Here is a 144,179-nt window from a genome sequence, read left to right on the forward strand (position 1 = left end):
AGCTGGCACTGCACGCCTAGGAACTTGCCCAGCCGCGCTTTAGTCAATTTCACCGCTCGAGCGCTAGCGCAGAAAGAGGAAATGCGAAACCGCAAGCTAATGAATGGGCCCCCTGGCGCCACTTCACTAATCTGGGGCCACTTCACTAATCTGGAGTGGATGCGTTGTGTTAAGCCAGAGGGCCGCGGGCGCTATAGACAAAGGAGAGAGCCGCGGAATGGCTGAACCTGCCATTCCAGTAGAAGCGGGGGATTACAGGGGGCAATCTGCAATCTAATTTGTAATATGTAACCTAGCAACAGGGCCCGCGGGGGGATTGAGACAACTATAAAGGAGTAATGTAAATGTACCAAGCCACTCCTGGCTTTGCTTGTGACTGCTACGTTACGCATGAGTAAACCTCTTTTGTGAACCACACGTGTCACGAGAGTTTCTCTGTCGAACTCTCTGTCGAACGGGGCAAACCTTACAGATAGATAGATAGATAGATAGATAGATAGATAGATAGATAGATAGATAGATAGATAGATAGATAGATGATACTTTTAAAAAAAGAGATAACCATTCAAATCCAGCCTCAGAATTCTGCTTATGGCAGAACAGTGAGCTAAAATTTCTGCTGAATTATTAGAAAGTCTTGGGTGGGTCACAGAACTACCATTTCATTTTTTTTTTTGGCCTTCCTAATTACATTACAGGAGCTGCCACCTATTTTATCCTGACTAAACATACATCAAGTACTTGTGTGGATTCTATTTTTTAAAATGCCACATGCCTTCTATCAAAAGCAAGAGATGCCTATTATAGGACTGCATTTTCACTGAGGCATTTTTCCAGCGTACTGATGTCTCTATATATCACATCTAAGAACTTATTGCAGACATGGTCAGTTAAACACTGAAGTGTTTCATTAATACTGTAATCTGAACAACCTTCTAGCAAGAATACATAATTATTATTGCAGATGTTTCTTTTCATATTTGATTCCGCTTTTAAAACCTTCTCACTTTCAAATGACTTATCCATGAGGGATGGAGATCAAGTTGCGTCTAAGCTTGCAAGTCTAATGCATAGCTTATCCAATTAAAAAAAAATGCCTTCAGCAATTGAAGCAAAGCAGATCACATGACTTGAGTACAGTGAGATTGTCTTTCAAGATACAATTTAAGAAGAATTGTACTTGTGCTTTTGTGTGAGATTCAGTGAAAGAGAGGGCACACGCTAAGTAGAACAGGTAAACAGCATCATTACCACATATCCACCCAGCTCCCTTTCAAAACAGAAGAAGAAAAAGATACACCTACAAGTCTATAGTAAATTATTTCAGTACTCTGGTCTTAGACTAGCTGAAGCCTTTATTTAAATTTAGAGTTGGGTTTATCATGAACTTCCATTGTTACACATTTTTGTCTCACACTTTCTCATACATTAAATGCATCCTGGGCTAACACCAGACACTGCTGAAGCATTGGCGATTAGGGCTATGGAAAGCTTTGAAGAGCTGCTCTGCTTCAATAACATTTCAAGCAAAGCATCTTTTCAAAGCTGCTTTGTGAAAAGCCATTTGCTTCTAAAAGCAAAAAATTTAAAAAATTTAAAAATCACATTGCTTCACTTTCTCTACCTGGGAATTCCTTTCAGTCAATTTCCACAGAGGTAGCTTGAAAGGAAAGAATTGAGAAGAGCCTGTCCATCATTGACCAGGACCTCCATTCCTTGTTCCCATCAAAATGTGTCTCTAGGTACACAAAGTTTGTGCATTCCTGCCTTAAACTACAGTTTATAATAGTAGTAGCAGCAGTAGTATATTTTATTTATTAGTCAATCGACCATATCAAGGCATAGGCGTAGGCATCAGCCAGAGTAAGATACAGTAAAATGAAATAAAGTAAGGTACAGTAAAATAAGTTAAAATAGACTACACTGAGATAAAATAAATAAATGTAGTAAGGTAAGATAAAGTAAGAATAAAAAGTAAGATAAAATAGTATAAGATAAAATAGAATGCAGAGATATATAATAAAATGAACATTAAAATTTGAAAACAGTATGTGTTTAGGCAAATTCATCACCTTTGCATGCAGCCCCAATGTGTTCTATAAAATGTGCTTGCTGTTGGACACCCCTGACAGTTTACACTTTATAGACCATAATGATTGGGCCTGTACAACACATTCAGCCAACACCTAATAAATCATATTATGACTTTGCACAATGCGTGATCTGAGTCATAGTGAAATCTCAAAAAAGCACAAAAAGATTTTATTATCCTACTACATTTCAAAGCAAGACAGGCTCAAACCTTCTATCACAGAAGTCCTCAGGGTTCTTACACTGGCCCTGTCTCCAACCTTGGGATAGAAGCATGATAGTTCTTGCTGCCGTATCTTTTCTTTCAGGGTGTCCCTCACCAGGTGTCCTCCCTTAATTCTGGAGTGTGTGAGTGATAGCACTCTTAGAATCTGTGCTGCCTTTCTGGTGATTAAAAATCAAAAATGCAAAAAATGAAACCAATTCTATAATGCTGCTTTCTGGCCATATAGCATAAACATTAGAGGTTTTGGCCCATCCTTGACAGATAGACTGATCTCATAAGAGAAAACATTCTGGAGGACCATAAAGACCTGACTGTTCTTCCAGGCCTTGCATTAGGGTGATTGGAGCCCCTTGCAAGTTTTGTTCATACATGTTTTCTGTGTTCTTGGCTGGACTTGTCATTCTGTCTTTATTTTTATTCTTTATTTTCTCCTTATTCCATTTTCCTTGGTTTTGAATTGTATTGTATTTTATTCTCTTGGCCATATTGTGAGCCACCCAGAGTAATTCTGGAATTAGGCAGCGCCTAAATTATATAAATTGAATTGAATTGAATGAAAAAGAAAATTAATTTTTATTGGAAAAAGGAAAAATACATTAAAAAGCCATTTAAAATGTTAAATATGAATACAGTCAGTGGTGAGGAGATAAAAACAGAGCTCTTCAAATTACAGACTTAAACAACTCTCCAATGAGAAAATATGGAAGTTCTGCCCCTAACTTTAAAGAGAATATGTACAGCCTTAGGAGCTGCTCTTCTTTGTGGGGCTACATTTGCAACACTCCACATTCTTACTGTTTTTGATAAGAATATTTTTATTTAATTTGGTCAAGGATTAATTTTTTCCAGTGTTTTCTTTTGGCTTTTTTTGATAAAATACTTTGTGTTAGTCCATTGTATAAAATAGAAGTAGAAATAGAGGATTCCCTCTCAAATGTAAAATATGTTTTGAACATTGTTCTCCTCATATGTAGTAATGTTTATATTATGCATTTAACTCTTGAGCAGCCAGATACCAGAACCAGGGGAAGAGAATTGGCATATGATATCTGTGCTGCAAAGTTTTAGAAGACCACTAGATAGCAGCAAGCAGAGGAAACTTCTAACTCTTGACTGCCATCTAGTAGTTCTCTGTGATGGAATATATCTACGAGGAGGAGAGTGATGTGAGGCTATCAGGAGGAGAAAGGAGACAAGAGACAATATAGTCTGCAGGGGGAGCGTGGGAAGCAAAAGAGGTTCAGGTTAGCCACTGCCTAGAATCTCACAGGGTATATCCACTAGTTACTATAGTATAGATATGCTATAGTTCGGCAAGATTCTGTCTATAAGGTGTAAGCAAATAAAGGAACTGTACTAGACGGGGCTGTTTCATCATCGTTCTTGGGCTGGGCCTGACCTTGTCTGAAGTTTTGCAGCCTAGATATGGTACAGTGGTACCTCGGGTTACGAATTTAATCCGTTCCATGACTCTGGTCGCAACCCGATTTGTTCGCAACCCGAAGCAAATTTTCCCATAAGGTTCAATGTAATTACCGTTAATCCGTTCCGGCATCTGCGGACCACGCGTCAAGGGCAGAAAAACGGCCGCGGACCACGTGGCACGGGTGGAAAAATGGCCGCGGACCACGTGGCACGGGCGGAAAATGGCCGCGGACCACGTGGCACGGGCAGAAAAATGGCCGCAGACCATGTGGCATGGGCGGAAAATGGCCGCGGACCATGTGGCACGGTGGAAAATGGCCGCGGATCCGGTTCGTACCCCGAGGCGGAGTTTGCAAACCAAAGTAAATTTTTGCGGCCAGAGCTGGTCGTAACCCGAAAAGTTCGTAAGCAGAGGTGTTTGTAACCCGAGGTACCACTGTATACTGTATCTAAGAGAGAAAAAATGGGGTAAGTAGTCCTGAATCTAACTGTTGAGCAGGTGGGAGGAAGGTATCTTGAGTTGATACTACTGTGGCAAAATTAAGGAAGAAGTGGCTGTGTGACCTTCCTCTTCCCTTTCTTCTATGTGCATAATCTTAGTTTATATTTACAAAATGTCTGCATTAATACATTTGGAGCAGGATTTCTAAAAAGTAGCCCATGTTTAGAATGTTAAGAAAAATTATTAACTTTAAGGAAAAAAAATTAAAAGGCTAAAAATACAGAGAATCTCCTTTTAATATGTAGCTTTTTAAATTCATATTCTCCATCAATACTGAAATAGAAAACTTGAGTCAAAGATTTACAGGCCACTTCTGTGCATGTTACAGAGAAGTACATCCCATGCTATTCCTTGTTTGTATGTGTATGGAACTGGAGCATTACAATTTGCTTTCTCTTTTACTAAAAGATATTAAAAAGAATTTATTAAAGTATGAAAAATGAGTTGAAACCACAGCTCCTCAAACCGCTCAAATCTGGTATCAGATCGTAAGCAAAATCGAACTCAGACTCACGTAACGTAAGTGCTTGGAGAGTATCCAGCCCAACCCCTGTCCACTGCAGAAATCTACTACATATAGCGCTGTGTAGGACAATACAGTACACTATTATGCTGTTCTTTGTAACAAGAACCAACCGTAATGAAACCAGAGGGCTGTTCTTTGCGGTTGATATTTTAAACATTTATTTTTTAAAAAAACCAATGTATATTCATTTCAAACAAAACAGTTAAAATGTTAAAGCATACAAACACAAGTTGTGTACTAGCAGCATTCAATTGTTAGACTCTTCTAGAACTCTGCAGTGCCATTTTGGCAAGCTAAACACAGACTGTAGCTTGCAACCTCCTCCTCACCATAGTGCAGGTAAAACAAAAGCTTTATCAAATTAAAGAGGTTAAATAAGCTTAAATAAAGATGTTAAATACAAGTCACACGCTCAAAGCTTCTGTACAGAGATAAACAAATCTGGCATTATACAAATGATTGGCTGGTTCACACCACATAGGATTATTATAATTAGGCTCTCTATAACCATCTTTGCTGAATATGAATTATATAAAGTCACTGACAGTGAGCTGATCAAATGAGCCATTGTACAAGGCATGTGTATCTTTAGAAAAATCAGAACACAATTTAAATTCAGGCACCATTTTTTTCTGCAAATAAATAATTCCTAATATATCTGCATCCAAACTACTCTTAAACTTATCAGTGCTATTTTTATTAATAAACACAGCTTGGTGACTATTTAATTCTACTTCCATTCTTATTGCTATGACAATGTGACTGTGGAAATATCTACTGTACATACAAAAAATAGAGCACCTTTAAACGTGAAAGTATATGTCTACTTTCTTTATCTTACAATGCTGAAACCCAAGCTGCCATAAATTGCTTTAGCAACTTCACTGGAGCACCTGAAGGAGTGACAATAAACCCCAAATCATTCTCTTCCAGGCAAGTTCAAACCGGAAATATACTCTAAAATGTCTAAAATGACACCAGGAATGTACATTCATTTTCACAAAAGCAAATGTATGGCATTCATTCTCTTCTTCAATTGGATATAAAGATAGTTTCTAATAGTTTGTAGCTTTGTTCAAATCAAGAGGCCTGGGTGGAGATTATAGCCGAAAATGTAAAAAGGATTGAGAACACATTAAAATAATATTAGGCAAATTCAATATTATTAAGTGTTTTTCAATAGTGCTTTCTGAAAATTCAGATATTAGCATTTTTTGTCTATTGTATTGAAAAACCATTCTGTAAATTTTCTTAGTTGAGCAGCTGCTGTTTGTGATTCTTCTTGAAGTCTTATGTTATCTTGCCTCAAATGCTGGACTTCAGCTTGGAGAACAGCCTTGTCTTGTTTTTCCTAGATCACAGAAAAAGAAGTGAAATCATGCTTATATTCCATTCTTTTTGTAGCCATATAATGAACATACATATATTTACTTTATCTCCCTGGTCACAATGACAGCAGTGGAATTCTTATTTGAATCTCTTAATTTGCTTGATTTTAAAGAAGGTAGCCTTGCAGTCTAAACAAGCTAAATGGGACTAGATAATCAAGTTTCTATGTCACTGATAGGCTCATGCTATAAATCAAAAGAAATCATTTCACAAAAATATACATGACTTAAATGTGCTGGCAAACAAAACAAAAAACAAGATACAACTAGATGACCAGTTGAATGGTTTCTATTCACTAGGTTCAATGCAATCAATGCACTACTATTCAAAAAGAGCTGATTTGAAATATGGGGAAGAACAGGTATCAGACAAATGAGATGAAACAGCTTCCAAATAATATGTGAATACATCAGATTCATTTTATCAACAAAAAGGATGGGAAATGTTTTCGCATCCAGTAAGGGTTAAAAGAATATATTTGATATTATGATATATTATAAAATAAATGTGATGTGTTGGTAAGTGAGTAAGAGTAGGCTGTACAGTATTGAATCATATTATAGACAAATGTGTGCACTGCTTAATTCATATTTTGAGCTCCACCACAGGAGAATAACCAGAGTTAGTCACAGTAATTGCAATATGTTGACATGGTAGTTTGTTATGCATGGAACTGCCTTACTGTCTAGAATGTAAAAACCTAATATTAGAACTTCACTCTCTAATTCAGTACACTACTCTCAGAACATGACTGAGATTTTTTGGTATTAATTTTTTATCAAATTTAACAGGGATTCTGAAAACTATTTCATGAATGAATGAATATTTCACTTGTGTAACTAGATTTGATAGCAGTTTTTAACTTTTCTCATTAGAAGATGGTCTTAAGTTCAAATTAGATGCAACAGAAAATGTATATGCTAAGCAACTGGACCGACTGCAACTTGGAAGAGAGGGAAAGAGGAAGGGATACATATTTTTCAGAGTAAAAGGAGCCTATATTGAGTTGTCAGAGAAAAGGCTTGGGAAGGGTAAGTATGCCAGTTAATCTCCTTCCCATTCACTGCTTTTCTCCTTAAAAAAAAGAGACACAGGAGGACACTTCTTCAAAGGGTCAATTTTAACTAGCAATTCATGCCACCACTATGTCCCAAAATCACTCCCAGCCATTCCTTTTTATAAATCGTACAAGATATGAGTTTAGTTAATCAGATCTACTGCAGTCAGATACAGGGTGAGCTGTATATTTGTGAAACAGACCCTGTGTGTAGTCTGGGGGGTCCTCCTGGACTCACGACTCCTGCTCAAAGAGCAGGTGGCAGTCATGGCTAGGAGGGCCTTTGCACAACTTCATATTATGCGCCAGTTGCACCCATTCCTAGATCAGAGGCACCCTCTCAAAGTCACTCGTGCCCTGGTCACCTCCTGGTAAGACTACTGCAATGTGCTCTACATGGGGCTGCCCTTGAAGAGTATCTGGAAACTTCAGCTGGTGCACAATGCAGTGGCATGAGTGTGTTTCTAGTAGGACACATGTTACACCTTTGCTTCACGACCTGCATTGGTTATCAGTTTGTTTCCGGGTCCAATTCAAGGTGCTGGTGTTGACTTTTAAAGCCCTTCATGGCATGGGGCTGAGCTGTCTGAGGGACCGCCTCTCCTCAATTTCATCTGCCCATCTTACCAGATCCAGCAGAGAGGGCATGTTATGGCTTCCGTCACCTAGGGAGCTACCTTTAGCAGGCCCCAGATGGCAGGTCTTTTCTGCTGTTGTCCCTGCACTGTGGAATCTTCTCCCCCCCTGAGGTGAACTGGCCTCGTCACTGGTGAGCTTCCAGAGGTCCCTTAAGACTTGGTTATGCCAGCAGGCCTTGGGACCCCCCCAGGGAACGAGGGGATTAGTGAGGTGGTTCCCTTATTTTTAACATCCTTTTATTCTCTGTTTTATTTTGCTTTATATATTTTTAATGCATTTATTGACTATTTTTAGCTTTGTTGCATGCTGCCCAGAGTTGCCTGTGGTGAGGTGGCAGCTACGTATATAAATTGGTATCATCATCATCATCATCATCATCACCAGACATGAAACTTTCTAGGGGCTCAATAAGCTCTTTAGCTGATGTTATGGAATCATTCCTTCAGTGTTTGAAAAGATATTTGTGTTAATTAATCTTACATAAGAAATCAGAAGTGGAAAAGTCAGAAAGTACTGGACTTGTAAAATTTGTATGCAATCTCACTCACCATCATATGTAATTAAAAAAAGAGTACATCCGTACTTTCAGACCTCACTGACTTGGCACAATTTTTTCATAATGCTGTTAACGTACCAAGTTTAGATTTAAAACAATCTAAATTGAAAGTATTGAGTAATTAAATTGACACATCTTTTTTATGTATTTGCACATTCGTAATCCTGAAAAATTCTTAGATAAAGCAGAATGTTTCATATCCAAAGTAACCCTTATGTTAGCCCGTTAGCCAAGCTTGTAATGAAGGGAGGGAAATGGCTTTTGTTCCATGGAAGCAACGGGGCCGCCCAATCAAAGTAAGTCCCCCCTTCCACCAGGGCTACTTCCTGATTCACAAATGGTTATTTTAATAGAGTTGCCTTCTATGAAGGCAGAAATTGATCTGCCTAGGACAGTACCCGTATGTGGTTCACGAGAGACTCCACGGCACGTCCAGCTACTTGAGTTTATATTTGAGAATACATAAGTTGCCTTTCAAAAGAATTACTTTTGCGAGAAAGCTTACAATAAATACATGCTGAACACTTAGGAAACAACTAAACAAGTGTCAGATTTCCCGTATTTTGAAGGACAAAATGTGATTTGCTAAGTGGCCTGGTATGGTTTGAGGTCACAGCACAAACAGTTTCCCTTTTTTCTTTTAACTCATTTCTCCAGGGTTCGTTACCCTGTCTGCAGTAAGCTGACTCCACATTGCTTCTAACAGCAGAGCAGCCAGTACCACATGAGCACAGCGGGCAGATAACATGCAAGCTAGTGGGCTGGTCCTGGGCAGAAATCATACAGTCTTTTGATTCAAACAACTTGATATTAATGAAGACATTTATTTTTTTTTACCTTTCGAAGATCAGTTTGCAATTGTCGGAGGATCACTTCTAGCTGGTTTACTTTTCCAGTCAAAGTAGTAGGGCTATCCTCTCTACAAAATCAAATTGCACTTTTGGAGTTATTTCAAAATATCATACAGGCTTCCTAGTAAAACATTTCCATACAAAACATACACAACAACCGAGCAATAGATGTAATGGTTTCCAGAACCACACAAAAGCACTCAGGTTCTAATTCAAAAACATGTAAAGGAAAAGACCCAACCCTAAATGGGAAGGTTACTGAGATACATTCTCTGGGTGCAAATGCAATGCAAAGCAAGTACTAAACCCCATTCTCCTGGGGTTCTGGAAAAGCCCTTAAGACCTGGTTCTGGTCTTAGGCTTGGGCTTAATGTGTTTGTGGGGACCCTGTTGTGGTTTCCTGTGTGGTTTTATATTTTACCTGTTTTTGGATTTTGTAAGCCACCCAGTCTGCTGAAGTGGGCACCCATAAAAAAAATTAGATAAATAAATAATAAAAAAACACCATGACATGCCACAGCTCTTGTCTGGTTAATTAAAGGCTTTCAATTACTAGAAATCCAAAACGATTAGTCTTAATGACATAGTGAAATAGGGATTAATAGGCCCAGCTAGATGGTAAAGCCTAGTGAACCTTGGCTGATCTTGTGAAGCAAAGTGGTTTAAACCTAGTTAATACTTGGATGGGAGACCACAAGAAATACTAGGGATATAGGCTAGATTAGGAAGTAAAACAAAAATACTGGCAGAGGCAAGTCGCCTGTATATTGCCAAGAAAACTATGCAGATGTGCCGATGAAATCACTCAGTTTTGAGCTTGATTCAAACTGGACTTTACCTTTTTCTACATGAATGAAGAAAGTGTATTAGAACAATTGCAAGAAAGAGTAAATATATTTGCAAGTCATATGAGTAACAATGTAAATAAATTTATTGTGGAGGACAAAATCCAACGAAGGAGGTACAACTACAAACTTGAGAAACCACCAACACGATTTTTCTTGCTCCTAATCCATTACTGTATTTCCGAAAAGAAAGGAAGATTTTTTTCCCCCAAGTAATTTGCCTTTGCAATTGGTGGGATCCTTTGGGAACAGGTGGCATACAAATCAAGTAAATAAGGAAGGATATAAATAAATAGCTGAAATCATCATACTGAAAGTTGCAAGGAAAGTAGATGATTTCAAGAAGCTGCAAGTACCCCTACTGCTCACCAAGAGTAATGTAAGCAAGACAAGCATTGCTGGATCCTTCCTTGAGAAGACAGAGAGACAAACAGAGAGACAGATATAGCTGCCGAACTCAATTTTGTGACTGGGGGTGGATCACAACAAAAAACATAAAAACAAGAAATAATAAAACAACATTACAACAAAACTGAGTGGCCTAAAATATAATCCAATCCAATCATGCATCTCAGGCTTGCTAAGATTGGTTACTGTTGTGCTTGCCTAACTGAGATTACACGAACAAACGCAAGAGAACAAGTGATGGGGGGAGGAAGCAAGGGAACAGGAGGGGAGCAGTCAAATTGGGAAAAGCAAGTACTGTGAACACAAAGACAGGTGAGGGCAAATATGGAGGAAGAGACTGAGGCTGGACCTTGTTACCTGTGTATATGCTGTATGCATGTCTCACTCTGACTGTGGCAGTGAAGGAAAGAGGATGAGTGGGAGGGGAAGAATTCGAAGAGCCAAACATTTCACAGCTATACTGCTTATGCAAGTGGCCAGTGTTTGTCTGAGAGGCAAGGCGAGGACACAAGAAAGTGACTGCATAATTGGCAGAACGTGTAGAGGCAAGAGGTGGGAAGGAGCTATATTTCTACCTGTCACATTCTTCACCTTTCAGAACAGAGGAGGAGGGCAGAGAGGAACATATGGCTTAGGCCTATATCTACTGGAATCAGTTTGTGTCACCTTCGCCGAAACACTGGCTGCTAAGTTCATTCTGGGTTAAGCCACGATCTACAATTAATAACAACTTGCTATTTATTAGGATTATGCAGTTCTTTGGATTTGAAGACAAAGAGGTCTGCTGGACTGCACAAGAGTACAGGTGTAGCATCTGTTTGCAGCTCCTTCAACAAGGGTGTCTTTTCATGGGATTGTGCAGTAGCCGGGGAGAACCTGACATTTTCCTGCAGTCCTGTTACTTATCAATATGCTCCTACAACAAATTGTTGACTGGCAAGAACATGTGCATTTTCTTCAGCTAAGGTACCATAGAACCATTCTAAGTGTTGTCCCAGAACAAAAATCTTGCCTCTGGATTAAAAGATTATGTGGCATCAAGTCCATGTCCACTCTCTCTGACAACACAGAGAGATTTTCTTCAGGAGGATCTGTCCCCATCCTTTTGAATTAATATATATTAATTCAAAATTAATTACATATATGAAATCGGCAGCAGCTGATAATATTAATGCTCTTAGACCGTTAAATATATTGAATTCCTAACCATGAAAATCTACATGAAGCAGCATACATATAATCAAAGCTATTTTAGCCATCCCAGGGAATAGGATGATAAATTGGTAATCATTCCATTGTTAAAAATCAAGGTTTCAAAACTGGCTGAAACTGTGATGCCACTTCAAATGGTTTCCTGTATGTAAGTAAGTTTTGGTGGCATGCCTGTGGCTCCTGGCCCTTTTAAGAAAAAGAAATACCTGAACTGCTTGTAGCTCACACAGACTTCGAACAAGCAACTTAATACGTCTAAACTGCAGATACTACTTGGAGCATAAACTTAGTTACGCTTTCTCAAAGCCAGAGAAATGCAGATGTTGACTCCCACTTCTGTTCTGAATCTTTCTGCCTAAATGGATTATCCACATTAAAAGAAAAATAACAAAGGTAAAACATGGGATATTTATGAGATTTCTAGACCACCCACTATCAAAGCCTCTGAGCAGTGTACAAAAAGCAGCCCTATTAAAACAACAGATCCACCATAAATTAAATCATGATTAAGCTAATATTTAAAACATTACAAATTCAGACTTGTGCTGCATAAGTAAACGCTATGAACAGTCATTTGAAAAAGGTGTGTTTTGAAGTCTCCTTAAAGGCCAATGTGGAAGGCATTCCTTGTATCCTGTTGGAAAAGGAATTCCACATAGGCAGCCCCACTACAGAGAAGGTCCGCCCCAAATGGCATCCAGATGAACTGGCTGCTACTGGAGTTGGACATTCCCAAAAAGTCTAAGTAGTAGAATCACACAGGAGGAAGCCTTCTTCTTACATATTTTACGTACCCATTAGCATCAATGAAGTCTTTTCCACTGGTTGGACTTGAGCCCAAGGCTTGGCTATTCTCCAAACCCTGCATATGCTGCATGTCATTCAGGGTGCAAAAAGATGCCACCCTTTGATCTGGAAAGGTAAATACATAAGCAAATAACTAAAAAGGTAACTGAGAAACACTTTCAGAATGTAAAACTGATCAAGAGCTGTCATTATCTGAATCCAGATATAGCGAAAAAAGAAAATGCCTGCCACTATTTCTTTAAATCCTCATCCCCATCACTTGGATTTCCAGATGACAAAGCATGCTCGCTGCAGCTTCAGTGTTGCTGTAACTGACATTTATTTTCACTATTTATTACTAATTTCGTTTTCCAAATATTCACAGAAATTCTAAAACCACAACACTTTAAGGCAAAGCAGATATTTTGTAAGAAAAAAGCTATATATTTCATTTAAAAATATGGAATCTGATCTAACCTATTATTTTACTTGAATAAAGGAACTAATTACCTATACACTTGAAGTCAAACAAGCTAAAATTTCCACTATGATCTTATCACAGGCAGATCAGTTTTAGTCATAAGAAGAAAGCAGCCTACACCTATGATTTTTAAATTACTTCCTTTCCAAGGACAAAATACATGCTTTACTCTTTGGGAAATAAACTTCCCCACTGAAAGACATGCAGTGTGGCAGCCAAAAATATACCCGGTACTAAAAGAAAAAAAAGTATGGCACACACACATTCGTTATAGAACAAGAAAGAACAGAACTCTGAGCTTTTTCCATGCAACATTTTTATTCTGTAGAAGCAAAGGTCATTTGTTTGTAGACTGAACTCATTATTTGCTCTAGGGTCTCTAGGCCCAGGCCCAGGCCACAGCATGCCTTCCCCTCTGTTCTTGCAAAGACCCAAACCTTGCGTATAATCATGCAACCGTGCAAACATGTAAAAGCATATACGTTTTTTTTTTAAATAACATAATATCCAACAGTCTACCCAGATCATCACCTAGAAACGAAGTGTGATGACAGACTGGCCCAAGTTCTTCGTCAGAGTCAAAATCTGAAATAAGATTTAGAATTTTCCTATGAACAACAGAGTCCACTGAACTAACGTTGGATGACGGCACTTGTTATCCTCATGTGAAAACACTCAAGCTTGTGGAATTGACAGCATTATGTTGTGCTAACTTTACTGCAGGATTTCTAAAAAAACTGCTCAAACCATATTTTTCATCATCAATTCAGCATTGTCATGTTCTCATCTACAGATTTGGATTATTTAACAATTCTTTTCGTTAAAACCGTTGCAAAATATACCAGATAAAATGTGGAAAGAAAAGAGTAACAGTTTCCTTTTTCAGATATATTTATTATTTAGGTGACGTTAGAGAAAGAGCAACAAACATTTGCTAAATATGTTTGTTGTTAGTCTGGCTTTGAAGTGCAAGTATACCTGAACTTTTAGAATAAGAAACCGCATTTAGTTTCTGCATTCTGTTTTTTTTTTACAAGCCAGAATTTGTAATAAAAACACAACATGAGTAAATTCAAAAATGAATCTTCTCATTCTGAAAGAAAAAGAGTGAGAAAAGAAAAAGATGCCTTGCAAATTTATGAAATGCATAAACATACAGCATATTCTTTTCTCTTGCATATTTTAATGTTTTTAATTATAGGTAAATTATTTTAATCTTTCAATCTATAGTTTATTAGCGCATGTTGAGAACTGATAGGGAAGGCACAGTCCACAAAGCAATGTTCACTCGGGTACTTCGGTAACTTTCATTTTCTATCTCTCTTTGTAGCAAGATACGCAGCATTCGCTTTTGGTGTGTTTATTATTCCTAGAAAACTCTTCCATTTGCTTTATGTATTTAGCCTGGTTTTTGGGAGAAGTTGCTATGGACTTTTGAATGGCTGAATGAGCAATATCCAGTTTAAGGACCAATACATTGGAAGCATCACTAGCTGAATAATTAATTATTATTGTGAGCTATAATAACATAAGAGATCAGGTTTATAGAACATTAGTTTTAACACCAGAGATAGTAAAACAACTGCTGTGAAAGGAAAAGGCTAAGAAAAGGAAAATGGTGTGTGTGTGTGTGTGTGTGTGTGTGTGTGTGGAATACAAGGGACACTGTTTGAAGCTAATTTGGAAAGGAGTTATATAAATATAATTCAATATTAAAAAGAGCTGATTTGTGAGACATTTGTAGCTAGTTCCATCTGGCATCTCAGGGACTGATTACAAAACAGAATTCTTTAATTTTCATTGTATGCTATATTCTATTGGTTTTGTTATACTATAATGGCCTTAAAACAAAATAGCTACATTACTTATATCGGTCCAAAGCAACTAGAGAAAACTTATTATCAATAATATACTCGTTTCTTTAAGGCAAATTATACTGTCATGGAAGTTTTTTCATTGCTCATAAAGTCACTGCCTGATTTATGTCTAAATTGAAAATGAGTGTGCTACGCTGGTTAGAATGTTTAAATAGAAAGGAAAATCAAATTTTAAGTTCTAATTAAGCTTATGAAGTTTATTAGGAATTGCAGTTTTCCATTATATTAAATTCTCTTTTATGTAAGATCTACTGGAATTTGGGCAGAAGCAAATGCTTTGTCCCAAATCTGAAGGTTGGTCTCTCTCCTTTGTCATTTTAAATGAAAATAAAAGATAAACCACTGCATTTATATATATAAACTGAGTCCATTTATAATCATAGCATGCACCACTCAGGAATTTGCAAATTTCAGGAGAGGCTTTTTAGAAGGTGTATTTCTTATCATGATGAAAAGCAAGCAAGAAACCCATTGCACAAACATCCTTCTATTCATACAACTGTGAATCTAATCCACCCTATTCAATCAAGACAATTAATTTAAACTAGGCATGTGGAAAAGTACAAACTCTGTCCTGAATCAAGTCTGCAACATTTCAAGACAAAACCTAGAATATTTAGATGGGTGCAGGGGTTAATTAAAAACAATCTCTTTATAGTATGCCTATGTTTTATTTTTTTTAGGGAGGAGGGTATTTTAAACATTCTTACCTTTTAATATTTTAGTTATCTTATAAAATTTAATAAATGATATGTTAGAAGACAAAGTAGGAGGAGAGCCGTCTTAGTCTATGGTAGCAAAATATCAGGAATCCAATAGCACCTTTTTCAACTAACATGTTTTAGAAAGCTTATGCTTTTTAATACAATGTGTTAGTTGGAAAAGGGTCTTTCCAACTAGAAGACAAAACTTTTAAAAAGGTTTAAAGGAACCATATTAAAAGGATTTGCATATATATATATATTTGAATGTATGTATGTATGTATAAAACCAACATGAGCCAGAAAGATACAAGTAGTCCTCATTTAACAACTGGGACTGGCAACTCTGTCACTAGGTGACATGGTCATTAAGTGAAAGATCATGTGACCACACTGGACTTATGATGTCAGTTCCGATGCAGTCATTAAGCAAATCACCAGCAATTGTTAAGTGAGCCATCATGTGACCATGACTTGCGATTTTACTGCCAGTTTCTCCATTGACTCTACTTGTCAGAAGCCGGCTGTGAAATTCACAAATGGTGATCACATGACCATAGGACACTGTGACTGTCATAAATGTGCACCAGTTACAAAGCGCCCGAATCGCAATCATGTGACCGTTGGGATGCTGTGACAGTTGTAAATGCAAGGACCGGTAATAAAGTTGCTTTTTCAGCACTGTCATAACTTACAACAGTTGCTAAACAGGGCAGTTGTTAACTGAGGACTATCTGTATTTTAAAAGTACACTTCAACATTCAACTTGTAATTTGACTTAAAACTGTAGGATAATATTTGTCTGTCCGTCCATCCATCCATCCATCCATCCATCCATCCATCCATCCATCCATCATTTCTGTTCTGCTATCTATTTATTAGCTTTATTATGGTATAATAGAAACTGGCTATGTTTAGAAAGACTATTTTAGAAAAGCATTTACCTGGAGGAGCAAGTAAATCAAAATTAACTTTTAACTAAGGTTATTTCTTACCCTTGTAGCTGTATTCTTGGCCTTAGTCCACTATATCCCCTAGCAGCACTCTGATAGTTCATCAAACCTATGTAATCTACCTATCAACTGGAAGTTCCTGATTTAGAAATGGAAAGCTGATGAGTTAGGAGAGTATGCAAGAGTTGCCAAATTATCAGATGTTTTGAATGCTACTTCTTCTGGTAATAACAGGAGTGTTGCATCTTAATTTGTGCTAACTTAGCAGCAATGATATTGATCACACATTACCTTCAAATGCTTGTGCAGCATCAACTAAATTAGACCAGTCTAATCCTGTTGCTGTATCTGGAAGGGGCATTAAGCCAGGATCATTGAATCTTGATTTGTCAGATAAAGATCCATCTGAGAACCACAGTTCATCTATATTGAAAAGAAAAGTGGGCTTTAAGATGATTCTTAATAGGTTAGAAAAGAAAAACATTTAAATATCTAAGCATCAGGCAAATGCTACAAATGGGCCCATTACAGAGCTGTGAAGACTATTTCATAGAATTCAAACAGCTGCTTATTTTTCTGGAAGAATAGGATGAAGATACAATATAAGTATAGTTTTCAAATTACAGGAATAATCTCATTTTATTCTTCATTGGTCAGACTGAATACAGAAAAAAGAGGTATTATTAGTCTCAGAATCTGCACCAGAGTTTGCATGTAATTGGATGTGTTGCTCCTGTGCTTCAGTGCAAGTTTATGCAATTATATTTAGTGTACAGATGTTTTTGAGCTGGTTGACTTGGCAATTGTTATCTATGCCTGAGTTTGTCACAGATTTCCAATGCCCCTGGTTAAACTGAATGTGACAGCTGAAATAATGAATGCCACATATTTATCATTCAACTATTCTTGTCAATTTCTTTTTATTTGCCTTCTGCTGTAAATTTTCAACTGACTGAAGAAAATCATCTAATTTTCATATCATATGTAATATAATTTCAAATAATACCTAGAGACCAGAAGTGTTTCTTCAGGTTTGTTCAATTTTTGAACAATTCATTTTACTTCTAGCTCCCCTTAACAAATGGTGAATGCAGCTGAGATTGAGAAGTGGCAAAAATACACCTCATACCAGCAGAATACACCCATGGAGTTTGTACTACTGGTAGACAAAACTTGTACCCAAGACTATGAATATTATAAACAAACATAATTTATATCCTTCATAATATTCTAAAGCTTAGGCTATTTTGAGTTAAGGGCCACAGTGTAGATAGAAAAAAATAATTTTAATTTGAAATTAAGTTTAAAATAAGTTTAATTTGAATTAAACTTTAATTTATTGAGCCAGTTTGATGTAGTGGTTAAGGCACCAGGCTAGAAACCGGGAGACCATGAGTTAGTCCCATCTTAGGCATGAAGCCAACTGGGCGACTTTAAGCCAGTCACTCTCTTTCAGCCCTGGGAAGGAGGCAATGGCAAATCACTTCCACAATGTTGTCAAGAAAACTGCAGGGATTTGTCCAGTCACCAGGAGTCAACAATGACTCGAAGGCACACACATACACAAAACAAGTTTAATTTAAAATTAATTTAAATGCAGTTAGTGTGATTGAAGAAGAAACTTACAATATTTTATATAAGAGAAACAATCACATTTAAAATTATAAATGAGCAACTACCTCTGGAGGAATCCAGAGGCTGTACCCAAAGCTTGTGCCTCTCTGATCGAATAAATATATTATAGGGAACAGCTGTAGCTCAGTAGAGTTTCACATCCTTTGTTAGCTACAGGGCACAGATTTTAACATAACTGATTTTAACTGAAACCCTGGACAGCCATTTCCAGTTAGTGCAAGGGAGTTGTGAGGGAGGGGAATGAAAAGTATCAAGATGGGAGGTATGACCGTGCAATCAAAGGGATGAAGCTTTGATTGTGCATTCACGTCTGCCATCTTGACTCTTTTGAACCCCCACCCCAGATGTCCCTGGCTAAGTGAACCAACTGCTCCTGTGAATATAAAGCAATTTTCTATGTTTCATTTAGAGGATGTGTTGCCAACTGAAAATCGAATATAAAATCAGTATCACACATACAAACAGACACACTTACGTCGCAGATTTCCAATACCATTGGTTAAACTTGTTCTAGAAGGCAAGGTGCTGTGATAAGGTGGCGTAGTGCTAAACAAAATATCATTTGGCAAAGCTTGGTCTAGCATTGAACTCCGTGAGCTAGCGTAGGAAGATCCTCTCCGATTACTACATATGCTCTCATCAGAAAGAGTACGATACAATGTCCTCCTTGGAGACAGGTGGCCATAAAATGAAAACTAAACATTTTAGGAAAATAAATTAGTAGACAGACTTGAACAGTTGTCATGATGATGATGAAATTATTAGTTCACACAAAATTAAGCCTTATTCTAGAGCTAGCGTCTGTTTAATATCCCTTCACTAGTATCAGAAACTAGACTGTATCATTTTAGTAAAGGTCTTGCAATTTTCTCCTGATATACAAGCATGCCCCATAATGCATTATTAGAAACTAGAAAGTTATATTAGCTCCAAAGGCTTAAATGGATCATGCAGCCACTGTTAAATATTAATGGGAACATTTCAGAATTATGTTTTCATGAAATGAGTAAGGCTAAGTTTTAATACTGAATCAACGTAATTAATTCTACATGAAATTCAATACAACCCCAGAATAATACAGAAAAAGCCCAATGTGTTTTCTACTTCCTAAAAATATTATTTATTTATATTATATTTATATTTGTGTAAAGAAATCAGCAGCTTGGAAATAGAAGACCTTTACCATTATTTTATGTATTTATATACCACTTCTCATTATAAAAAAACCAAAACATTAAACTAAGTTGCAAAAACATTTCAGGGTGAAACTGAGTAAAGTCAATGAACTGAACAATAAATGCTTGGGGGATGCAGACCATGTCCAAGGAAAGTCAATATAAGAAAGTCAATATTTTAAAGAGTCTAAAATACATTACCCTAGCATACTGAAAAGCGGAAGGAAGCTATTAGGTAGGGTAGATGCCACTGCTGAGGAGGTCTGTCTACATGTCATGCCAAGTGTCAATCTATAAGCCTTAGCACAGAGATGCAGGTCTTTCCCTGGGGATTATAGATGCTCGGGAAGCCAACATAATTGGATTTATTCTTTAAGGTTACTCTTCCCCTATCCTGATAAGTGAGAGACACTATTGTCTGAATATAGACTCCTTTTTGCCACCCACTGATATACATTGTCCCACATTCACAGTATAAAGTTTGAATGCTAAGAGAGGCCAGCTCTCCAGCACATGGTAAACTAAGCTGCATATGCTTCTAAGAATTTTATTCTCATTTCACATATTTGAATCAATTGTGGGAGGAAAAAATGTTCTTAGTAATCCAGAATGCATGACTATTTAGAAGGCAAGCCATAATTTTTTTGCTATAATTTAAAGCAAAGCTGATTTTAAGCACAGCTTTCCAAATGTGATACAAACCCTTTAGTGAATACATAATATGTTGAGTTTTCTAATTTACTATACAAATATGTGATCTGAAACAAACAAGTCATAATATATACTGTGTCGTTCTTATTTAGCTGGTTATATATAGCTCTGAAGATGTTATCTTTGGGACTGGGGACAAGCCTTAGAAGCAGCTATGCGCCAAGCTTTCTGGAGGATGCAGTGCTTGAAGCACCGTGTTTTGCAAAGTATTCTTTCTGAATGCACTGTACAATCCTACTTCTCTCAATTATTATCTCTTCATTTGTCATTGCTAACATTTTTAAACCCTTAGTAATGTCAATGGATTTGGGGCATAATTGCTTCTAAGAAGTAAAAATATATATTTAAAAATAGCTAACCTTTCTTCTTCCATCCTCTGCAGAGATGTTATTCTGCATCATCAACTTCAGAAACTCTTCTTTGGAGAGGGCTTGCTGGCTTTCAGAAACTATACTCCTTACAGAAGCTTGAAGCTGACTTGAAGAAAGGCCATCAACATAATTATACATCCCACAGAGACAATTTTTTATAGTTAGCTAATAACCTTCCAATGCTTTCCTATCTAAATATCTTTATCCTCTTCATACATACATATACAGTACTGCGCAAAAGTTTTAGGCAGGTGTGAAAAAATGCTGTAAAGTAAGAATGCTTTCAAAAATATATATTGTAATTGTTTATGTTTATCAATTTACAAAATGCAAAGTGAGTGAACAGAAGAAAAATCTAAATCAAATCAATATTTGGTGTGATTACCCTTTGGCTTCAAACCAGCATAAGTCAGGGATCTTGTAGAGTCAGGTATATGATTAACCAATTATACCAAGCAGGTGCTAATGATCATCAATTTCATATGTAGGTTGAAACACAGTCATTAACTGAAACAGAAACAGCTGTGTAGGAGGCTTAAAACTGGGTGAGGAACAGCCAAACTCCGCTACTAAGGTGAGGTTGTGGAAGAGAGTTTCATGTCACAGGTCATACACTGTGGCAAGACTTGAGCACAGCAACAAGACACAAGGTAGTTATACTGCATCAGCAAGGTCTCTCCCAAGCAAACATTTCAAAGCAGACTGGGGTTTCAAGATGTGCTGTTCAAGCTCTTTTGAAGAAGCACAAAGAAAGGGCAACGTTGAGGACCGTAGATACAGTGGTCGGCCAAGGAAACTTAATGCAGCAGATGAAAGACACATCATGCTTACTTCCCTTTGACATGGGAAGATGCCCAGCAGTGCCATCAGCACAGAACTGGTGGAAACCAGTGGGACCCAGGTACACCCATCTACTGTCCAGAGAAGTCTGGCCAGAAGTGGTCTTCATGGAAGAATTGTGGCCAAAAAGCCATACCTCCAATGTGGAAACAAGGCTAAGTGACTCAACTATGCATGAAAACATAGGAACTGGAGTGCAGGAAAATGGCAGCAGGTGGTCTGGACTGATGAGTCAAAATTTGAAAGATTTGGCTGTAGCAAGAGGCAGTTTGTTTGCCGAAGGGCTGGAGAGCGGTACGATAATGAGTGTCTGCAGGCAACAGTGCAGCATGGTGGGGGTTCCTTGCAAGTTTGGGGCTGCATTTCTGCAAATGGAGTTGGAGATGTGGCCAGGATCAGTGGTGTCCTCAATGCTGAGAAATACAGGCAGATACTTATCCATCATGCCATACCAGCAGGGAGATTGGCCCCAATTTATTCTGCAGCAGGACAACGACCCCAAACATACAGCCAATGTCATGAAGAACTATCTTCAGCGTAAAGAAGAACAAGGAGTCCTGGAAGTGATGGTTTGGCCCCCACAGAGCCCTGATCTCAACATCATGGAGTCTGTCTGGGATTACATGAAGAGACAGAAGGATTTGAGGCAGCCTACATCCACAGAAGATCTGTGGTTAGTTCTCCAAGATGTTTGGAACAACCTACCTGCTGAATTTCTTCAAAAACTGTGTGCAAGTATACCTAGAAGAACTGATGCAGTTTTGAAGGTGAAGGGTGGTCACACCAAATATTGATTTGATTTGGGTTTTTCTTCTGTTTGCTCACTGTGCATTTTGTAAATTAATAAACATAAACAATTACAATATATACTGAAAGCATTCTTACTTTACAGCATTTTTTCACACTCACCTAAAACTTTTGCACAGTACTGTGTATTATATATATTCCTATTCTAGTCCTAGCCCATATAGAAATTTTAATTTGTAAAGGACTTAAACTAAGCACACAAAACTAAAATTAAATTATTAATGAACAATCATGATCAAAATGGATATTAAAGAACAGTTATCAGTAGAAACATACTTCCTACAGAACTACAAATGTTCAATGAAGCAACAATCCTTTAAAATATTGGGGCATAAAACTGTATCATGCAAGCAGATATCTGCTTACACAAAGAGATTTGTTGGTTTCTTCTCTCCCTTGCTCCAAAGTGTCCCCCAACATCCAAGAGAACATTCTGTAGGAAAACGAGTATTGAAGAGGGCATAGGTAATCCCCCCTCTTTTCTATTAATGGAAGCCACTGTCAATTGAATTATGCTCTATGGTACCAAATGACATTTCAGAGAACACCTACAACATATAACTTGCTTGATTCATTCTTTTCAATGTATCCTCAAATACATTTTGGCATTTTAATTAAATTCAAGATCAAAATAAAGAACAAAGCTTACTTATCCCCCGAGAATATTATTTACATTATTAGTTAAGCTCCAGTGATAATGTGTGAAATTATAATTGGTTCAATTATAAAGACATAGTTTTATTATTACCAGAAATCTGACAAAACCGTTTGGTGTAACAGCTATATGAAGTATCTTATTTCCATAAAGACACAATTAAATGACTTATTTAAATAATACAAACTGAAAATTCCCATATATTTTGATCATATATGTAAGACCAATAGCTGTCAAATCCAACAAAATCAGTGACTATATACTATCAGAGAGAAATACAGACTTTTACAATTAGGAAGATGCATTTAAACATCATGTTCCTAATCTTACAAGGCCAAGGTTTTATACAGTAACACATAAGTTAATGTGTCCCTACTGCCCTCTCCTTTGTTTGCTCTGTATATTGGAACATGCCCTGCTTTGATCAAGCCATAGTCAGAAGCAACCCCCACCCCCCATAATTATAATGAGCTTTCCAAGAAGAGTACTTCGCACTAAAAATGGGGTATGCAAATGGTATCAATAGGAGCAATTAGGTTTCTGGAATCATGCTCTGACATATTTGTATGTCTAATAGAACAAGATAGTTTGTATCTTGCATACGTGTATGTGTGTGGGGGGGCAAAGAATGTAGCAAAAACTGCTGAAATAAGGACCTCAGATAAAAATGTTTATGCTATAGAAAATGAGAGTGTTGCTGAAATAGGCCTCTGAAACCCCTCAAACAAAAATCTGAAAAAGCAAAAGCTCATAAAATCTATGCCCTTCATTGTCTATGTGATATTGTTCAGAGTAGAGGAAATAAACAAGATGAGCCTGAACCCTAACTACAGAATGGCAAATATTATTTAATAGGCACAATGGAGACGTGGGGTTTCAAGACTGCAGCTGAAAGAAGGAACAGAAGAGAAGGAGGAGGAGTTGCACCTAGATTAAGAACATCCATTCCTACTCAGAAACCCAGATGAATGAGTTGGCAATATTGTAAGGAACATTTGGCTTAAAATAAGTAGAAGAACAAATAAAAACTCTATTGATGTAGGTGTCTAATACTGCCCCACAACCAAGTTGTGGAGATGTGTTCCAAAAGCAAACTGCAGATCTTTCAGAAAGACATGAAGTTGTAGTGATTGAAGACTTCAAGTATTGTACTGAATCCACATTCACACATTCATTCTTGATCCTATCTCTACTTGTTTTATAACACACTCATCTTCTGATTTGAATTCTCACAGCATTCAACTTTTATGCTTTTCCTGACACACCCAACTCTTATTGGTATATAAAAAATGGGCATAAGCACACCCATATAAACAGCGCTCTTTGCTATTTTTGTCATTCATTCATTCCTGGCAACAAACCATATACTATTCACTACATTTCTATCAGGAATTGTACATCTTCATCCATTTCCCCATCTTGCAGTAGACAAATTATTCATCTACTTGCTGTAATTGTTTCCCACATATGACTAACTTGCAATCTTCACCCCATTTTTCCTGGCAAACACAACTCCCTTGAACTTCAACAGATTCATTTTCAGCTCCATATTCCTTGTCCTTTCATACAATTAATCTAACATTCACTGCAAATAATTCAGGGTCTCAGCCAGCAACATTGCATCCTCAGCATACAAAAAAGATAGGTACATTCATATTCCCAACCATCACACCTCTAACATCACCACAAGCATTCCTTATATGTTTATCCATATGGATTAAAAAAAACAAGGAAACAACAAACATTCTTGACTAACTTTCTTATCAATATTGAAGCATTTGCTAAGGATTCTATTTTTTCTCACACATACTATTATTTTAAATATCACATTCAGTAAGCAACATTAAACTCCATAATTGTACAAAATGTTCTATAATCTAAGACTATTCACTTTATCATACACTTATATCAAATAAATGTAGATGGAACTTCCTTTCTCACATTAATACATTTCTCAATAACCTGCTGAAGACGAAAAATATGGCCTGCACATTCCCTGCCTGTAAAGCCATATTATATTTCCCAAATTTTATTCATTGCCATCTCTTGCACCCTTTTGATCAGAATTCTGCCAAATGTGAAACAAGTTACACAGAAAGTCCATAAGTAAACCTCATATTTTAACATTTCTCCAGTTCCACCACCTACACTGAAGCCTTGAACCTACACTTCACTGTTACGCATATATTTATCAAGCTTAATTTAACTTATTCAATTTAGGCACCACCCAACTCCAAAATAATTATTTACTCCACAAGATAAGACCATCCTCATTCAGATCTAATATATCTTTTCTCCTCTTAGTTTCATACATAACTATCCTTCCTTCCTTCCTTCCTTCCTTCCTTCCTTCCTTCCTTCCTTCCTTCCTTCCTTCCTTCCTTCCTTCCTTCCTTTCCTTCCCTCCTCTCCCTCCCTCCTTCCTGCCGCCCAGCCCAGCCCAGCCCAGCCCAGCCCAGCCCAGCCCAGCCCAGCCCAGCCCAGCCCACTCTTTTATCATTTCCTCCTCTTAAATTCCAAGTCACAAACTTCCATATGCCAAGGTCATCAAATGGACCCATAGATACTGGCATTTGCCATCCATCATACCTTTGGTCAACTGAGTCTTTCATAAAACATTTCTTAATAACATAGAAAAGGTATAGATTACTCACTAGTGTTAGATGTACTCATGTCACATTCCTTTGAAACCGTAAGGTCAATACCAATAACCAAAGCCGTTTTATCCCAAATATGATCACATTATTCTATGCAAGCTAGGATCTCTAATCTGAAAATTATCTTGCAAGCCAACATACTTCCACCTTCACTCAGTAAAGAGGACAATATACTAAGAGTCAATAAAGAAAAGACAGAGCTACTCAGCACCTATTTTGGTACAGTGCAACAAAAATCTGTTTTCTATGAAGATAAAGAGGCAGGATAAGCTTGAGGATTATAAAAACATTGTCAAGGAATATAACTTTATTTTATAAGGAGTCTAAATCGCCAGGTTCAGATTAATTGCATCCAGGTACTGAAAACCAAATCTATGGAAATCCTGGAGAACTGGCCAAATGGCAGGTGACTGTAGGAGAACAAATATAACTTCATCAAAAGGAGGGGAGGAAAAGATCCAGCAAGTTACTGTTAGGTTGACATGAACAATCAGCAAAATTCAAAAGCAGATAATAAGGAGACTGATCTGTAAGCATGTGGGATATGATGCAGTAATTACCAGTCAGCATGGATTTGTGAAGAACAATTGCCAATATAATCTTGCTTTTCTTAATTAGGTAACTTCCTTAATGTACTATGGGAATACCATAAACATAATATGCCTCAATGTCAGCAAAGCATTTGATGAAGTACCCCATGACATGCTGATTAGAAAACTATTTAAGTGTAGGCTGGGTGGCATGATATCTGGGTGGATATATATCTGGCTCCAAAACTGTATTGAAAAAGTGTTCATCAATAGTTCTTCATCAGATTTGAAAGATTTATCAAGTGGGTTGCCACAAGGACCAGTTCTCGGTCCCCTACTCTTCAATGTTTTTGTTGGTTTGAATGAAGAAGTGGAGGGAATGCTTATTAGATTTAAAGATGATATAAATTTGAGTGGGATAGCTAATATCCTAGAAGACAGAAATAATATTCAAAATGATTGTGATAGGCTGGGGAAATGGGTGAAAGTAACAAAATGACATTTAACAGAAAAAGCGTAAAGTTCTTCATTTAAGAAACAAACAGCAAATGCACAGATGTGGGAGGGGGGATAACTGGCTTGGTAATCGTACAGTGGTACCTCAGTTCACGAACGCTTCTGTTCACGAACAATTCGGTTCACGAACAGCTCCAGTCGCAAAATTTTGCCTCCGTTCGCGAACTCCGCATCGGGTGATGAACAGGATCCGCGGCCATTTTCCCTCCCGTGACACGTGGTTGCGGCTTCCTGTAGGGAGGGGGACTCTCCCTCCAAGCAATAACCGCCTCCCCACCCACCTTCCTGTCCTCCACGCCAGAAGTCGCGTCAAGCAAGGTTAGCTTTCTCTCTCTTCGTACTGTACTTGTGTCATATTTTTGCGGTTTAAAAAAAAAAAAAATGGTTCAGAACAGATTAACCGTAATTACACTGAACCTTATGGGGAAATTTGATTCGGGACGCGATCAAAAATCGGGTCGCAACCAAATTCGGAGGGGTCAGAACGAATTAACCGTATTTACATTGAACCTTATGGGAAAATTTGATTCGGTTCACGACCAATTCGGTTCGCGACCAGAGTCACGGAACGAATTAAGTTCATGAACCGAGGTACCACTGTACTTGCAAAGAACTTGGAAGAGTAGTTAACTGGAAACAGTAGGAGTCAGCAGTGTGATGTCACTGTAAAAAAAGTAAATTCAATTCTAGGTTGCTTCAGCAGGAGCAATATTTCCAAATAATGAATACCCACCATAAATGCTTAAAGTGTGTCTGGTTCTGGTGTGTCTAGTTTTGGGCAGCACACTCTAAGAAGAATTCAGAGAAATTACAATAGATTCAGAGACAGATAAGCAAGAAGGTCACGGGACTAGAAACTAAGACTTCTAACCAGAGCTTGAAGAAGCTGGGCATATTTAGTTTTGAGAAAAGACGCTTGAGAGGGGCATCCTTGAAATGATTTCACATAGAAGGAAAAGAGGGAAAGACAAGATTGATAGATTTAAGTTAATGTATTGAAATTGTAGAAAGCAGATTCAAATTGAATGTTAGAAAAAACTTCTAACAATAATAGCTGTTTGATAGTAGAATAAATTACCCAAAGGAAAGGTGAGCTCCTTTTCAATGGATGTGTCCTGCTACAGATGTTAGCCATCTGATTAGGATGATTTAATTTGGAATCCTGCACTAAGCAAGGAGTTGGTTTCAATGGTCTAAACAGTCCCTTCCTTTTTATAAATCAGGATGTAAATGCAGTCTCTGATGATATGCTGCAATTGTAAATTGCACTTAGGAAATGGCTACACGACCTAGCCTCAAAACAATAATCTATTTTTGAAATAATTATAATAAATTAGGATCTTTTCTATAAAATTGTTTAAAGAAGTATAAGAAACATGAAATTGTGATTATTAAATTAGCACTAGTTACTGGCAATTGTGCATACCCTTTAATTCCATCTCTGGCTTATGCTTTTCAGGCAGACAACTCTACTCAAGCGTTGCTGAAATCTGCTGTTCCTCAGTTGAAAATAGCTGCTAGAGTTCATATCATTATGAACATTATGGTCACTGTGTGTCCATTTCATTGAAGTACATTTTTTCTTAATTCAACTTTAAGACCATGCAATATGAATACTGTCAGATGAATTGTTCTCAGCATTGCTCTTATTTTGTCAACACATTGTTATACAGTTATTTCCTGTGTGTGTGTGTGTGTGTGTGTGTGTGTGTGAAAAAATGGAATGCATAGGAAGAATGTGGGGTACGTGGACGATAAGTTTAAGATTCCCTTAAAATTCCCTGAATAAACCAGACAAAATGCTCAATAGAAGTTGTCTGAAAGTACCTAAATGAAGAAGCCAGAAGCTCTACATGTACTGAACCCTTATCTACTTTTAATCCTCAGGAAATCAATATAATTTAACTTGCCTTTTCTTTCCTTTCACTTACTCCTCCCTTCTCTTCCCCACATATGAATCAAAGATTCTTACTCTTGGCACTCAGAAATTTCAGATTCCTCAGGTGTGGGGCTACCTTCTGACTTTTTCCAGCCAATAACATATTTGTTTATTGCCCCATAGCATTTTGCCATGGATCCAGAGACTGGTTGACGACAATTTTGTGGGACTATATATACTTTGGAGGTATCTAATGATCCACTGCTTTTAGGACCATGCGTTGAAGGACTTCCAGAATGATGCGACCCACTAGAAAAGGGGAAAAATACACACAATAAAATATCTAATGTAGTACTTGAAGAAATCTGAAACAGGAAAAATATTGGCTATTATTTGTTTTAAAAAGACACACACACACACACACACACACACACGCACACAGAGCCTCCATATAGTCTTTAAAAGTCAGCTATATATCATGTAATTTATTTTTGTAATACAGAGTTCATATTCCAGCCAAAGCTGAATTCTTGTTGTTTTGATTTCAATAGAAGATATATAAAAATATTACTTTCTTATTTTAGTTGATGGATGTTTATTGGGTTAGAAAACTATCTGTCTCAAAAATTAAAATAATAAAATTGAAAGAAGAAAAGTACCTCAAAAATTAGTACTGACATTTCAGAAATAAAACATTATAAGGCTGATTAAAAAACATTTTCTAGCACTAGAAAAACCTCAACGTTTGTACCATTTGAGTGTTCGTGGAAAGATATTATAGATGGAGAGTACCATGTCTGAGAAAGCCTTCTCCCTAGTTATATGTGCCTGCTTTCAGATCCAGATATGCAGAGATGACTCTAACAGGGCTCTTAACGGGATTTACAGAGATTCATTTTACTAGCTGTATTTATGTTTAAAAAATTTGGGCATAATCTAGCTAAGATATTATAAAGCATTATATCAAGTTAATACATAAAGCACAGATATATCAGATAACTTACTCTCATGCCTTAAGAATTCAATCAAATCTTGATACTTTGCTTTTCTATAAATTCATCATTTTTAATTAAAAGGATATTAGTAAATATTTTTTAAAAGTTTACTCTGACTTCACTGCTATCCTGTATGGCTTTGTACTGTAAAATGAAACTTCTTGTACTTTTTTGGATCTATTTCTATTTGATTCAACTGATTCATTTACCAGCGTTTTATACTGCATAAAAATTATGTACAGTATTAGTAAACATACTATTATGCACATCAGCATTCAAAACTGAAGACAGCGGTAATAGATTTATTATGTCAGACTTTACAGTTCATAACTTATAAAAGGAACTCTTAAAATGTTTAAGAGTTTGCCATAGTGGTTAAGGCATCTGGTTAGAAACCAAGAGTTCTTGAGTTCTAGTCCTGCCTTAGGCACAAAATCAGCTGGGTGACATTGGGCCAGTCACTCTCTCAGCCCTAGGAAGGAGGCAATGGGAAACCACTTCTGGAGTCCTGCCAAGAAAACTGCAGGGACTTGTCCAGGGAGTTGCCAGGAGTCAATGCTGACTTGAAGACACCAAAAAAAAAAAAAAAAGTTATTCCTACATCTCATGTGAATGGTAGAACTAGAGATGCCCCTGATTCTTGGTTCATGACTTGTACAAACTGTGTATATTGACTGGGGATAAAGGAAATCACATTACATTTATGGCCAATGACTTTAGATCATAAAATTATACAGGGGTACTTTGTCATATCTTTAAATCCAAATTAAAAGTTTGCACACTAGTGCCATGTGAAAGTAATTATTAAGAAAAGTGATACAAGATAGCAATCTTTCCATGGAATATTCAAAGACTTTTGCAGGTAAAAAGATGCAGTGTAATCATAAATTGATTTCATAATAGGCTGTAGGAGACAGAATGATATCCAATTTAATCCTTGCCATAAGGCATAACTCTTCATTAATCAGTGTCTACAATGGGTTGTATGCAAAACTTGTCTCCAATGACTAGACAGAAGGATTCTCATGGCAGGGGGAGAATCCCACCAATGAAATGGAGATACTGAAAAGAAGCTGAACCCAATTCATCATTTCAATATAAAATATGTGTTATTTAAAATATATTGCTCAACAAAGAAAGACCTGATGTATTGTAAGGCAACCTAGTAATAGTGACTCAAGCCAAATCTTACCCAACTCCTGGGAATATGGAGCATATTTAGGTTTATTAGAAGTAAAAGTATGTAAAATTTTGGACTAGATTTCTGAAACACTGTTATCACTTGTAGGCACCACCATACAAAATGGATTCAGAAGCTCACATTTTACAAGAAGAAATATTTTAGTATTTCTTCCTAATTTTTTAAATATAATACTGACAAAATAAGGTTAAAACATTCTCAGTAAAATATAAAGTAAGTAAAAGCAAATTTACACAGTAGCTGCTCATAACTTTAATTTAGTTACCACACTGAGAAAAACCACTCACCTAGAATGTGAAGATAATTCACTGAGGTCTCCCATGCTACCATCACCTATATGATTGCTAGAAATGGCTGATGCATAACTGTGAACAGCGTATACTTTCATCTCATCATCTGGTCCTGGAGATTCAGATGATTCAGCCCACTGATCTGTTCGACCATGAATGCCTGACCGGCTTCCAGAAATGTGCAATGGAGCCAACATTGGAGCAGGCATACAAGGAGCAGTATCAATTCCGCTGTCAGTAGAAGCTCCCTTAATATATGTTAATCCAAGCAAGTCAGAGTCCATTAGATCTTCAGAACCAAAGTGCTTATCATCGCTGTTGCTTGATGTGTTACTAGATAGAGTATTACTGCTAGAATGGCTGGAACAGTTTTTGTCTCCAATCTTAAAGAGAAATATAAATTTCCATTATCTGCAGTTTAATCAATGAAATAAGAAACACATTACCAGTTAGAAATGCCAAATAGAGTTGAAGCAAAAAAAAAATGTGCCACTGTATTTGTATTATTAGTATTTCAATTAACCCATGTTCAAAACAGTCTATAAGATTCTATAAAATTGTACAAAGTGAATTATGTTCAGAGTTTGAAATGATGTACTCAGAATTTAAGAATGGATGTTACATCTTTCACCTGCCTTTACTGTTATGGGAAAGCTGTGGTCTTCCAGATGAGGTAAAACTCCAGCAGCCCCAGCTGACGTGGCCAATAGTCAGGAACGCCAGGAGCAGTTCTTTGACATCTGGAGGGCCACGAGTTCCCCATTCTGAGGTTATTAACTAAACTTTAACTGTAACTGTAGTAACCGTTTTTCTCTCTGTGGCCTAAATACAACATTAAGCAGGTAACTTCTGCCACTGCAAGGTTTCCTTTCACTCTCCCTTCTGCCATGTCTGCAAGATTTAATAAATTCATCTGGAAATATTTTTAATTGATATTAGTTCATTGCCATCACCACTCAATTTTAGAAGAACATACTGTACATACAGAAAAGTTCTATTTAGGTGCTTCAATGTATGTTTATTTTTGCCTAAATAATAAAAACACATATGATGATAATTAAAATAAATGTTTATTCAGTTTATTCCAAGATATGGCAATATAAAATGCCCCTCAAAAATAGCAGGGCATGCATTTCTGAACATGCAGTTTAAAGTTCTAATCAGAATGGAGAGCAATGCTTACTTTACTTAGAGTTTAAACTATTCAGTGGCCTAGAAACAAGGATGGGCTCCTTATAATATGCTTGTTTGAGGTCACTGCCAGAAAGAATACAGGTAGTCCCCAGGTTAAGAATGCCAGGTTTACAGATGACCCATAGTTAAAAACAGAGCCTACTGTAGCAAAATTCGAGTTAAAAACACAATGATTCCACTTAAATACACAATAGTTCAAGTTAATTACACAATACTACTTATACAGTATTATATAATAATTCTGTTCCAGCTCTCATACAAATTCAACTTAAGGACAGACCCTGGAATGGAACTTGTACTTAAACCTGTACTTAAATCCATTTCTGTATCAAAGATGCTTATTATTTTTTATTGGAAGTGCCTTTCATTTATTTCATATTCAGTTTTTAAATCTGGTAGATACTACTGGCTGACCTTTTCTGTATCCAAATTAATTTCTCAGTTTTTTCACCAGGAATTACAAAATTATGCCAAAACAAGCTGCAGAATATAGAAAGATAATATATAAATGAATGTAATGGATCATTTAACTTTTATTACAATTTACTCTTCATATTTCCCATTTCCTGATTTTGTATTGGAAGATTATAATGAAACATCCTTTCAACAAAATAGTAGCCTCAAAATCTGCAACTGTTTTCACTTGTCTTCAGACCTTTGCAACCCAGGTTTTGTCCATACCCATGTGAAAAATATTACTATTTGGGAAACCCCAAGTAAAAAAACTTACATGAGAAAATTTGTTTGGTGAATCCTTCCCATTGTTTTCTTTCTGTAAAGCCCGGTCTTTATAGGAACTCAAGACCTTGGTTGATGGTGCATGCCACTTTGTTTCTGCCATAAATAGTTATTTGTTTTAATAGCTAATAACACAAGCATAATGTACAAGGGGAAAATCGAATATCTTAATATTATATGCATCGGGTTTAAAACAAGGATACTCTTTGGAATTTTTGGAATCATAGAATTTATCTTGCCCTTATCAAACCAAGAGCTATATGGCTTATTAGCTATGACAGTTCTGAATAAGAAGAATTAGTTAACATTAATTATTAGCTATGACAGTACTGAATAAGAAGAATTAGTTAACACGTGCACATTTGCAATATCATCCCAATAAATCATGGAAATGGAGCAAAAGAACAAAATCAATATTGACACTCTTACACTACTCCTAAGCATCAACTGAGCATGGAGATGATCTAGAAAATGGAAGTGGAAAATGAAAGTGTATTGCTTTAAACAGGGCTATCAGTTCCAGATACAAAAGTCTGCATGACCAGTTGATAGCAGGAAAGAGTTAAACCTTTTCTGTATCCCTTTGCTGTCACCAAAATTCTGAATTCTGTCATCCAGAATTTTGCAGCACAGATATAGTCACCCTACTTTAAAGGAGACATCCCAGAAGTTTTCAGAAAAAGAGATTACATTTGTAGGAGGAAAAACTCTCTTCAAAGAAAATGCACTGAGACACACGTATAGTTGATTTCATTCTGTGTGCTAGACAATATAATTAACAAGTAGATATTCACAATATGAAATATGAAAGTTTATAAGAATATTTGCAACTTAATGAAAAAGATTATATGAACATGTAAAATGGAGAGAACAGATGTTTAAAGATAATAGGGGGGACACGTTATAGATCGCCCCTGTCAGCTTTCTCAGATAGACCAGATAGGAAACATGACCAGGTAAGCTAATTCTACTTTATTCTAAGGCTACATTAACAGAATCTTGCACGTCTAATAGTACAAATCTCCTGCTGTCTTTTACCTCCTGAAAAGTTAGGGAGGCTCCTTTCTGAGTCTCTTTCTCTTCCCATTATGCAGCTGTGGGCTATGCCCTTTCTTATCTGATTGTTTCCTAGGCAGCATCTCTCTCCCTCCCTCCATCTCCCAAGGTCATTCCCACATTCCATTACAATGCCATATTTTATAAATTTAATTGTGCTGCGAGTTTCTAGTCATGCCATCACTTTAACCTTTCCAAGTTCCACTCAAATTTGAGATTGATTTCTGATGCTCATAAATCACTCAATTTACCTAGGGTTCCATCAGATTTATTAGGGTTCATCTGTATTTTTATCTTTCACTCCCTAAAACTTCAGTAAATATACTTTCAAATACACAGATTTATAGAAAAGTACTAATAGAGATTTTACAAAAGGATGGAACTTGTTGCCATCAGAATGCTGATGACGACACACAGTTTTGCTTAATTATTTTTTGTTAGATTGATATCCTGCCTTTCCTCCAGAAGCCCAGGGAGATAAACAATTTAGCAAATAATCATTTTAATTTAAAAGAACTTTTACTACCATTGGGATGTCTGGACCCTTCCAAAGATTCTTCATGTTCTCTGCCTTCTTCACTCTCCAAGAGACCTTGATGGTCATGAAGTAAAGGGGACTGGCATCTTTAAGCAGAAAGAGAAAGTGATGGGTTTTCTCATTATGAAAGCTATCCATTCCATATGAACCATTTTTGCTCCCATGGCATGGCATTTTAAAGATATTTTCATCAGATGACTGAGCACAAATAAAGATTCACTGGCGATTAACATAGCTTTTAATGAAACCTGCTGCCGAATTTCAAGTATTGTTCATTAAATAATGATATGCACAGAACTGAATATTTTCTAATCTTTATTAAACACAGCTGAGGTCTGCATTTCATTTATATTAGATTGGTACAGTTCTCCTCCTTTCAGCTAAGTAGCAATGCTTCGTAGTGCCTTACATTCAAGGCAAAAAGGTGTTTTGGAACACACAGGGGCACAATCATAGTATCTGCCTGCAACTGCTTTTTCTGAAAGAGTATGGCAAAGGCAAGTGGGAATTGGTTCTAAATTTTCAGAGATTGAGAAACGTGAAAATTGAAGCTCCTAAACAAGCATAATTAATTATTTCTGCAGGGATGTTATCTCCTTCAACATAACCCTTCATAAAAGCTAGAAACAGCTGAATGTTTTACTAATATATTATGCATTAACTATTTTTCACAGTCAAGATATATATAAAAAAAACAAGTACCCATCATATCCTACTTGGTGCCTCCACTGACTACTCCCGCTTGGTCCTGGATCACTGGAGGATGATTGATTGCTTGGAGAACTTCTGAAATAATGAGTAATTTAAGATGTACTAAGATATGTGGTGATCTAGTAAGTATCCTATTATTTTAATAACATTCCTTATGAACAAATTTTATATTTAAGAATTAAGAATATGAAGTATTCAATATGATGGCATTAAAACTTAAACTATGTAATGGGTTTGACTTTATATAGAACTGTAATAATCCAGCATTCAGCAAAATGTATTATGTTCCAGTGAAAATCAGTGGAATTCAATACAGTACACATTCCTCACACCCTGTTCATATCAATGTTTATGTTAATAGTGAAAATAAACTATTTCACAATTAATGGTATCTTATAATATATCATGAATTGTAAGGATAATAAAATTAGAGTGCATATTTTAATTATGTCCTCTTCCACAAATATGTCCTGCATTGAACATGGAATTGAACGCAATGGTCCATTTGACCCCCTTTCCACTCTAAAATAATATATTTTCAAACTAAATTACAGTAACTCTTCCTGAGTCCTGAGCCAGGAAAATAATATTTGGTCTCCATGTGCTTTGGATAGTACTACTATCCAAATTAATTACTAATATGGTTTCCATTGAGAAAATGTTAATATGTACTTCCATAACATTTGAATGTTATGAAGACCACACAAATCAAAAGGATGACATAATAAATATAGCTGTTGTGCAGAAACGTATCATAGACTTTGGTTACTCCATCTGGTTCTGCTAAAAGGAACTGAACTATTTTTATCTCCCAGAACCAATCACACCTCATACATAATGAATCTCAAAAAACCCTAAAAAAAATCAAGAGTCATTTAATCCAGCAGTATTTATGTTTATCCACACAGAGGGTATATAGGGCATAAAGACAGGAATCTAATCAGTCCTTGCTCGGTTGCCTCTGAAGATGCCAGCCACAGATGCCAGAAAAACATCAGGAAATCAGTTCGCTAGACCATGGCCACTAAATGCTGAAGCCCAACACTGCCCAATTTAGAATCAAATTAATTTACAGTCAAATATTTATTTTTCATTCTATTTCTCAAGAAGACCTATTCTATTCTATTGGCTAGGCATCCTAGGATGTCAAAAGAAGCTTGTCAGTTTTTATATTCCAAACAGAGGATATGAATTCAAATTACATTTTCCTTTTAATATCAACATGAGCAGCAACGACTATCCTTGGCTTCCAGGAAAAACAAAAACAAAACTACTGTAGACAGAGCCTAGGCTCACTTGATGAAGCATTTAGAAAATATAAAATGGAAGAGCGCATATTACCTTGCACCATCTGGAAGCTTTCTGTCAAAAGAAGTGCTGCGAGGAATAGCAGTTTGTGCCTGATGGAGAATCTGCTGGCACTGCAGTCTGTCAGATGTTCCTAAGATTGGAGAGGCACGAGAGAGAGGCTGCCCAGCAGAAGTTGGCACCCGATGCCAAGTAGTATTCCTCCTGAAAGGAGTTTTATACTCACATGGGGTGCCTTCGCTGTCAAGTTTGTACTCCACCATGGGAATTCGACAGAGCTCTGAGCATCCCCTGTAGCACACGTAAACATCACAATTAATCTTTGAGGATCACAAGAATGTTTACCATAACAATGATGTTCCATTTCATACTATACACGTTTAATATATTGCCACCTGCATACTCATGCAAGTAGATAACACGATGAAGAGCAGTGAATTTATAATGACATGAAAACATAAGATTTATAATAACATTTTAAAAGGTGTGTGTTTACTAGATAATTATCTACTAAATAAAAAGTATAGACAACTTTTTAAAACCATAATATTTCAAAACTAGGAAGGCTGGAATATGGATTACATAAGCTGTGGAACTTATAGTAAATATTTTAACATGTTGGAGCAAATGTGTGTATCTCTATGTGTTTCTGTGTTTCTGTATATGTGTATTATTATGGTTGGTTGCACAATCAGCCAGATATTTAGACTGGATTTGGCATTTTTGTCCACCTATTGAGTCCTTCCCAAGGACTTGGGATAGGCAGATGTTGTTGTTTAATATTAAAGGTATCATCGTAGGATGTAAGCTATTCCAAGTAAAGCTGCCTTTTGCATTTTGACTGATGGTGATTTTGTCAATGCCAATGGTGTATAAGTGTTGCTCCAGATATTTTGGGATTGCACCCAAGGCACCTATTACTATTGGTACTATCTTTACTTTCTTTTGCCACAGTCATTCTACTTCCATTTGCAGGTCTTTGTATTTTGTGATTTTCTCCAGTTCTTTCTCTTCTATTCTGCTGTCCCCAGCTTTAGCAATGTCCACTATCCAAACTTTTTTGTCTTTCCTATCAACAATTGTTAAATCTGGGCTGTTATGTGGCAGGTGCCTGTCTGTTTCAATTCTAAAGTCCCAGGGCACTTTAGCTTCTTCATTTTCTATTACTTTGTTTTTTTTGTGGTCCCACCAGTTCTTGCTTGCAGGCAAGTGATATTTTTTGCAAACATTCCAATGCACCGTTGTTGCTATTTTGTCATGCTGTTGTTTGTAATTAGCCTGTGCAATCTTCTTGAAGCAGCTAACTAGGTGGTCCACTGTTTCTTCAGCTTCTTTGCAGAGGTGGCATTTGCTGTCTGTTGCTGTCTTCTCAGTTCTGGGTTTCTATGCATTGTTCTTCAGGCTTGGTCTTGTGCAGCCAGACTTAGCCCCTCTGTCTCTTTCTTCAAATTTCCTGCTCTTAACTATTGCCAGGTCTTATTGTTATCTGCTCTGCCTGCTAGTTTTTTTGTGTACTGGCCAAGTAATACTTTGCCTTGCCATGTCTCTTTTCTATTCTTCATCTGGTCTTTCTTATAGGCCAGTTTGATCTCTTTGGTATTCAGTAAGCCTTCCAGGTGTATTAGCTTCAGTGCATCTTCTTCACTGTCCTTCAGATATTCTTCCAATGTCCTTTTTATTTCTTCAACTGACTGGTGTACATGCAATGTTCCACGCCCACCTATGCTCCTTGGTAAGTAGACTCTGTCAGCGTCACTGCATGGAGGAAGGGCATGATTCATTGTCATTATTTTTCTGGTCTTCCTATCCAGGGCTTCTAGTTCAGCTTGAGCCCAGTTCACTATTCCAGCTGTATTCAGGTAGTCCCTGGGTTAAGAACACCAGGTTTAAGGACGACCCATAGTTAAGAATGGAACTTACTATAGCAAAATTTGAGTTACATACACAATGATTTGAGTTAAATACAGAGTGGTTCAAGTTAATTACACAATACTACTTATACAGTATTATACAATAATATTGTTCCGACTTACACTTCACTTAAATTTCACTTAAGGACAGATCTTGTGAACGGAACCTATTCTTAAACTGGGGACTACCTGTATTTAATGACTGGAATTGCCCAGGTGTTAATCGCCTTGATGGTATTTCCACCACTGAGTTTGGACTTTAAGATGTTCTTTACTTTTCTGATGTATTCACTACCAAACTTCTTCTTGATTTCAGTGTGCTTTATGTTGTCAACCTGAAGGATGCCCAGGTATCTGTAGTGATCTTCTTCATCCAGACTTCTGATGTTATTTCTATAGGATATCTTGATTCCTTCAGTTTTTACTATTTTTCCCCTGTTGATGGTAAGGGTGGCACATTTGTCTGGTCCAAACTCCACTGCAATATCTTGGCTGTATATTCGGACAGTGTTGAGCAGCAATTCCATTTCAGATGATGTTTTTCCATACAGCTTCAGATCGGCCATGTAAAGGAGATGGGATAGCCTGGCAGATGTTTGTGATGTTTGATAGCCATGGCCTGACTTGTTCAGTATTGTTGAAAGAGGAATCAATGCAATGACAAACAGTAGTGGTGATAGTAAATCTCCCTGAAAGATTCCTCTCTTGATGATAACCTCTTCCAGTCTATCACATTGACCAGCAACTGTGTTTTCCATTGTGCCACTGATCTTTGCACAAAGCTTCTGATGTTTCTACTGACTCCTGTTATTTCTAGGCACTTGATTATCCAGTCATGTGGCAGGGCACTGAATGCCTTCTTGTAATCAATCCAAGACGTAATCAATCCAATTCAAATTGGTCTTCCTTCTCTTACAGTTTTCCAAAATCATCTTGTCAATTAGAAGCTGATCTTTTGTCCCTCTGTTGTTTGGGCAGTTTCCTTTCTGCTCAGATGGAAAGAGCTTGTATTCAACTAAATGCTGTTGGACTGCATTAACTACCACACCAGTTAGCAATCTGAAAGTTGTTGGCAAGCAGGCAATTGGCCTGTAGTTGCCTGGTGCTGTCCCTTTTGCTGGATCTTTCATTATCAGGTAGGTTTTGCCAGATGTTAGCCAAACGTGGCAATGAGTGGGTACAAGCAGTCAGATGTTTCAACCAAAAACCATGCAGTTCATCTTCACCTGGTGCTGGCCAATTATTGATCTTCTTTGCCCTTTCCTTCTTCCATCATCATCATCATCATCATCATCATCATCATCATCATCATCATCATCATCATCATCCCATATCAATCCACTGCTAGATGAATCCCTCTTCATTGAAGACTATGGACTGTAATCTATCACACTAGTCTATTATGGTTGATAGGGGAGTTTTTTTGACACACACATTAATTCTTCTCTTCTCCATGCTCACACTGAGGTGACCTTATTCCCAGGCAATACTATATACGATTACAGCCTCTTTACATATAGTTAAACTATAGACTCACCATCTAATTAACACAGGGACAGTTCCCCTCCCCTCCTTTAATCCACTTTCTATTTTTGTTGAATGTTTGGATAGGTTGCTATTTGCAATCCTCGATGTCCCTAATCAGATCTAAGTCCAAATGAGTTCAGTTAGGCTTATTCCCAAACAAGAGAGCACAGGACTGCAGCCTTCAGAACAGCACTGCTTGCATTTGCAGACCTCCCCGCCCCCCGCAAAAATATCCTTTACCTCCTCCCCGCCTCTGACTATTGGCTTCTAATATTTAAACAAAATAACATTAAGAAAAAAGCACATTTATAATTTGTACTGAATGGTGCATGTATCAGAACTCCTGAGATTCTTGGATGCAAAGAAATGCAATCCTTAACTGTAAAGGGGAACCAGTTGGCTAAATTGCTATTTACCATTCTCAGATTACAAACAGATCATTCTCCCAGCAACAGGAAGAAGATAAATCCTCTATTGATAAGACAGGCATCAAATGAGCATACCCAGAAGGCACTCCCAAGAAAAGAAAGGAAAAATGGAATCTGACAAGAACATGATGAAGCTCTTTACTGACTGCAGTGTAAACATTGATCTTGACTGTTTAGGGTTTGAATTGTTTTCCAAAGCAAGATATTCCTGTGGGTCCACACTTGAAAAGACATAACAATCCCCAGGAAATCCGTGACAGTTAAGCAAGGCACAAAACCTGCATCTTATGTACTAGCATCCAATGCTATGATGCAAGTAGGTAACTCTGGGATTTGCATCATGATGTCATGTACACATATTGTCACTTTGAAGAACACCACTTTCAGCCCAGAAGACTCTTCCAAGGTCCTGGATGCTGGATCATTCAGAGCCCTGGCCTCAGAATGCTACTGCTAAATTCCAGATCAATTTGCAACCCATCCGTTTCTTGGACAGAGAGGAATGGGCAGACCTGGCATGTATTACTGAACAGAGAAATCGCCTTGCTGGTAATCTTCCTGACTGGGTTTAGGTTCTGCAGTAGCTGTGATTCTAAGATTGGGGAAGAGGAATAGTGAGGATCTTCAAAGAGACCTGTTCTGGGGGTGGTCAACTTCCCAGAATGTTGGCATTCAGGGATTTCAATCTCCATGCTCTCTGGAGGCTAGGTCAGAAGTGTCAGAACCTCCAGGGCAACTACTGTCTCAGATCATTACTGACCCAACTGATACAGATGGCCATACATTAAATCTTTTTTTTTTTTCTTGGAACAGTTTGTTCAGAAACTGGAAATTCTATTAGTTGTCATGTTCAGTTCACTTTCTGATCACTGTGAAACTCATTAGTGCTACCAATCTCCACAGGGTTGGAAGATAATTAGGATGGTCAACCCCAGGCACCTTATGGATCCACTGATTTCCAGCAGGTGCTCACGGAAATTTCTACAGAAGAGAAGAGAAGAGAAGAGAAGAGAAGAGAAGAGAAGAGAAGAGAAGAGAAGAGAAGAGAAGAGAAGAGAAGAGAAGAGAAGAGAAGAGAAGAGAAGAGAAGAGAAGAGAAGAGAAATTCTACAGATCTTGTGGGCAATACCACTATGCATCTGGTTAATCTCTAGAATACAGAATTAGTATAAAAACACTGGATGAGATTGCTTTCAGGTGGCCTTTCAGAAAAAAGTTTCCTTATCTGACCTGTCTGCAGATAAAACCACTTATATTTGCTTGGAGTTATACACATCATGGGCAGAATCCAGTAAAAAGACTAAGGCAACTTTTTGGGAGCCATCTTGGGTTCTTTTGAGCTCCTAGAATCTGAAGAAGTGGATTCTTCTGTAAGATGGGCTCAGCCATTGGCAGGTTGCATCTTTGCCCTTCCTGAGTTGTTTGGCAGTTGGACTGGGCGTGTGGTAAATACTCTTTTAAGGAAGTGGTCTGTGCCAGCTACCATGGTTGTGCGCCCACTGTTGAAGACAGCTACAGGGGATCTTGGATGAAGTGAATTATCTAGATCCATACCCAAACATGCATATGGGTCTGAAACAGCACTGGTTCCTCTTGTGAAAGTTGGGATTGAGGGGACTTCTTGTTCTCAGTGATGTTTGATGCTGTTGACCCTGGTAATTTTGTGTACCGTTTGTGAGTGTTAGAAATCAGAAGCATTGTGCTACAGTAGGCATAAGGGCTTCTGGAGCGATCATATCTTTAGGGTTGATAAAAGGTCGAGCCCTTGGCTTGGCCCTTTCTTCCAATTTAATATCTACATGAAATCACTATGTAAAGTTATATATCAGGTGAGGTGAGGTATTATCTGAAATTTGATGAGATCCATCATAGTCCCAGGCCAAACAACTGATGCCATGGGAGTCCTAACACAATGTCTAATGGCTGTCACAAAACAGGTGTAGATTAAATTTCAGCAATATAGAGTGGTTGTTTGTCGAGAAATTTATCTAGCTTCATGATTGGCTCTTGACACACTCCCTTTGAAGGAATAGATCTATAATCTGGAAGTTCTTCTGGATTCATAGTTCCTGCCTGGGCAGCACATGGAGGCTGTAGCCATGAGATCCTTTGCTGCCTTCAACTAATACACCAGATACAACTGTAACTGGAGTGGGATGCCCTGGTGACATCCACTCTTGCACAATTTCTTTTCTTTGGGGCTGCCTCTGAAGATTATTCAGAAACTGCAACTGATTCAAAATTTAGCAGCAGGGGAGAATCATTTCAGATGAGTGACATCTGTTTTGCAGGTGCTTCATTGGCTCCCAATAGGCTTCTGTGTACAGCTGAAATTGCTGGTGAAGATCCCTTTATAGCTCAGGTCCTTGTTATCTCTGGGGCTATCTTTCCAGAGTATAGTCTGCTTATCCTGTACATTCAGTCTGGGCGTGTATGTTTCTGATTTTCCCTGCTTAGAAAGTCAGGGGATTTGGCAACTGAAAAAGGACTTTTTTGGTCACTGTCCCAGCCCTGTAAAGCAAAGTTAGGATGCCCCCTCCTTGCTTTTTTTTGAAAGAGGTTAAGTCAATCCCCTTCTGCTTAGTCTTGAGAACATAAAGTGCTAACACCATGGCTGCTATGTTTTTTATCTGACTCTTGTGTATTTAAATATCATGGTTTTAATCTGGTTTATATGCTTTTCATTTTTTTAGTGTTATTTCCGTAATTGGAAACTGAAAGCACATAAAGTTGTGGAATGACTGATTGATTGAATGAACAAATGAGTAATAGCTAAAATGTTCACCATTTTGGAATGCCTTCCTTATGCAAGACATGTTTGTGGCTTTATACTTCAGAAAAAAGGCAAGGGAAACAAGGTAGAGGTCAATTCAATTATACTGAGGATGGAGAGGCAGGTTTTGTGCCCACTTACATAGTATTAAAACTTGGGTCATCCCATGACAGGAGATCCCAAACCGACAAAAGCAAGTAGCTCTTCAAACAGTACTGTACATGACTATTCTGTGGAATCTGTTGCCACAAATTATGGTAATAACTATTAGCTTAAATGGTTTTTAGAAGGCCCAAGACAAATAATTATAGTCTATATGACTATATCCAATCTTTAGATTCAGGTCCAGTGTCACTCCATTGTCATCCTCAGGCGAATGCAGGACTAGGCCTGCCAGGGTAGCTCACCCAGGTAGCAGTGACTGGCCGTGAGAGATGGTAAGGGAGCTCTAGCCTGAGCAACCCCGCTAAAGCTTGTGAGTTTCCCAGAAGCATCTAGTGTACAACTAGGAGGAAAAAATATGTTGGATAATATGGGCCTTCTTGTGGTCCAGGAGGATGCTTCTTATATTTTTAAATAATTTCACATACTGGGTAAAATACTGGGCAACATTTTTTTGTTAGCAACTGGAAACCCTTTATGGACTTTTTGCTGAGAAGAGAAAAAAATGTACTTGTGATTTATGGGTTTGATGATTAGAAAGGGTAGATTATGGAAAGAAGGGAGTTATGATGTAACTTTAGAAGAAGAGGTAAATTTATAATTGTACTTATAACTGCTGAAAAGAAGATCAGAAGTAATTTCTTTATATTTTGTCTTTCTTTTTCTCATTTTCCTATACCTCTCCTTTCTCTTTCATTTTTTATTCTTTTCTCACCATTTTTCTTTTACTTTCCTTTATTTTCTTTTTCCTGTTTTTACTCTGTAAATTTCTTTAATAAAAATAATTTAAAAAAAGAGAGATTACTCCATTCCAACCAAATAATTTCTAATTCATTCTCTTACAGAGGCACAGTATCCACTTTTTACAATTTAGCAAGGAAAGCCTATACAAAGGGCAAATTCATATGTAAAATCAAGGGTACCTCCAATAATGTCTTACCTTCTAGGTGAACCATCTTCGTGAGGCTGGATAATCACCACCTTTACCGTCACAGACGTGCGCAATAGGTCAATCATCTGTTCATGAGTGAGGGTGGCTACAGCTACTTTGCAGATCTCCACGAGGCGACTGCCCTGTCGTAGGCCTGCTTTCCATGCAAAACCAAAAGGTTCAACATCTGCCACGATCCCTTCAAAGTTGACATGGAATCCAAGCTGTCCCAAGCCATTTCTTCTCAAGGTCATTTCTGCTGTTTCACATCCTCTGGTTACTATCTAAAAGAACATCAGACTAATAAGAACAAGGACAACAATTCAGAAACAGAAACAAATAAAAACAGTAACCCAAGGGGTCAAGAATTTCTTTTTCCCTCCTTTCTCTCTGTATGAAGGTGTGTGTGCATTTTAAACTGATATTTGGGAAAAGCAGAAATGTTTAATTTTCTATTCTGACAGAATTTATCCTATTGTATTAAGAACACTCAATATTCTATGTATCATTTAGTGTTTAACAATATAACATTTTGTATTACAAAATGTAAATGGCTATTTTTTTTTTCAGAACAATTATAAATGTTCCAGATTTATGGTAGAGCTACTATACCCAAAAGTGCAATTCTAGTACAATTATTCAGGGAGCAGTATACTTTTATGTTTAAAGGACCTGATGTTTAGAAAAATGTGCTTTGTATTTCAACATAGGATCTTCAATCCCATGCATGTCTGCTCAAAAATAGGCATCATAGACTTAATGATACTTATTCCAGATTATATGTAAAGTGAGCAAAAATTGTCCTTTACAGAAATCCTTGCAGATGCAGTTTTTTTTCATAAGTACATAGTATTTTTAATTTATTGTACTCTGATGAATTTCAATTTTTTAACAAACTTGAAGAAAATCATGAGTGAAAAAATAATTTTGATCATTAGATTTCCATAATTTCTCCTCCAAGAGACAGCTGTTTTTCAAAGTATAATAATATTTTAGAAGTATGAAATAGAAGATATATTAATTCCATGTATAAAAGAAGTAAAATTGATTTATATTAATTTTAATTTTTTTCTTGATGATTTTTATTATGTCTATAAACTATTAGTGGAGGTACATTAAATAATAATCAATATGAAAGTCCATAATAATAATATATACAATGCTTACTATTATTTTATATAATATATAAAGCAATAATACTACTATAACCCATAAAGATTTTTTTCCCTCCAATTCTGGAATTCACAGTTTAAACCCAAAAGTAAAAGCAGATTTTGTTCCTCTGATCTCCACCATTTCTTAAAATTTACAACCGCTGTCTCAAATAGTGCTATGTTAGGGTTTCGCCTAGGGTTTCACAGTAAAGTCGATATTTCAATCACCTTTAGGATACCCATATTTCAAACATGGAGGAATTGGGGGGAACCCAAGTCATTAGTCAGATTTCTTGAAACATCTAAATAAATTACCTACTTATCTTTCATTCTATCTTAGATTTTGTCATAAAGCACTAAAGTGATTTCTATAATTAGAAATTACCAAGAATTAGCAAATTTAATCAATCAATCAATCAAATTTATACACCACCCATCTCACTGTATAAGTGACTCTTGGTGGCTTACAAGTAAAAAACAATAAAAAATGATAAAAGTCTTTGCAAAAACATATAAAGTTAAAAGATGGAGAGAGCATCCTCAAGCCACCAACCACCCCCAGTGCTGTGAGCCTCCATTGGATCCCCATGCTAGTTAACAGAGCCAAGTCTTAATGCTCTTCTGGAAGGCCAGAAGAGTGGGAACAAATCTCACCTCAGGGGGCAAGATGTTCGCAGGGTGGGGGCGATGAGAGAAAAGCCGGCCAGTCGAAATTATTTAGGTGACAGAGTCCGTAACATGCCCTTCCTGCTGGACTGGGTGAGACAGGCCAATGAAACCCGGACAAGATGGTTCCTCAGGTAACCTGGGCCCATGCCATGAAGGGCTTTAAAGGTCATAACCAACACCTTGAATTGGACCCAGAAGCAAACCAGCACCCAATGCAGCTCACGCAGCAGAGGTGTTACATGTGCAGCCCTAGAGGTGCCCATAACTGCTCACACCGCCACATTCTGCACCAGCTGCAGCTTCCAGATACTTTTCAAGGGTAGCCCCATGTTAAGCACATTGTAATAGTCCATACAGGAGATGACCAGGGCATAAGTGACTGAGAGAAGGGCTTCCCAATCCAGGAATGGGCGCAACTGGTGCACAACACAGAGTTAAGCAAAGGCCCTCCTAGCCACGACTGCCACTCCTAGTTCTCCTGGACTTCTCAAGCAGGGTTCATGAGTCCAAGAGAACACCAGATTATGCACTGGGTCCATCTGGGGCAATGCAATTCCATCTAGGACCAAAGATGGTAAGGCCTCAGATATGGAAGAGCCCCGAACCCACAGCCACTCTGACTTACCAGGGTTCAGTTGAAGCCTGTTGTTCCCCATCCAGACCCCCACAGCCTCCAAGCACCGCAAAAGAACAGCCACAGCATCACTTACTTCACCTGGGATGGAGATGTATAATTGAGTATCATCCACATACTGATGATACCTCATCCCATGGTGACAGATGATGTTTCATGTAGATGTCAAAAAGGAGCAGAGAGAGCACCAGGCTCTGCGGCACTCCACAGAGCAGGGGTTGCAGGCTGAACCTCTCGCTCCCTATCAACACCGAATGGGACCAGCCTTGGAGGAAAGAGGTGAACCATCACAAAACTGGGCCCCCACCCCAAACTCCTATAGCCGACTCAAAAGAATACCATGGTTGATGGTATCGAAAGCTGCTGAGAGCTGAAGAGGACCAGGATGGATGCACTACCCCCATCCTGCTCCCACCATAGATCATCTAAAGCATGACCAATGTAGTTTCTATCCCATATCTGGGCCTGAAACCTGACTGGATGGGGTCCAGGTAATCCATTTCATCCAGGAACTTCTGGAGCTGCAGTGCCCCCACCTTTTCCACCATCTTCCCCAAAAAGGGGAGGTGAGAGACTGGAAGAAAACTGTCCAGACCGGTGGGGTCCAGCAACGGCTTCTTGAGGACCAGTCCCTCTGTAAAAGGAGCCGAAAACACCCCCTCCCCCTAGGATGAATTAACCATTGCTCGAATCCACCCACGTCACCCCCTGGGTGGCCTTGACCAACCAGAAGGGGCATGGATCTAACATACAGCTGGCTGTACTTACAGACCGAGGACCCTGTTCATTTCCTCAGGCCCAACAGGATCAAACTGTTCCCAGATAACTGGGCAAGTCCGCACCCCAGGCCTCTTCAAAGGACCTGCACCACGCTTGGTCTCCAACTGGGAACGAATTTGGATTTTATCCGCTAGATGTTCAGCAAATTCCTTTGTGCAGCCCTGAAGGTAAACCTCTGAACCTTACCTAGGAGGGCCCAGGTAATCCTAAACAGAACTACCAGCCGGCACTCTGCAGACGCAATAAGAGCAGAGAAATAATGAGGTTTTGCCGCTCTTATTGCCATGAGGTAGGCCTTAATAGCATCTCTAACTCGTGTCCAGTCAGATTAATCTCTTATCTTCTTCCAGCAGCACTCTAGATGGCTCTTGATCTTTTTCAATTCCTTCAACTCCTCTGTAAACCATGAGGAGCGATGGGAATAATGGGCCAAGACAGGTCGTATGGGCATGATCCTATCTAAGGCCTCAGCCATCTTCCTATTCCAGGCAGTGGCCAATGCCTCAGCAGGACCATGCAGCAGAACCTCAGGACAACCCCCAGTTCCCTTTGCAACCTGACTGGGTCCACCAGTCACTGGGGGCGGACCAATCAAATAGGTCCCGCCTCCTTGCAGAGGGGGACAGCACAAGAGAATCTCAAAGTCACCAGGGCATGATCTGACCATGACAAAGGGGACAAAGATAACTCCCCATCAGATCATATTGCCACTGCTCCGACAAGAAAACCATGTCCAGTGTGTAATAGGCCTATTTCGAGTCAGGCCTGAATGACCTGGGATAGGCCCATGGCCACTATGGTGGCCATGCTCCCAAGCTGCTTCCAAGGGCAGCCCAAGGGATGACAAGCTGAAGGCCACCAAGACCATAAGCCTGGGGAACTCCACAGCCAACCCCAAGACACAGCCAACTCCAGCAGCTCAGGTAGGGAGGTTGCTATGCAGCAGGGAGGCTGGTACAGTAGCAACAATCCCAACTGATCCCTCAAGCCTATCTTCAAATACAGGGTCTCACAACTGTCAACTTGGGGAGCAGTGGCCCTGAAGGCAAACAAAGATTCTCAAATGACAATTGCTACATCCCATCCCCTGCCCTGGAGCCTTGGCCGGTGCCATACCCTAAACCCAGTTAGGCACAATTCAGAAAAGGAAACCCCCACTTCAGGCCCCAGCCAGATCTCAGTAATACATGCCAGGTCGGCCTGCTCATCCCTGATAAGGTCACAAATAAGGGGAGCTTTATTATTAACCAACCTGGCATTAATCAGCATCAGTCAAAAGTCCGGGCCTCTGTAGGTCTGCTGACCAGGGCCTGGGGCCTGAGTACAGAGAGTCAGAACACAGCACTGGTACAAGACACCGGGGACATCTTCCCCTGGAACGGCCTGCCCTCTGTCTCCCGTCAAAACATCCCATGCCCATCACCATCTGAATGAACTGACCTGCCCTAAGCCCCCCAGAGTATACATTGCCACCCAATTCCAGTCTCCCCACTCCCCTAGCTAGGGATCGCTCCATCCACTCCTGCCCAAACTTCCCCTTACCAACCTGGGGGGAGTGGCAAGCCACTGCAGTGCTTCAGCAATCACTCTCAGCACCATTAGGAACTCTAACCACTAACTCCTCCCACATCCAGCTGCGCCACCCAACCGGCCTCTTCCACTAACCGGTAAGGTGTTGCCCAACTCACTTCTCCCCTCTCCCCAACTCTCACTTGGATAAGAGGGAACCCCTCTCCAGACAAGCAATCACATCCTCATACATCCAAACTCCCTCTCTCAAGGCCTTCCCCCCCCATTGGCTCTCATCCCCTCCTACCACACTGGGGAAACCCCCAGCCTCCAGGCCAATCTGCTTCCACATGGGGACCCTGTCCAGGCAGCCCCACAGGGGGCTCCAGCAACCAGCCTTCGCTCCAGCCACCGCTTGCCACCGCTCGCTGCTTGACACCATTCACCAAACCACCGCTGTCCCGGCCACAGCTTGACCAGGCCACAGGAGCACTACAGCCCACAAGGCCCACAAGGCCCCAGTTGCCACCACCACTCTGGGCACCGTTACTCGCCACTCATCACTACCGGCTCCCACTGCCACTGCTCACCACGACACTTGCTGCAGCCAGCTCTTGCCCCACAAGGGCTCCACCGCTTGCGGCCAGTCACCAGCTGCTCATCTTCTCTAACTGCAGCTGGGCCAGCCAACCTCCACTCCTGCCACTCTTGCTTGCCGCTCCGGCTGTCCTCAACACTGTCACCCCCACAAGAAGCTCCGTACCGCAACTGCCAGCTCATCACCCACAAGTCCCCACAAGTCCCAGTAAAGGTGTAAAACCAGGTAAGGGCACCAGGGAGCTCCCCCCGCCACAGTTGTACCTGGGAGCCCTGCACCATGCATCCACCCCTGTCTGCCATCTTCTTAATTACACACTGATTTAAAGATGCCATTCTATTTTCCTTCAAATGATTTTAAAGACATAGTTTTAAATGGTTTTAAAACATAATATAATTTATAGTTTTCTGAAGTTTAAAGGAAATATAAAAAACTTCCCTTCACCTATATAAATTCCAGTTTCACCAACACCTTCCTATGCATTGGTGATGAATCACTGAAGAGCAATGACCTATACATCATGGCAGCGTTTCTCAACCTTGGCAACTTTAAGATGTACATCTTAAGGTTGCTGAAGTTGGGAAACACTGTATTATGGAATTAAAGCTTTGAAAAAGTTTGACAGATAATACATATGAACTCTGCTCACTAGGTGCTCCCATGGGAGAAAAGGACAGGGAGATGTTTTTCGCAATTCCACTATTCCCTGCAATCACTTTGCCTGTCCCCCCAGGTCCACTAGATAACTGAGTTGCAGTAATCTCTATTTTGTTTAGCCTTGATAAATTCATCTTTGGATTACAATATTTGATATAAGCATAGAATAGTTGCAATGCATCAAATCTAATCACTGAAAGGTTTGGAACTTATCTGTATGTACAAACTCTTATCATTTTCAGCCAATAAAAAGTTTTCTCAGAACATGAAGTCTGCATGGATAGTGAACTTTTAATGAGCCAATGAAATGGTTTGGGTAGGAGCTGACTGAAAATCTGAGAACTGGTGAGGAGGGAAAACAAAGGAAACTGACAAACCTACAGGGACTGATCAGCAGAAGGTTTGGAAGAAATAATAAGAACTGAGGTAGAAAGAGGGAATCCTTTTGGCACTTTCTATCCCTATCTAGAGGTCAGTGGAAAGTATGTTTTGTGGGCAGGGAAAATGCCAACAGAGCAAGCTGGAAGTAACTCTCTGTAGCCTACTGTGCCATCCTTGGGAAGAAGAAATTTACCAAGAATTCAACTTCTATTTGGGGTATATGATTATTAGGAAATACAAAGAAAATAAGCTTGGAAAGAATTTGGCTTGGAAAAGAATTGATAGAAAATGCAGGGAACTAGGAAGGAAAATTTGCTTTTACCTGATGCATTTTCAGCCTGTTCTCTCTCTCTTCTCTTCAGTAAGTAAGTAATCATATGCAAACCTCATTGAACTTTTTTCTCTACTTTTTGTTGCTGTTGTTTTTTAACCGTAAAGTTATCTTTCTGAAACCTGTAAATTCTATCTCTGCTTATGTATCCTTAATTCCACATCCAGTCACACCCTATCTAATGTGAAAGGAGTATCCTGAGGGAAAGGATGGTGTCAGGGAGTACTGGAATTTAGAAGGACAGTTTTAAAAAAAGCTGAGATTAAAATAGGGCTCGTTATCTCAGTGCACAAAGTGAGGCTTTTAAGAAAAGGATGGGGAAATTCCCTGCCTGATGCTTTCTTATTTATAACAATATGCATCTTTACAAGGTGCTTAGCTTTATTACTGGAATAAACTTACATTTACTGGATTCACACAATATGGAACTTTAAACTAATCAAACAAGTTGGGTGCACACAACATGCTAAGCCATGAAACTAGTATATAAACAAAGATTAAATTAACTAAGCTTGTCATATAAATGCAGCTGCTAAGTTCAACCTGGTTAAACATGTTATATAAACACAGTTTATAAGTGGCAGCAGGGGTAAGTCCTAGCTTGTTTCCCTCCATATTGCTTATGCTTCCAAAACAATCCTTGGTTGGGGAACACTGCAACTGTGGTGTAATACCTTGGCATGGAGGAAAAAAGGGAAAAGAGCAAAAATCACTTGAACCCCATCATCTCACAAACTGACCACTGAATATTTTGTCTAGAGAAATAAGTATTCCATTTGAAGACAAGCAACTCTCAGTTCAACTATTTTACTACAGATTAAAAAATGTATCAACAATCTTGCTGGGAGTATCTTGCTAGGTATTTTACTTCTGATCAGCCCATGCAGGATAAAAACTAATTGGAACAAAAACTGCATTTAATGAAATAGCCATATGAATATGTAATAATATGAATATTTGTAAGAACGGAAATGGAGAAAGACTGTCTGCTATTCTATTACATGGTCATCCAGACATATGAACTGCACTTGTGGATGGTAACCTGAATCTGGGAAATAGCTGAGAGAAGAACAGAGAAGATTTTTCATACACTATTTCACAAGGAGGAGAGGCTGAATCAATTAAAAAGCTGGCAGGAAGTCAGAAATGCTGGAAGTGAATACAGAGTGGAAGAAGGAAAATGACTAGGAAGCATAAATGGAATTAGGCAGTTCCAGGGTGGTTCAAGTTCACCAAGGACGAATGGAAGGAAGAAAGTGAGAGAACAAAAACTGCATTTAATGAAATAGCCATATGAATATGTAATAATATGAATATTTGTAAGAACGGAAATGGAGAAAGACAACAGTAAACACTGTCTGCTATTCTATTACATGGTCATCCAGACATATGAACTGCACTTGTGGATGGTAACCTGAATCTGAGAAATAGCTACCAATGCAGATTTCCAGAAGTAACAGAAGAACCAAAGACACACACACACACACACACACACACACACACACACAGAGGTAAAGAGAGAGAGAGAGAGAGAGAGAGAGAGAGAGAGATCAAGGTTGTGCCACCCACCAAGGTTGCCAGTCAAATTCCAACTGAAGTCCTTGATTAACTTTTTGGGGAATTTATTCATAGTTACACATACACCTCTAAGTTACAGCCTAGATTAGGTGTGCTGTTATACAGGTAGTCCCCAGTTTAAGAACAAGTTCCATTCCCAAGGTCTGTCCTTAAATTGAATTTATATGTAAGCCAGAACAGTATTATTGTATAATATTGTATAATTAGTATTGTGTAATTAACTTGAACCACTGTGTATTTAACTTGAATCACTGTGTATTTAATTCAAATTTTGCTACAATAGGCTCCATTCTTAACAATGGGTCATCCTCAAACCGGGCGTTCTTAACCTGAGGACTACCTGTATAAGTAGAAGTAAAACTCTTGCAGACAGGGAAATAGTTAAACCTGATAGTAGAGCAATTAAGTCATGAAGCAATTCACTTAATTCTTTTGAAGGAAGAAATAAGAAAATAGTGGGGATGTCAGAATGCTGAAACTTGGTTTGTATGCATTAGCTAGACATGGCTTGTGCTGTTATCTGAATGAAACAGTATCTCAGAGACATTAATATATTGATTATGCTACAAATAATAAATAAAAAATTGATTTGGTTCACAAGAAGACTTTACATGTTCTCTGATCGATCCCAAGGAACTAATGGCACTCCCCCAAAACAAGATGCTTAAACAGAGATTTCCTGACACTCTTGGGAAGTTTCCCAGCAAACTGGAGGGTGACTATTCTGGGACTTGTTGACCTCCACAATAAGAGGGTGGCAAGGCACTTGGCAGGACTGCCCCTAAGCAACCTCTCCCTATCCACCAATCCTCTGCATCTCATTGGTTCGCTGAAGAGCTTTGAAAATAAAGTGAAGAGATGCCTAGAGCAATGCTAGTGGAAAAAAGAAGCAAATGTGATTGGACACAAGGAAGAGCTCAAATGCCAACCTATTCTGCAGTAATCAGGGTGGTGAAGCACAATTAATTTTCCACCTTTATTGTGTCCACAAAATGTCAGGCAATTGTCAGTATCCTTTTGGGAAAGGATGGACCAGAATAGCCAATTAGCGTAAGCTGTGATTGTCTGGCAGAGTATTTTTGTGGATGAAATATCTCACATTTACTCTGATTTGGAAGCCAGATGGACAGAATTTACTAAGATGACAGAAGTGACATCTTATGCTGTTATGTGGAAGGTTTATGAGCCTGTGGATCCAAGAGAAGTGAAGTGAAGTGAAGTGAATAGTCTCTACAATTTTAGTTGCACCACTTGTGGATTGGATCCCTGTCCCACCAGGCTAATAAAAGTGGCCAGGAAGGAATCTGGGAGCGGGATCTGGGCTGTAGTCAACCCCTCCTTGAGGGAGGAGGAAGTGCCATAGGCCCTTAAAGAGGCATTGATCTGCCTGTACCTCAAGTGGCCAAGCCTGGATCTGACAAAATTGGACAACTACTGTCCCATCTCTAACCTTGAAGTTATGGAGTTATTGAAAAAGTGGTAGGGCTGCAGTTGCAGAGGGCTCTGGAATTATCTGGATCCATGGCAGTTTGGATTTGGACCTGGGCATGGGACAGAAATTGTACTGGTTTTTCTCATGTATGACTTGTGATGGGATTTGGATGGCAGGTGTATGACCATACTTGGCTTCCTGGATCTTTTAGGGGCTTTTGATATCATCAACCACAGTACATCTGTGAGGGTTGGGAGTTGGTAGTTCTGGTTTTATCTGAGTGGATTAGGATTATGGTTAGACTGTGGCAAGTAGGGCTTTAGCTAGTATACCAACTGCAACTTTACCTGGAACATGGTGCACTGAAAACAGTTGCTCATGCCCTTTCTATCTCTAGATTACTTTAGTATAATTTGCTCTCCATGGGACTGCCCTAGGCGCTACAGAACTTAAGGCTGCAAGAAATATGTGGAAGATATTGAGTTACTTTGATCTTTTAGCTCATGAAAAGTTATAGGATAATCATAATTAACAATAGCTCTTAAACAGGTTTTGGGGTAAACTGGTTCTTTTACTTTGGATGAGCCTATTGAGATGTAGCTGTTTTCAACCTAAGAGTGCTTTTTGGTTATTTAGTCAATTGAAGCACTTGTTACTTGGTCCATTTGATACTGACACTGCTGTTTTAACTGAAATGTTATAGTTGTCAGGTGCTCTGGAGGATCCATCTGAGGTCCTTAAGGCAGTAATCCACTTTTATCCAAGTTTCTAAAAATGACACTAGTTACTTAAATTTCCAAATAATGAGCTTGAATGTGCTAATTCAATTTTCAGGAAACGGCGGAAGGTTGTTTTAAAATAAATTAATTTCTTGTTACAGGTAATCCTCAGTTAACAACGGCAACTGGAATCGGAATTTCCATTGCTAAGTGATATGGTTATAAAGCATGATATCATATGACTGCGCTGCTTAGCGATGGCAGTTCTGATACTTCTGGTTGCCATCGTTAAGCAAATCCCATGCCATTGTTAAGTACAATGTCATATGGTCACCATTTGTGACCTCCTGCCAGCTTCCCCACTGACTTTGCTTGTTGGAAGTCGGAAGTGAAGGTCACAAATGACAATCACAGGATCGCAGGATGCTGCAATGTCATAATTGCAAGCTGGTTGCTGAGCACCTGGATCGCAATCATGTGGCCACAGGGATGCTGAGATCGCCAGAACTTTGAGGACTGGTCATAACTACCACTAATTCCGTGCTAAGTTTGAATGGTCACTGAACAAGTGGTCATTAAGTGAGGACTACCTGTATTTTTAAACAACAGGAACTTTTGCTGCATGTGTACTAAACACTTTGCAGAGTGTATTGTCGAAGGCTTTCATGGCCGGAATACGATGGCTGGTGTGGGTCTTCCGGGCTGTGTGGCTGTGTTCTGGAAGTTTTGTTTCTTAACGTTTCGCCAGCATCTGTGACCGGCATCTTCAGAGAGCAGGAGCACAGACAGGAGAGAACCTGTCTGTGCTCCTGCTCTCTGAAGATGCCGGTCACAGATGCTGGCGAAACGTTAGGAAACAAAACTTCCAGAACACGGCCACACAGCCCGGAAGACCCACACCAGCCACTTTGCAGAATGTTTGATAAGAGTTGGATGCAACTGCATTGAGACTAAAGATGTAATTAAGGAATTGGAATCTTAATTCATATGTTTTAGGCTCGTCCTATTACTACCACATTTGTGGCTGAAATCCACAGGATCGCTAAAGTGTCCTTTGAGTGATCATTGATTACAAATGCAAATAATTCGCCTGACTAAAAATTATTATACAATGTTGGAAGGGCAAATCCACATCAGATTTGCAGCGATGGATTGCTGATCTATGTGATCTGTCAGCAGCAAGCTGGTCAAATTTTTTAGAGTTGTCATTGTTCTTTGTCACTTGGCTTTATTCATCTCTAAAAATATCAGTAATTTTTGAAGAATTAAAGCATTAAAATATATACTTACTTCTAGTCTTTGAACTATTTCTCGGATGTCATCAGCACAGTTATCAAGTGCAGACAGAAGAATGCATTCTCCTCTTTCATAAAAGACTTTTATGGTCATTAACCCAGACGTCCATCCAATAACATCTCTGCAGGAGCAGTTAAACACAACATTTTTTGATTCCTTTTCAATCAACACGATAAACTCATTTGAGATACCAAGCAGACATTCAATGTCAAGAGACTGACCAAAGTCTCGTGCTATCACATTCCATATTACTGCTCCAACACTGAATAAGTGAGCATCCTTTCTTGCTTTAACTCTTTCTTTTTTCTTCGCACCTAATGAAATGAGACTAAACTTGACTGAAGTTTCTATTGTAGCAGTAGTAACAAAATTTTCTGCTAGATCTTTCAAGTACTCTTGACGTGTTCTGGTTGCCATGGCTCGAAATTTTTCTGATTTATGGGCTGCATTTTCTGCATTAATAACTTTGGCCAAAAGGAAGTCCCGGAAAACTGCTGACTTAGGGAAAGTCACTCCTTTAGGGATTGGTGGTCCAAAAGGTGGAACATCTTTTGATCTTGAAACTCCAACACTAAAAAGTAAAGAGAGAATGGATATGGAGAACTGTTTACATCAAGATCTATAAATTTTTAACTGAAAAATTATTTTTTCCATAACAATCTCTATACTCTTTAATAAATATTAGGTGGCTAAGCAGCAGCAGCAGATGTTGAAGAACTCTTCATAATTATGGCATTTTGCTGTCAAATTCTAATGTATGCTTTATTAATCAATTAGTCCACAAACTTTAAAGTTCTTGCTGTACCAATGCATCACAACATGCTATAGACACAGTACATACTAAATGTGAGTGCTGGTGAAGCTTTAATGATTGGAATAAGTTCACTGCAAGCACATGAAAATTCTCTCAACTACAGATGCCATTCTCTAACCCTGTTAACTATGACCAAGCTGGGATAGAACAGAAGTATACTTCTGCTTATATATAGGACTTGCTTTTGGTTTTCTTCAGATATCCCTAAAAACTACTCTAGAAGGTTGGGGGGTTGTCTAAATGTTGAAGGTGTGGGAGGCTGCAGGGGAAGAGAGTCACTTCCTTTGCTTCTGTGAATAGAAACTGCTTCTCTAAGGGAAATTAATTATGATTCTGCTCATTTCTGTTACTGAATAATAATTTTATAAGTTTTGCTAATAATCAAGCTTTGTAGATGACACAGTTACAGGAAAATGCTAACATTCAGGAAAACCTACACATTTTTTAATGAATTTCAAAAAGCAAAGTCAAATGGTCCACACATTTGTACTCACCTGTAACATACTTTTTCAGTGCATGGATTGTGGACTTTAACAATGACAAAGACATGTTGAAAATGAGAACGGATATTTTTTGGAGTAAAAGGAAGTGCTCCAGGCTCTTGAAAGACAATAGTAACAATGTCATTTCCTATATGCCTTTTCCTTAGAAGCTAGATGGGAAGAAACAAAGAAAATAATTAATTATGAAAATTCAACTCTTATACCTATTAAAAAAACCTGACCATTTAAAAAGTCACATCAGAATATGAAGTCACATAAATCATGATAAATATATTTATTATTATACATGGAGATGAATCAATAATAATAGACTATTAAATATACTTGGGAATGACTAGTGTATCTCTTATATGTATTTGAAATATAATTTTTGAAGAAAAGAGGTTATGTTAATTATGTTCAAGTGTGCAACATGAAGCATAAACCCACATGTACTGACCCTTGTTATTTTACTCTTCTTCATTCGCAAAGTGCAATTTCTTCATCTCTCATATCCAAAGTACAAAATGATTGTTGTTTCTTTAGTAAGCTCTTCTTTACACTGAATTAAAAAGTTGATAATACTGACCATTTTGCAATTATTTAAAAGCAGAAAAGCTATTAGAAATATCAAATTCCAGGAATACTGTGGACATGAACCTATTTTTTTTCTTTAAATGCATTTTCACTTGAGCACTCCACAGCACTAAATCAAAAGTGACCATTATTTTAAAAACACAGATTTTAGAGAAAGGAACTACTGAAGAAAACTATCTAATCCAGTAGCTGAGTCTCAAAACTATTTAGAAGAATTGCAAGATTGAGAGATAACCAATAAGGTCACTGAAATATAGATTCAACTTGTCCTATATTTAACCTGTTTCAGTTGAATGTCAGCTTTCTTACATTTTTGAAATGGGAGGGTAGTGACATGTCTATACAAAGAAGGAAATACCCATTCATCTGATACACACAGTTAACTATGGCTACAGAATATAATCTAGCTTTATTAAGATTAATGGAAGTTTTGCCATGACATCCTGAACACAGTTAAACCTCAATTTAATGGACCATTTGGGGAGAAGGAGTGTCCATTTAATCCTGAATGACCATTAAATACAAAACTATGTCATTAGTATAATTGCGATATTGCCATTTTTCTATCCTTATGCAAACAATGTAAATTGATTTAATTGACATTAAAACATTTTTGTAAAATGCAAATCATGCAAATTGATACAAATGATATGAATTATGGCAATTGTCCACACGGCTTCAAAAACAATGGACAAAGTTTGAGGGAAGTCTAAACAAAAACCTCATCTTTTGCAACCAAAGTCTGCTGAATGGAAAGCAGTAGAATAAAAGTTTTACTGTAGCTGTAATCCACTTTATAATTTCACACACACTCAATTTAATGGAATGTAAATTGTTGAATCTAAGAATAGACCAAATTATCTTTATGGAAGAGAACTATATTACTGCCAGTTTATCTTTCCAAAGTGAAGAATAATTGACTATCAGATGTTGCTAACAGTTAAGCGATAAAACCTGTAAATTTCATATAGGTATATGAAATATTATATTGATAAAGCACTATTAGGAAAAAAAACCTCATACCACTTTCACATGCATTATTTTCACATTCAAGCAAAGAAGTGTTTTTTCCATAGTTTTAAAAATATTTCTACAAAACAGTTGGCCAAGTTTTTGTGTCAGATAGGCTATCCTAATTCCTGAGAGAAAATAAATCCTCCCAAATCACAACCCACTCCAAGAAATACATAAACAAACAAAACAAATGATATTTTAATTGAAATGTTAGTAATGCAAGTCAAGGAGCACAGAGTCATAAATATGACTAAGATTAAATATAAAAATGGTCAAATTAATGACAACTGGTGTAGAAACCAGTGTTAGAACTGACAATGAAGATACTGAAATGGTAGACAGTTTCTTTTAGGAATGAGTATCAACAATAAAGGAAGCAACAGTCAAAAAACACACCACAGACTAGCACCTGGTAGAGAACCAATGAAAGCCTTGGAAAAAATATTCAGCTGCAGGATATGTCTAAACCTACAAAGATCAGAATTGTACAGATAATGATTTTCCCTGTGATATTCTAAGGATATAAAAACTGGACTTTGAAGAAGCAGGATAGAAAGAGTATTGACTATCTGAAATCTGGAGAGAAGATTCCTGAGAATACCATGGACAGCAAACAAAACAAATAGATCCTAGAACTAATCAACCCAGAATTCTCCCTTGAGAATGACCAGGCTCAAATTATCATACTTTGGACATATTAGGCAAAGATCTAGCTCTCTGGAGAAGTCCATAATGCTGGGAAAGGAGAAAGGAAAGATAACAACCAGAAGCAAACTGGATGGATTCATTTACAGCAGCAATGTGTGCACTGTTGGAAGACCTGAAAGACCAGGCTGGGGACAGACTGTCCTGTAAAAATCTATGTGTTTGCTAAGAATTGACACCAACTTGATGGCACATAATCAATCAATCAAGTTGTACTCCATTCCAGACAGCATCCACATATGTTGATATGTTCACGAAATTTGTCTTCTCATGCTCTGTTTTTGTCTAAAAAGGCAAAGATGTGTTCAGTCTTAACTGAAAGATCTTTGGACAAATGCCCTGTTCTGTTTGAGGCTTGAGATTTATCCTCTGTTAGTAGGAATGATGTCAGTTGTGGAACCTCTCATTTAGAGACATTTCTTGAACAGCCATGTATTTATATCACATATTTCAATCACACCTGATCAAAGCAGACACATCCCAAACACTGGTTAATCAAAGGTACTGAGGCATTAGATTGATTTAACTTATTCTTAAATAAAGCAAAGAAAAAAAAGTTTGGATAACAGATTTTGATTAATCACATCCGAACAAGTGATGGGATGAAATTATTCAAGCCCTAAATTTCCACACTGTAAGACCAGGCGGGTTATTCCTTGAGAATATCAGCAATTGCATCTCAATGGAAAAGGTTAATTATTTTACCTGGATTCTTCCTACCATGTCAAGAATCCACCTGAGGACATGTTCTACATTACTTATTTGGCAACTAGATAACAACAAGGTGTGTATATATTCATTAATTATATTTTTTACATATTAAGGCTGGCTAGGGCTAGCTATCTGAGTGTGCTTATCAGATCTTACAGAGAGGTATCCCTAGTGTACAAATGCAATTAAGCCACTTATCATATTCTTATATATCAATATTACTCAATATTTTCGGATATCAATTATTACTTGAATTAACAAAATGTCCACATTGTTTTAATTCAAGAGAAGTTATAGAATATACTGTGATACTACGGTTAAATTTAACAATACAGTACAAATTATAAAAACTGACTAATGTTTACTAACATTGTGAAAGGGAATGATTGCTTCTAGAAGTAAGTGCTGCAATATGCTGGAGATAAACTAAAACATTACGTTTCTCTGGGGAGGAATCAAGGAATATTTGGGAACAAAATAAGGGAAGTGAAGAAAAATGAGGAGGGAAGAAAAAAGAACAGTGATATGAGTAGGTAAGGAAATGCAATAATGCCAGTGACAGATACCATATAAATCTGGAAGAAGTAAATCTAGGAAGGCTAAAGGTTATTGTCCACAGTCTCAAATTCAGCAAAGCTATAATAAACAACATTCAACATAAAGCTTTTTGTTGCCACTGCCTACAATTGGAAACAAACCTATTTAAAATCAAAATCTGAGGACAGCTAACTAACCATTTCCAGAGGACATTCCTTCATGGCACTGCCTGCATTTCAAGGTTCACCCATAGCTTAGGCAATCTAAGTACAACTTTAAGTATTTCACTCTGGAAGCAGTGTTTTTCTTATTATTCTATCTCTAGATGCCAAATGCAGGAAATGTAGAGATACATTGATGTGCATGAGACAGATGATTTGAAATGACTTGTTCTGGGTCAGCAAACTTGGGTCTCCTACTGGTACTGCCCCCTTCTGTTCAGTCCCTGACCATCTTTCAATGACCACCCTGACCACCTTTCAGTCCCTCCCACCTTTCAATCCCCCCTTGGCTATAAGAGGAACTGGAACACTGTCTTCCATAGCCAATTTTTCTTCCTTTTTAAATCGGTGGTTAACTGCTCCATCTGGAGAGAGCAAAGTCCTGATACCAAGTAGCCTGTCCCAGACTTAATGTGTGTAATTGGAAGTGTAACTGAAATGACTCATCTCTTGTACTGCTGTAGCCTGTATGGCACAGAAACCCCGTCCTTTTGGCCACTGGTCTCAGGAGCCCTTGCTCCTTCTCCTCACATCATGTTCGCAGGGAGTTTACAACTCCTGCAGCTAGGAGATCCACAGCTAGCCCTCTTTTGCAACACTAATTCTTCAACAGCACCTATCTAGCACTACACAAATCCTGATGACCACTAGATGACAGCCAAGAAACACGAACACAAAAATCATTTTAAAAGTTCAACCAGTCCATGAAAAGAAAAAATAACAATTTGCAATACATGAGTAACCAGACTATTGTGCATGGCAGTTGAAGAAAACTTCTGAGATAGCAGATGATATCAGGCAGGGTCAGAATTTCAGTCAAGGTAACCCCCAATCACAGCCCTTAAGAAGCTGCAGGTAGCACAGATCCATTTTGGGTGCCCAGTAATGACATACTGCCAGCTCTGAAATGGAGGAGAATACAGCAAAGCAAGACTGTAGTTCTGTTCTATGTGACATCCTTTTGGCTATTTAAAGAGTGTTTACATATTCCCTTCAGTCACTTTTTTCAAGGATAAACATAGCCAACTTCTTCAAACTTTCTTCACAGGCTTATTTTCTAGTCCTCTGATTATATTCATTGCACTTCTCTGAAACTGTTCTAATTTCTCTGGATTTTTTTAAAATGGTGCCCAGAACCGGACACAGTACTCATAGTACTTACCCGTGATTTGGAAATTATACTTCTGTTGATATAGTCTAAAACTGTTTGTTTGTTCACTTATTCAATTTACAGTCTTAGACCAAATATATATTTGCCTTTTTTGCAGTCACATTATACTTCTGGCTCATATTCAGTATCCAGATAGTCAAGTAATATTTCAAGATCTTTTTTCATAGCAGAGACATGTAACCCCCAGTGTATCCTATGCATTTGATTTTTGTTTCCTAAGGAAGAACTCTGCACTTATATTTGTTAGATTTCATTGTGCTACCTTTAGTCCACTTCAAGATCATTTTAAATTTCACATCTCTCTTCTAAGCTGTGAGCTCCCCATCTAATTTTTATTATATGTAAATCTGATATGCATTCTTTCCACCTGTTCATTCATGAAATATTAAAGAGTAGAGGACTCTGGACTGATGCTTGCAGCATCTCACTTGACATCTCTCTTCAATTAGATGAGGAATTATTGATGTGCAGTAACTAATACTATTATTGCAGTTAAAATTTATTGTAGCTGATAAATACAGTAACAAAATGAATACGTGTGTCCTTTTCAGAAAAAAAAGCGTTTTCTGTTGCTACCTTAGCGGAACCCAGGTTCTTTGACAAAATGTTTATTGGAGTGCTATGAAAGGTTGAGTACCACCGTTCTAGCAGAGACTTTATGGTCCTTAGCCTTAGCAAAAATATGGCCTAACCCTGGTTTCTAGCATCAAAGGCGAGCTTACCTTTTGGCTGAGCAAAGCAGTAGTTTCCCCTCAGAGTCTAGCTTTTTACTTTTGGAAGGAAAAATGCTGAGGAATTCACACAGAAGGCCCACAAGTCCTCTCTCAGACCATCCCTTCTACGTGTATGTTTTGGACCCTTCTCAAGCCAATGACTTACAAGCTAATAAGGTAGTTTTACTGGTTTTTAAAAAATTATTTCCAATCCAATAGAATGCTGGGAAGAAATTATGGAAAGGGGCTCAGGACTCTGTCTGGTTGTCTGTCAATTAGCAGGAGAGCTCTCTAAAAACTGAGCAGAATGGGACGAAATTTAGTATGGTGGGTGGAGTCTCCTCCCTCCCTCCTGGTCATTCCAGTTCTGTGCTTCCCAGTTCCTACAGACACACAAAGGGAAAGCAGAATCACATACACGCACAGTTACTTTGTTACCCAGAAGAAAGTACAGATAGCTCCTGTCACAGTGTTGGTAAAGAGATGGAAAGAATTCAAGAAACCATGCCTTGTATGCTTTCCCAAACATGTTGAGAAGTTTGTGAATTTAGTTGTAACCTTTCCTAATATTTCCTATTCCCCTTTTCCCCAAACCTCTCTCTCTCTCTCTCTCTCTCTCTCAAGCTTTGTCTGTATTGTTTCAGAGGAATTTTTCATTACAATTTCTGTAATCTATTCATAGCAAATAATTGGATAGACAAAAATTACAAGATAACTTTTTTGTTGTTACTACTTAGCCAAATATTTGCACATGAGTCCAAAGCAGACATACCTGTTGCCTATTACTGGGCATATAAGGAAGCATAGTTGAAACATGAAACATTATTTCATAATCTTTATAGGTTGTATAAAGAGAGTGAGTTCCAGTTGAATCAGCTGAAAAGAAATTCCAAAAATGAGTAAGTGAATGTAGACATTAAAACATACCATAGTGCATTTTCTTCAAATAAACATTAAGTTATTTCCCATGCTAAGTTTTTTTCAACCTATATAAGCTAACTGCTAACTGGTCACTGCTGGAAAGTAAAAATAACCTGCTGTTAATTAAATACAAACCCTTTGAAATAATATCCAGAGACACCAGCCCCTCACAAAATCCATCAATTCCAAGCCCAGATATTTATACCTGTAACAATATTATACCTAATTTCTGTAGAGTATAGAAAAGTTGGTAGCCTTTAACTAATTGTAATTTTTGAGTCAGGTCATCATTTCTAGTATTTCTCTGTCTCTGTCTTTGTCTCTCTCTCTCTCTGATATAGAAGAATATGCGCCTGGACAGCAAAAGAGAAAGCAATTTCCAGAGAAGCAGTCTTGAAAATAAGGATGGGTCTGCAGAACCCAGAGAGCCAGATCGAGTTGATGATGCATGAAATTAGGATGAGGAAAATACCCAGCTTTTGAGATGCAGATTTTCTACCCTAACACTAGACTGACTGTGCTAAAACTGGACCAGCCCTCACTTAGGAAAAATGTGGAGGTAAATAATTTTCTTCTGAATTTTAGAAAGCATACTCAACCTAAAGGCAGCTATGCCCACTTCCCATTTTCTTTATGACTTCAAGTTGCAAGTCGTAAAGCAACTGGCACTTATAATGACAGACCACAAAGGGAGGTTGAAGCATTTAAGTCCAAAGTGATGGTTGCACAGCATTATGAACGGCCCTCTTCTGCATGTCTGAAGCAACCTTTTGGTCAATTCTTGGAAATACTAAAGAAGGGCGGTGGGGGAAACCCCTGGCAGTTACAGATACTACTTTAGCAAAAATAACACAATCCCACATTGCCATCTTTACATTTTATTGCATTTTGTCAGCGCCACTTACTTTTATTATCTAATTGTGCTCGGTATTTACTAAAGCCTTTCAGTCGTACTCTTTGACCCAAAAGGTCAAGGAACTCTTCAAAAGCAGGAGCTGCTGTCTCATTATTGTACATCTCTTCCTCAGTGCTTTGGCCTGCTTTGCAATATAAGATTCCAATCTTGTGCTGAAAACTTAGCTGAAATTAGAAAAAGCTAATTAGCAGTAAATATGTTTCCATCTGCTGTATGCATTTAATATGTTGCATATTAAAATGGCAAATTATGTTTTAAGTACCAAAATATGAAGCACTGGCTAGTCTTATACTTTTGGATGACTGCAGCAAGCAAAGCGTTACAAATGAGTTGAGAAAGATTTTTCAATGTACGAGTCATGTATTGGAATTTTATTTTTCTCTCACTACAGCAATGTAATATCATCCAGAATTTGCCTTATGAGCACACGTAGAAAAGATAAAAGTTATTTGGGCATTCCAGCTTTGATTGAAACCAAATGAAAGATATTTCTTGCCTCTCTCTAGTCCTCGCACAAACAATGACCTGTGGATTATTTATAAATGAACATCCTCATTCCCTAAGGTTTTCGTTAAGGGAGGAGGTTTTTTGCCAGAAAATATATCTCTGCCTAGAGAAATAAGCACTGCAGTGAAATATGGCATGCGATTAACTTGTACAACGAGGAAAGGCAAGCTGTAGGTGGCTGGGGCAGTACTTAGTATTTGTTGGGGTGGAGGTCGAAGGTGGTAATGGAATAGCCCTGCCAAGTAAATAACTTATTTTTACTACAATGCAACCTACAGGGCCAGCATAAGCAGCTATCAAAGCAACTACTGCCATCTGTAAATAATACAACTTATAAGTAGAATATTTAGAAGATGCTCTTATTGAAAACCTCAAAATATTTAATAACTCCAAAGATTAAGGACCATTAAGAGTATGTATGCTTTTTCATTTATTTCCTACTTAAATTCCAGCTATCTGAAAGATTCCTTGGTGCACTAGTAATAATTTTCTATTTTCCTAGCTCTGTGAAGAGTATTGGGAGAAAAAAAACTTTATGCGGATTTCCTCCCAATTCTTTGTTGTCAGATTCATCATGCTTAATTCTGACAGTCATCAGATCTTAGAGCATGTATATACTACTATCAGTAAAAGAATAGTGATTATTTTCTTGTCATCACAATAGACCCACCCTACTTCCTCCTCACTGTTATTCATTTGTCAGCATTGCATGATTCCACTGTTCGTACATCAATTCTTCTATAACCACATTCACTGCATTCAATTTTAACTAAACTTAAATGAAATGAAATCAAATGTAATTTTTGTTCTGACCTTAAAACCCCAGCAAAGAACCTCAGCCTGGAAAAAGGTATATCCTTCTTTATACATGAGCTTTTTTACAAAATTGGTATGATTGAGTTGACTAAATAATTATTCCATTAATGAACAAAGCTAATTAAAACAGTGATTTTGTTTTTTCCACATATATTTATTTACATGATACACACATATACGCAGTTTACTTCAAATAAGTAAATATGCTTTTTAATGTTGCAGAAAGCCAGATCTTCTACATTAGACCAGATAATCTCACCTTTATTCACTCTGAATTTAAAGTATATATTCATTTCATTGCTCATGCAGTGTTAACTTGTTAGATAGTCCCAATTAGAATTTCAGTTGTTTGAGCTATCAAATTTCCCACATCACTAGGAAGATTAGCATTGTGAATAAGATGTGCTAATTATAATTAGAAAAGGAAAATTGGAAAAGGTGAAAGACTAGCAAGACAATAATTTTCTCCTTTTATGCAATTTGATGCTGTTAACACAGTACTTCTTGAATCTGCTTGCTTGACAATTAATGCAAAAATCCTCTTTCTACTATGTTATTTATATCTGTCAGAAGTCATTGGACTGAAAATCTTCAGTTCCTTAAACAGGTAAGATCAGAATCTCAAGTCTCTATTTAGGAAGAGGAAATAACATATGGGTACACAAATGTTTTAAAAAATGCAATATCTACCCCTTGTTCATCCAGCTTAAGCAGCTGTTCAGACACTTTGGGTGAGTTGGAAGCTTGCCTTAGGCACTGAATACTCAGTTCTGGTATTACATATCCCAATACTTCTTTAAGAGGTAAGCCTCGTGCTGTGCCGTGTCTAGCAGTTGAAGGAATGGCATCTTCTAAAATGGCTCCTCTCAGGGTTGTAAGCTGTAGTAACAGAAGATGACTTTCAATATTTTCAATATTAATACAGTCTTCAGCAACTAACAACATGGACACACCGATACTCAATTCATGATGTGAAACAAGTTCAAATTGGTGGCATCTGCAGGGGACCAAAACAAGCAAGAGGGTGACCATGGCATTGCAATAAAAGCCCCAGTCCTTTGTGCATGTTGCAAAGTCAGTCCACATTCCGAAGGAAGAGGGCTGCAACCACAATGTCACAACTGCCTGTCTCGACCTCCCCCCACACCCTATAAGGATGCCACTGATTCAAACAAAACGTATTTTTTAAAAAGAAGATAAGATACATGATTTAACTGTCTAAATCAATTCTGCACTAAATAATTGGTAGTTATTACTTTGTGTTAACTTTTCCATGGCTCAGTATCCTGGGAAAGGGAGCATATTTTCAGCAGCATCACTTTCATATTAAATTATTATAATGCCATGATGTTTTACTCAGACCCCTGAGTAAGGCAGGGACGCTATTGCTAACTCAACTTCCTCCAGACTCAGGCACCATGGGCAATAAGCAGGGATACTAAAAGTTGCAGTTCAAATCTGGAGGACCACAAACTTCCCAGTCCATTTTAAATAAATTGCATAAACTTTTGCAAACTCTCTGCAGAAGCCTGCTTGAAAGTTCATCTGATATGGCCTGAAGTTGAAATTTTTATAACTCCCCAAGTGAGATAGGACAAAGGAGAATCTATAAACAAAGGGATCCCAGAATTTTTGTTCACATTGCACCACAATTCCCTATGGTTAGGGTGTGGCAATACAGGATGTATGTGCTGATAGGCAATATGTCCTATTTATGGCCCAAAGCTAGCAATAAAATGCAAGAAACTAATTGCATAGTTATAAATCAGTCCAGAATCTTATGGGAAACAAGAGTCAAAACCTGAGAAAACAGATTGGCCAGATAAATATCCAAATAATTAAGCCAGGAAATCTTAACCGCCAAGGCATAAGGGTTCACAACAAGATGGGGTGGGGCAAGAGAGCAAAGCTTGTTTCTTGTTTTTGTTTCCCAGAACTTGAAAGCTGCAGACTGAGCAGTTAAATGCTGACACTCAGATGTCACCCTTAAAACGTGGCATCAAGTTGGCATGCACCCTCCTTCCAATCCAAAAGGACTTTGTATTGCTGATTTTTTTCATTTAAAGGGAAGTTCTGCATGGTGGGCTCTCCATTTTCCACTTTGCAGTCAAGATATCCAGGGTTTTGGTTTTTGTTGTTAGAGTGGGCTTTAAGAGAGCAGGCAGGCTTATCTAGTTTTTCCTTTTTTCCCCCTTTTCCATGTATTATTTTTTAAACCAATATAAATAATCATTATCATCATCATCACCACAAATGGCAACAGTTGCCAACAAAATTTCATTTTGTTTAAAGTATGCTCACAAAACATATGCAAGAATCATATCATGTCTAAATCAACAGCGCAATTTTTAAAAAGAAGCAAAGAGAAAAAAGAAAAGAAAGAAATTTTTCCTCTTTGAAGATTCATGTGCTTCAGAACATTGCCTGTTGATAGAGTTTTTGAAAACAGAATAATACTCACTTTTCTATAAGTTAATACTAATTCTTTTGGAGGGGGAGCAGGTCCCTAAGCTTCTTGTAGATAGCTCAGTGACTTAAAAGCCATTCATGCAAGATCATTTGGCAAATTTGTAGAGGTTGGTGAACTCCACTCCTGAGCGTGTGCTATTTCTGTACTGTCCTATGAAAAATCAAATTTTCCCATCACAGCTTTAGATCAACATCTTGATCTCCAACTTCTCATATCAAAGTGATTAAAAGTTTAATTTCCAAGTCTTCCCTGCAATATTTCTGTCTCAATATTTTTGCCTTTCATGCTATGCACTTGGACTCAACAATGGTATTGCCAATGTATTATGAGGCAAGCAGACAGGATTAGTTTGTCTTGCTCCCCCAAACTTGTGTATTATATAAATTATATAGAGTTAATGAGATTATACAGATTCAAAGGTATATATTTTTCAAATTCTTCTGATCTCCAAGCATAACAATATTTTGCTGCAAGATCTATACTTTGATTTCTGAATGTTATTCTGAACAGGTAGGATATAGTGTAAAGACTAAGCAGGATCTTCTACAGAGAGCTGTGTGGAATAAAGTAGGGTAGATAAAAAATTATTTACTTTAAAATCCATTTATAAACTGCTGGAGTCACCATGAAAATTGTTGGTGATGACCTATCACTTAAGAAGTCCAGGAGGAATCTTGATGGTAATTGGGGCCTCATAAGAACATAAGAAGTGCTCTATTAGTTCAGACTAACTTGTGATACACAGTAGTCAATTAGATTCATTCAACAGGTTCACAGACCTGGATAAAATGGTAATTGTTAAGCAGTGCTACCTTCATTCAGGTGGTTGTAAATAGATATGAACATTAGTATCGTCCATTGATTTGTCCAGGCCATCTAAACTGATGTCAATGTGCTTGAGACAGGGAAATGTACAGTTTAACTATTATTTGTACAACAACCAATATCATATCCTTTTATTAGGCCTGAATCTCCCTGCATTTAGCTTCAGTGGATGACTCCTGAATCCTAATACTTGTGAGAAGGAGCAAATTTCATTCTGTCCAAATTTCCATATCAAGCAGGGCTTTGGGAGAGTTACATGTCACTTCTGAGAATGATCTGTTAGGGGAGCGGTTGCGGTAATGATGGGTGAGTGGGGCCGGCACAAGAAAGCTCCCTTCTGATAACTGAAAGAGGAGCAGTTGGAAAAGATGGAATAAACAACTACACTCAGCTTAGAAGTTGGCCAGTTCTCCAATACTGCTACTAAGTTGAGTCATCTCTTGACGGAGAAATGAGTCCTTACAAGAGCCAGTGTTGCAGACCTAGATTTTATAAATATTTTAAAATCAGTTACTCAAACACCTGCATTTCACCTCATTTTACTAATGTTTTCATAGAAACATGCCTCTGTGTGATAGCCAGTATGCTTACTGAGGACCTTACATTTAATTTTACAAAGGTTTTTCATAAGGCCCATGATAAATCTTTAATTTTCTAGATCCATGAATAAAACTTTTTTTTTTAAAAAGCAACTTGTTCATAATTGACAGCCACATTGAAATGTGTACTTTGTCAAAACTAAGAAAAGTGGTACTTCAAATACTTTTCCTTTTAACGTTAATGAAATGCCTAGTTCCATTTTTTAAACTTCACAAATAAATTAACAAGCATTAAAAATACTGTATTGAAAAAGAGAAACTGGCATCCTTTTCTCCCTTCCCTCTCTTAAATTTTTCCAAGTCAGTTCTTCTTCCAAACTCTCTTCCCAAGTCAGTTTACAGTTCTATAATCCTCTCTGCAGTTATACTTAGCTTCTGCTTATTTGCTGATTCTATTTTCTCAGATTTACCATCTGTTTGTCTTTGAAAAATGTAACTATTCCCTACAGTCCTTTCCTTAGTAACTAAAACTAAGAAGGAAACAAATTTCTGAATTAAGAACTACCAGAATCTAGAATGTTTTGGTACTTTGAGAACCATTACATTCCATCTATGAATTTATTCCCAAAATATTTAAACATACTATTGTGGGAAAAAGACTTTAAATCTGCACATATTTATATCTAAGTAAGTGCTATTAAAATCAGGGTGATCTTCTTCTAAGTAAAATTTATATACATACATACATACATACATACATGATTGTAGTATAAAATGCAGCGATCACTCCACTGACGTTTTAAGAGGAGTGTGAGTATTTGAAATTGATACAATCATCTGACTTACACACAACACTACTTTATAAAGTGGCTTGCTTATTTAGAAGGCATTTTGCCTGAATGGTAAAAAACAATGATAAAAGGTGAGTACAGAAAGATGTAGGAATTCTAAAAGATCAATACTAAGAGGAACATATGCATGGCAAGGAATAGAATGGACAATTATAGTACAAAGGCCATTTTTACCCTGCATACTAAACTGTGCAATGAAAACTGATGCGATGCTGGATAAAATGGATGAAAGGATAAGACTGTGGATGGATGAAATATATTGTTAAGAGCACCCACTCTTGGAGATACATATATATGTTTGTGTGTGTACATTTTTCTCTGCATTCTAAAATATTCAAATTATGTTGATCAGATAAGGGTTGTTTGAAAGATAATTGATTTGTTTGCCCAAATTCCTTTCACTGAGTTGTTTATGAGAACAGATAGCAGTTCTCTTTATCCTGCCAGTTATATAGGTATCTCCAAGTGTAGACAGGTAAGAGCCCATTATCTGCATTTAAGGTCAGAAGCCTAACCTGAGCAGAAAAGATTAATTAAGAATGTGGAGGGGACAGCCAAATTGTTTGAAAGAAAAGAGTATGCATCATACTTCATAGCAGCAGAAGAAAAAATACCTAACCCTCCCACCTGCCCAAATACAAGACATAGCACCAAAATACCAAGCAAGAAAGAAGGAAATTATTTTGTAATTTTATGTGAAACAGCTTCATTTCTCAGATCCTTTGACAATTAAAAATATTCTGTAATTAATAACCCAGGACTGGCTTCTTTCCAAATGAAGGTTTCACTCTAATTAATCTATGAAATAAGCGTAAAGGCATGTTAATAGAATATTGTGTGCGTACATAGATTAGCACTTCCAACCATCTTTGGGAACTAATGTGCAGAAAGACATGGTAAGCCAGTGCAATGATGCCTTCTCCACCCATCATAAACCATGGATGTTGGAACTGGACAATTCAGAGAATATCTCTAATTCCATGCAGTTATCTACTTGTGGAACCATACAGTCCACATGCAGGAATGTAAAATAAATATGAAATACAAAGTTCTGTAAAAAAAGTGTTTCTCTTTCACATCTCAGTTCTGAAGCACTCTGGAAACCCTACCTCACTTGTTCTGAACACTATACGATGGTTGAATTGTGAACCTTCCTTTTCCTTTCCATCTTCAAACTTCTCCCTTCGGATGCTGACTGCTACAGGTCCTAAATTTTCATCGATTCCAAAATAGTTTTGATGCTCTGTAATGTATAAATAGGAGAAGGCAATAATGAAACATTAGTCTGACAGATTCCTCTTCATGCCATGGGTGAATATCACTGATTGATATTAGGAGATCCTTCCTTAAGCTTTTCTATAACTGATACCAAATTTAGTTTTAGGCAACTTTTATACCTAAAAGCATGATGAGCCATTCAAGTGAGGACATCTACTCAATACTATTTTCAACTAAATACTGATTAACAACATACTTAATGACTAAGATCGCATTTTTATCTGGTATTCTTAATTTAGATATCCTATATTCTGAAATCAGTTTAACCTGAATTAGGAGGGAAATACCTTTTTAAAAAAAAATATATTTTCAGTTTGCAGACAGGCACAATTCATCACAGGTAAACATATTTTAAGTGTCATTAACTTCAGTAGTATAAGAATTAAGGTTATCCATGTGAAGCCAATAGTATTAAAATGTGCCTTCTTTGACTGAATTGTATCCATGATAGATAGTTGGATTTTTATATGTATTCTGCATCAATACACTTAATGCAAGTGTGTTAATTTATCAAATATGCTCCATGATTAACCAATTTGCCTATAAATATTGAGCAAAACAAAGTAATTATTGATGGTAGGATATACAGCAACTTCCCCACTTAGTAGTCTCCAGATGTAAATTCCCAAGGTGATTTAGGCAATGGCTACATGGCTGAGCATGGTAGGAGCTGTAGCAAAACAAAAAACAAAAACAAAAAATTGAAAGCCACCAGATTAAGGAACAATTAGAACCATGGCACTATATGTTTAGGATAAGGAATTTGTTAGATTTTTTATTTATCTCACTTCTAAATTTGATGATGTTGGGAGTGGGAGGCATGGTTCTTCAGTGGTTCTTCTTCTTTTGAGGCCAGTTCCTGTTGGTGTTGGTGAGGAGGAAAGGGTCAGCCCTAGGCCTCTGCTTTGCATGGTATCACAGGGCTCAACCCTCTCCCCTCTCTTATTTAACATCTACATGAAACCCTGAGTGAGGTCACCCATCAGCACAGGATTAAATATCATCAGTAAGCTAATGAAACTCAGTTGTCCATCTTTACCCCAGGCCATTCAGTGACACTTTCCCAGTACCTGGAGGCTATGCGGATCTGGATGGGTAAGAACAGGCTTTGACTCAACCCAAACAAGATGGAGTGGCTGTGGGTTTAGGACCCCCTGCATCTGGAGATCTTCTACTGTTAATCCTGAATGGGGTAACACTCCCCCAGGCAGAGTTGGTATGCAATCTTCAGGTTCCTTCTGGACTCATGGCTTCTGCTTGAAGGGCAGGTACCAGTCATGGCCAGGAGGGCCTTTGCACAAATCCATTTTGTGCACCAACTGCACCTGTTCCTAGATCGTGAGGCACTGGTCATGGTCGTTCATGCCTTAGTGACTTCCTGCACTTTGCGTTGCTCTTGAAGAGCATTCAGAAGCTTCAGCTAGCCTAGAATGCAGCACCATGTGTCTTGTGCATACTGTAGTATGCTAATATAACACTATTGCTACATGATTTAAACTGGTTCCCAATAGGCCAAACTTTTAAAAATCCTTCTAGTGTTGTGATTCAACAGAATTTTGACTTCCAAATTCCAAGTCTATATAAAACTGGACTAAAACCTGTTGCTGATTCAAAGTTTGATATGAGTGCACTAAAACATAATTGTTCTCTCCAGGAATTCTCTTTCCCTCCCTTAGCTGCTCATTCAGCCCATTGATTTAGATGTGCAGGAAAGAAACAGAATCAGTTTCTCCCAACTTCATCATTCTCTCATCCAAGCATGTTCTCCCATCCTTAAAAAAAAACCCCTGTCCTCATTGACTCCTTCTGCATTCATAATGATTTGTTCCATATTCTTTCTTCCAGGAAGAAATTGGAGGGATGGAGAGAATTAGTTTTCTATGGAAGGGATGACTGCTTCCACCATGGAATTCCTCTTGGAAGTTAGAGTACTCATTTTCTGCAAAAATGGCAGGCTTTACCCAAATGGCACACTGTCATAATCACCCCGCTTATTTTCTCCATATAAATAAATGCCTAACTTTCACTACAAAAAGTATGCAACTGGAACACAATTGTAACATTGGGAACCAACATGTCTGATTATTTAACAATGTTTCAGTTAGAACAATATTAAGAATCTTTACATGTTTGGAAAACAAAATTATTTTTCAAAAATTAGTTTAAGTATCTACCACTTCTGCAGTCAGAAAAGTTTCTCTCTCTCTCTCTGAGAGCAAACTTAAATTGATTTCATAATGTTTCTAGTCATACATTCAACACAGGACAAAATACTTTAGAAATTTAATAAACTTGAAAAGTAGGGCATATGTTTTATGTATCACTTGGTATGTAATAAAAATTAAAAATAGATACTAAAAACATGGTCTCAAACAAGTACAATGACAACAAAAAGAAATCAATGTGACTGCACAAAAAGCTTGCAGTGATCTGAAAATAATAAAACAGGACACATATTAATTGTGGAAAGAGGGACAGGTTACTAAAGATGAAAATGGAGAGATGGCACTGGGAAAGCTAAAGCTCAGAAAGTTGCTAATATAAACAAAATGGACTGATTCAAATAAGTTCAAATAAAAGGAAGAGGAGAGGATCAGTATGACAGCTGCTCAGTGAAATTGTAAAATACTATCAGGTGACAGAGAAAAAGCAGAACTACTTGGTTTCATCTTCTCCAGCAACAGCCCTGTGTTCTGCTAGATAATTGTGAAGAGCAGGTTGAAAGGGCACGATTGCAGCTTGAGGTTGATAGGAACATGGTAAATAGGCTTTTGCAAAGTGGCACTACTTCATTTCACAGAGCTACCTCAAGCCTAATCATAGAAGCAATTCAATTCAAGGCAGCAAATTGGAAAGCATTCTACTTCAGTGCCATCAATAAAGGCATCAAAACAGGCCACTTTATTTCAACCACTCAGTTTGCTTCATGGAGAACAGCTGAAATACCAGATGCATGAAGGAGGTCAAAGAGCTGTCTCTAACTTCAATCAAGGGAGAAGAAAGGGTCAGAGAACTACAGTCTAGTACCCAATATCTGGAAACTTCTAGACAAAATTGTAAATTTATTTGAAAACAATGCAGTAATTACTAAAAATCAGCACCGATGGTTCAAGAACAAATCTTGATTACTGTTATCTCATTTTTTAAATTGGGTAACTTCCTTAGTGGACTGTGGAAAATGCAGTAGACACAATACATGTATTGAGTATTCTCATGTTGCAAAGTACACTATAACCATTAGATTAGCAAACTAGTTTAAGCAGTCCTGCCATTAGATGGATTCAGAACTGGCTTGAAAACCATGTTCCAACAATGCTCTTCACTAGTTCTCATCACACTAGAGAATTGAATTGAGTGGACTACCATAGTGTTCAATTTCAGAGCTTGAAGACAGAAACACTACTCAAAAAAGATTTAGAGAAAATTAAGAAAACTAATACAAAGGTCTTCGCTTTGAATAAAATAATTAAATGCACAAGTATAGGATAGAGATAGCTAGCTTGGCAATAGTATATGTGAAGAAGTTCTGGGATTTTTAGTTGATCAAGAATTAAATATAATACAGCAGCATAAAGTTGCCAGAAAAAAGATAACAACAATTTAGGCGATATCAATAGAAATACAGTTCCCACTAAAAATAAAAGCTCTATTTTGTTCTAAATTGGTTAGACCCTACTTCAACTGTTTTGCTTAGTTTTTGGCACCATATTTAAGAGGGCGTGTTTAGCCTTCAGAAGAGAAGACTAATTGGGGATATTACAGAACTTTTCAAATTCCTGAATTTCACCAAGAAAGTCAAAACATATCAATCTTTTTCTAAATAGTATTGCTTACAGTCTAAAGAATGTTGTTTATGTCATATTTTGTTTTTAAAGCTAATTCCAATTATGGTTTTCTGTAATAACGATAAAGGAGAAAACAAGACAAAGAACCACATCTCCAACAAAGGAATATGCATTTTAAGTCACTAAATGAGTTGTGAGTTTATTTAAAAGGACCATAACATCCAAGCCCTAACCCTTTGAAAGTGAAAGATGCTAAAGAAAATCGCTTACCTTTTCCATAGAAGAACTTCCTGTAATAATAGGCACCAAGATCAATGTGCTCGATGATATACCGCTTTACTTTTTCTCTGTGAATTGGCTGGTTTTCTCTTGGTACTTCTAATACAGAAACACCTGCATTTGTGCAATGTGAACTTAGTGAAGATTCAAAAGAACAATTATCTCCTGAAGAAAAAGATGCTGAATTTGCTCTAGAGAGTGCGATCCTCCTATCACCTTCCCCACCAGTTTCATTCCTGAAATAAGGACAATTCAGTACTAAATCATTACTCTTCCCATCACCTTCATCAGCATCTAGATTTTCCTTTGAATTTAGGTCTTCTTTACTTCCCAAAGGAGATTCACAGCTCCCAATCTGACTTGCTGCCACTGTAGTTTGTGACGCTGCCGATGCCCCTGTGGTTATATTCTTTCTTTTGCACACATTAATCCTAGTAGCCATTGCCTCATTTATGTTAAACAGAATACTCTGAACATCATAGTGTGCAAAGCACTTTTGACAATTCCAAGGATGAACATTCTTCTCAAGTCTACTATCCTCTAATTCAGATGTGAATTTTAGTGCTTCATGTTCACTTTTAGCAGTTCTCAGTTTTTTAAAGAGAGATGTTTCTACTGATTCTGATTTTAATCTCCATTTGAAAGATTTATCCTGATCTCTACCAATAAGCAAGGTACTATCCACGTAGTCCAGTCCAGAAATTCTGACAAATTCTCCTCTTGAAATCTGGGTTGCAGCATGGAGACTTGGAGAAATTGCAGAGTCACAGTGGAAAAATTCAGGAAGTCCAAATGGTGCATGTATTTTATGCTCAACATTCTCTACTGTATAGCCACGAAGCATTGCAAAAAAGTTCTCCCCGCACAAACCTTGCCTGTCAATTGATGAAGTGCTTCCATATTCCCGGTGAAGAGCTGCTCCTGTATTTGGGTTCACAGCATTCTGGTCCAGAACATCCTCAGTGTCGATGTCACTGATTGTAACATCACTGTTACTTCTTTGCCTTATAGGATGAAGTCCCCTATGTGGAGAATGGATAAAAATCTCCCCTAGTGCATACTTGGCCTCTGCAAATTCCAAATCAAGCTGTTCTTTTTGCTCTCCTTCATTCTGATCCCCATTTACTAATCCACCACTCTCACTCTGAGGCCTATCTTCCCAGGTAGTGTTGGTTAGTTCCTTGACACATTCCTTCTTAGGTGGCCATTCAGATACTCTGGCTCGGACTCCCATTTTAGGCACAGCAGGAGTACCATTGGCTGAGTTACTATTTTCACTTTTGCTGGTCGTATTTAGAGATATAGGAGGACCCATATTACCATTCAAAGCCTTAAATTTTCTGGCAAAGTAATCATCTGATTGCATAATTCTTCCAGATTCCCTGTATTTTGAGGAACTTCTGCTAGGCTTGTGCTTTTCTTCTTGTGAAGATTTCTTATCACTCATATCCAAACAAAGACAAGGGAATGCTAAGTTTTATTTTCAAGACTAGTGCCGTCGATGTAACATTTCCATTATAAGCAAAATAAGAATATCTCTAAAGTTTGATCATGTTGCTGTTTCAGATGATAGTCTAGGGTAATTCATTTCTCATTCTTCATAGATTTAGATCAAGAATGAATTTGGAGTTGATTCACATTTACTCCCTGTACCTGTCCACATTAAAAAAGAAAGAAAATAAATTAACATATATTCTGAAAAGAATATGAAATGTTATTTAACATACAATAGAGCATTCAAGCATACAATAGAGCACTTTCCCTATAAAAACCAGGTTTTACCAAGGAGAGATCTGTTTACATACATACTAATTTAAAATCGTAAATAAATTAATAAATAAAATAAAATTCAGCCTGTCCTATTATTGTTAGGTATAAACAGGCAATTTCATAAAACTGGTGAGGCAACTTTGAATATCCAACTATTCCCTGCTCTCTGTGGAGGCACCCCTCCTGTGGTACAGCTTAACCTTCAAGGCAAGGAAACTGTAAAGTTGTAAAGACATGGCTTTTTTAGAAGGCCTTTGGGGATTGATTCTAGAGCCTTCAATGTAAGATTTAATATTTACACTGTTTATTATATTTACACTGTTTATAATATACTGTATTATTATTGTCGTACTTTATTATCTTGATTGCAAGTGGCCTAAAGTCCAGTTAGACTGAGGTAATGTATAAATTCTGTAAATAAACATATAAAGTTAGAACTGGGAAACTAAAATAATTCTACCACAGAAACCCCTGGGAATGAATGTTGGCAGTCTGTTCCTACCAGTCTTCACTGCAATGTTAAAACACTGGCTAGCCTTAGCTTTTCCTATAACTCCACTTTTTAAGGTCTGTTACTGAAACCTGAATATAGATTATGGTGCTTACTTTTTTAAAAAGATCTTAGATCAGACAACATTGCATTTCAAACTTGAATCAAGTAAAATTACGTATAAAAGAATGATAGAAGATTTATTTGCATTTTTTAAGATTTTATGTTATAAAACTTAAGGGGAGATGCATACAAAGTAGAAGTATGCAAACCAGCCACATCTTATTCTAATCTTTAATTTGGATGTATGATCTGATTCAATTTGGACATCTGAACTGAATCATCACTTCTGAATCCATTTTGATAAAAATGTTTTCTGCACATCTATGGAAACCATATAAATCATTTGAATCAATTCAAAGGAATCTGATTTGAGAATTGGAATAGATTGGCTAATTTTATGCAATAATAATTCTATTGATAAATTTGAGGAAATTACCATGTAACAGACTGTCAAAACTGAAGCTTCCTCCAGCCCCTAATATAAAGGTTCTGAAGATTGCAAACGTAAATAGTTAAGAAATGTTCCATGTTTTCTTTTAAAGTGTATAAAATCCACTGGTCAAAATAATACTCTACTAGTATTCAGTAAAGCAGACAGGATTTTTACTGATACTCACATCCACAATAGGAAACGTTAACAGTGTATTAAATACACAAAACCGATCCAGAATTCTGACACTTCTTTAAACATGAATGAGCAGCATGAGACATATGAATTTATTTTGCAAAAATGACCAAATCCAATGGGTGTTTTGGTCTGTTTCAGCCATCACAGCCTGATAAACCATGATTTAATCAGACCATTAAAAAGACAATTGTTTGAACTCTCCCTCCTCCCACAGCACATGCTGCTTTAGTAGCCGATGGACTCTGCAGAAGTAGGCAGGGAGCTGCCCCGGCTACCTTCTGCCACTTGTGGGCTTGATCCAACTCCTTCCCTGCTCCTTAAGGGATCTGATAGGGGGCATGGCAGACTGGATCTGGGAGCTGGTAACCCCCTTTCTCCAGGAGGTGTAATGACAGCAGTCTTGAAAGAGACTAAGGCATGGCCCCTCTTCAAGAGGCCATTTTGGATCCATCTGTTTTTGTCAGGTATTACCCTGTCTATAGCCTTACCTTCCTGAAGAAATTTATTAAGGCTGTGGTCTGTGTACAGCTACCATATAGAAAGTGGATAAACTGAACTCTTTCAGACTGGATTCGGACTTGGAAATGGGATGCAAATGACTTTGATCACTCTCATGGAAAATCTGTGTTGAGGCCTGGATGAGGATAGTGCACCTCTCCTGGTACTCTTAGACTCTCAGGATAGAGTGATCTACCCTTTATCTCCCTCATATGGAATTTGTGCCTTCTCACCCTATAGAAATTTTAAGGGGGGGGGTTCCATTTTTTCCTTTTCTTCCATGTCCTTTTTCTCTAAAATCCCTCTTTACACTAGTACAAAATAGTCTGTCCTACATTCAACATTTTTGTATCCCTCACTAATTTCATCATAAATCAATCCTGCTTTTAGATTTATATTCATTCCTTTGCTATATGTACCTACATAATAGACTTATTCAAAACCTATACAGCTTTTTCTAAGCAGATACTTGCTGCACAGTCACAACTCTCATTTCATCTAGACCTTCCATATGGCCCAGTCATTTCTTCTCTTTCACATCTCATTCCCATCCACCCATTCATGCCCTTAGCTGAATATTTTTTCCCTCTTGGATCACATTTATTCAGAAGGCTCCCAAAACTCATATCTGATTTTTCCATTATCACCACTCACTAGAGCATAACATGCAACTATTACTAACTGGGCACAGCAATAAAGCTCTCTCTAGGTATGCAAAAATACTCTTATGAGCTTAATGGCTGAAGAGTCAAGATTCAAGTTTTACCTACATAGTTTTTATTGCAGATGCAAACGTTTCTATTAGAATGATGAATATCAGCTACTGCAGAATCCATGAATCCAACCATATTTATAAGTAAGCTCCACTGTACTTTTCTCCTTACCTGACTTTTTGCCACCTGTTTCTTAACATTGAATGTTGAGAGATATCTGCACGGTATTTTCATAATGGCTTTGTCTGATCTTAGACTCTTTACCTGTGATCTTGCCAACTTCAGCCCAATACTATGGATTCATACTATAATCTATCTATTTACCTACCTACCTACAACAGCCGTTAGGCTTCTCCCTCTGAAATACTGGAAGTATAGAATCCTCCCAGGCAGCGATAAATCTGTTTTAATGAAAGCTGTTAAAGAAGCATATGCAGACAAGCCATATGTAGTAAAATCAAAGTTTAAATTCTAAATCTGTTTCTTCTGCCTTACATCTGAAAACTTCCTACTAATAATACATAACTATGTATTGTTACTGCAATGGAACAGTCTGGTTTCAGTATCTCTGTTTCTGGTGTTGCTAGTCTAGCCCTTGCAGCAACCTAGATGAGTCCAACCTATATTTTCTAACACGTTAACTCATAGTGAAGCCTATACCTTCCTTATTAATATAATCCTTCCTGCATATAATCAACTCTGTTCCACAAGATTAGACCACTTTCATTCAGATGTATTACATCCTTTTCTTTTCTCTTAGTTTCACAGACACATATTTTTCTCTTCCATTTTATTTGCTAATTCATACTCTTTATCACATACTCCTCTTACATTACAGTTGCAATATTTTATATACAGTAATTACTACCAGATAGGTCCATAGATATTGACTCAAGTCATAATGGGCAGAAGAAGTCAATCAAGACTCTCATATAATACTCATATAAGGTAGACCAAATTACCATCATTACTTGTACCTATACCGCATATACAACCAAAGCACATTTTTTTCCTCCAAATATAGTCATACTATTCTAACCCAAGCTAGGATCTACAATCGAGACACTATCTCATATTACTTCTGAAGATTGGTATTCCTTCTTTTCAAAGTATTGTTAACCTAAAAGAGTATCAGTTTCTGTAAGTATATATTTCATTCAAGCTATGTTCAGCTTTAAATCTTCAGTTTTAAGAATGCTTTTCATGCAAAGAGATCTCTGGTTGCAGCTAGGATATAGTAGGTTTTGGAAAAGAAAAAAAGGAAGCTGCTGTTACTTTAATCTGAGAACATTTACGTAATTATTTGGAATTTTGATTACTACATTCTGAAGTGATATAACACACACTGCTATCTAAAATGGAGCTTCCACATAAGAACAATGAGCTTTACTGTACTGCTGGTTGCTCGAATTAATATTTAATGAGAAGAGACTGCATTTTTATAGAACAGGGATTGGTTAAGATGACTCCACAAGAACCTAAGTAATTCCCAACTCTAAGATGTTTGTAATTAGAGCTATCAGAACAGAGCTGATGCCCAATAACCTTGCAGCACTGTGTTTCAAAGAAAGTTCAGATGGCCCAAGAAAGCACAAATAAAGGGAAGAATGGAGAGGGCAACTGAGGACGTATCTAAAAGATGCCAAGTTACATCTAAAAGTAAATCTTTGTGACATTTTTTAGTGAAGCTAAAAAATAATGGACACAAGGACACCCATTATAAAACAGGACACAATTAGATGGAAAAAACCAACACTTTGGTAAAAAGCAAGTAGAAAGCTGATTTTGAAAGTTGTATTTCTACCAATAAATCCTCAGCCTAGTAGGAAAAAATGAAGGTGAAGTTTGCAGCATGACTCTGTACCACACATGTGGGCTAGATATATATCAGAAAATAGAAGGAGGAGATACACAGGAAGAAACCTTTCAGATTAACAGGAACTTTCATCCATCTACACCAAAATAAATAAAACACTTCAGTCACCACACTGTGACAAAGGCCCAGCTATACTATGCTTGCTTTCATCTATATATATTGCAATGAAAGCATTTTTAAAAATAACATTGAAAATTTTCTACTTGTTAGAGAACCACTTACTAAACATTTGCCAACGTTTGCTTGTGGGGGCAGGATTCTAAAATTTACAAGCTTTGACTTCAAACTAATGTAATTGGTTAAGGAGTATATCAACTCAAAATAGATATATTTATTTTTCAGCTAATTTCCCTAAACTAGACTAAAATTGATTTAGCCAGTAATATATTCAGCACAATGAGATGATCTTTGTAAAAGAACCTTTCCTTCCATTCATACAGCCAAGCATCCTGTGAATACAATTCCACATTCCCTAACTGCAGTATTTTTGTTTCCAGGCTGGAAACTCAACTGCAGACCCTCCATGTAGCAATGAAAACAGAAAAGTACTTTGTTTCCTATCATACTGAGAGAGGGGGGAAAGGGAGAGACAGACAGACAGACAGACGAATGAAACAGGTATTTTCAGTATTTGATGTCTTGATTCATAAGAATTCTGCTAATTGACTGCAATGCTCAGTACAAAGAAAAATCCTACACGACAAACAAAAACAGAAAGGCTTATTTAATTCAGCTGCTAAACACTTTATTTTATTTAAAACAGGAACAGATCTGAGTAAAAGTACTGCAGTGTTGTCATCAAAAATATAAATCAGAAGTGAAATGAAATCTGATTCTAAGCAGTATACAGGAGAAGACAATACCATATTTGGCAAAGAAAGACCCCAAAACAACAGAAACAGGAATTTAAATTGAGATTGAGGTTTCAACTAAGAATGACTGACTAAGGACCATAAGCAGACTAATGACAGTTTAAGTATTTTAGTATTATAAATAAACTAAGTAATTATTTAACTTAAAGTTTTCTTTTCTGGGCAACAAAGAATAAGCAGGCTTTTTTTTTTTTTTGTACTGAATAGAACATTTGGAATTTGGGGAACATATTGTTGGATTTCTCAGACAATGACAACCTTGGTGGATGTGGTCAGCCTGCATCCTGTTTAAACACTCATCATTCTTTTTAGTCCCCTTGGATATTCTCGACCGTTCCAGTTTACCCCTGTCTTGTTTCTGGAAACTCAACACATTTTTAAACAAAACATTGTTGCAGCAACCTACCTTATTTTATAAGAACACCTATAAGATCCACCAATATTCTTGGAAATAAATGTGATGCTGGAAAGCCCTAAGGAGAGGTATGCAGGAAGATGGGAGCTCACAAGCACTGTGTTATTTATTGTAATATATAGAATAATTGAACTTCAGCAACTGACGGTCCCTGACTTTGTCTGAACTTGGAGCTAAGCTGAGTCAGGCTTGGCTAGCGCTTGGATGGTGACTATTAAGGCTGCGGACTAGATTAGAAAGCTGAAAAACAGCCCAGAAAAAAGCAACAGCTAATCCTTCTATACCATTGCCAAATAAACTATATGGATGTGCCCACAAATTCACCATACAGGAAGTCCTCATTTAGCAACCACAATTGGGAACAGCAACTCAGTCATTACGTGAAGTGGTGGCTAAGTGAAACTGCACCTGTGCTTCTGAACTTACTTCAGCTTTCTTGTACTTTACAGACCTCTGAAGGTCATCAGTATGAGGATTGGCCACAAAGTTACTTTTTCATCACCATCGTAACTGTGAACGGTTACTGTCCAGGGCAGTCACTAAACAAGGACTATCTGTATATCAAGCTTGACTCATACAGACTTTACCTTTTAAGGTAACTGTAACTAAAAGAACTGATTTTTGAAAAATAATATTTGTTTTGTTGTTATCTTTCTATATTTATCTCCCCTGACATTTATGTTTCCTAGTTATCAGAGATTTTGACCCAGCTCTTTACAATCTTTAACTCTTTCAATCTAAGGTTGTAAGGGCATAATGAAAGAGAAAAATCAAGAATTTGCATGGTAAGCGTGTGATCATTTCTGCTTTCCTCTTCTTGCCAGCAGGAGCAACTAAACAAATCTGACTATATATCTGACTGGTTTAATATTAAACATGTATGAGGATCCCTGGCTTATTTCTCTCTAAAGCAAGAACAAACCTAGTTTATGATGCTGGTTTAAGAAACAAGCCAGTGTCCAATATTTGCCCATTATAGTTAACAACCCATTTATAGAGCTAACCAGGTTTCTTACTTACAGGTCTCATTTTCCATGTTTACAGTGGGATTGGAGAAGCAATATACAAATGAAAAGAGTCATGCCTAAAGAGAGTATACAGGAAGCAAGACAAGGCAGGATATCCAAGTCTCTTACTCTCCAATTTAGACTTAAAATTCATCCCCCTTATATCAACAGGGAAAAAACCTAAACACATTTGACTCTCCCAGTAGAATCTAGTTTTGAAAAAAAAAATATTACATTCGTACAATCTCTCAAAACTGTTTTCATAAGGAGGAATGAAACAAATGGCTTACTGAGACCACATTTACACAGCTGCTTTACCATATGTTACCTTCCTCTTTTCCAAAAACATCAGCAAGTTCAGAGTACTTTTCTGATAAAACAAGATTGGCCTGTGAGGTACGATGATGGGGAAATTTATTGATTTATTAAATTTGTTTGTTAAACAAATGTATATGGCCACCCATCTACCAGAAACAACTCTGGGTGAAGTCACCACCATCTCATTAGAAAACAATTCTGGGCGGTTAGCTGAAGTTAGCGATAATGACAGTTCTTTGATGGAAAAGACACAAATTCCAGTGAATGTCAGAAACATGTATCTGTACCCAATCTATCCCCAAGATAATATGGACGTGCAAGGAAGGAGTTAAATACAATTGCAAGATTCCTAGATGGTCAAAGTGAGGGGAAGCAATGGGATTGGAAAGTAGAGGCACGCAATGGATATTCTGTGGGCTGAACAGACAAGGCAAATTGCTACACAAGATCATCAAAATTAGCCAGTGCTCTGAGTCCAATTGTGCTGAAAGATGTATTTCAGAGCTCACTGGAAAGTGTTAAATAAAGCACTGTCTCCTAGTATCTGAAGTCTGAGCTCCCTTTAGTTGCTGGAGGGCCCTGCTCAAAGGGAGGCTTGTGACATTTCCTAGATTCTCAGTCTTGGAAATGAGATGGGCATTTACTGGCAAAGTGACCCTGGATTCTACAGGTGCAGCATTTTAGAGCTGATTCAGGATGACACAGTTGAAGCACGGCTGGCAAGTGTGAGGTGACCTAAATTGTTACAATAAAAACATAAACCAAGAACACATCTGCATTGTTTCTCTGACAAGTTCTGTCATAAAATTACTAAATTAAATGAACTTTAATTGTTAGTAAGTGGATACAGGATTGCAGTTCTAAAAGGTGGCCCTTTCCCCATTTATTTACATATTTACTGAGCCATATGTATTGCTCCAATAAAGAATGACTTGCACTCTTGAGAATTAGTTCTATCCGTAAGGTGCTATAAGTAAGTTTTAGGCCAAAGCTATCAGAACAATTTACAATTTAAACAAAAAATTATAACATTCACAAATACAGAAATATATATCTCTTGCCACAGAATAAAAACAATAAATATATCAATCTTGCCACAGAATAAAACCCAAGAAAAACAGTCATAAAAGACACCAACCCATTTTGAAACTGAAAGATCCAGAAAGCCTAGGAGAAGTTTTGAAAAGGGCTTTACACGGTTAACAAACAGAATTGACAAATTTATTTTTCCCTGCAGAGGTAATTCAGTAACCAGGTGCTACCATGGAAAGGCTGTTTTGCTAGTAGCTACTTATCTAATCTCAGCAGAGGCACCTGGAGATAATACAGATAACACTGAGAGGTAAATATGGAGAAGATGCTTAGCCAGAGAGATTGACTCATTTAGCACGTTAAAACTTTTTACCACCACTTTGAACTGAACTCTGAAATAGAGTAAGGTTGGTAAATCTCCCTAACCTAATATAAAGCACTGTTGGCCACAAAGATCAAACCTGCTCAAGGTCTTTGTGGCTGGAGAACTTTGATGAAGGCTGGGAGCAATCCTTAAATTACCCAGCCTAGAAACACTTTGGCCAGAGCTGAGGGAGAAGGCTGAGACAAGCACGACCCAAAATGGTTCAAGGCCAATCTGTTATTTCATTATGCTAAATCATATGGCCTCTGTGCTTTGGCAAAGCAAATCAAGCCTAGATGTTATCAGATGTCTTTCAGAGAGAGCATATTAGACCATGCTGGCCCCCAAAGAATTTCTGTAGTCAAAGCAAGATGCTTGTTATTACAGATAAATCTATTGCTGGCTTGGGCCCTGCCTACCTGCTTTGCCTAATAAGAGGAACAGTTTCTCCCATATGTAGTAGCTCAGGAGTTGCATTCTTTAGATCAGTGTTTCTCAACCTTGGCAACTTTAAGATGTGTGGATTTCAACTCCCAAAATTCCCATGGCTGGCTGGGGAATTCTGGGAGTTGAAGTCCACACATCTTAAAGTTGCCCAGGCTGAGAAACAGTGCTTTAGATAAAGGTCTTCTGCCTATGCTGTTCCATAAAGAGGCCTATGGGGAATGTATCTTTTATTTTAAAGAAGGCCCTGACACTTTGGAATCTCTCAGTCAGCAATTCTGCCACTTTTCTGGCAAGCTTATAAAAAGTTCTTAAAAACTTATTTACACCTTAGCAAACTAGAACAGCCTATATGGGAAAAGGGCAATCTAGATAATATATTTATCATACATTGTTTTGACTTTGATTTTCATCTTGTTTTTTACTAAGTTATCTGATGTATTGTTTTAGGATATTTTTAATTGTTTTATGACGTTTTATTCATTGTGATCCACTGGATATTGTAAACCACCACAAACTGGCTGTGCTTGGAGTCAAGCATTATAAAAAATTGTTAAATAAATCAATTTAATCAGGGCAGCTCCATAGCCCAAATCACTTTATCAAACTGAATCTGTGTCACTTTGCATAGGCTTAATTTCTATATTATAAATAAGCTTTCAACATTTAAAATCTCTTCCTATTCCTTATAATCCAATAGTTAGTACTTAAGAAGGTTATCAATGTTTATCAAATAGTGTTATAAAAAGTAACTGAACATTTGTGAGAATATACAGTATATAAGTAGTCCTGAACTTACAACCATTCAAAGTTATGATGGTATAGATAAAAGTGACTTGTGACTGTTTTTGCACATGACCATCACAGCATCCCCATGATCATGTGATCAAAATTCAGGTTTTTGACAACTGGCATGTATTTATGATGGTTGCAGCATCCCGGGGTTATATGATTTTTATTTGCAACCTTCCCAGGGGACTTCCAATAAGCAAAGTCAATGGGGGAAGTGGATTTGCCTAACAATAGCATGATTCGCTTAACGACCACAGTGATTTGCTTAACAACTGTGGCAAAAAAGGCAGTAAAATCAGGCATGACCCACTTAACAACTGTATCGCTTAGCAATGGAAGTTCTGGTCCCAATTGTGATCATAAATTGAGGACTATAGATGCCTTTTCTTTCAGCTCTTACATAGATATGGATCGCAGACAAAAATGTGTACAATGTGTACTTGGAACTGTAAATGACCTTGATTTTAACAACCATCAAGCTGTTTTTGTTAGATACAAAGAGGTAGAATAACGTTCTCCAACTGCTACAGCTTGTGATAAACATATACAATTTGCAGCTGCTCAGCTGTTACCACCTTCACAACAAATCAAATGAATGCAAAAAATGCACACACCCAACAGTTAACGTTATTTTTAAAGACAGCTGTAACCACTAGAGAAATCCCATGAACTTATGTTATAGATCTGGAATACATTTAGTATCAGCAGTAACATTTCAAGATTCGTAACACACATTTTTACATTAAACTAACCAAATTTATGGATACCCCTTATTTCAGTGAATGATCTGCATACTATAGTCTTAGTTTGCTCCCACCTGCTAGTATAACCATCAGTAAACCAGGAATAGATGTTCCTTATCATGGCATCTTCAGGGGAGAGTCACAGAGTCCCTCAATACAAACCTTGCCTGATTTGAATGTGCAGGGATATCAATGCATGCACAAAAGGGGAAGGTCTTGCACTGTACTCACCCCCTTGGCTTTGCTCCACCCTCCCATGGATGCTACTATTCATCATGCTCTTCAAACCAACAACCTTGACTTATTGACCTCAATCTAAAACCCATAAATCAAGAAGAAATCCTGGTATGTGATCCTGGAGTGTAAGAGAAGCAACAGTTAAATCCCCCAGTTCCATGACACTGAAGGGATCAATTTTCCCCTTCACACCCTCAAAACACAAGAAAAACAGAAAAGCCTAGCCCCATCCAGAACTGGCCCCCAAGGCAATTAAAGACCATTTAACAAAAAGAACATGTCTTCCACCCACAAAAAGTTTACTTAACCTGCACTAAGGAAATTATTTCTCATTTTGTTTACAAACCAAGAAGCTGCATATATAAGTACTCTACTAACCAAGATTTAACAGATTCCTGATTTATCATTCTGTACTCAGGGTTTTTTTTAAAGTATCTATACAACTAATGTCTATACTGTTTTTATTCTTAATAGAAGCCTAATGCTTAATATCATGTACTGCTGTAATATGCCTAATACACTTTTGCAAAATATACACGAATGTCCTCATTATTGATGAGGTTCTGTCCCAGGTAAGAAAATAACAAGATTTTGAGTTTATGGGAATTATGGGGTTAGGTTCCAGAGCCTACGGTCATCTTTTTCCTCCCACAAGTACTGCTTCTCTCTCCTTCCCACAGTTATTGAATGTGTAAAATACCTGCATTAGCATCTTCCACCCTTGGCTACAGCAGATTTCACTGAGTCAGCCCAGTCATTAAGCTCCATATGATGCTGTCACAGAAGCTAGCCTTCATCTTCTTTGGAGCAACTTGATGGGATGGTCATGGACAGAGTTGCCTTGCTTGTGCTCATGTTGGCTTCTGTGCTCTATGAACTCTTTCAAGACATTGATGGAGGAGCTTCTTAACTGCATCATTTGAATGCTAGTGCTGCTCCTGATCTCTTAATCCAATTGCCACAAGCCATCTGTAAGCTGCACTAGTGTCTAACAGCACAATTGAGTGGCCCCTCCACTGAAAACTTGATAGATTTCAAATAGATCCTAGTGGAGAAGATGGCAGATGTGGGCCAGACTATGCTACATTAGATGATGCAGACTGATTGACCAATTGTACCCAGCAAATGTATGTCAGTGGCTCCACATCAAACTGAAAAAGTCAAATGGTACATCAAAGGGGTCTGCTTAAGATCCTGTGCTGTTTGCCATATTTATAAATAACTCGGATGAAGAGTTAGAGAATATTATCAGATCTGTAGACAATGCAGAGGTGGTAGAGGAATGGACAGCAAACAATTTAAAAGACAATATCAAAAATCAGGAAAATTCTGACAAGCTGGAACAATATGCAGAAACCAGCAAACTTAATTTTAACAGGAACAAACACAAAGTCTTTCATTTGGGTAAGAAAAATCAAAAGCATGATTTTAAGATTGAATAATCATACTGGGCAGGAGCACATGAGAAAAGAACCTGGGTATCTTGGTGGATCATACCTATATTGGGTATGTTTAACCTGGAGAAAGGAAAACTGGAGGGAGACGTGAGAGTTTTCTACAATGGTTAGAATTCTTCCAGGACAACAAATAGCGAGTCTGAATTACAGAGAAGTAAACTGCAGTTGGATGTCAGCAATGTTCCCTCTAATTTCTGGCATGCCATATGTGGGGAGAAAAGCTGTTTTGTGCAGCTTTTCCCAAACCAACTACAAATGTGTGCATCACAATATAAGTATACAAGTAAATTGCAAATACACACAGTAGCAACATGTTAACACATTTACATATTTCTTAGTTAAAGTATAGAAACTAGAAAGTATAATAATTGTACACACCTAAAAGTTGTGCTACAAGTCATTTTGACTCCTGGCAACCGTCCCCACATTTTTCAGAAGTGGTTTGCCATTGCCTTCTTCCTAAGGCTGAGAAAGAATGGCTGGACCAACCCTCACCCCCACCCACAGCTGGTTTTATGCCTAAACTGGGACTAGAACTTACCATCTCCCAGTTTGTAGCCCAGTGCGCAGTAACCACTACACCAAACTGGCTCATTCCGTACATGCTAACAGATTATAATTTAAACTCACTAGTCACTGATGACTGATAATTGCAATCAGTATTTTGTAAGCATTTAAAACTATTTCTTCCCCCTCCCCTTTGGAATTTGATATGGCAATGAAAAAAAAATTGAAAAAAAGAAAAAAAAAGTATTAAACAGAAAGCATCTTGTTCATTTTTCCCCGTTCTTCCCTTCTTCTCTGGATGTATTCTGAACTTATTTAAGCTTTAATTATTATTTAATTATTAATTTAAAAACTGAAACGTTTATAAAGTTAACAATCACAGACTTTTGCAGCCAGAAACTCAACAGATTAATTAAACTTTTTTTGGAGGCAGGGAGGAAGTTAAACCTTTTTTGGAGAGAGGCGCTCCTTCGTGTGCTTGAGGCTCTGGGCTCCGGAGCAGGCTGTCTACTGCTGCAAGGCTGGGAAAGTCCTGGGCAAAAGGCACCAGCTTGCAGCAGCGAGAGGGAGGCCACTTGGTGCTCCTGCAGCACACACAGAGTGAGAACTCCTGTCACGTGGTGCTCCCACTCAGTTCACCCTGCAGCGCTGCCAAACAACCCTCACTGCTGCAGTTAAGCCAAGGCAGCTTAACAATTGTTCAATATCTAGGAATAAAAAAATCCTTTACTGACTTGTCGAACATACAAGGCCACCCATCTCTATAAAGATTCTAAATGCTCTATTTCAAATCACCTAAATAAAGCACAATATTAGCAAACAATCATACTTCTAAAGTTTGAATTCACATATTTGTGAATATATATAATCTTTTCTTTCCTAAAAACTGTATTCTATTCTTTCTTTCATCTATGGAAAACACTGAGTATTATACAGAGCAATTAATAGTTCAGTTCCTGGCACAGTTTTAATTAGTTATGATGTACTTGTCCAAATATTTAAGGATGATTATGTGCTCATACCTAATAGCATATTGGCAACTATTTAAGATAAGTTAGATAAGGCTACATAATTCTTTTAAATAACGTCCTCTTAAATACCGAAAGCAAACTGAGCATTATTATGCCCAACCCCCCACTGAAAACTGTTCCCAAAATTATAGAGTAATATCAGATATCAATCACATCTCTTAATGTGAGCTCTTTTAAGTAGCTCTTCTGCTACTTCCCTTGAGTTCAGATTACATGTCTATTTCAAACAGTTAAATTTCATTACATTTTTTTCAAATATCAGAGCTGGAGCTTAAGTAAAGGCTTCCATTCTTATTAATATAATAAAATCTAGTTTTTCTAATAGATTGCTCTTAATTTTAATTTTATTTTTAAAATGAAAAAATGTTTTGTCATTAATACAAGTATAACATGTTTAAGAATCCTACATTTTCAGTATTTAGCTGCAAGACATTCTACATCCTACCAATCTAATCTTTACATTTTCTTCATATAATATCTTTAATAACAGCATTTATGTATAAACTTTGGACTTTGAAGAAGCAGGATAGAAAAAGTATTGATGTTTTTGAACTTTGGTGTTGGAGAAGCCTCCTGAGAATAGTGTGGATAGCCAAGAAAACAAACAAAAGTATCATCAAACAAATCAACCCAGAGTTCTCTCTCAAGACACAAAAGATCAGGCTCAAATTATCCTACTTCAGACACATAAGACCCAGCTCCCTGGAGAAAGCTCTAATGCTGGGAAAGGTGGAAAGAAAGAGAAGAGGATGATCAGCAGCAAGGTGGATAGTTAATAGTGATGATGAGTACACCACTAGAAGACCTGAAGGACGAGGTTAGGGACAGATCACCATGGAGAAAATCTATATATGTGGTTGCAAAAACTCAACATTGACTTGATGGTACATAATCAATCAATATATAAACTTCCCACAGTTGTCATCAAATGATGTGTTTCCACAATATCTATAAAGACAAACCTAGTGGTAGACATGTTTACTACAAGCTACTCTTGAAATGTATTGTAAACAACTATTTAAATTATGTTTTCCTCCTTCAGCCAAAACACAAAACACAAATTATCTATCATAAATTATCTAGGGCAGCAATTTGTAAAACCAAGTATTAACTTACAAACTTTACTATAATAAAGCAGCAAGAATAAACGAATCTTGATATACTAGCAAATATAGTAAGAAAACTAGACTTATATGTTTATGTACTGATTTTTGTTATAATACTGGAATAATGCATCTTGGCTACTCCACCATATTGTACATGAGGTTACACCTGAAAAGCATTCAGAAATTGAAATTAGTACAAAACACATTTAGGATGCTAACCAGTGTAAAGTACAGGGCTCATATGAGGTCCACAGTAAAATATCCAAATACAATTTAAGTTGTTGATATTGATCAGCATACATTGTAACTCAAGAACCACCTCTCCTATTATGAACCTGTCCAGCCATTAATCTCTGCAAGAAAGTACCTGTTGAAAATGCCTTCAGTTTAAGAGTTCCAGCATCTGAATTTGAATAGAGGGCTTTACCTTATGTTGTTCTCTGTTCTGGAATGCACTTCCCAGTAACTGATGGGGCCCTATTCTCCACTGAAATAGCTTGCAGCCTGCTATCTAAAGTACCGCCTCTCCCACTATAACATTTTGTGTAAAACTTTTTTTAAGCGTTTTTTGGGTATGTGTCCCTTCAAGTCAGTCTTTTGGCAGCTGCTTGGTGACTGTCTGGACCAGACAACTCCCTGCAGTTTTTTTGGCAAAGTTTTTTGGAAGTGGTTTGCCATTGCCTCCTTCCCAGGGCTGAGAGAGAGTGACTGGCTTTCTGTCTAAGGTGAGACTAAAACTCACAGTTTCACCGTTTCTGGCCTGATACCTTAACCACTATTCCAAACTGGCTCTCAATTTTAAGTTTTAATTCTCTCCCTGAATATTAAAACTTAAAACTGAGAGCCAGTTTAGAGAGAGAGAGCGCTGTTTTGAGTATTTGCAATAGCAGAAAAGTGGCATATATATCAAATAAAAACTATCAGCAGAATTTTCAAGGAAGCACATTTATTTCTTTAATGAAAAATGTTAAGCTATCTAACTTAAGCTATCAGTACTAGGGTGATAAAAATCAGCTTCCAGGTAAGAAGCTAAAATGAAATATGATTCAGAGTTTTTATAGCTCTCTAACTTTCATTTCACATATCAACTTCTAAATTCTATAGAAGGAAAATATTTTCAAAAACTGCCATCTGTATGCCACCTCTATCTTTATTCCTGAACTTCCTAATTATGACCACTACTAGTATCTCAGTAAATCCACTCTGATAAGCTTTACAAGGAATTAACCTTCCTTCCATCTGTAAAGCTGTAGAAAAGGATAGGGATTATCCACATGGTTACATGCAGATCTGCACCACTTTCCCAGGTCCATAGCTGGGAGGAAAGCCAAGGATTTTTCAGCAATTGCATGAACAAGGCATTTATACAGCTTTGGATTGCCCAACACACTAGCACTCCAGTGCACAACAGCCATTTTGCTCTTCATCCAGAAAAACAGGCAATACAATGTCCTGGATGCCAGTCTAACATGGCTTATGTCATTTTCAAGCAGCCATGTCTTATTGGCACACCCCACGCTCTTGCCTAAAAACAGGAGGTGGAGTGGCTTGATATTTTGGAGTCTGGTGATTATAATATTTTTGCTTAGTCTGCAATACCACCAAAGGGACACTATTACAGTCCTTAAATCCCATGTTCTTTTCTCTATAAATTACAATGACAACCCAGTAGACAATTCAATTCACTGATGGCTCTTGTGGTGAGGCAACAACATTGTAGTCAGCCCAGGCAATCCTCTTGAAACAGAAGGTTCTTTCAAGGTTCTACTAACCAGACAGAAAATTGGTGCACCTTGGTCTGCATTTGCTACAAATACTTGCAGATCAGCGTTGGCAATGTTCTGTTGGCTGTTTCTAGATATGAACATGTATCTCTAGTTTCTCTGTTTGCTCCCACCTTCATCTTCCAGATTCCTGCTCTATATTACTCTGTTTCAGCTACCTTTAGGTAGAATAGAATGACCCTGCTATATAATGATTCATATGACTTCTACTTCTTACATTCTATCATTTTCTTGCTATTTCCATAGAAATGATTCATAATCTGCAGTTTTCATGTCATATACTGTTTATATCCCATTGAATGTTAACACCATAAATAATCAGTATCTGAGGATTCTACATTGTTCAGTGCCTTCCTGCTCCATTTTGTTTCCTATGCCACAAATGTATCTTTTAATTTTTCATCTTATGTGTGTTTTTCCATGTCAGTATTTAAAGAGCGAAAGAGGCACTGAAGTATCAAAGGAGCACAACTGGGGGCTACCTGTACTAAAGGCAACGGCACTATGATGCAGCTGGTGTCCTACGTATGCCTGTATCTCCACAGCAACAATTTGTTTTCAAAACGGTCTCTAACTCTGTTCCTGTAAGAACTAACTAGGGATTCTTATAAATAATTGTACACACACGGGCACACACAAACACCTGCTCAAAGTTTATCAACCTGTTAGTTGAATTGTTCAATTAAATTTACCACATTACTAAAACACCACAGACCTAATGAAAAGTCAATGTTCTTAATACAGGATTTATTTTTCATTTAAAAAAAAAATAGCATACTTTGTAAAGTAGTAAAAGTCTTAGTCCAAAGGAATTTACTATGTAAAAATTAAAACCAGAGGCCACATTTCAAATACTTGAATGCTAAACATATATCCTGTGAAACTAAAAGTAAAGTTCAGCAAGAAACATCTAAATATTGTAATATGAATTAAAAGAACACAAGTGATCTATGAATTTGCAACTTGATTGAATTTGCAAATCAGTATGTAACTTATATTTAAACATTTAAGAACTACAACTCATTAATAAATGTCAGTTATTCTGAATATCTTCTTTAAAGACCACATTATTAGATTTATTAACCAGTTATCACAAATTCAAATCGTTTATTTAAAGGTGCATAGGTAAGAACCAAATAACAGATGTAGTAAATTTCTTCAGTCACATTTACTTCCAGCAAAGTATGTCTAGGACTGCAGCCTCAAGAATGCAAGAATAGTCTAACAGTATTGTCTGCCGTGTGGATAAATTGCACCATAAATCCACCTTCAAACTAGAGACATATATTGCATAACTACCTTTTAAATGGAGATCAAATAATCATTCAGAGGAAGTAGAAGCCACTAAAATAGTTTCATTATGAAATACCAACATTTCTATAATTCAAAGGGGGTAACTGATTAAATATGAAGGGAAAAAAACCAAATAAAAAGGCCAGGGGCCATTTACAATTGGTACATTTTACAAAGCACATACATTGTTTCAAACTTTGTTCAACCATGAGAAAGAAGAAAACAAGAAGAGCTTATTTTAGAAGAAACAGCTTAAGGCACAGTCTATGTAAATAAATAAATAAATATTTCCTCAAGTCAGGATGCAGCTCTCTTGGCTTGAAAGACATACAACCCAATCTTGTGCATATTTACTCAAAAATCCTTCTGAGCGGAAAAAACAAACAAAAAAAACCCCTACAATAAATTGGAAAGACTACTGATATCAAGATATTAGCAACAATGTTGACAGAAATGTCTCTTGTTAGCCAAAGGACTAGATCATCTTGCTTATCTCATTCCTACCCTTCCTTTTCAAAGCTATATAAATCAAATACTTAAAGCATTAACACAATCAATTAATTAAAGCTTTGCTGAGAACTTAGTTTATATAAACACTGGGTTATTTTGAAGTTTATCTGAGCTTGTTTTAATACTGTAATGCCACACAATCAATGATTTCATCAAACTGTATAAGCTTTCTGCTGAGGAACAAGAACTTAGGTCTTCTTTGTGCAATAATAATTTAGAAAACATTATAGATAGTACACACAGTTCTTGCAGCATTGTTGAGATATATTCGGTTTACAGGCCTATCCAAATCTCAACACAGGACCTCTACATTTTAATCCTATTCATTAAAGTAGAATCTTGGAAGCATTTATGTTCAGAGAGTAATGTTTCTCTTCTGCAGAGATTAAGCAAAGAAGTACAACCACAAACATCGTACTTCCTGCGCAAGTATAAATGGAGGTGTTTATCCCAGTTTCATACAATTACCTATCACAATAAGACACAATACCTTATCCTAATTTTATTTCCCCTCATACCACAAAATCCCTAAAGAGCTGCTCAATGCACTCTTTTAATACTAAGAAGCAATCATTTCACCATCTTAAACAAAAATTCAACAGCTTATAGTAAAGCCAACAAGATTGTTAATTTGCCTGCACTAAGGAAATTATATTAATTGAAAAATAAAGTGAACCAACCTGAATGCAAATGTGGATTTTTCTTCCCAACAATTTTGTTTACCACAAAGTTAGGGAAATTTCAAACAAAAGTGCAAACATAATAAACGTAATGTCTTGAGATAAATGATCAAGTAGGGAACAGTTTAAATTTGGTTTAGATCCATTTACCATAAAACAATACCATATTCTAATAGTGGAACAGAAAAAATCAGAAGATGGTTCAAGGGTGCTGTACTTTCTAAATGATACAAGAAAGCCATCTAGTGTTAACATTTAAAATGAAAAGTGGCCAAAAAAAAAAAAAAAAGACTGGATAGAAGTACTTAAGTGAGTCTCTGCCACAGCATAAATGTTTCAGGCAATATTCTGGAAACAAGTACCTGAAATCAGAAACAATTCTATGAATGTGTTTTAATAACACAACACTTTACAAATTTACTTTATATACTGAACAGGGACTTCTGGTAATGGTTGGCTCCAGAGAAGGGTCAAAGCAGTGCTGTGAGCTTCATGAACTAAATACCCAACAGCGGAGTAAAGCCCTTCAAATCAAAGTTGAACAAAAATTCATAAACGGGGTAACCTTCTTGCAGCAAATAACAAGGGCACCATCTACTTTAAAGAAATCCAGAACATTAACAAAAGGTATGCATGTGTATGTATGTATGTATGTACACTCAGAGAGTGTGGAGGAGGGAATACAAGGACTGGCAGCAATAGAAGAAAGAAATATTTGTTTGTGATTTTTCATGCATAAAACATTACCACGACTGAATTTGGAGCAGAAAGCATTTTTTCCCCCTAATCTAGGAAGAAGCTAGATTCTATCCAAGAAGCTATTTCTCCCCATCAAATAGATAGAGACACAAGTCCGTATATCCACACAGGACAGCATTCTTTTAAAAGTTAGGTGGTCCAGCTGATACCACTGCTGTGCTAGTGCAAGCAAAATATGGATGAAATAAATAATATACGTGTGTGGGTGGGTGGGTGTAGTGACAGTACAAGAGCCATAACATTGCATGCAAGAGGGGCCAAGACGGTGCTGGCAAGCGGCTAGTTCCTGCCCCTTGCATCCCTCCTGCTCTTTTGCTCTTTTTCTACGGAAGGGGCTTGTCTGGATACCCCGCAGGCAGGCGAAACAACCCCCCCCCCGTCCTCACTTCTCCCCGCTCCAGAGTCACACCTCCCCTCCGCCTGCCCATCCCGAGTCTCTCGGAGGAGCCAGCGGGGAGGAAAGGGGAGAAATTCACGGTCGAGCTCCCGTTACCCAAAAGGGATGGGAAGGTGTCAGGGTCAATCGCGCCAAGCTAACAGAATTTCTTATGCTTCCCTTCGACCCAGAGGATCCCCCCTCAATGTTTGAAAGAAAGGAGAGGCGCCCTTTCTTTCCTCCCCCAGTCCCCAAACACGCTCCCTTTCACACGAGCCCCGCGAAGCCATATACCCGCGTCCCTAAACTACAAAAGCCCCCCCCCCCCCCCGCCCGCAATTCTTCTCGCTTCCCCATCACTCCAAAAAGACACCCTCGGCGACAAGGACGGGAAACTCCGGAGCTGCCTTCGAAGGGAGGCAAGGTCCGTCCCGGCGTCCCGCTTTCCTTCCAGCCTCCCGGAAAACAAACGCAGGGCGGGCGGCGATGGCTACCCGGCTCCTTACCTTCCTTTCATAATCCGGTCGCCCAGCCGGGCTGCTTCCCGGCCAGGAGCTCCATTGGCCCTTCGCCCGAGACCTCCGGTCCCTCTAGAGCCACACGCGCGTCTGAACGAGTGCTGGGCAGCGCGCTCGGGAGGGCGGGGGACTCTCCCGAAGATGAAGGGAGGGAGGAGGCGGGCGGGCGGGCGAGCGGCTAGTCCCCCGCCGCGCGCCACCTGACTGCTTTCCCAGCGCAGTTGCCAGCCAGCCAGCCAGCCCAGGCGAGCTGCGGCTCGGTCCGCCTCAGCCGCCGGATGGGAGGGGGAGAAAGAAGAGGCAGATTCGCTCCTCTTCCCAGCCACGCCTTCCCAGCGCCTCATTGGCTCCCGTCATCCGAGGTGTCCTCTGGCGGGCCGCAGGACACGCGATTGGGCCGCGCCTTTCGCGGAGGAACGCCCCGTTTCCCCTAGGCAAGGCCCCACCCCACCTTTTGCCGCTCCTTTTCCTTTTCCTTTTTCTTTTTACAATGGTTTTCGCGGCCGTGGGAAGCCGCCGCCGTCTTCTGTTCTTGTCTTTCTTTCCCAGGCGGCCGGGGCGGGGGGTGGCTCCTGGAAGTTCTGCTTTTGGGGGATATCCTCATTGGGGAAACTTTATCTGCGGAAAGCCCTGAGTGGAGCAAGTGATCGCGCGGGGGAACCGGTTCATAATGCGCGTCAGACCGGCTCAGAATGACTTCTAGCGCACAAAGGAAGAGGCTTTTGCTAAGAGTGAGCCTCTAGTAGAGGACTGGCATTGGCCGGATTCCCAGCTACATAGCAACCCCTTCGTTCACTTCAGCGGGATGGGCGATGAGGAGGCGCTAGATAAAGGACGGAAGGAGGTTGGAAGGTTATGCTCTTCTGAACAAGTTAAGCTGACTCCGGGACCGTGGAGAGGGCTTCGTAGCCCTCCGGTAACAACATCCAAACTTTTTGCAGAGAGGCTGAGCATTTCCAAAATGAGCCACTGACCATAGCAGCTCAGTTTCAAGACCCTGGACAACTCCACCGTCCGCAATAAGATGCTGGATCAGACGTTGCCGACACGGCCCTCCCTGTGACTGAATTACAACTCCCATCCGTCCCTCAACCATCACTGAGAATGGTTGAAAATAAACTTCAATACATCTGGGGGCTGTTTGTTGGGATGATTGTCATATACTATAGTTTAGAGATCTCTGCTGGAGCAGATGATGTCCCACTACTAAATCTAGTGCCAAAGCATAAAAACCAGCCGAAAACCATTTAAAGTAACAGAAACATTTGGGATTATGAGCAAATAGTAATAGTACTCTCTCACCCATCTGACTTCCTTGTGTACCACATTTCCCACAGATATATTATGTTCAGAGCCATTCATGGTGTCAGCATAACTTCAGACCAGATTTCATTTTACAGCCCACATTGCTCCCAAAGAAGAAAATTTACACATATGCAGAACAATGTATGCCATGCCTGGCAGTCACTGCAGTTTAAAAATATGTTAAAGCCCTTCCCATTTCTCTAAATGGTTATATTTTTCTAAAGATTTACAACATTTCTTATTTGAATTCCCAGCCTTTGAACTTGTCAAACTGACCACAGCTCAGAACTGAGGCTGGGATAGAGAAAAAGATTAGAAAGAAATGAATGCATTGCATAAATTGACATGATTAAAGCATTAGTTCTTCAAATGAAGGGAAAGTGCCTCCTATAATAAAGAAAATCTGAATATATTGAATCTCACAATATAGTGCTGGGAAGTAAATTCCACAGAGATCAGTGGGATTTACTGTGCATTTGTTTGCAGCAAAGCTAGAGTTTCCAAGCCAGAAAGGTAAAGGTATTCATGCCATAAACGTGAGGTATGATTGAATCATAGAACCCATTTCTCTGTCAAGTGTCTTTTTAACTCAGTATCATTCTTCCCTCAAATACTTTCTCACCCTCTTTAAGGACTTGGAATTCCCTATTTATCTAAATACAGGGAAGTTGCACAGATTTTTAGCAGAAAAAAGGCCCTTTCTCTCAAGACTGTTTTTGTATAGTAAAATATGTATTTATTACATGTTTTTGCACATAATTAGCCCCTCACAATTTCAGTTCTATACCAGACTAACATAGGGATTCGTCATTACTGAATGACTTTCGCTGTATTTTGAAACAAGTAGTAGAATGACATGTACAAGAATCCAAATGTCATGTAAATTTCATTTTTATGACTAAACTTCTTGAAATAGAGCAGACACACACAGTGACACTGACACATATTCAGGATTGTTCTAAAATATGCAGCCAATCAAGTTTTCATTTTCACCTTGAGCTTTTCCCACACAACCAGGCTTCATCCCTCACCTGCTTTATTAAACCCATGAAATTTCACCCAGATGCCTTGCTTTAATTTTACACAATATTAACCTAACTATTGGGGCAAACAATCCTATGAAGGATTTCCCTTTCTTTTTAAAGAACAAATGAAAACCATTCTCAATTCAAGTGCAGCACCACAAATAGCCAAGTTCAAATGAGTATAATCTAAAACGTACACTCCCATGTAAATTCAGAATGCAGTTACGTATTCATCCATGGAAATGTTTACGTGCAGAGGGGAGAATTTTGCCAGATAGAGAGCCATACATGCTTTCTATTAACACACGTAACACTATGGCACATAGTTCCAATGATATGATCAAGCTGGTGTGTCATCGGAAATGTAAGAAATCAGCTTACGTAGGGTGCTGAGGCATTGCAGGGATCATCCATTATTGTAGTTTGAATGAATATTACCAGCTGAGTAGCAGTAAATAATAATAATAATATCCATTTTGCATGTAGGAGAAAGTCTTTCATGTATATACTATATACATATTGATTTCATTATGTGCCATAAAGTCATTTTCGACTCCTAGTGACCACATAGATAGATTTTCTCCATACCGATCTATATCAATATCTACGTTATCTCTCTTTACCCTCTTTTAAAAAATACCCATGTAAAATTAGAACAGCTACATTTCCTTTGTCTTTGCAGTCAGCATCTACTATCCCGTGAAGCATTAATTAAATATTCTGGCTATGTTTAAACCCTTTTTTTCTCTATAACCTGCCACTCTTGACCCTAGTAACAACTAACAGGCATGGTAATAGGCTACATTGCAGTGCAACAAAATCCATTTCACACATTTTTGGTAGCAAATTTCCTCTAGAGCAGCAAAGCCTAATCTACATAAAGTTTTGCAAAGTATAATACAGTTTCGTTGTACAATTTAAACAATGCACATTGTCTTGAGGAAAAGAACGGTACAGGTCTTTGCCACTAGGTGTCCTCTATTAATTTTTGCTGTGGTGTTCTACAAAACTAATTTTGGGTATTAGAAATCAGCAGTTCTTAACAAAATATGAACATCTGCCTGCCACATAACTGAAGTAGTCCATGAAATATTAGCTGCTTTTATATGTGAATTCATTTGAACGGGATTGCCTTCACTGAACTGCTAAATATAATTTTGGTATTTGTGGCTACTATAAGCACTACTTGGCCTCAGACTAATTTGTTCACTTTTCCTATAGTTTTAGGGACCACTTAATGCATGTACATGATACTTCAGCTACTTTGAGTTGAAAAACATCTTTGTAAGACTGATGGCAATCTCAGAGAGCTGTATTCACAGATTTATTTATGTACAGTAATTTTTAAATTTCTGCACCCCTTACCCACAGGCTAACATGTAAATCAGTTCAGAGGTCTCTAGAAATCTGATAGAATAGGCATTTATTTTATTGCACAACTCAAAATGAATGTTATAAAGTAGATAGTTTTCTCTGGCCATACAGTATAATTACTGCAAACTGTCAAAAAGCTTTCAGATAAGGCATTCCATTAGATTTTTTTCCACCTTGACTCCATCTCTCAATTTCCTCTTTTTGTCATATGTATTTTTTTCCCCCTTCTGAAACATGAAACCAGGCTTTGACTTGGATTTTTAACAAATAGTTGATTTTAAACATGCTTACTCAGGGGGAAAAAAAGTTCAGTGCAAGTGATGGAAAAGGTATCCAAGTATCCAAATGGTCAGAATTAGTGTTGTGACTATGATGTATTAACTAATCTAATCAGGCATTCACTGTGCTAGGATAGCACTCACAAGTTGTACATGCGTTATGGTTTGACAAGTTCCAAATACTTGCCATTATCAGGGGAGCAACAACACAGTAAGAAAACAAGCTGAATTTTAAAAGGCCTGTGGCCAGTGATCTTTCAATGTCATTCTCCTTGCTTTCTCCACGTGAAATTAAAGCCTTTCAGCTACCAGATCTCTACCTGCTAAATAAAGAAGTCAATTTTATTGGCAGGGAAGGGTTCAGTTGCAAATGTCATTCTAAAAAAACATATTGACTCAATTTCAATATCCATCAGTGATGCTCACTTCTGAGAACATCCACTGACCGGTGCCTCTTTCAGACTTGCTTCTCCATTTCCTGCCTTGGGTCTTTTTTTGGTAATGTCTTCACATTTTTATTATTCTTTCTGACACACAGCCATCAAAACAATATTATCCATTATTATTTAGTGTATCTGTTGGGGAGGGTTAGGGATACATTCATACCAGTCAAGCAAAAAGAAATGTGCAGTGGCAAAAAAAGGCCCCCCAAAACCAAAGAAAATATGTCAAATCTGGAACCATGTGGGATACATGCAGAAGCCACTTTACTCATTGTTTGCATATCATTTAATACCATTTATTTTATTAATCAAATGTATATGCCGCTCATCTCACTGTACACTGTTTGGACTTTAGGTGGTTTACAAGTAAAAAAGCAATAAAAAAATACAAATCTGTACAAAATAATCAAAGTTAAAAGGTGGAGAGAGCTACGGTGCCTTGCTGGACTAGTAGCAAGGTTTAGGGTTTGGTGGAACTGTTTTGCAAGGGTTCTGTGCTAAGAGGGTAGTTTGAGTTTGTATTCATGGGGGAGCATGGTTGCTTTAGCATGGGGTACCACAAGGCTTGGTCCTCTCTCCTATGCTTTTAAACATCTATATGAAGCCATTGGGAGAGATCTCCCATCATTTGTGGGCATTATTATAATATACAGAGTATACACAACTTTATATTTTCACCTTGGCCAAGCTGAAGATGCCATAGAAGTCTTATGTGGCTGTCTGGAGGCTGTGAGGGGCTGGATGAGAAGAACTAACCTCAGATTAAACCCTATCAAGACAACCCTGTTGTCAGCAAAAAGCTAGACTTACCTGAAACATTATTATCAATATTGCATAGGGGATAGCATTCTCCCTGAAGAAGTAGCTCTATGAGTTGAGAGTTCTCCTAGACTCTTGGCTCCCACTGGAAAAGAAGGTGGAAGTCATGATTAGAAGAGCCTTTGCCCAGCTTTGGCTGGTGCACTAGTTACGGCATTCACCAGGTGTCTTGACTACTGCAATGTGATCTATGTTGGGACTGCCGTTGAATGTGACCTGGTGAAGTTACAAGTGGAACAAAATGCAGTTGCCAGACTTCTAGTGGGTCGTGCCTGCTATTGCAAGATAAAACCTATTTTGAGGTTGCTGCACTAGTTGGCAGTAAGCTTCCAGGCCCAATATGGCAGATTCAGGGTACGTTAGGGACAGCCTTATCCAAACTGATTCTGCCCACCCTGTAAGAGCATCAAGAGATGGTTTACTTAAGGTCTTATTATTCTGACCACTGAAAGAACTGGACCAGAAGGCAGCCCTTTTCTGTAGTTGCCCCAATATTGTAGGACATATTACCCCCAGAGATAAGATGGGCACCCTTTGCTCTTGCTGTTCTAGAGAGCCCTGAAGACTCTCCTTTTTAAATAGGAATTTGATCTGAACTAATGGTGATTAGGCAGCCATTTCCAGCGATGTTTGCTTGGTCTGAAGGTGCTAAGCTCTGCTATAGATTCTTCTTATATGTTTTACTGTTAACCACTCAGAGCCAAGTGGGGTGGTATAGAAATTGTAGAAGTAAATCTGTAAATAACTAAACTGTGTTCAGTGTTTTTATTTCTTAACTAATTGTGCTGAGAATCACAATTATGCTCAGAATATGGGAAGCTGGAAAAGCACATCTTCCTTCACAATCAGGCCCCACTGAGGCTCAAATTGTAACCCATGCAGAAGGAAGGAAGGAAGGAAGGAAGGAAGGAAGGAAGGAAGGAAGGAAGGAAGGAAGGAAGGAAGGAAGGAAGGAAGGAAGGAAGGAAGGAAGGAAGGAAGGAAGGAAGGAGGGACTTCATCTCATTACTAACCAATGCCTCTTCCTCTGTGACCTACCAGCAACTGACACACAATCTCCAAAGGTTGTACTGCAAATAATGCATTCCTCCTCCAAATACAGTACATATTTCAGCTAATATGTTGAATAAACCCAATTTTCTTGTCAAGCCTGAGGAGTGGCAGCATTGACCTGGCCTTGGTTGATTTCAAAAATATTAAAGCAGTCAGGTTAATGCTTGGAAGGGAGACTACCAGCAAATCCCAGCTGGAGAACAGGCTATGAAGTTAAAAAACTATTCCAGAAGACTGTAATAGAAAATCACTTCTGTGTTGTGATGAAAAAAACTAATATAGACATAAAGTTACAAGGTCAGGTCAAGAAACAGACACTGCAGGAATTGCAAAAATTTTTTATTGTTGTAGGGAATATTAACAGAGTCTTGAAGACCTGTCCAAACCTTCACTTTTCCCTTTTTAAGGACAATGTGATCAAGATGGAGCTGTTCTGAGTTTCTTTCTTGTGCTTTCTACTTTCCCGGGACTGAGTAACCCTTTTGCCTCTCCTACTTCCTTCTCAAGGCTAGAGCTAAATTCCTTTACAAAGACTCAAGCAAAACTCAAACTTATTTATTTTAACTAATTAAGGTACATAGTAGGCCTTTTCCAGTTAGAAAGTAAGGAAGCAGGTTATATCACAAGCTGCTACAGGGCTGGCCTGACTTAAGCAAGCCAAGCCAACTGAGCCATTGAAAATGGATAACATATGTCATTACAGTCAGTAGAACAAGCAGGCCAGTCTGGTTCATGGAGCAAATCCCATGAACTGAACATGTTGTGCTCTGAGTCATATTATCAAGCATTCTGAAATGCATGCCACACTTTGACATAATGGCTAGTTTCACACTTTCCATCAATGTGGTTAGCTGAGTGTTGGCTAATCAAGTTGTATGAAAAAGAGCTATTCATTTATAAACCATGGTTTATGGCAGGGGAAAATTTTCTTACATTTAAAAACTAATTTTTTAAAATGGCCCCCAAGGATAACAGGGGGGGATGGACAATGATGTCATGTCATCACTGGAGTGGTTTTTGGATAGTTTCTCAGGAGCTGGGGAAGAAAAATAAAAGACAATATAGATTTTAGTCTCTTGAGTTTTCCTTAATTGCACGTACATACATACACACCTAATTTGGCACAAAGATAAAACACTATATTATCTTGGCTGCAGAACTCCAGATAACCACTATATGGTAGAGAAGAGATACCGAAAGCAACAACTCTGCTGCCTAGAGATCCTCTCTAGAGGTCAGCTTGATTGCAACCTACATGTGGTAGCTGTGGGGGTGGGGGTGGGGATTTCATTTCCTGAAATCCTGTAACTACCTTCATTTCCCCCCATACACAAAATACAAGCCAAAAATTTTGCCCTTGCTGGTTCCAGAGATATTTTGGATTCTAAGGAATACAACAGGAGTGGTAGCAGGGCTCAAGTGGCTGGTTGGCTGGAATTTTCCTACCCCTGGTTTAAAGCTTAAAGTGTGATGTAAATCCAGCCAATTATAGTTTATTCAATAAACCATGGTTAATCAAACCATTTAGAACTATCATTCTCTGCCTTATCTCTTAGTGTTGGAGAAAATGCACAACCATTTGGTGTTCCTTCTTCAGCTACCACCCTTTGGCCATCAGCAGTAGCCATTTCTGCAGTCCAATATATTGTTGCATGTCACATGAAATAATCAAATTTACAGAACAATCCCATTTGCGTCAATCAGAACCCATTGGTTGAGTTCATAAAACATGGTTAGCCCAAATCCAAGTTAGCAAAACAGAACTGCTGTATCTACTTTTCCCAGCATACATTATGGGTTAAATGAAGTGATATACCAATAAAATGGTGGAATTTCCTACAAAAATTGTACCCCAGTACTCAACACCATTTTAGCCTGACCTAGCATACTGTATGAAGCTTTTGAGTTCAAAGGGGCGTTTATAGGATTGCATTTGCAATTGTAAGGTATCAGTTTAAGACCTCCTTTTTTAACAAAGGAAATATTAGAGTCTACCTCCCAGATAGTTTCAGTACAGAAGAAGCATGTTGGAGAGATGCCTCGGATTCTCTTGCACTTTGGATTCATAATGTGTTAATAAGCACTTAGCTGGCTGCATTTCAGAGAAGGTGAAAAAATACTTCTAATCCATCGATCACTTTGCTGGAAAGGAAGCTTAGCTCTTTAAGAAGGCTTAATTTTGTCCTTACATTCTTTGGGATATATCTGTGTTACATATATGAACCTGGAGATGCCTTTCTGAAAAGCAGACTGTAACCAAAGAAGCTTGCAAAGAACTTGTAGTATTCCAGGAAGAACCCTAATATTTGTATATAAAACGAGTAACCTGCCAACCTTGAATGGTGGTAAAGGAGGGGCTCAGGTATGTTTGCTTTTGCTCCCTGCCTGTGAATGGGGGGGGGGGGGAGAGTAGGGCAGGCAAAATTATGCAAACTTCAAAGGTCATATCGGTGAGCTTTTTTTAAAAAAAACCTGGTGATCTTCCATCTGTACAAACCTGATACAAACAGCATAGGAGGTATTCCTGAGTGTCATTTTCTACACTCTGAAACACTACATGGTAAAAGAGTTGCAGAAATGAAAAAAAAAAAAAGTCTCATTTATGTGAACAGGGAAGGAACTTCAAAACCTTGTATGCTTTCTCCTTATGGTTGCATGACGACTGAGAAACAAATAGCTGTCACATAAACCAGAGAAGGGGTTGGAAAATTGTGTGTGTGTGTGTGTACACACATACATGCATACATACACCCCCCCCCCTTTTCCTGGAATGGACCCATATTCCCCTTTTTCTGGTATGGACAATACCAATCTCCACCATGCACAACCACCATTTTCAACATGTACTCAATCTTGGCAGTAGTGGGAAATGTATAATCACTAGGACAACAAAAATAATCTCAGAATCCCTCAGAGCCACAGCCTGTAATCAAGGACTGTCCAGGTGCCATTGTCTCCATAAAAACAGCCAATGAAGTCATGACAACAGGATAAGCCCTCCCTTTTATCCCAACACCTACAAATAAGTAACTGTGAGAATGACAGGATCTCTCCTCCTTCAGTGGAGCAACTGCTAGTGATTCCCTTGCTGTCCCCAATCCAGAACAGAGTTTCCCTTATTTCTCTTTTCTCCTTCCGTATTATGAGCACAACAAACACAAAGTGGGGAGAGGAAGAAAAAGACTCACAAGGTGCTTGGTGAAAGCCCACCACTCACCTGAGATAGGAGAATCAAAGCATCAAAAGTCCTATGGCCTCTTCAAGTCTAGAAAATATATTATTGTATAAAAATAGACTCATCTTCAGAGAGAGTATGCAAAACCAGTATTCATTCCTTAGTATGCCCACCCCAATGACAACAGGAAGAGAGATGACTGAAGTGATTGTGAGGACATCTGACCAGGGAAAGCTGAATAAATATTTCATTTGGCCAATTCAGTGGGATGCTCTGCTCCAGCACCGCCAGTTGTTGCACCAGAATTTGACATGAAAAATTTTTTAAAAACCTTATTTTTTCTCACTGAACACTCAGTAAAATAAACAGTGAGATGACAATTCCAACATCCCACCCCATAACTTGTTTTCAGCAAATGTCAGAGCTCCTCTCCAGTGCTCTGCTTTTTCTCACAAGAAGGGGATATTTAAAATAGATATATACACAAGCTATCCAAGAAGAGAAACTGTACCAAGTAGTATGTACATGTGTCTGTGTTGCTTCCCAGATCAAAACACTTCCCTTCAGGCATAGGTCTGCAAACTCTAGAAAAGAAGGCTGCGCTATTGATCTTGGTGTCTCCTTCCTGTTGCCCAATACAACTGAAAACTAGCCCTGAATGCAATTCAGAAACAGAATTCATCACACTGGAATCTATTTGAGAAAGCCAGACTCCTGGATTGAATTTACTGCATGGGCCACTCCTCAACAAAATCACCCATAGATGTTTGTGCTGAAAATTAATGCTGTAACTCAGCCTTCCCCAAGTTGGTGCCCATGAGCTACCTTAGGGCTATAATCTCCACAATTCCCAGCCAGCACGACCTTTTGCAACTCATCTGAAGATAAAGACCTGATTTCAACAACTCATGCTGGTAATCTCAAGGATAGACCATTGTAATGCACAATTCATGGGGCAGCTCTTGAAGATGGTCCAGAAATTGCAGTTTACTCATACAAATGTTTTTATTATGATGATTGTTTTTAATAGTACTCTTGTAACCTTCCCACAGCCATTAAAGGAATAGGTAGTACATAGATTAGCTAAATAACGAAATTGAGCTGTTGGGAATGTTTTCATTCAGCTTCCTGCACTGATCAGGGTGTTGGACTTGATACTCTCAATTGCCTTTTCCAGTTTTTGTATTCCAGATGATTACTTTTCCAAGCACTCACAGAGAATCCTACCACTTACCATTCCTATATTATAAAACATAGTATCCTACTGACAAGCAAATAAAAATAGTATTGTGAAGGGGAACAAAATCTTCAATTCATTTTCTCCACACAATTCAAATAAGTGAAAACTATTTCTCAGAGCTGTGCCAAAACTAACTATAGATTATTTTCTGTCTCAAGAGTTTACTGCTGAAACGTGAGGCCACTTAGATATCTCTATAGTGTTTTTTCTTAAAAAAAACAAAAACCAACCTTTTCCCTCTTGTTTTGCTTGCAGGCATAGAGTTATCTTGCCTCCCTCCCTCCCTCCCTCCCTCCCCCTCTCCATCAACTTCCATTTGTTTCATCACCAGCTCATCTTCTATCCCACTTTCTGTTTTGGCTTTTGCACGTCATGCTGACCAAAATCTCCTGACTCATCCATCACATGAGACAACGAACAGGAGAGCAGGCTACAGTTTTTTGTCTCATATAGTTTACCCACTGTTCTAACAAGTACAATGACACTGATTTTATATAATTTTTCACCTTCCAGGCAAAGAAGTGGTGGTGGGGAACAAGGTGAATGAGTTCTGAAATGCTCAGTTTCAGAAATCAGCAGGCCACAAAACACACTGAAAATAGCCTCTGTTTTGCAATACAGCAGAAAGACTTTGAACTGATTTCTCAAGTCAAAGATCCTGTTTCTTATTTATAGAAGACTCACCCAACAGCTTTGGGAATGGACAGGCCCACTCAGTGTTATGGTTAATATTCTTTGCCTCAGGCTGAAAATGGAGTGAAACTGAATAGGGTCTTTAGCCCTTTAAAAAGCCAATGTTTTTCTTTTTTTTAGTGACTGGAGTAATTTGCCAAACATTGCTGTTCTTTAATTATATCATATCAGTGCCAATTTTTCTCAGAGGCAGATCAGGATCCCTTCTATGCAGTGCCAACTACAGCACTAATTTGCTTAATCATGGCTTTATTCTCATTTTCCTTCCACCTATTTCTGCAGTTTCGGCAGCTTATAAAACAGGTATCATGCACAAGCTTTCAAGCCAGACTATGTGGCCTGCAGTCATGACTGAACTAGGGAAGGCAAAAACAGTAATTGTTCTCTAAATTCTTGCAAAGTTGTGTGCACTCCAACAAAACCTGCCCTTATTCTGAGCTGAGAATGAACAAATACTTTCCATTTTCCAGATGAACAGGTAATAAGAAGTGGCTCAGGAGTTCACGTCACCATGGCAGCCATAAGCCTGTCCCAAATTATTTGCAACCCAACTCGGGACAGTGGTCTCACACCAGACTTGATTTTCTTGTCAGAGCAGTGGCAAGATGATCTGAAGGGGGAGTTACATCTGTCCCCATTGTCATGGTCAGATCATGTCCTGGTGTCCTTGAGATTCTCCTATGCTACCCCCCCCCCGCAGGGAGGCGGGTCCTATTCAATTGGTCCACCTCCAGTGACTGATGGACCCAGTTGGGTTCCAAAGGGAGCTAGGGGTTATACCCGAGGATCTGCTGCAAGGTCCAGTGGAGGCCTTGGCCACCACCTGGCACAGAAAAGCAGCAGAGGCCTTGGACAAGATTGTGCCCATGCAACCTCTCCTGACCCATCAAGCCTGATACTCCCCATGGTTTACAGAGGAGTTGAGGGTCTTGAAAAGGATTAAGAGATGTCTAGAGCACTGCTGGAGGAAAACAAGGACCAAACCTGACCAAACACAGACTAGAGCTGCTATTAAGGCCCACCTTGTGGCAGTAAGACTGGTGAAACGTCAATATTTCTCCACTCTTATTGCATCCATAGAATGCTGCCTGGCGGTCCTGATTAAGATCACCCAATCCCTTTTGGGAAAGGAGAGCCCAGTGGCCCATCTACAGGGCCAAGGAGTTTTCTGGGCATCTGGAGGATAAAATCGCTTGGATCCATTCCCAGTTGGATACCAAGCATGGGGCATGGCCTATGGAGACTCCCAGGGTACAGACTTACCCAATTATATGGGAACAGTTTGATCCTGTTGGACCCGAGGAAGTGGGCAGGGTCCTTCAGGTGGTCAATGCCACACTTGTCAACTAGACCCATGCCCCTCCTGGTCAAGGTTGCTCAGGAGGTGATGTGTGGGTGAGTCCAAGCAATGGTGAATTCATCCTTGAGGGAGGGGGTGATTTCAGTTGTCTTTAAAGAGGCTCTGGTGCATCCCGTCCTCAAGAAACCATTGCTGGATCTCACCGTATTGGACAATTTTCATCCAGTCTCCCATCTCCCCTTTTTAGGGAAGGTGATTGAGATGGTGATGGCATTGCAGCTCCAGGGGATCCTGGAGGAAACGGATTATGTGGACCCTTTTCAGTTAGGTTTCAGGCCCAGATATGGGACAGAAACAGGATTGGTTGCACTCATGGATGATCTCTGGTGGGAGCGGGATGGGGGTAGTGTATCCATCCTTGCTCTTCTTGATCTCTCAGCAGCTTTTGATACCATTGACAATGGTATCCTTTTGGGCCGACTTGGGGAGTTGAGAATGGGTGGCAGTTTTGCACTGGTTCACTTCCTTCCTCCAAGGTCAGTCCCAATCAATTTTGATTGGGAGCAAGAGGTCCAGCTCACGGCCCCTCTGTTGTGGGGTACCGCAGGGTTTGGTACTCTCTCCACTCCTTTTTAACATCTACATGAAACCACTAGGTGAGATCATCTGCCACCATGGGATGAGGTATCATCAATATGCAGATGATACCCAATTAAACATCTCCATCCCGGGTGACGTGATGCTGTAACCACCCTTTTGCAGTGCCTGGAGACTATGGGGTCTGGATGGGGAACAACAGGTTTCAGCTGAACCCTGGTAAGACGGAGTGGCTGTGGATTGGAGGCTCCTCTATATCTGGGGGTTTACCATCTTTGGTTCTTGATGGGGTTGCGCTGCTCCAGACAAACCCAGTGCATAATCTGGGGGTCCTCTTGGACTCATGACTCCTGCTCAAGGAGCAGGTGGCAGTCGTGGCCAGGAGGGCCTTTGCTCAACTTTGTGTTGTGCGCCAGTTATGCCCCTTCCTGGATCAGGAGTCCCTCCAGTCTGTCACTCACGTCCTGGTCATCTTTCATTTCGACTATTGCAATGCACTTTACATGGAGCTACCCTTGAAGAGTATCCAGAAGTTACAACTGGTTCAAAATGTGGCTGCATGGGCAATTTGGGTGCCCCAAGGATGGCACATGTAACACCTCTGCTGCAGAAGCTGCATTGAGTGCCAGTTTGCTTCCAGGACCAATTCAAGGTGTTGGTTATCACCTTTAAAGCCCTACATGGCATAGGTCCAGGTTACCTGAGAGACCATCTCACCCCCATTACATTGATCCATCCCATCTGGTCTGGCAGAGAAGGCATGTTACGGATCCCATTGGCAAGAAAATGTCAACTGGCAGGTCCCAGGAGGAGAGCCTTCTCCGTCGTTGCCCCTGCCCAATGGAATACTCTCACCCCAGAGGTGAGGCAGGCCCCTACCCTCCCAGTTTTCCAGAAGGAACTGAAGACCTAGAGCTGCCAACTTATGTGGGGCAAGAAGAGATACAACCAGCCCTGGGGGTGGCTGGCGCCTTGGACACTCCCTGAGTTTACTAACACCTAATTAACATCTGTCACTTGGAAGTATTATATAGGAGTCTTGTTGTTGTAGTGTATTTTAATTAATTAATTAATTAATTAATATTTATTTTATTTTAATTAATATTTATTCTGTTTTTACTGTAAACCTCCCAGAGCCACTCTGCAGTGAGATGGGCGGTGACAAATTTGAAATACAAATATAAATAAATAAATATCGTGGAGTTGGAAGAAGCCATTTAGATCACTGGTTCCAACATTCTTCTAAGTGCAGCAATCCAAAAGAAGCCATCCCTGATAGACAGTTCTCTAGTCTTCACTTGGACATATCCAGTGAAGAAGACCCCACACCTCTCTCAATAACTGGTTCTACATTCCATCAGTTCTTGTTGGTAGGATGCTTCTTCTAGCAGCCAATCAGAATCTGCCTTCCTGAGACTTATATCCAGCATTCCATGTCCCGCATTCTGGGTTGTTGCAGAGCAGGTCATGACCTTGTTCTGTATGAAACCTTTACAAGAACCTGAAAAGTGCTATCACATCCCCCCATAGTCTTCTTAAGGCTAAACATTCCTAATCCCTTCAATGTCTCTTTTTAAGAATTGGTTTCTAATTCCCTGATTATCTTCATTTCCCTTCTCTAAACTAGTTTATCTGAATCCTTATTAATGTTTGATGCCCAAAACTGGAAATAACACTTGAAGTGAGGTCTGACCAATGTAGAATAAAGTAGAAATGTTACTTCACATGATTTGGAATTATACTTTTGTTGATGAAGCCTAAAATTGTAGTTGCTATTTTATAGCTGCCTCACACTGCAAACATATACTCAGTTTGTAATCAGTTAGTGTTCCTAAGATCTTTTCTCCACTTTCAGACTTGCAGGATTGATGTCAGCCTTGTGAGGTAGTCCAGCCAAGAAGCACACCCAGAAGTACTAGCTCTAACTTTATTGTAAGGCTACATTAACAGAATCTTGCAAGTCTGAAAGTACATTTCTTCCCCATCACATTTACAGCCCAAGAAACTAGGGAGGGTCCTTTCTGAGACATTTGCCATGTTCAGCTGCTGCTTACCCAACCATTGCCATGGCTGTGGCTCTTCCCTTTGCCTCCCAAGATCATTCTCACATGCCATTACATCTTACTCCCGCTATTTTGAAACTGGTTACCCGCCCCCCTCCCCACAGACATTTCTGCCCAGGACTGAATTTACCCTGGCACTCTATCATGTAATTCTTTCTACTTTGATGAGGAACTGTTGATGACTAATTTTTCAGTACAAGTTTTGAGCTAGCTGGGTATTCTAGATGAAAATTTGTGCAGGTGGAGGGAGTTCTCTGTATAGAGACTGTATCACTTGTTCCCTAGGCGTCAAAGGTTGTTCTTCTGGGTAGCAAGATTGTCAGCAATGGAGTCACTGCCAAAGGGTGACCAAAGGGAATTGCCCTTTGGGGTGATTCCTTAGAGTTGCTTATCCTGTTTGTCTTCATCTGCAAGTATTGGGGGAGAGTTTGGATTGTAATGGTGACAAACTGCTACCTCTTGCTGATTTTAGGAAATTTTAGCTTGTTCTTATGAGATGAGTCAGGAAGAATGGGGAATGGCCAGTGGCTTGGCTATCTTCCTTTCAGGTTGCAGTCTAACCAAGGGAATCAAGGTGAAAGTGACAACAGCCCTCCAATCTGAAGATCCTTCTTTTTAATTCCAGGTCAGTTGCTGGCAAAATATCTACTATCCAGAATGTAATCCTGGATGAAAGCACCGACTTGGCATGTATCACAGAGAACTGAGAGAAAATGAGGGGAGTTGTGTTGGGGGGGGGGAGGTACTCTCTCCCAGCTTTGTCCTGGGTTCCTCTGCAATGCAACAAGCTAGCACTGGAGGTTCCATCTGACAACCTGCCCTCTTTTTGCACCGCCCAGAGGTACCATTACCGTGATTGCCAAAAAACCCTGACAGCTTCTCATCATTTTAAGGCAGGATGCTCACAAAACTATGAAACAAGCCCTCAGACTCAGTCAGAATGATACCTGGACTATCAAAATGAGATGGAAAGATATGGAACATTTGACCAACCTAACAGAATCCATGTCTGAGCAAAGAGTATCCTATGTGAATGTATTCAGTGCATGACTAATGATCAGCTTAATGAAAAAAAGTCATACTAGAATGATTTGTAAACATGACTAATGAAAGAAGTCATGCCAGAATGAACAGGGAGACATTCTATTCCAGACCGGCATTATTGTATCAAAGCTGGGCACACAGAACAGCTTGGAGGACATGAGAAATGAGACACAAAAACAATAGCCAACCTGCCCATTCTGATCAATGAAGATATGCAAAAGACCTGAAAATAATGTTCTTGACAACAGAAGAGAACAATATCTCCCTTCTAAAAAGACCTAAAAACTATAATAAAATCCAGCCTTGAACAAACTGAAAATAGCTGGTCAGAGTCAAACACATTGTTCTGCATAGTGTATAAGAAGACGGGCAAAGAGTTAATTAATACTGCTCTTCATTTCTTCTCATTCAGCTTTCTCTCCAACAATGTACCCTATTATCTTCTCATCATTTTCCTTTCTGTTGGTGGAGAGGAATGCAGCTGGTCATATACTCTTCTTATCCTTGCACCAATGGGAAATTTCTTCATAGACTCTGCTGTTTAAATCATGTTTGAGCAGGAATAATTAAGCAGGAAAATTAGGATTATAAATTTGATTTTTATGTGTATAACCTAGAAGTGAATAATTGTAAAGTAAAGCACAGTTGTATCTTGCTGGGGTGAGTGATGCATGTGTACATGAGTAAGAACTGGAGAAGGAGGTGGGAAACATAGCCCTTATAGGATTCCGGTAGAGACTGAACATGATAAATTGTGTTGGGGTAGGGAGGAAAAGGTGCATTTCATCCCAGAAAAATCTATGTGGTTCTGCTCAGTTATCACTTGTGGCTTGCCCACCCTGCTACTACAGTGGAGTTCTTGATGCTCTCTGAACTTGGTTGTTTGCTTGCAAACGTTTCATTACCCAACTAGATAACGTCACCAGTGTCTAGTGATGACGGCAGCTAGTTGGGTAATGAAAGATCTACAAGGAAACAACCAAGCTCAGAGAGCACCAAGAATTCCACAGTTCAAACCTGAGCTACATATACTTTCTTCAACTGGTACTACAGTATAAATGATCCAAGAACAGGTCTTGTGGCCTATCCCTCCAATGGCAAATTATGTTTCCCCAAACACCACAGGGGTAAGAACACTATGTGGAGGGGAAGAGTATGAATGGTGAATGTGGTTTAATAACTTTGTTCCATTTAGTATTCTTAGCAGGGCTTATCCTATCCTATGCTAACTTACACTAATCTCATCATGCAGCCTCCCTAGAATTGGAGGACGATAAAACACATTATTAGTAGATGCAGATACCTCCCTGCCTACCTTAGAGAAAAAGCAGTGTTGATCAAATATGAACATCTCTAAGTTTGTTTATGCCAGAATTGAGTACTATACTAAGGGGCAGTTACTTAGTGCTTTGAATGAATAAACCTTGTTGAAATGCATTCATTGCCTTCTGTTCTGGAGACAAAGATCCTAAGTTGGTTTAAAACTAGCCAACCAAACTCCCACCTCAAATGCAGGGAAGAATGTGAAAATGCTGCTCTTGACCACACAGGCCTTTTCACTTTGCTTCATTGCCCGTCCTACTGCAGCCCTGATTTCTCCAAAAATGTTAAAAGCAGCTTCTAGCCAAAAGGTTTTTTATCCCTACTTGAAGGAAAAGATATTTTCCAGTCATTTGTACTCTCACCTAGAGCAAGTTGTTGATCTGTCTCCAAAACAAGGTGGCATAAGTCTTCTTTGCCCATGACATGCACCCTAATAATCTGTGGCACTTGATTCATTGTGCTTCAGAGCCTTGACATAATTAGCAAAGCCAATACAAATCCAGTAACAGAAAAAAGAAAACAGCATTTCTAAGATGATACATGCATTTCTCTTTAAAAAATGTCTCCAACCTTTTGGACTTGAGGTCATGAGTTGATCTCCAATCTGTTAATCATTGTAGTAGGTCTGTGCACATCAGTTGAGAAGACACTTTGCTCCCCTCTGGACTTGCTATGAAGCCACCCCAGCCATGAGTATTGCTGCTTCAAACCCTTTCCCAGAAGATATTTCCCAGAAGACATTTCCACCAGAATAGCTTTGTGGCTTCAAAAATCAGAGCCAAGGGGTGCAATTCACCCACCCCATTTCACCTTGAGGTTTATTCAACAAATTATAGTTAAGCAAACTATGGTTTATCAAAATATGTGAATTGAAACAATGTCTTCCTTTCTGCTACTAAAGCCAAATTAAACTCCAGTACTTGTTTCCAATGAAAGCAATTTTCTATCAACTTCAAAAATAATAGGGAAAAACTTGAAATAACTGGACAACATTTTAAAAATTGGAATGGCACCCCTACCATTTTTCATTTAGACAGTAATCTCTTTTTACATTACTGGTTGTGAATTTTGCCTTAGGCCATCGCACAAAAGATACTGTAACCAACAGCCTTTACACGTGAGCTGCTGAAATATTCTAGAAAGGTTCAAATGAGTTTGCAGCAGAATTAATTTTGTTTGATGAAACAGAGTTCTGAAAATCCAGGACTGCTCAATACACATATGTAAGATGAATGTATCTAAACTGCAGAGTCCCCAATTTGTTGTCCACTGTAACTACAACATCACTGCTTCACTTCTTTTTACTTGCAAGATTTGAATAAAGAGAAGCACACATTTAAAAAAAAAAAAAACTTTTATGCCATTAATCAGTCGTCACATTAGAATATATATCAAGAAAAAGTAGCAAATAGCAAAGAAAGCTAGCTAAATGCCTCTGCAGAAAAAGAAATAGGATATAGTTTGCTTTGTAATAGTATGATTAGCTTATTGCTAAGGATTTAATTCGCAGGTTTACTCTGAATTAACTTTCATTCTACTTTCAATACTATGTAGCCAAATCTTTCACATAAAGGGGGAGAAGGAGGAGGAAGAGAGTCAGCTTGTTAAGATCAGAATAAAAAGGACAACAATTGAATGAAATTTGCATCCCTGAAAACCCAAATTATATTTGTGAGTAATCAGTGTATTAATTCAGGGATTTTTCTATGGAGCTAATCACTATCATTATGCTTCTGAACGCTTCGTATTGAAGCCATGAGTTTTTTCTTGCTGCGCAGTTATACAAAACAGCGTTGGTTCCTAATTTCATAGATGGGTTTCAGAATGTAATGAGAATAAGGAAATTGTGCAAAGTTGTTAAAAATTTCTGACCTGCTGCTTGAAAGAACGGCTCTTGTATTCTGGCCTAGAACAGAATGAATATGGATTTTCGTAAGATGTGAAGCATTTTATTTATTTATTTATCGTATTTCTATAGCCGCCCATCTCATGTAGTGTGACTCTGTGGTATGTATGTGTGTGTGTGTGTGTGTGTGTGTGTGTGCGTGCATGTTCAGACAATTATCTGCATTGTTGCTGTTCAGTCATTCAATTGCTTCTCCAATATCTCTTACCTTCATATTATATGTCCAAACTATTTAAACTTTAGTTTCATTATTATGCTTTCTGATTTTACTTCATCTAATACTGTAGTGTATAATTTGTTCTTCTTGTGGTCCATGCTATTCTCAGCAATGTTCTGCACCACCACAATTCAAAGGCGTTGTGTTTTCTCATTCATTCTGATGATTCTGCTTTCACAACCATGTGTCATAACTCAGAAAACAATGGTTAGTGGAGATGGCCTCCAATCCTCAGGCATGCCATGTCCACTGAGCACCTTGCTGCAGCTTTCTTGCAACACCAACAACAGGTGGATTTGCAAATAACTGACTGGCAAAATGCTGTGACGCACCTAACACAGCTGTTGGGACAGCATTTACTTCAGCCAGTAGTAGCACAGTAACCTGCAGCACAACCAGTAATTCTACATTCTCATGGGGTTTACTAGAGAATTTTGGAAGAAATGAAGACCAATTTCTGACCTTCACAACTCAGTGGAAACTGTTTATGGTAGGTCACCAATGGAGTTTCCCACAGATTGCACCAAAGTGGCTTTCTTTCAGCAAAGTGAGATTGAAGTCAGAAAGTACAACTCTTTACTCTTGTAGGTTCGGGAGTGATCACTAATTTTGTAGATGAGACCACAGCACAAACATTAAATTTACCCACCCAGACTCTCAAAAAGTCAATGATGGTGGAGACAATAGATGGACAGATGCTGCGAGGAGGACCACTGTTGTGGTGTATCAACCCATTGCAGCTGACAATACAGTGGGGCAAAAAAGTATTTAGTCAGCCACCAATTGGGCAAGTTCTCCCACATAAAAAGATGAGAGAGGCCTGTAATTTTCATCATAGGTATAGCTCAACTATGAGAGACAAAATGAGAAGAAAAATCCAGAAAATCACATTGTCTGATTTTTAAAGAATTTATTTGCAAATCATGGTGGAAAATAAGTATTTGGTCACTACAAACAAGCAAGATGTCTGGCTCTCACAGACCTGTAACTACTTCTTCAAGAGGCTCCTCTGTCCTCCACTTGTTACCTGTAGTAATGGCACCTTTTTGACCTTGTTATCAGTATAAAAGACACCTGTCCACAACCTCAAACAGTCACACTCCAAATTCCACTATGGCCAAGACCAAAGAGCTGTCGAAGGACACCAGAAACAAAACTGTAGACCTGCACCAGGCTGGGAAGATTGAATCTGCAATAGGCAAGCAGCTTGGTGTGAAGAAATCAACTGTGGGAGCAATAATTAGAAAATGGAAGACATACAAGACCACTGATAATCTCCCTCGATCTGGGGCCCCATGCAAGATCTCATCCTGTGGGGTCAAAATGATCACAAGAACGGTGAGCAAAAATCCCAGAACCACACGGGGGGATCTAGTGAATGACCTGCAGAGAGCTGGGACCAAAGTAACAAAGGCTACCATCAGTAACACACTACGCCGCCAGGGAATCAAATCCTGCAGTGCCAGACGTGTCCCCCTGCTTAAGCCAGTACATGTCTGGGCCCGTCTGAAGTTTGCTAGAGAGCATTTGGATGATCCAGAAGAGGACTGGGAGAATGTCATATGGTCAGATGAAACCAAAGTAGAACGTTTTGGTCTAAACTCAACTCGTTGTGTTTGGAAGAGAGAGAATGCTGAGTTGCATCCAAAGAACACCATACCTACTGGTGAAGCATGGGGGTGGAAACATCATGCTTTGGGGCTGTTTTTCTGCAAAGGGACCAGGATGACTGATCTGTGTAAAGGAAAGAATGAATGGGACCATGTATCGTGAGATTTTGAGTGAAAACCTCCTTCCATCAGCAAGGGCATTGAAGATGAAACGTGGCTGGGTCTTTCAGCATGACAATGATCCCAAACACACCGCCTGGGCAATGAAGGAGTGGCTTTGTAAGAAGCATTTCAAGGTCCTGGAGTGGCCTAGCCAGTCTCCAGATCTCAACCCCATGGAAAACCTTTGGAGGGAGTTGAAAGTCCGTGTTGCCCAGCGACAGCCCCAAAACATCACTGCTCTAGAGGAGATCTGCATGGAGGAATGGGCCAAAATACCAGCAACAGTGTGTGAAGACTTACAGAAAACGTTTGACCTCTGTCATTGCCAACAAAGGATATATAACAAGGTATTTGTTACTTTTGATATTGACCAAATACTTATTTTCCACCATGATTTGCAAATAAATTCTTTAAAAATCAGACAATGTGATTTTCTGGATTTTTTTCCCCTTTTTGTCTCTCATAGTTGAGGTATACCTATGATGAAAATTACAGGCCTCTCTCATCTTTTTAAGTGGGAGAACTTGCACAATTGGTGGCTGACTAAATACTTTTTTGTCCCACTGTACAAGATCCCATGGAACCTTTGCCACTCTATGTGACTGTCTCCTTGCACGTACCCATTGTCTTGAGAATTGAGTGGCTATAACTACATAATCCAGATGAAGGCTGGGCACAAGGAACTATTTCTTTCCCATCCCCAAATGTTGACAACACCGGTTGCAAGCCTTTCATTCTTCCCCTCTCCACAACCTGCTCCAGCACAGTGACTTGCCTACCTTGCACAGAAATACTCAGATTTTGTGGGTGTGTTTGGGAAGGAAGAGGCCTCTGTACGGCCTCCCCATTGTCTGTGTGATTTGAAACAGGGGGCTGAGATTCCAGCAAAGAGACAACATCCCATTCTACTCAAGAATACACCATTCTGAGAGAATAAATGGATGAATTTTTTAAAAGAGTTTATTCCCCCTTCCAAATATCCAGCATCTGCACTTACATTTTTCATACCCAGGAGGGAAGGGGGGCCATTAGGACAGTTCATGAATATAAAGTCTTAAAGCAGCTACCTAATAGGGACTACTATCTATTCCCAAGCCATACTGGCCATTCCCTTGATCAGAGAGTCCCAACCACATCTCCAAATATATTATCACACACACCAGGGACAATCCAGGGTACTGGGGCACTTCTGTTTACATATTCAGTGCCTCTGGCCATCTGTGGAGATACTCTCCACTCAAACAAAAATCCATGCCTGCTCCCACCAAACTGTGGTGATGCTACCTCCTCCTACCAACTCAAGAGTGATTCAGAATGCTGCCCGTCTCTCTGTCATGGCCCAGGGTCAGGACTCAGATTCTGAATCTGACCCTGATCCTGACCCTGATCCTGAAGAAGTGCTCCAGCTGAGCCTGTGGAATGTCAGCCTCAGGAGAGACAAAGCCAGGAACCACATGAGGCTGATCAAACACAGGCATCCCTGAGCAGCTAGAAAAGTCAGATGAGGGTGACGTAAGGCCTCCCAGCCCCCACACTCAATGAGCAGAGCAGCGAAGGTCTGTTAGGCTCCTTGCTAAGCAAGGGAGTAAATCTGCTGATTAGTGACAGCTGGCTGCAGCCTTATTTACAAGCAGCTCTGACCCACCTTCTTTTTACTGAAAACAGTGCCTGACCTCTGGCTCTTGTGTAACGTTCCTGCAAATCCTCTTTGTGTTTGAAACCTTGAACCTCTGATCTCTGGACTGGCCGACAACCCTGACCTGGCTCTTGGAACCCTGGATTTGGACTATTCTTCTGCATGCTCCTATTTAGAAAGCAAACTCTTCAGGCAAACCTCAGTTCTGTTTGCATTCCTTTGTTTGCTGTTATCTCTTCAGCCTTGGAGTAAAATTACTAAACTCCATAAGCAACCATGTGTGAGTGTGTGTGGTTGAAACTTGAAGCAGGACACTCTCCCAGGGAAGGCCCAGATGGTAAAAGATCACCCTCCGCCAAAGGAAACCCCACTGCAAAAAACCCCAGTTTTCATCTGCCAGGTGTAGATATGAAGACCACAAGGGCAAGTTGGAATTTCACCAAATACTGGATGCTGTGCTGTGTTTCCAAGACTGCAGGCTGAAGGAAGGTGACAAAATGGCTGCCAACCCAAAGGAGAGAGTTAAGTGATCATCTCAGGAACCAGGCTGGCCCAGCCACATCACCATTGCCCCTCTCCAGCTCATGTTGTCACCAGCCTGCTGCCACTGGAGTTTTCAAGATTTATGTCAGTCCTTCAAGGTAGGCCAGATCAGGAAACCAACTCTACAAGTTTGACTGGAACTATACCTCGAGATACTTTGAAAGTCTATATTTTCCCTTCCTTTCCCCTTATACCCCAGGACAGACCCAGTTTGAGTTTATTCCTAAAGTTTTCTTGGTTTCTTAAAACATGCTTTTGTACATGTTTTTATAACCAATGCTGCATAGTTTATCCAGGGTTAGTGAATTGCATAGTTTCTCCTGTGGAATCCCTCATAGCATCAGTGGGATAAATAAGCCCCTTTACCATGAACAGGGTTATATGAATATAGCCAGAGAAATGCAGAAAATATGAAGCAAGGGCATAGATTAGGGTGTGGATTGGAATTCTATTTCCCTTCAAGATGGAAACTGTATGACGGAATTTTAGTTTCTGTAGACTAGGCCTGCAGAACTCATCAAGGGGAAAGGGCCACATTAATACCTTAAAAATCCTCAGCCACAAAGCAATACCTGTAGTGTCAATCAGCTGTTCTGCAGCTAGTGGAGTGGTGGAAGCACTGGAGCTGGTGGTGGCAGTGAGGCTTGGAGATGCTCAGCAGCATGTCTTCCAGGACAACATTTGTAATTCTGTAAATTTACTACTTCTAAAAAAATGTGGATAGGCTACACAAGGCTGCTTGGCAGTCCACATGCAGTCCACATGCAGTCCACGGGCCATATGTTGTGCTTTAGACCTCGCAGTGGCTCAGAGCAGGGCAGAGATTCTTTGTTCCTGGTCCTTAACATTTTGTGATGAGTAGAACAGGTGATTGTGAATGGGGGAAAAAAAAGCTACCAAGGGAATATTGTACTGTATTACAATGGAGGGAGTGCCAAAATATCAAGCCACCTTGACTTTGGAAAGACCATGACATGGCAGCTGAAGCTCAATAACTGGGTGGCAGGGTGAAGCAAGTTCCTGCAAATGGAGAGATGTATTACTCACAGCTTCCACAGACATGTGGCATTTAAAAGACTAGTTTTACTACAATTTTAAATACATTGCAGCTGAACCAGAACTAGATTAAGTCAGCTCTCAAAAGACTGTTGACAACATAGGATTGTAGAGATCTGGAGCAAGTTTCAAACTGTAATAGAATCTTTGTGTAAAAGTGCTATCTGCCAGTGGAGTACTTCAGATATACTGTATCTACAGAATAGTAAAATGGAATTGGGTTATGAGTGGAATTGGGGATACACATGTGAAAAGCCCATTTGCATCATTTATATAACACATTTTTATAGCTGCCCATCTCACACAAAGCAACTTGTATTATGTTTCTCCAGGAAACAACCATGATTCTGCTGACAGTTTACAACAGTCCAAGATCGGATGCAAAGAATGTCCGTCTATTGATTTTAAAGGGAAAGGCTGCACCTGTACTCACGATCTACACACCTCACATCCGTATAAGTATAGGGTTATATATATCCATATAAGTGTGTCTAGCAGACCCTGGGAACACAGAAGAGGAAACAGAATTGTTACAAAAGAGACACCTTCAGCTCAGGAGGGGGGAATCGAGAGAGAGAGACTTGGAGTATCCCCACTTTAATTATGCTAAGTTGAGCTGGAGAATAGTTTTGATAGGCTTTCAATACCCAACTAGTAATAAAGATTTTTCCAAAAATCCAAGAGGTTCTTGTTTCCTGAGTTTGTCTGGGCAGCTGTATTGCTGAGAATGCTGGGAACTGAAGCCCACACATCTGGAGAGTGCCAAGATTAAGTTTGGTACAGAGTATGTAATGCTCAAAGCCCCAGGATACATTAGTGAGATTGGACTGTTGAGTGAAGATGTTTATGATTTTCTTTTTTTCTGATTATTAGGCAGACATCTGGAAATATTTGTTAGTAAAGACCAGGATAGAAGTCTAAAAACCAATGTAATATGCCATGCCATGCAAACAAAGGCACCCAAGTTTAGGCCCAACAAGGGAATGGGGAAGAAAAAAATAGATGACCCTTAATTTTTCTCATTTCCTGTTAACACCATTTGTGACCTCCAAACAGAACGGGCTGGAGCCTTGAAGAGGAAACAATCAGGCTCACTGACAATAACTCAGTGGTAATTCTCAGACACTTAACTCAACATAGCTTGCCTAGGCTCTTAGCTTTGAACTCAGCTGCAGACTCTAAGACACAGCACACAGTATGTCTAGATAAGAATCTTTTTTGCATATTAGGAAGAAGCCACTTAAGATAGTTGAGTGCCCTCTGAAGCTACAGTCCCTTTGCATACTCAATGTAGTTTAATTCCAGGGTTTCTTTTCCTTGCCCTTCCCACTCTTTAACAGACTTTTTGCTTTGTACGTTTAGGAATTAAAACTGAACAACTGTTGATATTTATTTTATAATTTTAATTTAATTTAATTTAATTTTAGTTATATGGCCAACCACGTCAACAAGTGACCCTGGGCAGTGAACAGAATTTAAAATAAAATAAAAACTATTACAAAAATTACAAACATTAAAATAATGTTTCTTGACCTAACTGACATTTTTACCCTGAGAAATTCTGGCTCCAGTTCTCATATCAACTCCTAATATGGCTGGAGGACACACAGCAATATTTTCTTGTGGATTCTCACCAATTCCTTCTAATACTGAATTTGAGTTGTCTTATTTCTATCAGTTTGTCAATTAAATATAGCCATCCATACTTTAATTATACTTGGGGGACTCTCCAATTATCCAGATTAGGTATATTAGACTTTAGATCAACAGATTCATTTTTTGAAATCAGTCTATTTTTGATGAAGGCTGTTAAAGTATACTAATAACCCCCAAACCTAGGTAGCAGTAAGCAAGTTTCCTATGCATGTGCCAAATGATTACTAAAGTGAACGTTACTGAATGTCTGAAACTGTAATGAGTTGACCACAATACTAAAGGATCTTCTTTCAGAAAACAGGAGAGGACTCTGTTTGGTACTTTTTCCAGAACCAGAGATCAAAAACATTCTCAGTCCATCTTGTCAGATTAGGAACCAACACTGGATCAAAAAAACAGAAGATAGGGATGCAGAAGTACCCAGACAGATATGCTCCAGCTCTTGCTAGATGAGAACTCAGGAAGGAATCTTGAAGCAGGAGATAGAAGGTAGTTGTGTCTTCCATGGTTCAATAGGCCATAAGATTTATCCACCCTTGTGCAGCAACATTAAGCAAGAACAGTATCAGGATGCAATAAGAGGAAACAAATCACTTCCTTGACTGCAGAATGAGTGACAGCAAGTAATTAGGATTCACATATAATGCTAAATTATAATGTGGTTTAGTTATTTTTGGCTTAGATTCATGTGCAAACCCATCCCAGGACACTGAATTACATTCCCATTTGTTAGGTTTGCAGGACTTTCACAATACTACACTTAATTCCTGTTAGGACACAGGGCATTGCACAATGTTGTGTATAGTTCTGATTGCCACACTTGAAAGAAGGATATAATAGTCTTCAGCTTGGAAAACAGTCAACTGAGGGGGTAACTGAGGTATTTGAAATCATTCATGGCATAGACAAAATAGACAGGAAGTAGGGTTATTACCCTCTCTGAAAGCACTACGACTGGACAGAGACTAAGGACAGACTTCTTCACATTGTATATAATTAACATGCACAACTCATCACCATAAGACATGATGATGACGACTATTAACTTGGATGGCTTTAAGGAGAGATTTTATAAATTTCATGGAGGACAGGTCTATCAAGGACTGTTAGTTCTGAGACTTGGTTTGACCTCCAGATTGGGTGCAGCTGCACCTGCACCATGTCTCCAAACATTAGCTGCAAGGAAACTATGACAGGAGAGGACTAGGTCTCCATCTCCTGCTTATGAGCCCTCCAGACACATCTGGTTGACCACTATAAGAAACACATGCTAGGCTACAGTGGAATTTGCTGGATCCAGTGGGGCTATTCTTATGCTCTTATTGACTGCCCAAAATTCTTATTCATGTGGTCACATGATGCTCACACCTATAGTCAAAGAGGGACCTTGTCCTTATCTGAATATAAACATTAAGTGTTAATAGAGAAGTCATAACTGATACACTAAAATCAATCTGGGACTTGGGCATCGTACAGGTGCTACCACAGCTTCCGGGTGAGGTTCTATGATGGACTTGACGTCTCCAAAGTAGTGGAGATGGTGCTGTAATAGTGAATGGCAGCCAGCGGTGATTTCTAGCTGGCAAAAGTCTTTCCAGATAAAGGAGAGATCAAGAGATCACCCACCTGGACCCCAGATAGCTCCTCCTTGTGAGGAGACTGCAGGATGGAAGTCTTGCAGTCTTCTCATAAGTAGAGCGGCTGGGGGACAAGGGAGAAACAACACCCTCACACATAAAATGTGCAGCCTTTTAAAGGACACTAAGTTCAACCAAACCCTCACTTTCTCAATCACTTTTGGATATAATCAGTTTACAATTGAAAAGAGGTCTTTGAAAACAGCAGGGCAAAGAAAACATCTTCTTGGTGAGTTAGTTTTCCTTCCAAATTACAGAAAGTAAAACAAAGAGGAAAATAACATTTTTAAAAGACTTTAGAACAACAGCAAAGAGCTTAACAAGATTTTAACTAAGAAAGATATAAACAGATAAAGGGGACAGTATAAATTTGAAAGATTAATATTTTGGTTAAATTGCTTTTGGCATTATTTGGAATTATCCAGATTCAATTTAATATGATCGTAGAGTGCTCTGTGAACATATATAAATCTATCTTAATAGATAATAAACAAAATAAAATTTAAAGTTAAAATACATTTATAGAACAACCTAACTAGCATCTATGAGCGAGGTCCAGGATGCAGTCTATATTTAAGTTATAAAGTAGACACTAAAATTATATAAAGTATAACAGCATCTAAAATTACAAAAAAGCGCTAATATCTAAAATTTAAATGAATTACAGTTACATAGAATGCTTCTGGCTAGCAGACAATTGGCCCATTGGGGTGCAGCAGATCTTCCAAGCTGCTGCATAAAACCTAGCCACTTGTGCTGTAACAAAAGGCAGTTTGTCTATGAGCAGCATCTGGACATAGGCTGAGTCTGAGTGACCAGGATATCTACTAAACAAAGGTAGGATGAATCTGGTTTGAATGTCTCCATAAAAGGAGCAACGAAAAAGAATGTGTTCTGTAGTTTCCACCTATCCAGAATCACAGGGGCAAAGCCTTTCAGCCAATGCTACTTTTTTATGTTTACCACCCAATACTGCAGAGAGGAGAGCATGACATTGGACAAGAGAGAAAGCTTTCCAATGACTGGGTGTTTCTAGCTGTGTAAGGTAGCAGCAATGACAATATATCTGTTGTGTACTGGTGAAGGGAAGGCTGGGACCTTCCCTAGATGTGCCTGCCACTCTGTATCCTTTATCCTTTGCTTGAGGGTTTGTTTCACCAGATCATATTTCATCTTAAGAACCAAGGAGGGAGAGTAGCCCAGATTTAAAAGTTTAGATTCAACAGCCTTGATGCATGTGGACTGAAAACTGTCCTGGAGAATTAATGGTGCTAGGCCTTGAGGATAAAAGTTAAGCTTTAACCAAAGGTTTATAGAAGCTAGACACACACTTGGCTCAACTTTTATCATACCTCCAGTCATAAATGTGCATTGGAGAACTCCTCTGATGAATTTAGATTGCACTCTCTCCAAGGAGGTGAAACAAGAAGTCCCATAAAGGAGCTGGGCTAGTGGCCTAGCCAGAAAGAGTTTAAGTGCACCTGGAACATAATATCCTCCCTTGGAGCAGAAAAATTTGAGGGTGGCATTGGCAGATCTTTGTCTAGTAGCAGCAGCATATTCACAGTGGGCTTTCCTCGAGCCAATGGCATACATGATTACTCCAAAATACTTAAGGCAAGTCACTTGTTCTATTCTATGGCCATTTATGCTCCACAAATGGAGCTTCGGCCTTTTGGCAAATGCCATCATCTTGGTTTTCTGATAGTTTATTTCCAGTTGATCATTGTTGGAGTATTGGACCAGAGTTCTCAGAGCTCTTCAAGGCCTATTGGTGTTCTGGAAAAAGTTACAGCATCGTCTGCATAAAGCAGCAGGGCAATGTTGTGATCCCCTAGTTTAGGGGGATGGAAATTTGGATTCTTTAGACATCTCACCATACCATTGATACAAAATTTGAAACGCAGGGGAGCCAAAATGCATCCCTGTTTTACCCCTTTTGAGTTTTAACCAGATTCGAGAGAAACCCTTGCATATAGCACCTGACCTTAAGAGTCATATTAGTGTGTAGGAGTCAGATTAAATACAGATGCTTACAGTCGATTGATGAGGCTTCCAGCTCCAGGGAGCTGATCTTATTCCCCCAGAACTGTTGAAGAATAACATAGAGTGGTGTGGTCCAATCCTGGCTTCACTCTTCACCTATAAGTGACCACCCAGAGTCACTTTTCATGAGATGGGCGGTATCTAAATTTGAAATATAAATAAATAAATAAATATTGATATCACCAGATGTGTCCCTGAGGACTGGGGCCTGACAATTATAGTTCCAATCTTTAAGAAAGGAAGGAGAGATGACCCTGCTAACTACAGGCCAATTAGCTTGCTTAACATAGTAAACAGACCAGACCTTCTTGGGAATGTTGATTGTTTGACATCAAAAAGAAAAGGTAATTGGTGGAATTTACAAAACAAGGAGATAAGTGTAATGTGAGACAGACTATGTCATTAATACTACGGAAAGACAGATTGGACTACAGGTAGTCCTCGACTTATGACAGCAATTGGCACCGGAATGTCCATTGCTAAGCAAGCGATGGTAAAGTATGACCACATCACTTAGCGACGGCAATCCCTGCAGTCCCAGTTGCTGTTGTTAACTTAATCCTATGGTTGTTAGGTGAGGCAACTTCCTGCCGGCTTCCCATAACCAAAATCAGTGGCAAAGCCAGTAGGAAGTTGCAAGTCCCAGGCTGGCAGAAGAAGTTACAAAAAGAATTGAAGAATCTATAGGGCAACTTATGGGAGAAGTTAAAACAAATTAATGACAAAGTGGAAATTTTAGAAAGTAAAGCAGAAATAATAAATAGAGAGATGGAAAAAGATTCAGATAATCTGGTGTTAGTGGAATTGAGAGAAAAAGAATTCTGCTTAAGATTTAGAGCAGTTCCAGAGGACCCTGGAGAAGACATCAGAGAAAAAGTTGTCCAAGCTTTGCCTAGAATGATGTTTTTGTTCTAAACAATACTTATTTTGACAACTGATGCAGCATTTAAGCAATAACAGAAAGATATATTTAGGTTTGTATGGCAAGGGAAAAAAACAAGGATTAAATATAAAGTCCTCCAAGATACAAAGGAATGAGGATTGGGATTGCCTGATTTAAAATTGTATTTTGCAGCCTGCTGTTTGGTTTGGATAAAAGAGTGGGTGCTGCTGAGAAATTAAAGAATTTTAGAATTAGAAGTGCACAATCTGAGGTTTGGATGGCACGGTTTTATGGTACAATAAAGTTAAGATTAATGTAGATTTCAAAAATCATTATTTTAGAAGTGCCATATTAAGAATATGGAATAGATATAAGCCCAGACTGTGCCTGAAAATGCCTTTATGGGTCTCAGCATAAGAAGCATTTCATAGAAAAGAAACAGCAGGTAAAGAGAAATGGTTAACCTATCAAGAGTTGTTAGCAAGAACAAGAGCATGGAGAATGTAAAATGAAATTAAGGGAAGAACTGGCTGCAAAGGGATTTAGTTTTCAATGGTTTTTGTACACATAGTTAAGAGAAAGATTTAAGGTACATAACAGGACATTTGGAATTGAGAAGCAGAAGCCAGAATTTGAAGTTAAACTAGACAACCTGTGACACGTTGTGTCATTGTTTCAGAGATATTTCCTTACCTAAAGAGAGAAACAGAATGAACAAGGGCCAAAAAAAAAAAAAAACCCAATGGGAGTGGGAGCAATTTATGACTTGCTGCTGGCTTCCCCATTGACTTTGCTTGTAGGAAGCTGTAAGGGAAGTGTCAGAATCCTTCCTTCCTTCCTTCCTTCCTTCCTTCCTTCCTTCCTTCCTTCCTTCCTTCCTTCCTTCCGTCCCACATATAATATAGACTTGTGCCATTTGCCCTCCCCTCACAACCCTCAGGAGAGCCAGGGTGAAGCCTCCTCCTCCTCCTTGGCTGATTTACGGAACTGCCTGCCACTTTGCTGGGGGGAGGTGGAACAAAGGGAACTGTGGACCATGAAGAAAACTGCACCCCCACTCCCCATTCTAGCATGTCCCCAAGGGCCTCCCTTGAGGGAGGAAGAAGGCTCACCTGTCCACCACCAGCGCCCCCCAGGCACCCCTACCTCACCAGCAGGCCTCCAAGGCATCCAAGTCACTCCTTCATCCTTCCCTCAACACCCACCATCGTTAAGAGATTTAAAATTTCTGCCTTGTTTCCAAAGCAATCAATTGCCGCTTGCCCATTGGGCCTTGCCACCAGCTGATTGGGCACAGGGGACAGAGGGAGGTGGGAAAGAGGTTGAGGATCCACCCATGATGATCATGTGACCTGGGCTGACAGCAGTGGTGCAGTAGCACAGCAGTGCTGAAGCGGCCACAAATTTCCCAAATTTTAATCCCACAGGAGAAATGGGTCCTGGATTTTGGACACATTCTGTAAGTTAGCCCATTTGAGGTACCTTGGTTCAAAAATTGTTGCCCTATGATGCACCATTTCACCCAGTTGAAGATGACTCCACAGTTCAACCTTGAGCTACACATATTCACTTCTATTGGAGACACAAGAGTTTTACTGGTATTTAGATTATGTACAAATGATGAATATATAATTGCCAAAATATATAAACTATTGTTGAAATTCAAAATGGAGGATGAACAAGTGAAAGAGTGTATGATAAAATTGGGCTAAGAATTTTGGACATAATATATTGTTTGAACAGTGGGAAAACATGTGGTTGAAAGGACTGAAATCCACATGATGAAGAGAATTTTTATAAAATGATGTACCTTTGGTATATGACTCCAGAAAAAAATTATCTGGAAAGATACTTCAAATCTATGTCGGAAGTGTGGAAAACATGAAGGGTCACTTTATCATGCTTGGTGGACTTGTAAAAAAGCCAGAACATTTTGGTTTCAAATACATATACCGATACAAAGAATTTTAAAGACTAAGATTCAACTGAAACCAGAACATTTTTTGTTGGGATTAATGGACAGACAACTAGAAAAAACCCATGGCAGATTGCTTTTATGTATAATCACTGCTGTGAGACAACTATATGCACAAAAATGGAAAGATTCTGAAATACCCACAATGGACGAATGGTTGGTGAAGATGACGGATCTAGCAGAGATGGCAAAATTAACTTGTTTGCTTAGAGAAAGATCAACTACTACATTTATAAGCGACTGGAAACCCCTTATGGACTTTTTGCTGAAAAAAGAAAAAAATGAACTGATGATTTATGGATTTGATGATTAGAAAGGGTAGATTATGGAAAGAAGGAAACTTTGATGTAACTTTTGAGAGAGAGGGCAAAATATAAATGTACTTATAACTGCTGTTAAGAAGATAGGAAGCCCCTTCTTTAGTATTCTTTCTGTTTTTCTTTTTCTTTCTTTTCTACTTCTTTTTCTATATTTCTTTTTCACTTTTATATTACTTATCTTCATTTATCTTATATTTAACTTAAAATTTGTATTGTTTTTGCTTTGTGGAAAAACTTCTTTAATAAAAATTATATTTATGAAAGTACAGGTGCTACTACATAACAGGCCCTGATCCTTCTTGCCAGTCAGTAGGCACCAAAGGACAAAGTAATTACAGCAGAGCTTGTGGGCAAAATACATGGAGGAAAAGAAAGAGTCCTTAATGTATCAAGACTATGTCTAAAGCTTCTAAATACAAAATCAATGCTTTGAATTGGGATGGAAACTTAAAGTACTATAATTCTGAACCCGAGAAAGTTAGAATATTTAGGACTGCTTTTCTGAGGCTAAGATTGAAGAAGGCATATCACACCTATATTTTGATCTATGGTGTCCATTTGTCCCTTTTCTTGTCTGTTAGAAAAGAAATATTCATTTATTCACTCATTTCCTAATTTATTTATTTATTTATTGCACTTGTATGCCACATTTTCTAGGCTAAGCAGCCTGAAGTGATTATCAAAAGTCCATATCAACAACAATCAGCAATAAAATATTAAAACAATAGTAATCAGACAACCCAGTTATGAAATAACAGATGGCAACATTATGAAACCCAGACGACAGACTACAAAGCACGACAAGTCTATGAGGTTATGGGCTAAAAGGCTATGGTAAAAGTAAGTTTTCAAGTTGTTCTTGAAACATGCCGAACAAGAGGCAGATTGAACTGATATGGAGAGGAAATTCCAAACTGCTGGAGGTGCCACTGACCGTACCGAGCCATGGTAGATTCCAGGCATACCTTCTTCTAGGGTGGTATGTATAATAGACCCTTGGACAAAGATAATCATTCCTGGGAAACATCATGCAAGGGAAGCCATTCCTCCACATAAGTGGGGCCCAAATTGTTTAGAATTTTAATATGGAATAACAAGTTCCTTGAAATCTAACTCATAAATCTACTGGAAGCCAGTACAACTAAGCCAGAACAGGTGTCATATGCTGCCTTCTGGGAGCACACAACAGAAGCCTGGCTGCTACATTCTGGATCTGTTGCAATCTCCAGGCAGTCTTCAAGAGTAATGTGCCCTCTGCAGCACATTACAATTACCTAAATGGGAAGTAACCAGCACATGGATAATGGTGGTCAGGGAATAGTGTAGGGGGCAATAAAGCAGAATCCAGTTTCATGGTTAAAAGGACTTATTGTAGCAGTTTAAAAACTAGTGCTTTTTCTGGCTCATACAAGCTTTTATGATCAAGTGTCTACTTAATTCATAAAGGTTCCTTTGGGGAAGAGAGAGAGAGAGAGAGAGAGAGAGAGAGATTGTCGTTTTGAAGCATCCAGGAAGTGGTCCTTTCTATCTGTTTAGATATATGAGTAATCTTTCTGAAGAATTGGTTTCCATGTTAGAGGACACATTGTTTAATGTAACGTCTGCTACTGCATGGATATTTCAGTCAGTTCAATTCTTTAGACATGCTCTGGCAATGCAGCTTCTTTTGGAGACGCAACCCCATAAAAACAGGAGAGATATTCCAGTAACATAAGTGAGATTTCCTTTGATTTAAGGCTGTCCTTGGGAATTTTTATTTCTGACTCAGTCTCTGGTAATCTTATGCTCTGCATGTGTGAGATGCATCCCATGTGATGGCTGAAATGAGTTGGAATGTCATTTCAGCAGCCCCACTGATTCTTCTGGGGAGTAACTGCTGCTCCAGTATTTTACACACTGTCCAGGTAGTCAAAGGAAGTGGGATAATTTGAAGAAGCTAATGTTATTCTTCTACAGTGGGCTTTTCCAGGTAAAAAATCCATTTTTAGATTATCTATCCCTTTTCAGGTTATCTGATTCCATTGCAGGGCTGACTTAAAATCAGTTTGGTGGGAAAGTGTTTGCAGTTTGCATGAAAAATGTGACAACTTCTCAGCTTGAATGCACAGGAACAGAATAAAGCAGAGAATGTCCACACAAGATACATTGCTAAATATACTTCTTGGGTGAATAATGTGATATATTCTCTCAGATTTCCAGTGCAGAGAGAATATAAGGACATTTGCTGCTTGCCTTCTTGCACCAAAGAATCACATTAAAAGGTAGACTTGGTAAAGAGAAAACAGGCTCTTTTGAAAAGTTTATTTTCACTATGTGGGGAGGGGGTACATTTCTGAAGTCATAGCTAAACAATATGGTTATCTTGGGTTACTGATTGTATGTTTAAAAATATTAAAAACCTGGATCTAATTCACATGCAAAATCCAATGGGGAGGGGATGTGTATATTTAGAATCACGGACATCTTCCCGTTCCCATTCCATAATAGTGAGGCATGGCACTGGCATAGCACTCAGGTGATACCATTTCCTTTTCTTCTCATCTCTCACACATCTGTACTATGCATCTGGGCTCAGGAACTGTGTATTCCTACTACTATCACATATTGACCTGGCTTATACACCATGCTAAACCGTAGTTTGTTTATTTACAGTTTATTGAGTAATCCAAATTTCACAGTGCACATTTTGTCATTTTTTTGTACTGGATGCCTGTATTTATTATAGTTCTGAGTATGGCAGGTTAATTAAACGGAAGTGGAGGGATTATTATAAACCAAGTCTGTGGACTGCTTCCTGGTAGTTCATCCATTTGGGAGTAACGGAATCACCAGCTCAACCATGAACAGAGAAAGTCAGAAAATCCCTTTGTTTCATCAGTGATTGACCTCCAGACTGAATCACCCAAAGGAGCTGCAGAAGTAGTATGAGAAAGGCCATGTCCTGGCATTCGCTGGTTCATAAGCATGCCAGAGTCAATAAATACTTCAGTCAATGCTGTCTAATGTGGCACGCCCAGATGGTTTCTATTAGGCAGAAAAAGGACTTAGGATCATGAATGGAATTGGGCCATCTGTCAGAATATATATTTTTATTGATTTTCTGTTGTCATATAATATTGCCTTTAACTGTACAATGCAAATTTCTTTACTTTAGATTGATATTTCTGGTGGCAGTTAGTTTTATAGTTATTTCTATGCTGAGAGAGGGAGAAATTAGGCGTGCATTTATTTCCATACCAGTGCTCCAGAATATTTTAAGTTTTGCAAAGTTCAGGCTTCTTTTTTAAAAAAAAAATCAATGAAATGTACAGAACTAAATCATTCAAGTGTATACTTTGGATTGCTTCCAATATCACCAAGATGGATCTTGGAGCTTAGCATCTTTCCTTGCCAAAAACGGGAGCAAGATAAGCTGCAAACTAAATTGAAAACTCAGTTTAGACAGCTTGAAGGCTCAGGACAAAATGCTTCTGACATTCCCCCACATATGCTGAATTATTCCCAGTTACTCTTTGGCTTTCAAAATTGGCACACAAACAGCCAGAGCTTGTGCTCCATTTGGGCCCCAAAGAAATATTTCAGATAAGTAAACAAAGAGTATACGTTATGAGAGCCTGGGTACTGTCAATTAGGAGGGCTAGTGGAAGTATAAAAGTCATTTTGACAATAAATAAGATGCAATGCCAGTGGGAAGCTTTCTGCCTCTTACTAGCTCTTCTGGAATTTATTGATTATGGCAGCAGGCTCGCACGCAGTTTGGCCATTTAAGCCCTATTGACTCTGCCGGATTTAAGCACTGTAAATGTGTGTCGGATTGCAGCCAAGCCGGCTGGATGAAACTTTGTCCATTCCCGCATAATAGGATGGGTCCTTTACAGGAAGCAGCATAAGCAGACACTTATGTTTGTATTCATATATTTATTATGTAAATATATTTCTCTACAAGCCAGTATGAATAACCACATTTGTTCCCATAAGGAGGTTGTGAGGTTAAGTTTTATTTTTGTTTTCACAGATGGGAAAGTAAAGCGGAGAGCAAATGAATCTCTAGCGTCAATAGAGTTACTGAAAAGTAAATTCCACTGAAATCAGAGGAACGTGGTTGTAGACAAATGTATCTTGATTTATATGGCCAAATGGGTGCCTTGTGGCTGTGGGTCACATGTATCCATGTTCTGCCTAAGATGTTATGATGTTGCCATACAATCTCTTCATCAAGCACTATAACTGAGATCACAGATACCCCCCCAAAATCAGGCTACGCAGTGGCTTGAAATGACAGATTTGGTAGTATAGGAGTACCAGTTTTGGGCTGCAAAAATCCAGACAACCGCTAGGAAGCTGCAAAGAGATACAGAACTCTCTAAGACTGCTTGTCTGGATTTTTGCAGGCAAAATCTCCTGCAATATTTCGAAAGGGGCAATTTTCCACAAGTACACAAAATGAGATTGAGCAGAATGTCACACATAGTACTGCAGAAGGATATTTAAGGAAGTATATATTGTGCCACACATGATGAGAGTTTTCAGGAGATGATTTACTTGGTATTTTGGGAACCATTTTTCTTTCCATCCCATAGAGCTCTCTGTTGAAGACAGGCAGCTATAGAGGTGGTCCAGAAATTAAAACCTTAGATTAGTTAATAGCAATTGGTGTGGTAACATAAGGTCCACTAATCCTCACAAAGTTTCTGAGAAAAAAGGCTGCCTTTTCCAGGACAACAGCTACAAAGAGACACAGATGGAAGTACTGAAATAAAATGGAAGATTTAGCAACACAAGTAGTTTCAGTGCTCTCATTGCTAGTGGGTGAGTCTATACACAAGAAACCTGAAATAGGTGCTGTGTGAACTGGCCAAACCTGAGGAACCTTTGTTCTGTCAGAGAGATTTAAGCACATGAATAAAGATCTTGTTCCCATAATTGTTTTATTGTCCAGAAAAAAACAAAGCCTTTTATTGGTCTCTAAGCATAGCTTTGCATAGTCTAAAGTCATTGGGTGTGTGTGTGTGTGTATTTTTGAAATATCAGCTAGTAGTGATATAGCACTGCCTTAGTGCTACAGAAGAAGCACTTATATGACTAAATAAAGTGCTTGTTAAAAGCCATTTAAATGTCTGTTTTGTTGGGTGACTGAATAAATGTTGCTTGTTCCAGACATTAAAAAGGCACTTCATGATCAATGCAACAGGGACTAATGAAGGAGGGGAAAAGCTATAAAACCTCCCCAAGGCATGTCACTGAAACTGGAGGCTCAAAGGAATACACAATACCTGTTTACACTACTGCTTGCCGCAAAGATCAAAGGAACAGTCAAGATATCAAACATGCATCACGTTCTGCTGATCTGGAAAATATTGGGCAGTTTTGTGTGCTTTTCACTCGAGAACTACCTTTGCCAGTAGCTAAGCAGAAAGAAAATGCCTGAAGAATTAAGGTTTATTAAGGATTGTTTATTTTTATTTCTTTATCGATCATATTTATATGGCTGCCCATCTCATGTAGCGTGACTCTGAGTGGCGTACAAACAATCATAAAAAAACCATTTTAAAAACATTCAAAAAGAAAAAAAATATTATTATAAAAGGCGAAGAGAGAGCATCAGACTATAAATAATGGAGCCACCTAGTCAAATTACCATTCCCTTGTGAGCTCCAGGCCTGTTGACACAACCAGGTTTTAGCAGACTTCCAGAATGTCAGGAGAGATAGGGCCAATCTCACCTCAGGGGGAATGATATATCACAGGGCAGGCATCACACCAGAAAAGGCTCATCTCCTGGATCCCGTCAGATGTAACTCCTTAACAGATGGGACCCACAACTTACCTCTTCTGCCGGACCTGATTCACCACCACTAGAACCCACTCACACGACACTGGGCACAGGGGTTGAGTTCAGGGAGCTGGAATGTGGAACTGGTATGAGACACCGGGCCTGCATTCCCCAAGAATGGCCTGCTCCCAGTCTTCCACCATATCTACCCATTGTTGAGATGACTATTAGCAGGTAATTTTTTAATCAGCTGTCCACAGGCAGCCAACAAATACATTTCAGTTACCAAAGATAGATCCAGGAGTTTGCCTAACAGCCAAGAATTAACTTTAATTTTCCATCGTTTTTGTATGCGAGTGGATTGATTTAGACCATTAACATTTTGCAATAAGAATAACTGTTGCAGTCCCTCATGGGGTGGCAGATAATTCTTTGAGGGAGTCTTATAATTAATAGGCTCCATGGCCCTCATTCATTGAAGAAAAGTGGATTTTCATAACTTGTCAGTGAAAATATGTTTCCCACCTCCACAGCAATGCTTTTGTCCTCCACAAAGCTGCTTCATAGCTTTGGAATCAGATTTCAAAAGGCCCAGAAGTTTGCCAAAGGGAGCAAAACTGATAAACGGAACAAAATCAAAACCCTCATAGATAGAAAATGTTTTCCATTAGGTCAGCTGGAATGCTTGGATGCAAATCAAGGAGTGGGAGCAGAGGTCAGGCCTCCACAAATTCCTTTAGGCTGCCTTGAACTTACATGAGTAAATGGTATTTCTATCGGTGCAAACGGATTACTGTCTCAGACTGTTCTACTAAACAAAGAAATAGTTGCTTTTGTACAAATGCTTGCAAGTGTGAATCAACTTGGGATCTTTCCACACTGCTGAACTGAAGTGCTATTTATCTATCTATCCTAGAATCAGCAGAACACCATCCAGACAATGAAATTTGCAGTCCCCATCACTGACCTTTATCCCTATCCTGCTTCTTTAACCTCTGTTCACAGTCACTGCCAGTTACTGACTTCCCTCAAAGGTAATGAGTGACAGACCTTAGCAGATTTTATGCAGTTTAAGGCTGCCCTTGGATGATATCAGAATAAGGGAGAAAATACTACTTTAATCCCAGCTAAGGATTAGGTCTCATTCATGGACTAGGGACAAGATCAAAGCAACACCATGAATGTTTCCAGCAAAATCCATGTGGACAGGTATGTTTGTGCAATGGGGAAAGGTCCCTGGTGACCTTCATGAAAGTGGAATGAACAAGGAAAACACCACAAATGCATCTCTAGCTAAAGAAAGGAAAACTGTTAAAGAATCAAAAGAGAGGCTTTCCAAAAGTTCTCAAAAGAATTAATATTCAATTACACATCTCATCATTAGTACACTGACTTTATGAAAATGCACTACTGCAACGCATTTTATGAAATCAGTCTGTATCAAAGGTATATGACCTAACTTCCCAGGGCTCCAGTCAGTTCCCAAAGCCTCCAAAAAGCTGATGTCAAATTAAAAATCTAACAGAAGGGGGAAGTTCTTAAATCCATGGGAAGTAATCCCTGGTCACTTACTGAATATGACTTTTCCCAAGAAAGAAGTTGCACATTCCTAGTGATTAGGCTGAGATGTTGTAAAACTTCAGATTATTCTCTTCTACCTAGAGAGGACAGCATATGAAATACGGTTTTTAACAGTCTAAGGGTTATTAAACTTAACTAGTAGTCTCTACAGTATTTCTCCCACTACACTCAATAATTCAGTCATCTGATATTAGCAGTATAATCAAATAATAAACACCCCCTTTTCTTTCTCCTCTCTTCCAATAAAACTCCTAGTATTTCTACTCATATTGGTTTATACAGATAGCTGAATTACACTGACCAAAAACAAAAACAAAATTAACAATTACACACATACTTGGAATATGTCATCAGAAGAAATGAATCTTTGGATGAAAATGGCCAGGGCTCATAACAGTCTATGTGCTTGTTTACATCCTAACAAGATCTACAACACAAATGTATCTCTCATTTATTAACTCAATACCCAGACCATACTGACTGTAAATATCCTTTAGCTGGCCAGAGCAATGTGCCCTGAGCAAGATTTGACAGGACTTCATTAGGAACAGTTTGACTTGATTAGACTTGCTCCAAATTTAGTCATAACAGTAATTGTTAACCTTCCTGTTTATCTGTTTCTAGCTATAGTTAGGATGAATATCACTGAAGTTTTACTACTAATAGTTTCAGTGTTCAAAGTGACTTAGCTGAACTAAGAAGTTTTTACCATGTTGGTCATGTTCAATGTATACTTTTTATTCCATTTTGCTTCCTTTATCATCTTATTACTACGTTTTACATGATGATGATGATGATGATGATGATGATGATGTATTACATTTATATGCTGCCTGACTCCCAGTTTGTCAATGACCAAAACAAAGTACTGACTGGCCCATAGGATGGAAAGTTGGAATGTCTCTAATTACCTCTATCAGAACCCCTATGGGCCCTTCCTGGTCCCATCTCCTGCCCTGGAGTGGCAGTTTGGTAGTTCCTACTACCATCACCTACCTTCCAGGGGATACCACACTTGACGTCCTTCCCCTAATCCTGATATGAGAAAAAGTTAGGATTCTGACAACCTGTGCTGTCTTTCTGGTGCTAAAAAGATAAAAATGGAAAAAATGAATAATTTCTATAATGCAGCCTCCTGGTCATATTCTTCCCTCCTTCCTTCCCTCCTTGGGAGATAGACCAATCTCAACAGAGATAAACAAAATCAACCTTTATTTTAAAAATATAAAATATAAAAGCTCTGAAAATTATTAAAGAACATGCAGTGTTCCAGGTAGACCACTAGATTATGATGGTTGGCTACAAATGAATACTTTCCACTTTGAACCATCATATTCTGAGGTTGCACCATTGAGAATCAACAATGGCTGGCACTGCAGCATACAGGAAGGAAATGAGCCAGATAACATTGCACATATATAGGGGCCTGCAACTTCTATAACTGATTATCACACCTCTGCTGACTGGCTATATGGAACCTATGGTATACAGTAAGTAGCCAGGGGACAATTTCCCTGTAAAGACTTTACCTGAATATTCTCAAGCCATCAAGTTACCAGGCCCAGGGATCATCCTCACCATTCTCCGATAGCCCAGAATTAAGAGGAAAGAGCAAGTGGTTTGGTTTGTCCTGTAATTGTTCCTGGAGCTCTTCTGACCAAAAGTGCTACCACTTTGATAGGCCTACAGCAGATTTTTTTCCAACAGCAACCAAAAAAGCCTTCTAAATTCCCAGCTCCTAAGAAAGAAAGAAAGGAAGGAAGGAAGGAAGGAAGGAAGGAAGGAAGGAAGGAAGGAAGGAAGGAAGGAAGGAAGGAAGGAAGGAAGGAAGGAAGGAAGGAAGAAAGAAAGAAAGAAAGAAAGAAAGAAAGAAAGAAAGAAAGAAAGAAAGAAAGAAAGAAAGAAAGAAAGATCCTGTCTGTACTGTAACTTACTCCTGATCACTCAAAAAATGTGAAGGCACCAGCTCTGGAAGCCTGAGAATTGTGCTGTAAGGCAGTATATAAGAAATTGTATGAATAAATACAATTAAAATGATATGCAGTGTACTCTTGGTTCCTCCCTCTGTGCTTCATGCAAGGTGTAATTCTCTTGTTTGTCCTCCAGATGAACAAGGAAATTTGAAGGTTTGGAAACTGTTCTGAAATTACTTACTGATAAAGCAGAAAACAATATCCCCTTTTTATTACTGAAGCTTTGCTCACATTTCTGTTCTCTCCCTTGGACTTAGCATTTGCAGCAGCCACCTAAAGTAAAATATATTACAGGCAGTCCTCGTTTAGTGACAACTGGGATTGGCAACTCGATCATTAAGCGGAGTCACTAAGTGAAACCATGACTGTGCTTACAATCTTACTTCAGCTTTCCTTTGCTTTACAAACCTTGAAGATTGTAAATGCGAGGATTGGTTGCAAAGTTACTTTTTCATCACCGTTCTTAACTGTGAAAGGTCACTCACTGTATGAGGCACTCACTAAATAAGGACTAACTGTACATGAATTACTGCAGGGCTCCTGGACTAATAAAAGACCCTCTGCACAGCTAGTTAAAAAGCATGGCTATAGTGGTTTTGGAAGGAAGAAAAGGAGGAGGGGGACAGGCAGAGAGAGATTAAGACAGATAGAAATAGCAGCATAGTGCGTTCCTTAGAGAGGCCCAACAGAGTCAATAGCTCTTGAATAGCCAATTCTTTAGTAGCCCTTGATCTTACGCCATTAGTAGTAACTGAGCTGCAGATACTAGTAGGGAATAAGGCTTTTCTTTCTGTTATTAAATACATATATATTTAGTTATTTGGCAGTTCTAAATGGCCTTATGGAGGGAAGGGTGTAATAATAGTAATAGTAATAATAGCAATAGTAGGAATAATATTAGCAGCTGTTGATCTTAGATCAGGTTTTTTTATTTTATCTTCATAATGAAGAAAACAATTGGGTGCAAAGTTATCAGAGATGCACTGAAAGAGGACCAGCCTGGAATGGCCCCTCAAATCAGTCTCCTTTATTCCATATGTGATGCTACCCCTGCTAATAATTTGGTAGCATAGTTCCATTTTCACCAATCTCAGCCCATGAAACTTTGCACTGCTAGAGGGTCAATGAAATGTGGCTATTTGGTCATCATACCTGGAGCAAATGAAGTGAGTATATTTTCTTTGATTTGAAACCATGATTCTTTATCAAAGCAACTGGACTGGCAATCCTCCACCAATGTTCAGATGCAATGTACGTTGTATTATCTATACAAAAATATTCAAGCTCTTCTGTAATGTTTGGGTACATGTAGGAAGACTGAGCAAAAACTACTTGTATCTCAACACAGAAACACACAGATCTCAGCATCTCAGAAGTCAAAACTACAGTTGCTTAGCATATATTAAACCACTTTCAATTCATCTCTACTTTTTGTTAGAGAAATCTTCTGACATCCAGAATAAAATAAGTTTCTGCAAATATTGCCTTCAACTTGTAACATCACATTAGGCCTACTGAAAAATATATGGGGTGGGGGGAGGGGTTGCTTTTAATTGGTAAAACAATGACTCGAATAGATCTACAGCCTAAAAAATCCGCAAAGGTCTTTATAGCACTGTTTGTAAGGAATACTGCAGCCCTCAGTTAACAGCTTGTTTGAAAAATATTTCTTATTTAATATAAAGCTCATCACAAACGCTGGTGTTATTTTTGTGACATACCATCTGTGAAAGAGAAGTCTCTTGAAATGTGATGGAGAAAAGCCACAACAAAGAAGAAACACTTGAAAGGGGGAAAGAAGGGGCAGATTGGAGGGAAGGTTTGAAGGGCCCTCTGACATTGGAATCCAATCTAACCACCTGAGCCAAATCTTTACATTCACTATGAAAATGCAGTATAATGCAATGACTGGCTTTCCTAGTCACTTTTGAGTCACGAATATAAACATTGCCTTACATTTTTTAAACATGTTAGAAGCCAGGCTGATGTTTTATTATTGCATAGCTGTGACCTGGAGAGCTGGATGATACAGATGACAGGAAAAAAACAATCAAGAAAAACGACTGTTAAGGTGAAACAAGGTCCAACATAACTTGCACAGTTATGGCAACTGGACATATCCAGATATTTTGCTTGCTTTCTTTACTATTTCAGGACTGCTTCATTATCCTTCCCTTTTTTTTTTTTTTTTTGCTTTACAACTCTTGCTCCTGCAAATTGCTCTGCTCTTTTCCCTTTGTGGCTTCTCCTCTTAAAATACCTAGATATTTCACCTCTCCTGTTTATTCCAGTTACTCTTCAAAACTTGTGTGAGAACCTGCAATACTCAATTCCCAATAAAGATGATTCCCTTGAGACTCAGACAAGTCTCAATACACAGCCTTTTCTGTAAAGCATTTGGCTCTGTCCCTACATTCTCTTACCACACTGTCATCTAGACTCTTATGAAGCTGCATATCCTGGCCTATTCATGCCTACACTTCCTTTACCTTATTATTTATTTATCTGATCATATTTATATAGCCGCCCATCTCACAAAAGAGTGACTCTGGGTAGCGTACAACACTAGACAATGACTAACACCTTAGACAATGACTAGATTCCCAATGCATGTTGTATGAAACCAGCCATCAAGTTTTTTAAACAATGGTTTATTTATTATTAGAATTCTATCCCACCTTTATTTTGTACACAATATTCTGCCTCATATTTTCCTCACAACAATAAATCTCTGAGGTGTGTAGGCCTGAGAAAGAGTGACTGCCCCAAAGTCACCCAACTGGCTTTCATGTCTAAGGAAGATCTAGAGCTCATGGATTCCTGGTTTCCAGTCCACTACACCAAACTTGCTCTCTCCTTTGGAACATGTGGTATGAATCCAGCCAATTGTGCTTCACTAGACTAAGCTGAGCATGGTGGGTGAACCCAATGTAACTGATCTCTTGCACTCTATAATGTACAGTGCACATTGGTGTGCTAGTTACCAGAGAGGAAAAAGTAGTGGACAGAAAGCCATGATTAACCATGGTTTAACCATGGCTTTCTATAGATGGGATCTAAGAATGAAATAGGGTAATTCTGGCAAGGAAGCGGCTTTGCAGTCATTCCCCTTTCAGCCAATTTTCCCCTGCAAACGCCTCCTCTTTCCACAATCCACGTGCACTTCTTGAAATACCATTTAGTTTTGCTTGAAGAAAGCCAAGGAAGAAGGAAAGAAAAACAGCTTCACAAGGATGA

The 144,179-nt window shown here is 38.6% G+C and overlaps 1 protein-coding gene across 2 annotated transcripts; it reads right to left on the bottom strand.

The window, feature by feature from the left end:
* Positions 1-2,979: 2,979 nt before the first annotated feature.
* On the bottom strand, positions 2,980-98,502 carry SIPA1L2 (signal induced proliferation associated 1 like 2). 2 transcript variants are annotated; one of them, XM_015889666.3, is made up of 22 exons: positions 98,225-98,502; positions 75,945-77,606; positions 71,721-71,854; positions 66,617-66,805; positions 64,593-64,767; positions 63,539-63,642; positions 57,110-57,267; positions 55,796-56,372; positions 44,073-44,347; positions 36,366-36,623; positions 35,016-35,099; positions 34,302-34,399; positions 32,712-32,815; positions 30,785-31,170; positions 28,395-28,610; positions 20,406-20,523; positions 18,636-18,855; positions 16,817-16,948; positions 13,526-13,579; positions 12,522-12,639; positions 9,249-9,330; positions 2,980-6,121 (listed from the first exon to the last, which is right to left on the bottom strand). In XM_015889666.3, the coding sequence occupies exons 2-22, from the start codon at positions 77,398-77,400 to the stop codon at positions 5,975-5,977; spliced, it is 5,085 nt and encodes a 1,694-aa protein (XP_015745152.2). In that variant the 5' UTR covers positions 77,401-77,606; positions 98,225-98,502; the 3' UTR covers positions 2,980-5,974. The 2 variants fall into 2 exon arrangements, with proteins under 2 accessions (XP_015745152.2, XP_007437366.2); XM_007437304.4 differs by lacking the exon at positions 13,526-13,579 and having other exon boundaries at positions 2,981-6,121.
* Positions 98,503-144,179: the final 45,677 nt, after the last annotated feature.

The sequence above is a fragment of the Python bivittatus genome, unplaced genomic scaffold, assembly GCF_059951505.1.
Source record: "Python bivittatus isolate LINGU-HERP-01145 unplaced genomic scaffold, Pbiv_v1 ctg000020_np1212, whole genome shotgun sequence".
In the NCBI taxonomy this organism is placed as follows: domain Eukaryota; kingdom Metazoa; phylum Chordata; class Lepidosauria; order Squamata; family Pythonidae; genus Python; species Python bivittatus.

Excerpts from the sequence above, each read along its gene's own strand:
- SIPA1L2 (XM_015889666.3), bottom strand. The coding sequence starts at position 77,400 with ATGAGTGATAAGAAATCTTCACAAGAAGAAAAGCACAAGCCTAGCAGA. Across the intron at positions 28,611-30,784 it reads GAATTATCTTCACATTCTAG|TGGGTCGCATCATTCTGGAA; the intron begins GTGAGTGGTTTT and ends CCCCTTTTCTAG. Across the intron at positions 20,524-28,394 it reads GAAATTTCTGAGTGCCAAGA|TCAGCTTCAAGCTTCTGTAA; the intron begins GTAAGAATCTTT and ends CCTTTCTTCAAG.